The sequence below is a fragment of the Rhipicephalus microplus genome, chromosome X (assembly GCF_043290135.1).
Source record: "Rhipicephalus microplus isolate Deutch F79 chromosome X, USDA_Rmic, whole genome shotgun sequence".
In the NCBI taxonomy this organism is placed as follows: domain Eukaryota; kingdom Metazoa; phylum Arthropoda; class Arachnida; order Ixodida; family Ixodidae; genus Rhipicephalus; species Rhipicephalus microplus.
Window position 1 is genome coordinate 279,091,329 of NC_134710.1, and position 138,910 is coordinate 279,230,238.

The 138,910-nt window shown below is 45.0% G+C and overlaps 4 non-coding genes and 1 pseudogene across 4 annotated transcripts; 3 read left to right on the plus strand and 2 right to left on the minus strand.

Moving 5' to 3' along the window:
• Positions 1-9,762: 9,762 nt before the first annotated feature.
• LOC119168315 (uncharacterized) lies at positions 9,763-85,044 on the plus strand (annotated as a pseudogene).
• On the minus strand, positions 30,529-30,600 carry TRNAP-UGG (transfer RNA proline (anticodon UGG)). Its single transcript has one exon. It is a non-coding gene; the product is annotated as a tRNA-Pro (tRNA).
• On the minus strand, positions 37,307-37,378 carry TRNAP-AGG (transfer RNA proline (anticodon AGG)). Its single transcript has one exon. It is a non-coding gene; the product is annotated as a tRNA-Pro (tRNA).
• Positions 85,045-97,259: 12,215 nt separating the features above from the next.
• On the plus strand, positions 97,260-97,331 carry TRNAP-AGG (transfer RNA proline (anticodon AGG)). The gene has a single exon. It is a non-coding gene; the product is annotated as a tRNA-Pro (tRNA).
• A 27,378-nt stretch (positions 97,332-124,709) lies between these two features.
• On the plus strand, positions 124,710-124,781 carry TRNAP-AGG (transfer RNA proline (anticodon AGG)). Its single transcript has one exon. It is a non-coding gene; the product is annotated as a tRNA-Pro (tRNA).
• The last annotated feature ends 14,129 nt before the right edge of the window (positions 124,782-138,910 follow it).

Consider the following 138,910-nt stretch of genomic DNA (forward strand, 5'->3'; position numbering starts at 1 on the left):
AAAATAATCGTCGATAACTGACTCGGATAGCATGAAGCCTTTATTGGAAACTTTCAACGACAAAACACTGAGGAAGCTTAACGTAATGCCCCCGTAAAAAGTTACGCTACTCCGTTTTCTGAATAAATTGCCGGGAATTAACTCGAGCGCACCTTCTTGCAGGAGTGTAGGGGCACCACGCGCTGGAGCTGCCCATTGCGAAAGCCATGGACATATAGCCAATGAGGAGCGCTTGTTTTAAAAACATAAATCAACAACCCGAAAAGTCACCTTAACGCCTCTAATATAGCATATCAATAATGAAGACTGAGGTTCGCAAGTTCTCCCAAGCGCATGTTACATGGTGCGTTCGAGGGCGCCTTAACTGTGGTCATCAAGATTTCCGAACTTTGGTACGCAGCTCGGGGCGTAACACTCAATCGAGCGATCGTACGCCGATGGCGTTGTTCATCGTCATTTCTCACGTCCCTCCATTTTCGTATCAGGTATTGTATCCTTTATAGCTGGGGCAACGAATGGACGTCGCTGTCATCGTGATGTTCTGATGTGCAGGACGACGTGGGACAAACATGGCACTCATGTTTGTCTGCCACAACCGACCACGATCAATAGCCCACCTACCATCCTTCGAGGCACACAATCGTCAGCTTGTCGATATTATCGATTTTCATTGATAATACCTTACAATATGCTTTTCAACATGAAAATCAGAACCGCGATAATTCGGTCGTGCAGGGCAAACTGCGTGTGTTGCGATGCTGCTTTCGTGGGCTCCTTCCCTGCCGCCGCAACTCGCGTGTACCCGGTCTCGATGTGCGTTCTGATGTCGGCGGCTCTGGTAAGCTTCATCCGTCATAATTTGCTAGGTGTGACTAGTGCCCGCTGAGCGCTGCTGTCGTCGCAAAGTGGCCTCCCAAGAGCAGGCTCTGGCCATGCCTTTCACCCATCTTCACCGCTGACCGCACCTATTGCTCACGAAGTTCGACGTTTGTTCGAAATACCTCGGTTATACGAGCACGAAGCGACAGCCCTGATTCTTGGATAAGCCTCTCGAGGTGTGCGCATTTTATGCACATTAACTTGTTTTTATATATTACAAAGTCCAGGAAGGAAGGAAGGAGCACAAGGGAGAAGGCTGGGGGGTTAACAAGATAGACATCCGGTTGGCTACGCTACACTGGTGGATTAGGGAAGGGGACAATACAGATTAAAAAGAGGGAAGAAACAGAAAAGAAAAAAGAACAGGCAGAAAGTAAAGTGACTGCAGCGTTTAGAACTCCACCGCATGTCAGTGAGCTCACACGAACTCATCGGCCACAAAAAACACAAGATGTAAAGAGAGAGCACCAACTTTCTTCTTCTTCTAGAGTTGACCCTGGAGCTTCCCCATCAGGAATTATGGGCATAAGAGTCACCAGTGATCACCCATGGGCATGCAGTCGATGTCGGAATATAATACAGTGTCGAATTCAGCAAGAAATATGCCGCGAAAAAAAAAGCATTATAAAGAGTTTAGCCCATGTACTGCCTCCATCCTGACCATACAAGAAATATCCAAATAAATAAAAAAGAAATACAGAGCATTGAATTGTAACCAATTTTTCTATTCGTGTATTACGTCAAACGCCTTATACGGCAGTAGTAAAAAAAGAGCAATTCGGGAAGGCTTCGTATTATCAGAATTAGGTCACATTTCGCCCGCAAGGACGAAGAAATGTACACTACAGGAGAAAAATTGGAATTTTATAGGACGTATTTCATTCGACGTATTAAAATAGGGACATTCAGTAACTAAGTTGACAAGCATCCCGCCAGTGCTCACATGTAAACATGAATTTGAAACACAGGCGATGACCGTGGACAGTCGCTGTCAAAGCGCTAGTGAAAGGAAACGTCCGAATCGAACCGACTGAATCGAACTTAGATATGTCACTTCAATGAAAACTCATCTGTGAGAACACTGTACGTACTATGACCAGCCTCGTAATTGCTGTCAACATAGGACACGTGTGACCACATACGGCACCTCACAGTACGCAGTACCTTCCAAAACCATAGAGCCCGCCCCTCCCACTTCGACCCATCCCTGGTCATTTCACACAAAAAACGATGGCCGGCACGTTGGCTCTTCGTATAAGCCGCAATCGTCGACTGCCCTTGCCTGCTTTCATTATATGCGACGCGCACGGCAGTGTTGGCACGTCTCGACCAAAACAGAGCTGGAGAGACTGTGGTAACGATACTTTAATTGACAATTTACGGGGTCTAGACAAGCACTATGACATTTATTTCATTATTCAACAAACCATAATAAAGTGTGCGAAAGTTGTCCACGGTTCACGTTTTCGACTTTCACCGGCACGTTAAAATCGTTATCGCGTCCACCAATCAGTGCTGTGAGCGTGAACTAAACAAAGCCGAGCGGAGATCGAAAGATTCTATTTTGGGAAAGGAAGGAAGGCAGGAACACAAGGGAGAAGGCTGGGGGTTAACAAGAAAGACATCCGGTTGGCTACGCTACACTGGTGGATTAGGGAAGGGGACTATACAGATTGAAAAGAGGGAAGAAAAGGAAAAGAAAAAGAAACAAGCAGAAAGTGAAGTTACTGCAGCGTTTAGAACTCCACCGTATGTCAGAGAGCTCACACGAACTCATCGGCCTCAAAAAACACAAGATGCAAAGAGCACCAACTTTCTTCTTCTTCTAGAGTTGACCCTGGAGCTTCCCCATCAGGAATTATGGGCATAAGAGTCACCAGTGATCACCCATGGGCATGCAGTCGATGTCAGAATACCGCGTAACCACTCGCAGTCGAGGCGGTTTGATGGAGATACGAAAGCTCTGAGAATCGTGAAAGCAACCATATTCTTCTTCACAGTAATACTGAGTAATACACAGTAATACATACTGATCGTGCTTCACACCATCCAAACTACTTTCCAGAGAAACTTCTTCAAGGTTGGACACTTCAGACTATATATTGTCGTGCAAAACAAAACAAAAAATGTAATGAAGGACAGTAAACAGTCCTTTTAACTAATTCTTGAAGTGTCGCGTTAAACGCAAAATCTTCATTAAAAAGCAGCCCCGCCATGGTGGTCTAGATGCTAAGGTACTTGGCTGCTGACCCACAGGTCGCAGGATCTAATCCCGGCTGCGGCAGCTGCATTTCCAATGGAGGCGGAATTGTTGTAGGCCCGTTTGCTCAGATTTGGGTGCACGTTAAAGAACCCCAGGTGGTCAAAATTTCCGGAGCTCTCCACTACAGCGTCTCTCATAATAATATGGTGGTTTTGGGACGTTGAACCCCACATATCTTCATTATCAACTAAACCGGGTTTTGGGAACCGGGAAGCAGGGGACCTGGCTTAAAAACAAATATTAGGGCCATTGTAGTTACGTTCACAGAAATAATTCATTTGGATGTTATTCGGATGTTCATCAATAGGCTTTATAACTTATTCGATGAAACCTTTACATTTATAGCAATATTTTTAAAGTTCATTGATAAATTACCATTGAAGAACCACGTGGGCTCCTACTGCGAAATGTTGGCAATTGCAATTCTCTTGTACATTCACCTGAAACAAAAAAAGGTGAAACCCATTTTCTGTTTTCGCTTCTTCTCAGTCGATTGAATTTGTTGTTTTGCCTGACATCACGATAACTTGGTAATGACTTCACAATTTTCGTGACCTACTTACGGGTTGATGACGTCATGGCGTCGCGATATTTTGCGTTATTCCTTCGAAGCATTTAACGTGCCAAAACCACGGTATAAACACAAGAGGTGGCGTAGTAGCCGGCTCCAAAACTTTCAACCCCCTGGTCTTATTTGACGTGCACCTAAATCAAAGAACACGGGCTTCGAGCGTTTTCGCCGCCATCTAAAATGCAGCTACCACGGCAGGGATTCGATCCCGCGACCTGGAGGTCAGCAGTCGAGCACCTTAGCCACTAAACCACCCTGGTTGGTAAAATACGTGTGAGATGCTCTCGTAACTCGCACGTGGATACCTAATGATTTACACTAGTTAGCTGCAACATTCTGTTCAGCGTGAGGCAACGAGTGTATTATAAGCCTGACGCGATGTTTGTAGTGTTCGGCCGGCTCAATCTTAGGCGCTAAAGAGAAAGAGAGAGCTCTTTATTTAAAGGCAGAAAAGGCGCTAGGCTAAACTGTTACAATTAGACTTGGCGTCATGTTTAGGTACAGAACCGAGTATGTTCATTACTCTCGCCCTTATTTTTTCTTAATCGAGCGGGTGAGATGTCTTACACCCAGTTCATTTAGTGCTCCTCGGTGATCTGGAATATAATGTGGCTCCCAGGATGTTACGGCGTGTGGAACGTTGTCCTTCAGCCGATATGTTTGTCGACGAGCTGAGTGCAGAGAACGAGCCTCGTAAGTGAGGTGTAGAAACGATACAAAGAATTAAAGAACACGGTTGTTGCACGAGGCGCACATGGTCTCGCAAGAAGACGCAACAAACAGACTATACATTTATCAGCTGCTCGAAGAAGACGGTGCTGCCGCCCGCACGCATGCACTGTGCGGCGAACAGACGAAAGAATAAACTAGCCGACCCCCGATAGACACACAGTATGAGGAACAATCGACATGGTCGGCCCAGTAGTCTCTTTGTACACCAGTCTCTCAAACAGCTGTACCGCTGCATCGAAGACTCACAAAGGAACTTGTTATGTAGAGACACGGCCCAATCGAATCGCGACAGGATCCGCCGAACTGGCTACTCGTGTATACTATATACGTGCCCATGGCTGGAGCGACACAAAGCCAACTATTGCAAATGCAACACCGCAAACATCTTAATATACGTCCCAAGAAAAAAAAGAAAAGTAGCAAATAAAAGCTGTGCTTCTGCTCGCGGAGCGGCTATGCACTGTTGCGTGCTGTAGGCACCGTTAGCACCGTGGCAGCCACGCAAGCCTGTGTAATTGTTTCTCGCATGCGGGCGGCCATTCAACGGGAGTCTATCATCGCTGCTGCCACCGTCGAGCAAGACCGGTTCCTTCGGCATAGGAGGCGAGCTCCAAAGCCACCCCGACAGGACTGCAGTTCCTCCGAGGGAGAGAAAATGGGAGGCCGGTCTTCTCCGCGTCATTAGCGATTTGCTCGCCGAATGACAAGACGGCTACGAATGACGCGGGTGGTGAGCCCTACACGCGATCGCGGACCTGTAATTGCGATCAGAGTTCGGCTTTGAAGCTGAAGAGAATGAGCGTTCTATAGCGAGCAGGGCAGGTGATGGTTAGACGACACGGTGTCATCACCAAGCGAAACTAGACGCCTATATACCCGAGTCATTCTGCGTCTCAATCACTTGACACGGTGTCAGTTATCGACTTCGATCACCCACACGTGCTGTCGAAAAGTGTAATCTGTTATTGGCCCTATTTGAAGTGTACCTTCCCGTGTTTTACAAACGTGCTGATTACCTCGTATTTAGGAGCCCTTTCTTTGAATATTAAAGAAACTTGCAGTTTTCAACATTTCACTGCAACACACGGGTGATCAGAGACACCATATTGGACGACTAACAATTAGTTCACACCACCCGAGATTCCTTAACATGCACCCTTGCCCCACCGCGGTGGTCTAGTGGCTAAGGTACTCACCTGCTCACCCGCAGGTCGCGCGATCAAATCCTGGCTGCGGTGGCTGCATTTCCGATGGAGGCGGAAATGTTGTAGGCCCATGTGCTCAGATTTGGATGCACGTTAAAGAACCCCAGGTGGCCGAAATTCGCGGAGCCCTCCACTACAGCATCTCTGATAATTATATGGTGGTTTTGGAACGTTACCCCCCCCCACCCGAAATTCAATCATCCATTCATCCATCCATCCATCCATCCATCCATCCGTCAATCAATCTACACACCATTACGTAAGTAGTAAGCGCCTGCACTGGAACACCACCACGGGAAAAATGGCCCCCAATTTTGTGCATAAGACAACATAAGTACAGAGCTATCGCGCGTTATGTACAAGAAAGCAAGATACATGAATTCTAAATGGCGAAGAGCCAACACGCTTCCATTCAGTTCACGAACCACCACCCTTAACAAGCGTAATGAATTATCAACCGCGTACGCATGCGCGGCGGAAATTACAATACGTTACTCACTCACTCTTTCACTTAGTCATTTGTGCGCGTAGGGATTTTAGTCTCAATTATCTTGGAAGGAATTCAAGTGGGTTAGTCGAAGAATTTGTGACTCGTATATATTCACTACAACAATGGCAAAGCATTCGCTAAGAAGATTGAGTAGTCCACAAGAGCAGGGTGACCAGAGTACCATCTGTCTGGCATCCCTATATTATAAACGGCATGTCTGAGAGCGTGTCTTGTTGTAGGCTTTCTACTTCACAATATTCCCAACCACTATAGTCTTTTAAATGAGAAGCATTTCTTAGCGAACTTCGGCGACATTGAGCGTACGTATCTATCTATTTATCTATCTATCTAGCCATTTACGTTTGGGTGTTCTCGTGGTCCGCCCCTTAGCTTGGCGTGAACTAAAATTAGCATGGGAGGGAAAGGTGTTTTGATGAACATGACGCGCAGGTCAAGACATGAATAACGTCACAATCCCGTCGCGTACTCTGTCAAACACTTCCTGCCAGGCAGTGGCACATACCCACGGGCGGGTATGTGCGACAGACGATTGACACTTAGTATCTACCTAGGAACGACAAGAAGACGCATGGGCAATTTTAACCCGTGAGCGTTAAGAAATGCCCTACATCATTGATTGATATGTGGGGTTTAACGTCCCAAAACCAGCATATGATTATGAGAGACGCCGTAGTGGAGGGCTCCGGAAATTTCGACCACCTGGAGTTTTTTAACGTGCACCCAAACCTGAGCACACGGGCCTACAAGCTTTCCGTCTCCATCGGAAATGCAGCCGCCGCAGCCGGGAATCGAACCCGCGACCTACGGGTCAGCAGCCGAGTACCTTAGCCACTAGACCACCGCGGCGGGGCAAATGCCCTACATCAGTATAGGGTCGACCCGACGAATGCAAATAATAAATGTCAGGATGCCAGCTGGATCCGAACCCAAGCATTCTACGTGGCACTGAAGCATTACCACAGAAGTACGCCAGGTCTCGGAACTACTTTTCAAATACATCCATATTTTCGTGAAACGTCAATGGTTGCAGAGCTGCCTACCCAATTTTTTAAACATTTCTTATATACTCCTTCGATACAGTTGTCACATCGCGTAACGTCAGTTGTGGTTTGTTGCCATAAGTTGAAGTTGATTTATGTACCATTGTCTAGGGCCAGCATCCTCGTGAGCATCAGCGCTTCATATCAGTTTCTGGTGTTGCTAATACGTATGTTCCAGTTGGCATCGTTGCGCAAGTGCAAACAATTGGTTATATAAACATCTGCAACTCTACAACATATATCTGTGCGTGTAACATTTGTACATATATTTAGCGTCATTTCATGACGTGTCGCTCAATAAAAAAAATGCAGCAAGGTCACCTTCCTTCCGCATGCTTCATATAACATCGATTCCCAGGTGCGTTGGATCTGCCGAAATTTTTTTATTCAGCAGTGTTTGACGAAATGTTTAGCGCGTTTAGCGGAGCTATGTATTGCGACGCTGGTTGATCTACACTGGTGGTATATATATATATATATATATATATATATATATATATATATATATATATATATATATATATATAAGGAGTCAAGCCTTTGCAATCCGCTTTGTCAGGAGAGTAAGTCAACACGGTTGCGAGTAAAATATCATGGCTCGAGCACCTCTCCTTCAATGGGCGACGTTGCCGCGTGATGTTTACATTAGTAACCGAAATCACGCAGCCTCCCAGCAAAATGCTTACATACTGACGTGCTCTTACATGAACCGCACTGCATCTGCAGCATGATGATAGCTGCTCTATTACGAATACAAGAGAAGAAAGTGGAGCCCAAAGTCGCGCTCTTCAACCCTTCTGTGGTATATACCTTGGCTGTAGGTACAGTTAGGCCGAGAAGGCTTGGTACGTCAGCTGTCTACCATTTCACGCTGACGAACTGCTTCTCACCGCCCTTCATAATCGCCGCAGCGCTTGCACCGGATGCGCGGAATTGGTTTGATCACGCAACGCTGAATCCCGTAACACGTCGCTTGCTTGCTTGCTTGCTTGCTTGCTTGCTTGCTTGCTTGCTTGTTTGCTTGCTTGCTTGCTTGCTTGCTTGTTTGCTTGCTTGCTTGCTTGCTTGCTTGCATGCTTGCTTGCTTGCTTGCTTGCTTATGGCTACCATTCTCCACCCATCATTAGGGGTGATGTTGGCGCCGCATAGACTTGAGATATCAGGTGCACCGATGACCTCCTTGCGTTTATATGGTTATCCATAATTTGAACGCGGTTTTTAGGCCATGACTTACGTGAACTGGCGGTATTCATCCTTTTGGTTTTGAAAATTGCTTACCGCTTTTTTTTTAACCCGCTAAGAAGGAATTTCACGTGCTTGAATGAAGCCGGATCCTCTTCATAGCAATTAGCTATAACATAGGCTTTTGCTTAATACGCATTTACTGGCATGTACGGTTAAGGCTGCTTTATGTCATGCGTAAATCTGGCAGTCCCTGCTTTCGTAAGACCGTTATATTGCAAATATTAAGTGACCATCTAAAATATTACTTCCACTATAGTGTTTGTGAGCGGTTTTGAAAATGAAAGTCAGTGCACCCGAGGTGATACGCGAAGCCTTTTTGTGAGGTCCACAATTCCAAAGCCCGAAAAAATTGTATTAAAAATATTTTTATCCATACTACGTCCCACAACAATGACCAATTTAGTTTCTTGGTATGTTTCACCTCATAGCAAGTCTGCTTTTCGGCGAGGCTGTGTTGAGAATCCACTGTCACTGCGCACTGATCGTCGTTGCACAACAGCGTTTGCAACGACGATCAACGACGATCATAAGTATTTTAATAGCGTTTGCAACGGCTATTAAAATACTTATCGCGCCGGGCCGCCATCATCATTACTTTGGTGCATTGGAGAATACATTGTAGCGTTTGTTCAATGCTACAATGTATTCAATTGATATGTGGGGTTTAATGTCCCAAAACCACCATATGATTATGAGAGACGCCGTTGTGAAGGGCTCCGTAAATTTTGACCACCTTGGGTTCTTTACCATGCACCCGAATCTGAGCACACGGGCCTACAACATTTCCGCCTCCATCGGGAATGCAGCGGCCTCAGGCAGGATTCGAACTACGATGTAATCATAATCAGCGTCACACTGGTGGTATATAGAGTAGCACAAATAAATGCTATTTATAACCTGCAGTCCGAGTTTCGGGTTAGTGGATGAAGACTAAATTTAGCACTGCAAGCTCTGAGAGATTCTGCTTGTGTGACCACAAATATTTTTGCCTGTTTTCATGAAAAGATCGTAACTATCTGATTACAGTTTTCTACAATATAAGCATATGAAGACACTTTTTCGAGGCTTGTATACTTGAAAAGCAAACACAGACAGTAACAGGTCGTATGTGGCGGCAGAGCACGCTACTTATGGACAAGCTGCCCAGTTTGTTTTGCTTGGCAGTTTTGTTTGACCCTTTTTGCAAGGAAGCAGCAAAAACGCCGCATGCTGTGTTTAAGCTATGTTTTTGTACATGATCTAGTTTTGGTGTACTAAATGTTCCGTATGAATTGTCAGGTTTTCACTAAGTCCCTTAGCATACAAAGTAATTGGTAATGGACGGGCCGATCAAGCAGCCTGATCAGGCCAAGCAGAAGAACATGAACTGCTACTACCACTTTCCAGGACAGATGCTGCATGAAAGCACCACTGGCTTGCTCGCCAGCAAACCCCATCACAAGAGAATCAGCCACACCTCAAGCATGCCCGACTGTACTCGCTTGACCCTACGTTAAGTCTTGAAGTGCCATCGAGGCTTTGCCGAGCAAACCAGACCCTTTTATGTAGGCTGTGGTAGGGCGTTGCGTTTACCAACGCGTACGCTTTCTGCATTGGAATGGCTGACACCGCAGCCTGTGACCACTGTGACAACGAAGAAACCATCCGACATATTATTTGTGACTGCCTAGAGTATGGTCGACAATGACTATGCCTTCGCAAGTAACTCAGCAAATTGGATAATCAGCCTCTGTCGGAGGAAAGAATTTTACAATATCAACAAGATGCAACTTCACAGCAGAAGGCCCTGAAAGCGCTATTGCACTTTTTTGCGATCGAACGGCCTCTCTGAACGGTTGTAGCCAGAACGCCCTTCCTGTGTGCGTTTTTGTTTTCTCATGATTTTTTGTTTTCTCCATGCCATGCAAGAAGGCTAAGAGGCGCGCAGGAGTTATTCGGTAGTATACGTACAAGGGGGCGAAGCAGCGCACTGGAAAATAGGGCGCAAATTCTTATCTGGTAGTCCCCTTCTTCTCCCAAGGTAGGGTAAATAAAGCCATTCGCGAAGAAATGTAAACAGAAGCCACATATTGTCACACGTTGTTATGCAGGCCCCTTCTCTCGTGTACGGAACAAGCGTTCCGTCACTTCGCCTGACCTCAACCGTGCAACTTTGCTACGTACCACACAGGCTTTGTATGACGCGGTACAGTCTTCAGCTTATACTGACACCGCTGGTGGAAGTTGTGGGCCACGCAGAGCAACTCATAGATGCAGCCTGCGGGATATAATTGACGGCTCCAGTCACGTCCCCACCACTTTGTTTTAATACGCCAGCGCGTACGAGCGCCACCCTGAAGAAACTGCCCAACGTCCAGCTGATGGAACTGCGCGGTGATACCTCTGTCCGCAAGCGGAAGCGTGGCAATGCGGGCAGGCGTTGTGTACAACGTACTTTCCCTTGGCGTGGGCGGAAACGGGCGTTTAAAATATTGCTCTCATTATACGCTCGCAAACTGGCTATAAGAAGTTATTGCAAGAATGAAAAGCTATCTGCAAACACTGGCGCATGATTAGCAAAAAGCGGTGACCACAAAGGCTATATATACATCTCCCTTTTGCGCCCTTCCTTGTTAGCCTTGACACACCACAAATTCCCACAACTTTACTTCCTTGTTGACGTATGCTTAATTAAATTTCACGCATACGGTACAAAATTTTCTTTCGATTAGCTTCTCATGCGTAGGGAGCACTTGTATAGCAATACTCCTTACTTAACACACGGTAATTTAGATACTCCGTTTTCTGCCTATTTTATTTTATTACTTCATCTGTTCATTATATATATATATATATATATATATATATATATATATATATATATATATATATATATATATATATATATATATATATATATATATATATATACGGAATAATTGAGTGTAAGCCATTCAAAAATATTAATAAATATATTAATCTCTGTGGCTTACGCGCCAAAAACAACGGTATGATCGTGAGGTAGATCGTAGCAGAGGGATGCAAAAATTTCGACTATCAGGTTATCTTAACCGTACGCTGACGTCACAACGCGCACAGTGCTCTACTCTTGTCTCCGTCGAAACGCTACCACCACGGCTGGGATCGAACTCGTGACCTTCGAGCCAGAAGTCGAGCACCGCGGCCGACACAGAACGCTCAAAAGTGTAAGCGTGAGGTCAGGGCAGAACGTGACAGTTTGTATATCTAAGCTAACTATACGTAACGTAAGACACCTCACCAATATAATCGCCATCTACACTGTACCGTAGAGGTAATGGAGTAAGTTATCGGCAAGAAGTTTTCCTGGAATGTTAATTACCACCCAATTTCCTTGATCTAGATCACTAAGTCATGTAGTCGAACTGGAATCTCTGACAGTACGACACGAGGTTTCTGCTACTGCGAAGAGACTATCAACGACCTATTTTACTATTCTCCATTTCACACAAGAATGTACAATGCATTGTGGCGACCAGGCAATTGTCCAGCGTCAGTTAAACCTTTCTTCTGCTGTTATTGCGATAGCAAGAGATACGAACAATCAATTTTGATGTCGACTTTGGCGTTGCCGAGAGGTTCTAAGTAGGCTCCAAGGGCAATAACATTGCCATGCTCATCGTAAGTTCTTTGTGCGAGTATAAGTGTTTGACGGCATCCGATGATCGTGCCTCAAGCGGAGTCTTCTGTGAACTAGTGTGGGGCGGTGTTCAGTGTTCTTGAACACGCCCATTCAATATACGTATATGAGATCCCTCAATGTGAAACTTCAAAGCGCAACACTTCACAGATCGCATTTAGATTCACCAGGCTCTGTCGCTGTCGTACGCACTTGCTGCTTCGAAGAAGGCAAGACCACCTGTCTCAACGTTTACGAATATTCATCTCTTCAAGCCTCAGTCTCTTCCTTGTCTGGATCGTCGCATAGACGAAGTGATCGTGGGAATGCACTTATATGTAGTCGTATCAAGACCTGTTTGAAACCATCGCGAGCATTTTGTGGACCTTGTGTCTATAACGAGATGCTTGAGGTACGTTGTACCCGTTAAAGAAGTATGCGGTATACGTGCGAACATGTCAAGGCGCCCTGGAGACATTATTTTTAGGCAATAATGCAGCAGGACGTGGGGCTACCAGGATCTGACGCATGCCGATCGTCGGAAACATGTCTTGTCAACTTCTCATCTCTTAATCGGCTACCCTCAGGCCAATCTCTATATATGGGAATGCAAAAAAAAAAGCAATGACGATGCGAATCAAAGGAGGCTAACAGCCCCAAGCTTATGTACCCTAGTATGAAGCTCAGTGCAAACCTGCATAACGGGGAACCGACAGGTGTATTAGAGGAAAGTCGGAGACTGTTCTGCAGCTGCCGTATACCGACGACTACGACGAGGGCTATTAAAATACTTATCGCGCCGGGCCGCCATCATCATTACTTTGGTGCATTGGAGTAATACCCCTCGTGGCTCATGAGGAGTATGGCGGCGGAGAGGGTGATGGAGGAGGCTGCACTAGAGCCTCGGCCTCTGCTATGTCAACACACATAAACAACCTCGCGCTGAGAGCACTCTGGTCCTTTGCGCAACTACCGTTAGAAAACGCACCACTGCCGGCTAGCCAACACGACAGCAGGTCGCGGATTTTCTGACACGGTCGCCTCGGCCGCGCGACGATGCGTCCTCACCAACAGGACACAGCGTGCTTTATATAATTACGGGGTGCGTACAAGCGCCGGCCAGTCTGTTCCGACACAAATGCGGCCAATGCTGATTGACGATGTGTGTATTTCATGCTGCTCCTCCTCGTGGCAGCGCCTTTTTACGTAGCGAGGTCTTCCTTAATACGAAATGTAAGCGTCGCGGACCTTGTAGCGCCGATATATATTTATGAAACGCAATCGGTGACGCTTGCGTTACTGCGCACATATAGAGCACGAATCGATCAGCGTTTTAGACTTTGAAGCAAGCTAGTGCGGGAGAGACAGAGAACGATAATTATAAAGGCAGGGGGAACTTGACCGTGTATTGCTTGGTCGTCACCCTCATTTAGGTGTGGACTCGTCTCAGGTATACATGGATGGTTTAGTAGTGCAGAACGGACGGTATAACCACCGATGTAAAATTAAAAACAAAGGAAGGAAACTATGAGAACAGGAGCGAAGCTAGCACCGAGACAAACTCGTTCGTGTATCCGGACAGCGAATTACCAGAGCTTGCGGTATATGAACCTCCTACAGGAGTGGACCTTTTGCACGAGTGCTTTAAGTGTTGGGGGTTGTTTCTCGCGTATTAGTCTGCGGGCGGCTAAGCTCAACAGTCTACACGCTGAAGTCCCCGTTTCATATAGCTTGTCTCATTAAGAAACTTAATCCGCTCCATTAGCGGTGTGATAAATCACCGCTGCGATAAATAGCTCGGAAAGCCGCGCGTACATTCGGAACTATAGCTCGCCACCGTAGAGCGCCACCACACGTAATTCGCTAAATAAGAGAGCACGGAGCGGAAGCATAATTAAAAATAACATTTACACCGTCAATACACTGGGAAGAGAGTGGTTCCACCTCATTTCATTAACGCAAGGCTCCGTATATTTAGATGTAGTCTCTGTGGTTACATCGAGTCACCGCTTGAGTCTCCGGTATGAACTGGACCGAGTGGGCGTATCGGGTACGCTTGTTGCAAGCAGCACTGCACGCCCCCCGCTACCCGACGTCGTAATAAAACCACGACAGGCGTTTCTACGTGCAGTAGTGCTTAGCGTTGCTCGACTTGATAACGTGCCTCGTGCACGCGTGCTGTGAACTACGCCCCGCCATGCTCTTTATTTTTTCGCATAACCCCTTCTCCTTCGCCGCAAGCTCGTATCAATTCGTCGAATCTCGTTTAGCTAGCGATGATTGTGATTTGTTTCTTAATGCGCTCCTATATTGTATATATATATATATATATATATATATATATATATATATATATATATATATATATATATATATATATATATATAAGGGAAACAACAAGTGTATACTACAGGGCTCATTTTCGTGTCTTACACAATATTAATGAGATCTGACAGAAAATAATGCCAAGGAAGGTATAGGGGAAGTTCTTAGGCCAATTGTAATGTAAACGAGAAGAAAGAAAAGTGGGTGAAAAGATAACTTGCCGTGGGCAGGATCCGAACCTGCACCCTTCGAATAACGCGTTCGATGCTCTACCACTTGAGCTACCACGACAGCTATCCCCCCAGCCACTTTATTGGATATCTATGCCTATTTTAAACGTGGGAGTGTCATTCAGCGCCACTAGTAGCCATGGCGGCAAGTGTGGCACAGTCTTTATGAGCCTGTTTGGCGTCACGTAGCACGTTAACTTATTACTAACTGGCAGCTATATATATATATATATATATATATATATATATATATATATATATATATATATATATATATATATATATATATATATATATATATATATATATATATATATATATAGCTTTTGCGTCCACCATCACACATTTAAGCTTATTTGAATTCAAAAAGTCGGGCGGCACGTTGAGTATACTTATTAGAGGCCAATAAATTTAATACTGGTGGCTACATTTGGAGAGCAAGTTAACCGGAGCGAATACGTACTTTGCTGACTCGTGCGAAAAGAAAGGCGTGCAAACTAAAAGCACCAAGGAAAAAAGGTGGATCCTAATATACTATACATACGAGCACGAGCCGACGCAATCATAGCCCGTTATTCGATGTACTAATCGACAAGGAGTGGAGCAGACGCGTTAACGCCTTTGGCATGGCAGTTTTCGAGGTCGAATATCGCCTCTGCTCTGATGGTAAAAGATTGTGCACGTTATTCAGAGTGGTTTTCTCGTTCAAAAAATGCCAAATAACGTTTATTTTACATGGTACGTGAAAGAACGGTGGTACCACTAACCTCAGTTGTAGGAATCCGAGCTTGGCAACATCGGTTTGGTGAATAACCGAGAAAATGGCGGCGTTCACTGTGGATGCTCTTCCACTGTGTAACGTCGGAAAACCAGAGTTGGTCATAACCGTGGTTAACTTGGCTGCGTAATGAGCGTGTTTAATTTCAATATTTTTTTGCATTCTAGAGATTCGAAAGCAGCAAGAGCTCTACAAGTCTACCATGAGTCAGTGACCATGCAAAGACAGTCACATTCGGCATATTTTATATGTTTCCTTCAAGGCTATAGATATGGCCACACGCCCAATGATCTAAAAATATGTTTTGTGATGCCAACTAACCCTAAGATACAAGATACTGCCACAACATACCTTCATTCATAGTTCGTCGCTCTTTTGTCACGGGAAGTGGCAATCTGACTTAAAAGAGCGACCGCGTTTCCTGCGCGGCCAGCGTGCTCAGTTTATCCTCTTTAAAATTTGATGATGAATATCTGCAGTTATGCGTACGTCTTCGTCATTAAGTGTCAAGAGGCTCACTAAAAACTCTTTTTTAATGCACATTGACTCTGCTAACAATATTCTAAGTGATACGGAGAATGCGCCGGCGGCCAATGAAAAGCCTATGTAATGACGTTCTCCGGAGTCCCCCCCCCCCCCCCTCCCTCTCCCAATGCGAAGTGACTTTTGTTCAGATCATGGTTGTTTCGTCTCTTGAAACCCTATAATTTGCTTATCTTATAATCCTCTGCATATTTCGCGAATGCTTAGCAGCTTCTTCTCTGTAATTATGTTTGACATTAATTTATTTTGTGCAGTGGTGTCTTATCTCAATCACATTGGCTTTCTGTGTACCTTACTGTTTAGTACAGCATTTACTTGGTGCCTTGACTTAACCACTGAAATGGCCAGACACTTTGCTCCTAATGTTTAACGGTCTTAGGCTTTGTTCCTGCTAGATTCCTTTCACATTTACATCTGGCTTTTGTTGTTCAACACTGCTGTGCAAATGTTTTCACTACTAAAATTTTTCATTTCCACTATTTTCCCACTTATTTCAGTCACTTGTGATCGCCTCTGCAAACCACGTGGCGTCCCTGATGGCGAGCGGTTGAAAGCAGGACTGAAGGAAATTTCAGAGGGGTATTTCAAGAGGCAGTAGCAAATATCGCCGTAACGACGAGCCTCACTATCCGAGACACGGTCAACAATCGTCTTGTATAAAAGCACCGAATGAGCACCTCCTATATAACTGAATATTGCACGAGGCGGAAATGTTGTAGGCCCGTGTGCTCAGATTTGGGTGCACGTTAAAGAACCCCAGGTGGTCAAAATTTTCGGAGCCCTCCACTACGGCGTCTCTCATATTCATATCGTGGTTTTGGGACGTTAAACCCCACATATCAATCAATCAATCACTGAATATTACACAAAAAACATCTTTCTGAAGTCTACCCACCCCGTAGTGATAATTCACATTTTATTGACCCTTTATTTCCTATTGATATTTTTTATAGTGGTAATCAGTGCTGTTAGAAACCCGAGTCACCCAGGAAAAGGGAGACAAAAACAGATAGCTTTGAATTCAAGCACCAAGCACTTTCTTGAGCGCATCAATATGACGACAGTACATCTGATCTTATTGCGGAAGCTTAAAGATATTATTGGCACTCTGCTTTGGTGGTGGCCAAAAAATGCACCTATCGATTACCTGAAATACATGCATCTATGCAGGTACGCAAAGAGAAAAAAATAATTGAAAAGCCATTTCACTTTGCGAAGGTGGTTGATCAGTGAAGCTTTTTGGCACACCGACGTTACACAGGACTGATTGATTGATATGTGGGGTTTAACGTCCCAAAACCAGTTACACAGGACTGTCGACTAAGGTACAAACTAATTTATTGTAAATAACTAATGCTGCATTGGGTGCTATCGGCACGGCGTGTTTTGTCTACAACGTTCGTCAGCTTCTTGAGCGGATCACGTGACCACTGAAGCGCATGTTTGGCATCAAATTTTCGTAAAGCCCAAATTTCCTTGATCTGAACAATTCAACAAGTCAGCTGCATCTTTGTTCCGCTAAAGGCTTTTATGCCCGGACCCCGAAAGTGGACGAGCTCTACACAGAAAATACTGTCAATGCACATTTCACTGCTGGTCTAACGCGTTCATGTGGTTCAAATATATTCAACACCTGCAAACAAGGGCTTGCAACCCTTGGCCAGGTGATAAAAAAATGGGCTTGTAACCCAGTGGTCTAGACAACCACCTTCGAATTGTGTAGGTGCGGGTTCGAATCCCAGCACCCCAAATAATTTTTTTTTTCATTTTTATGAAAATATTTTTTTTGTATAGTTCCCACGTGCTAACTTCGTACAGGCCAGGACTGGGTAGCCCGATCTCAAATGTAGGCCCGGGAAGGGAGTGTGTTTTCTTTTCTTTATTTATTGTACTTTCCAGTAAGCGGGCACGGAGGAATCTTACGAACGAATCATGCCAGCCTTCGCTGTAAAAAAAAATGCCTTCCCGTCTATGTACAGGTTATTTATGCTGTGCTTGGATCGGATATGAGCTTACTCCAACCAGCTCAGCCTTGTAGCTATAATGACTCATAATGTACACGAACTTGACTGCATATGAATCGTACTGTATACGGACGTACCACTGAAAAGCAACCATAGTTCCTAGCATCGATCGACATTTCCCGTTGCATGCGTGCTGTGACACATAGCCGCACTTATGAGGAAGAACTGGGAATGTCTCCAAATGGCATCCTCGGATTCCGAACGCGTCGTGTGTCGCCGCCCATGGCTCCTGGGCCTGTCCAAGCAGCCACGAGAAATGCTCTTTTGCTGCATGGCAAGTTCGCAAGGCCTTCTCTTGCCCCTCGCTCTCTCTTTTCGATCCCCCCTAATTTTGCTACCCGCTGCCAATGATCTTCGCCTGGAGGCGACGCGGCCTCGATGCCTCTTCCTTCCGGTACGGTGGGATGGTCCGTGCCGACACATTGCGGCGTCGTCGTCCACAGGGCGGATCTGGACCGTCATGGCAGCGGCCACTGCGGTGGTGTCGCAACGTCGAGCGCTAATACACGTGGCTGCGTTGTGATTGGCGCCCATAGAGGGCTGAGGAGTCCTCCGCTCACGTGCATTCTTGTTTACGGCCTCCGGGAGGGGGAGGGCGAATACCTTGAAGGCAAGATAAGGCATCTTCACCTCCCATAGTGATGAATTTGAAGTACGTGCATCTTATCACCAGTGGTTAAGAAGGTAGACATCTCATTCCTAATTTTTTCTCAAACCTTGCTTATTTATCTGCTTGTTGCCGGTGCAGTTCTATTGTTCGCGCATAAATGATGTCAAAGCTAAATTCAAATACGCGGGCTTTATGCTCGTTAGTGTGCTCATTCTTTATCCCCCTCGGATTACGAACCCTGCCGAAAATTGAAGAAAACATATTCTGTTATTTAAGCTGGAATACCTTTCCTGGTATTGTTTCAGCAAAAAAAGGTAGAGTTGTTTCTAGCAGTCTACAACAAAAGCCTGCGTCATTAGCATTGTCAGTCCACTGATTTTGGCTAGCATCTGCTAGAAGAAGCCTCTCGTACACTCTATGCAGTTCTAGTGCCCTCTAGTTTGACTCTATATGTTGTCTTGAGTTTCAAGGAATGCACGAGCTGGATAAACGGTTATGCAGATATCCTGTAAAATCTTTCTGACCTATGAAGTCACTGAGCGTCGCCATTCACGAAACAGTAGAGTACCCGCCTCCACTGCGTTATTTCGGGGTCCGATTCTCGGGGCTGCCAAAAATGTAGTTATTCTTCCAATAGTTACAGGAGTACCTGGACTTGGCATTGAGTGGTTTAGTAGTACTTATCCTAAATGAACTTTTTCCCTCATAAAGGCCTGCAGGCGAGGATCTCTGGACACGCCGCACGGCCCACAACAACCTCAGTGAAACGATGAAGCACCATTTCCTCCTTTAGCGGTAAAGACGCAAGTGCCCTTCCATCTTGCAGCTAGGAAGAACAAAGTTTCAAGCCGTTTTGCTTGAGAGGACACCATGTGAACCTCATCGAACAGGCTTAACAAAGCAGTTCAACAAAAAAGACTTCATTTTGCCCCCAAAACGCACAAATTTCTACATGAAACGTGTTCTTGAAATGCCAACTCACAGGCAGCATGTCAAAATAAACTTTAAAGAAAAAATATTCTTGAATGTTCTTGAAATGCCAACTCACAGGCAGCATGTCAAAATTAATTTTAAAGAAAAATAAACCTTAAAGAAAAAGCACCTTATATCAGGCTGTTGTTCCTTTCGATTATACATTTATTTCAGCCACGCGGTATGTACTCCTGTGTGCGATACCCACCCTTGGCGAATCATCCTGAGTGTGTGTATGCTTGTTACTGTGAAATAAGGGGTGACTCATTTGCAAGACGACCTAAAAATAAGCAAACACCAAAGATGTGACCTTTGACGTGGATAAATACAGATATCTATATTTACATACGAATGTGGGTTGTGATTACGTGCGACGCATTTGTCTTTACTCTATCACCGATGCCTTTTATTTCAAGCTATTAACCGTAAATACTTCTAGGTCATTGAACCATATGTTTTGCATGCCACTTATGTTCTCTAGGCAATGCTCCTGACTCACGACGGATTCTCAGAGTAATAACTAAGCATAACAAAGACAAACGCAGAATACTTACAGTGTGCAGCTATCAGTTCAATTGTACAATGTTTTTAATTGGGCTTCCCTGACTTTCACATGTGCATGTACCAGAAAATATGTTTTGTTTATAAACTTATATTTTAGTGTCAATTTCTGGCTATATGGTTACCTTGTATATATATAAAAATATGTGTGTAAGTCTGTACACTTTTTCTATGTTAGTGCTCACGAAAAGGGCTGGAAAGTGTGCACAGCTACGTGTATCATTTAGCACTAGTCAAACGTAATTATGTCGGTATCTTCTAAGATGCTTTCACACGTACACGCCTAGAATACCACATCGTGTAAACCATAAGATTCGCTGCCAGTATATCACGCAGGACGAGTGCGCGGGCTATGCATTACACGCCTTTGGTTGGTACCGCCCTATTGTGGACTTGCAGCTACGGTGTCATGCTGCTGAGCTCGAAACCTTTCACTTATTTTAAGCCATGCAACGGACATTTTGATTTTGGTAATATACTAAAACATCCGTTTACTTAGACTTCGGTGATACTGAAGCAACATATCGTGTGGTCAAAGTAAATCCTGAGTTTCTCACAACAGATTTTCTCATATTGTGGTTTGAGCGCATAAAAAGTGAATTTTAGGGGCGAAACTTTTTATAACGGCACCCGTTCGTCCCCCGTAGTATGTAACAAGTATAAGATTTTGACCTCCAAGGTGGTGCCGGTGAGAGATTTCTTCTGTGCGTTGTTGAACAATAAAGAATAGTGCTCAATGTACATGTCAATGGCTGCTAATGGGGAATGAGAGACAGGAGCATTCGGCTTTTAGTTAACGCGCAGGCTGCGATCACCATTAGCAGCCATTGGCATGTACATTAAGCACTATCTGACAAGAAAGGGTTGCTACGTTATACTCGCTGGGTGTAACCTCCTTAGCTTTAGAAAGGTTTAGCGAGTGTTGAGCCGCAGTGCCATGAATACAATGAACTTGTATATACCATGAATGAACTCGAGGTGGTTAAAAATGGGAAGTAGATACGAAGCGCAAGCTGTAAGAAAGTAAAAGCCGAATTCTCCGCCTCTCATTTCCCATTAGCAGCCATTGGCATGTACATTGAGCACTATCTGACTGAAAAAGTTTGCTACGTCATACTCGCTGGGCGTAACCTCCTTGGTTTTCGAAAGGTTTAGCGAGCGTTCGGCCGCAGTGCCATGAATACAGTGAACTAGTATATACCATGAAAGGTGGTTAAAGGTGGGAAGTGGACCCGAAGCGCAAGCCGTAAGAAAGTGTGCGTGTGCCACCTCTCTTTTAGTCCTTGGAATGTCTGCTGGATGGCGGTGCTTCTATATGGGGAATATATGATGAAAAGATGCGAGATGGTGGTACTTGGAGTGTTGAATAGATGGACGAACGGACACATAGACAGATGCATGGATGGACGCATGAACGGACGCAGAGGCGGCTGCATGGACGAACGCAGGGACGGACGCACGAACAGACGCACGCACGGACGGGCTGATGGACGCATGGACGGTCACACTGACGGACGCATGGACAAACGGAAGCAAGAACGAATGAACGGATGAATTCTTCGCCCCACTCTCCATCATTCACTCCATGAATATGCTGCCATTTTTTTTTTCAGGTGCTCAAAAATTGACATTGGACGTGAACAAGGAATGCAGTATAAATGATGAACAAAACGTGTTGTCGGCAGCTTTTCTTTCACGATTGAGTGACAGAAACGTAGGAATGACAGCAACGATTAGGCAGGGTTGACGTGGTCTTTCTTTTATTTTTTTCCATGTGCCTCCATACTCAGGTCCCTGAAGAGTGGTTGCGTACGTGTGTACGGGAGTGTTAAATAGTTCACAGGCCGCTATCCCATGTAATCATGTGGTAGTGTGGCCTGGTGAGCCTTTGACCACCCGTGTACATGCAAAGCGTAACAGGTGGTAACCCGTACTGCTATCATGGTATCGCTGCTATCCGTTCATCCGTCATAGCGCGTCCTCGGTAACGCAATACTTGTGCCTGGGTAGCCGGAGAAATTGTCGAGGGAGGGGACTCTGGGGTGAACCCGTCATTTCTGTCATTTGCTTAGTTCTCGTTCAGGTTGCCGCGCACGGAAGCACGCACATCCCCGACGTGCCACGAAGGAAGGAAGTAAGAATGGAGGAAGAAGTAAAACCAGGCGGTGTGCTCGGGAAGAAGAGAGAAGAATCGACAGGGCTGGAGAACCCAGGAAATCGGCAATGGAGGAGGAGGAGAAACGGCCCCGTCATCTTGATCCGGCCACAGATTAGAGCGGATTCCGGGGTCCTCCCAGATAAGCCTCATCTCTCGATTGTAAACAACGTATACGGCGCGCTCACGTCCCACGACGGAAGGAAGAAAACTAGACCAGCGCTGAAGGGAATGGGAAGAGACAAGGGTATTCAGGTCTGGCTATAAATTTTGCTCAAGGTTGCGTGCCTTCTTTTTTTTTTGCCCTTTTACGAAGTTGCAACAAGGCGGCTTCCCAGGAAGCCGTATCGAACATTAGCTCACGGCTGCTGGTTCGTTTCTTTCTTTTCGCGTCTCCACAGCTGATCGGCATCCCTGCTTAGGTTATGCTGGCATCTGCGATAAATAATAGAAAGAGCCGCAATTCAATAGAGGCTGCGTGACACATCGGGGGTCAATAGCTCTCATTGATTTAAACAGACTCAGCATAACTGACCCAGATTTGCGAGCTTCGGGCGAAGGCCAAGGCGAAACGAGGCTGTGAGAATGACGGACACTCAATTCTGATGTCCGTATTAAGAGATTCGGAGAAGTTCCAGCCGGCCGTCGGGAAAACACAGTGATATATAGTTTTCTTTATTTTATATACTATATATCCATATATGTTTCTAAGAATTCGTTCTTGTGAATGCACTCACACAAATAGGGGAAACCTATCAACACAAAGGTGCACCACCATTTAGTTCTCCTACGCACATGCCGTAAAAAAATTAACTCGACAAAAAAAAAACTTGGACGATGCTTAAGCTTCACTTAGGAGTGGAACGAAAAAGCTAAGTTGAGTCACGTTCGCATTGCTTTCTCGTTCGTTTGCCAAGCTTCGCTTTTCTGACACATCAACCATACCACGTCTGTTCGTATGACATTAGTTGTTCTAAACTTTTTTAGGGTTACTACTGCAAGTACAGTTGTGAAGTGCCCAAGAGGTCACAATTCATCCTTCTGCGAAGTAGTGATGCATCCACGACAGGTCCGTAAAGTAACAAATGCACCAGCGCACTTTGTACATGCTGTGGCTGATGATAATGATGAATTTTGGTTTAACGCTTTGTAAGCGGTGAAACTTTAGCCTACCCACTCGTTTCTAAGTTTAAAACGGTCGCTATTTCCGGGTCACGCAAGAGGGGAAATCAATCCTATACTTATACATAATGGGGAGAGGGGCGCTTCGATAAACCTTCGCCCCCCCCCCACCTCACTTTGAAGCAGGGAAACCCTGCGCATGTCCAACAGTCACCTATATCCGTCAGTGTTCCGAGGTAACACTGTCGGGATTTGCAGTATGCATACAGCCAGTAAACTTGCCTTAATATGACAGCCTAACATTCTCTGGAGTAGCTAAACCCTTCAAATCACTTTGTTCCTTTCATTGCTCCCCGACTTCTGAACAGTGAGTCACAGAAAAAAGTGCAAGCAAACTAGCGGAAGTAGTTCAGCAACGCTCCCCTTCATCACTAGTCATAACCGCAACTAGCGACTCCCTGCTGACATATATTTCTGTTCCTTTTTCTGCATTTCTTTCTCTCGTTTACAAACCACTTCTTTTCCACTGCTGGATTTGAGCATCAAGCTAATGATCAGAGCGCGGAAACGCCCCATGGCAACGCTAGCAGTCTTACCGCCTGCTGTCACGACACACAAACAAACACACCATGGCGTCGTGTGTGACGAGCCCCGAGGGGGCAGCGGGGATTTGGAGGGGTGCAAATCAGCGATTTTTCTCGGCGAACGATGACCCTGGCCTTGTCCATAGCGGAATGCGGAGCCGGTCAGAAGCCACGCGCTAATCAGCGCTGGGCCGCATAGCAGCAGCCACGCGCGGCAGTGGGTCACTGAGATGATGTAATCCGGCAGCAGCGAGCGGCCCAAAACAGCCAGCGTGCAGCTAATGGGCCGCTCGCATTCTGGCGCCGTCGTGCCATGCAAGGTCAGAGCCGGCGGAGGCCAGGAGCATCACGCGGCCTTGACCCGCGTGGCCCAGTTTCGGACGCTGGCCGGTCGGACAAACCACGTGCGCTTTTGCCACTGTCCTCCTCGCTTCTCCAGTGGGCTTTGCGTGGGTCCGCTCTCCCTGTCTGCTTTGGCTCCCTTCCCCATCAGCCGTCTTCACTGACAGCTTCACTAAGAGAGAAGGGCTCTCGAAAAAGGCGACGAAATAAAGCGTTCTCCTGCGGCGTTCTCGGAGCCCCCTTTTCTCTTTGTTGGGCTGTCACCGATACGGTGCGGGCACGAGGACAGGCTTGGATAGCATCGCCACGAGTGAAAACCGAAGCACACATTCGTTCTTACCAGCAGTCCACAAAAGGCTGCAGCTTGTCGTTTTCTATATCGTAAGCGTCAGCCACAGCTAGGTAGCCCTGTTCAAGAAGGCTGCCACGGGTATCGCGTTTGGAAAGCAGAAGATTGCAGAGAGAGTTCATGCACTTGAGCTCCCATTTTGGAAACCCCGTTTCACAAAGAATAATTCGAAGGCCCATGATCGTTATAGGTCTCTATAGGCGTTATAGGTCTCTATTGGGTCTACACTTCTGAAGAAAAACGAATGATGGAAGAAAGCTTTGCCTCTTTTACGTAATATGTTGAGTAATCAAAGTACTACGAAGTACTTCAACTGTCTCTTGTGTGGCTTCGATTTGTCATTACGGCCACCACATATTTCACACATATATATCCTTAGTACTCTCTTCCTAATAAGAGATCACAGAAAATCTCTGGAAGCAGGAACCTATGTTTTCATGGTACCACAACGAGTGCAACAAAAATGCATTTCGCACTGTAATCAGCGACAGCGATGAAGTTCATAAAGAAAACACACTATTTTATAACTTCAGCTCTCGGCAAAGCGGAAGCAGCAAGAGTCTCCTAGACGCCATAGTTTAGAGTGTTCCTTTTGTCGAGCCAGACCTTTAAATTAAAAGTATGCAACCTATCACGCCACTTTCTTTCAGGGGGCAACAACGGGGGCTGAAAGTTTCATTTCATCTCTTCCATAAAATAAGTCCACTGTTAAAATAACGAATAACGGTTGTTGTCAACCATAAATAAGGACAACGTTTCCTCTATTCGCCAAGACCTCAACGTCCGGCGCGACATAACCAGTCAAGCCCTTCCTGCTGCCATGTCCGAAGGTATTTTGGCCCGGGGTGGCGGGCCATGTCTGACGCAATTGACTGGCATTTAAAGATGATGGTCTTTCTTGGGGAACTTTGACAGAAAAAGTTTGGTCTGTCTGTCTGTACATTTGTCTGTTTGTCCGCCCTTAACGATAACTCAAACGGCACCAAACGGCCAACCCCGTCCGCAGCGCCCGCCAATATTGATCAAGGTTTAGTGTTCATAGTGGTGTGATTGTCAAATAAAAAGCAGTTGTTGCGCATATATGAGGCGCCATAACAACACGTTGATGTTTTGTATGACTGTCTTTATACTAGAAGAGGCACACACAAGTAACTCTAAGGACTGTAGCTTTTATCGCACTGCGCTGACAGTGCAACGCGATGCTCAAAAAAGAAAGTGCTTCCAACTCATTGATACGACGACACGCAGGTGCACCTGCCCGTCGCTTTGCATTCTACACCTTATTACCTTTGAGACTGGCGCGCATCTTTCTTCACGTTTGCTCACGCCTTCGTTTTCGAAGATAACTGCCAGATGGCGCTCGTGTCTAACGTGCCTCGATGCGCTCGCTCGTTTTCGCTACACGCTCGAGGCGCTCTAACGCAGCGCCTCCAGAATACCATTCACCAATTTTCTTGCTCAGAACATCAAATAAACGTTTTGTTCATTCTCTCCAGACGCAAGACTATCGTCTTTCGACGACATTTGCAGTGTAACATGCAGATTCGGGTCATTTTTAAAAATAAAGTTTCTTTGTCTTTCTCTCTGTGGCTTTAATAAATAAGGTTTTCACCTGCATCATTCACCTGCCAGCAGTCATGTGATTGGCTGGCTTGCGTCACGTGATCCGTCCTCCCGGTCAAATGGCGTAGGTGTTCTGTGGCGCCACGTCCCCCTTCGAAGTCAGAGCGGGCAGGAGCGCTCTGGGTCAAGAGGCTGACGCTATGAAAGAATCAACCAATGGTAGTCCGAGCGCTTGAATTCTACCAACCTAAAGCACAGCCACTTTTCAGAGCGCTCCAAAGCACTAAAAAATGCCCAAGCGAATACGCCGTAGAGTGAGAAGCACACACAATCTCTGCATATTGCCAGATATAACATATGGGGCAGAAATGGTCGTGCATTGGAACGCAGAACGATAGGAATAAAATTAAGAGACCGGTGGATGGCTGAGTGGGAACGAACATGGACTAACGTGAGATTGGGCATGTCGGTATTTTATCTTGACGCCTATCGCACACAAAACGAACACGAACTCAGAAGTACTAGGTGGAGAGAGTGCCATTCATCAAACAAATGATTTATCTACGAATCAGAACAAGAAGACATATAGGAAACGGGAAGTAATGAACGCTGGCCTATAGGTACAAGATTATATTTTCAAAACATCCAAGATGCTTATGAAATACGGGTAGGCAAATATCACATGAAAGTACAAAAATAAATATTTACAGGATTTTTATCACTTTTAAAAAGTGTAATTATTTTTTCTCAGATCGATTAAAGTCGCGCTTACGCACGTTTCCCCCAAACAAGCCATCTTCGCCGCCTTGATTATTTCCCGTGTTCTCTGCGCTGAGCTTCGCCCCATAACATTGTTCTCCATAGGCGTGCATAGGGTTTCCCTTCATGGGGAGGGGTGAAGGTTCTTCGTATCACCCCCCTTCTTTACTATGTCAATATAAGGGGCTGACTTTGTGCCACCCCCCGCGAATTGCATGCCCCCCTCTTTGTTGTGTCTATGTGTGGGGCTGACTTTGCGCCCACCCTCATGTGTGACTAGAGAAACACTCACCTGCCACCCACTTATGCTGCTCTGGCGGCGTTCCAATTTTTAGACAGCACGTAACCAGTCTACGCAGACAGCTTAGAACACAGCACCAAGCCCATGCTGTCCGAGAAATGGAACACGTTTAGACGGCTGTTATGCAATGAAGCGCTACGTCGCGTCTGGAAGGGATAAAATAAACAAATGCCGTTACTGTATGTTCTGTCTTATATTGTATTTAAATCTAAAAAAGTTAAAAGTTACTCAGATTGAGCATCTGACGAAGTGTGTGTTTGTGTGCAGACGACCATTCCGGCGAGATATGATCTTACTGAGTGATTCGCTAAGCCGCCATCTTGTTTGGACAGCAAAGTAGCCTGCATCGTAGTTGTCTACGATTAGGTCTTCTCGGAGCTGTCTATTTGCCGTCTACGTGAAAGTCGGAATGGGACTTAAGGTGGCCGCCGTCCATTTAGCTGTCTATCTAGCCGTCTACGGTGAGTATTGGAACGCACCATCTGTGAGCTCACAGAGACGCACCCCCAGTTTCCGCGGTGGACCCTTAAAAATATTTATTTGTTTTACTTATACGTTATCTGTCACTGCACATCCTTTTCGTGTATTTTTGATGTTTTCAATATCTACTAGTACGTATGTGCCTGCGTGCGGTGCTTCCGATTTCCTATATATTTACTTGCGCTGCTTCATGAATAAATAATTTGTTGCAAGTTAGCGCTGCGTCGTACCCCTGCGTTCTTGTCTTTTGGTGCGCAATGTATTAAAACAGTGACGAAACTAAAATATTCGCCAGGACAAATTGAATCAGCTTGTATAGGAAAGGCTGAACTGCAGATAATTATTAAACGCCTTTGCCCTGCCGTGGACTAATACAGGCTGAGAATGATGACCATGACGCGTTAACACCACAATATGTTTCAGTAAGGGGCTTCGGAAGTTCAGACCACCTGATGTTCTCTACCCAGCACTGACATTGCACCACGCGCGACATTTCGCCTCTATCAAAATGTGACAGCCGCAGCGAGGATAGAACACATGACTTTCAGGTCAGTAGGCCAGTGTTTGTCACACTGATGTGTATCTCGCCAGATATGCCTAATGCAATCTCGACGGGACACCTACCGCTGTCAATAATGCTAAAAGCATACAATTGTTGCAATTTCTCAGTACTAAATTATACCTATGGGTCACATATACGCATATACCTAATATTCTTACCACATTTGGTATATGTGAAGCTAGCGAAACGACCGCGAGTGCACCATGAGCGTGACGTGTAGGCATGACTTACATGACATGCATGTCATGATTTCCATGTTGGGGCCTGTCACTTAAGTTCGCCGTGCAGTCATGCCATGCTATACCAGTTTTGCAACATGTCATGTGATCGAAACCACCGCAAGAGCAGCAAGACCGTGAATTTTACATCATGACATTCATGGCATACTTGTCATGATTTTCATGTTATAACTAGCCACTTATGCGCATCATTCAGTCATGTTACGCCATACCAATTTTGGTATTGATACCCTAATTGAAATGGTCAGTAGAGCTAAAAGTCATGGGCGAAAAGATAGATAGATAGATAGATAGATAGATAGATAGATAGATAGATAGATAGATAGATAGATAGATAGATAGATAGATAGATAGATAGATAGATAGATAGATAGATAGATAGATAGATAGATAGATAGATAGATACGCTCAAGGTCACCGAAGTTTGCTAAGAAATGCATCGCATTTAAAAGGCACGTAGTATCTTTCTAGCTTTAGGCGACACGGCGCAGTGCCTACGCCGAATAAGTGGCTTTGCGGCGCCAACGTGATTTTTGTGACAGCGCATAGAGTTTTATACAATAATACCGAGAGAGGAATGTGGCGCTGCGATCGTGTACCCCCATGGGAATTATGTGAATGGCGGGCTTCAGATCGGATAGTGTTAGCTGGTGAACCGCCTAAAGATCTTTATCTACAGTTTCAGTTTCGTCTTTCGCAGCACGGGTAGTGGGGTGCAGTGAAAAACACTGAAGCAGTGCCTTTGTTGTTCGAAGAGGCTAAAGACAACTAGATAATTTGATATTCTACGGCGTTGGACCTTTACGAGTCGTACTGACAGTTTAAACTAAGCGTCGTTGACTCACCGCTGCGCATAGATGTAGCGTCTCATGCCAGTACAGAATATTCCATCGAGTTTATGTTTTTTCATGTGCGCGTCTTGCCTAAACTCGTTCTAAACTACTGCAAAATGACGGTGAAACAAAGTAGACGCACGTCATGCTCCTTTTAATTGACTTCACAACAAAATCAGAGGTATGTTTGGGGCATAGTCTCGGCCAAACACTTAAACAGGCGCACCTGGCATCGCAACAGACAAAACGATAAGTGTTTGTGAGTTAATACTGTACTGTTATTTCCATAAGTAGAAAATGGGTACTTTCGAGGGCAAGACATGCATGCTTGTTTTTAAGTGTGGTAAAAACTAATTCATTATATCTTGACGTCGAATCTTGAACCCAATGGCAGAGCAATGCATACCTTGGTGGCTAAATTTGTTCAGGTTTCACTTCTGCCTTGTAGTCACGGAAACATTTAGCAACAAGATATGCATACAAAGGAGTGAAACGCTTTTCAATTAAATATAACTTCAATTACCTTTGTTTTAGATTCGAAAAACAAGCGTTGCGAATTTCAAGAACGTAATCCGTCCGAAGCAGATCCGAAGCCTGTACTTCCCATCATTCCCATGGGGGTACATGCGCCGCTGAAGGAGCCCCCGTGGACACTAGCGCCAGATTCCCCTCTAGGTACTATTGTATGAAACTCTGTGCGGGAGCACGTTCGCCAGGGCGAACGCCCGTTTTCGGAGGGAGATTCTCCAGTGGCACTTTGGCTTCGGGTGCATGCGACGTCTGTGACCGGCTGTAATCGGAGAACAGCCCCTGTGATGTACGCATTGCGAAATGCATTTAACCTCTCATTACACTTCTCAATGACCATGATCATACGGTAGTTTTGTGACATTAAACCCCACAAATCAATCACTCAATCAATCAACTTTACGCATCCAGCTTCATACTCCACCTTTTCCAACCACAAAATAAAATCGAGCACGTGACCAGCCGATGACGCTCCACCAGTGGTTATGTCTTTAAGTTCGTAATACCTCGGCCAACTGAAAAAAAAATTAAAAGAATAAGCTAAAATAGAAATGTGAGTGATGAAAAGTATTGGTGAAAAAAAATGGGCTCGTCCGGGATTTGAACCCGGGACCTCTCGCACCCAAAGCGAGAATCATACCCCTAGACCAACGAGCCGACGACGGTGCGAAGCGTTGGGCACGTGTACAGTTTCGCGATGTTTCGGATTGCTTATGGGAATTGATTGATTGACATGTGGGGTGTAACGTCCCAAAAGCACTATATGATTATGAGAGACGCCTTTGTGGAGGGCTCCGGAAATTTAGACCACCTGGGGTTCTTTAAAGTGCTTGCTCATGAGAAGTAGTGATAATAAAATGAATGCAACAACAAACATTCTGGTCACAGACAAAGCAAACAACAAGGTGGACAACTCAAATATTTGCCTGATAATGAATGACGACAACATCACTTTTTTTTCGGCCTCCACGTCAAATTTCTCAATTGTTTATTTGTTTGCTCCTTTTTATTTCAGCTTATACCACTATACTGATGATAATTTAGGTGTAAAATAGCTAAATACACTGACAAAAGTGTAGCGAAGTTGGAATACTTGAACCGGCTAGCATATTGGGGATTCTGTAAGAGGAAGTGGTCCTTCACCCTGCGTCTTCATGTTGACCTCTCTTGCACTGCGGTCTGACGCTATCGTGTTGGCAGAGTGCCGTCTGCCAACTCCTGCGCATAATCAATCAATCAATCAATCAATCAATCAATCAATCAATCAGTTTTATTGTGTACCTTACATATAATGGCTGGTTATTATTATGCAGGTAGGACCCCAGAGCCCAGTCAAGGCAGTTGCAGGGGTCCGTATTTTAACACTAGTAGGTTAAAATACATATAATTGATACATAGCAATATAAATACATATAATTGATACATAGCAATACATAGCAATAAGCGCTAGCTGTTGGGATAGCTGGTGCATCATGAACTTCAAAAAGACGGGTACCAGCTACGCAGAAAAGCGTACGCATACAGCCGTTAGCGCTAAAGATCATTCAATTATACAGACGTTCTGCAGGCACGGATATTTAGCACAATTGTTCAATAAAGGGAGAAAAGTGGGTGTTTACCCCGGCAAGCAAGGCATTGAACTAGCGTCACAGACTGCCACTAAACACTGCGTTTGCCAGCCTTAACAACAGGCCCTTGTCAGAACAGTAAGTGCACGAATACCGACATGATCTGTCTTCACAAAGAAAAGGAGACAAGGTCTTATCGAACCTTTTGTTTGGTAGTGGCCTACTCCTTATGTTGGACTTTCAGCACACTGTCTCTCTTTGTTTTTCTCGCGCTTCTACTTTTCGGTTGCTTTCCTTTCCTTCTCATATTTCTTTGTCCTTCCCCCTTCCTTGAGGGCAGAAAAGCAAACCGGATGCTACGATTCAGGTTACCTTTCTGCCTTTCTCTAAGTTTATTCCCTCTATCTCTTCTGATAGTCGCTCGTGAGAATATGATCACCTCCTAGGTTCTTTTACCCGCTTATTTATTTGAATGTTCTCAGGTTATGTAGGGTTCAAGCCCCCCGACAAATAAGTCGCGGTGTTCGGGACGTTATTACCTATATACCACTATGGAAGAACCACGTCTTTTCTATGGAGCTTTACGTATTCCTATGGGAAACGCGTCGCAGACATTATTTCCCCGGGGCACTCTACAAAATATGGAATCATTAAGAATTATCTGAAATCATTAAATCCCAAAAGCCTTGTGGAACGTTTCGATGCAATCTTCAGTTTCCGAGGCTTGCCTTCAACCACTGTTCACCTGGTCGAAAAAAAGAGTACTCATAAAGACCTTTCAGGGAAATAGTGTTGTGAGTGTATTTGCAATGAACAAAGTTTTTGTTTGTTTGTTTGTTTGTTTGTTTGTTTGATTGATTGATTGATTGATTGATTACCTGAGGACCTCTTTGAGACACTCACGCATATACTTCCGCTGCAACTTTTACATGCCGCCAAATGTCAAACGTTCAATATTTGCGCTCCTCGTTCACCTTCAACCTTTCTTCACACGTGCTTTGTGACTATATAGACGACCGCACGTGTCAGAGAGCGCTCGAGAGCCGAGTATATAATATTGTATACACGCACAAAACGTGTGTATACGATAAAATCAAACACGCCTAATAATAAAAATGAATGATCAATGAAGGCTTCCAACCGAGGGCCGCCGACGTTATGTGCCGATAGAAGTCGGGGTTAAGGCCACGGACATTCCAGTACAGACGCACCAAAACTGGGTCGATGTGCCGCACTGAGGCAGTGTGCCAGGCGGCCTAACTGTGCATACTTCCCGTTCCTGGTGAGATTGGCGGTCGAGCCATGCGGTGTTGAGGCTGGACACGTACGCCACGTACTGCTCCGAGACATCCTTCTTTTCGTGCACTTATTCTCCTTCCGCCCACCGCGAGAAGATGCCCGTGGCGGAAGAAGCACCCAGCGGCTTTCCGGTTCGAAGGGCAGCCCTTATCTTAGCCGAGGATCGAGCGCGCGCACTCGGCGTTTTGCTCGTCGGACGTGGCCGTCCTGGTCTGGCGGGTACGTGCAGCCATTGACGTGCTACACTAGACGTTCCGCGTGGCGGTTTCGCAACGACTCGCCACCGCGGAGCCACGCTTGAGTCGGCGTGCAAACCGGCTCGAGCCATTCGATTCGATATGCCGACGTGAACGAGTTCGGGTTCGTCTCCTCTTATTTACAGTACACTCGTCGCTATGTGTCCCACCGTGGGCTCCTCGGGTGGCCCGGACACGAACTCACCTTGCTTTGCTCTGCGGCGGGAAATCTTTAATTGAAGCTCGCATATACCTCATGTAGGTCTTCGCCTTGGTAAAATATTTTATCTTGTATATTTCTTGTCAAGTGTTATCAGGCCATTTTCAAAAAAGGGCGAATGGTGCAGGTGGGCTTAACAAACAAGTGTGGTCTAGTTAAACGGCAATCCAGCTTTGTGAAGGCAGCGCCAGGCGACGAAACGAGTCAGCCTCGTTCAATGCGAAATAAAAGCATATAACTATGGGAAATTACTCTTTCTTCGACGTTTTTTTTTCTGTTAATATGAAATGGAGGGGTGGAGGCCGGGTGGGTCAGCATGAGGGGCTTTCGGTCCAAGAGTGTACATGAAATCTCTCAGCTGCAGGTATCCCGAGAAGGTCGTCCTATCCTATTTGTATTACTGTAATGAGGCAAGACTTCACCGTAAGTGCCCTTAAGCGCTTCATTCGTGAGAGCGACAATGAATTCCATTGTCACCCTCACTAATGAAGCACTGGAATTACTCGTCTTTCGAAAGGTTAAGTGTATCCAGCTTTTTCATTCTCCTGTGCTGCCCTCTGCTGTTTTGGTAGTTTGTGGTGGAGGAGAGAAGCTTTACATGATCTAGGAAATTAATAGAACGTAGGCCTTCAATATTGGAGATGTAAGGAGACCATGGTGGAACGTTTCGCACCTTTACCACTAGGGAAAGCGCGCATGTGCGGTGGCACCAAGAAAAAAGGTGGATTCATTGAGGGGCTCATACGGACATGCTAGCCCACATCAGTCGTTCAATGGTAGTAATAGTATGAAAACTTCAGAAACGGCTAATGCTTCTTTGATTGATAACGACTATGATAAATGCATTGGGTTCCTGCTGTGTCATTACTGCACTACCATGTTAATATTTTGGAGGCGAACTTCCAGGACAACACTTTCAAGGTATTATAACTTCCTAAAGTGTACGATAAAACACATGGGTGTTCTAGTTAGTTTTTTACGCCATTACATAAATTTAGATTGAGAAAAATGTGGTACCTAAAAAGCAATGCTTTTTATATTTACCGACAGTTTGAGCATGTGTAGACAAAAATTCGCGCCAATTCCTAGTTCTATATGAAACTCAGCAAACCCAACGGCCATGTATCATCGATTTCAATATATGTCACAACGTAAATATTCAAATCTATGTCTTAAAAATCCTATCTATATAGTGAATTTTTTTATTTAGGAAATTTTCCCTTTCCTTCCTTCTTTTTTTTTCGCAATGCCAGCCACTTGTAGTCACCAAGTGTAAAGGGGTCCTGCAACACTTGCACCCCTGAAGACACCCGTGGCAATCCGCGTTTCACAAGTTTCGCAATGCACCGAATGGGATGGGAGAAGACTTGTCACAACGGCGCCTAAAGCTGGACTAAAATTTCTAATTTTTATTTTTAAGTAGCAATTTATCATTGATATTTCATCGTAACTAACGCCTAATCTCAAGCGAACATTACAAAAATGTGACCTCACGTTTATTGTGTTACGAACAACCACGTAAATGACGCATATGCAAACACATGGCTACTTTTAAGTATACAAAAGACTGCAACGCCCTGCCAGCATCAGTTGTGCAGCGAACCTAAGCGGCAGAAACCTTCAAATGTAGCATAGTAGCGTCATTACAAACTCAGTGTTATTGAAGCATATTCTGCATAATACACTCATTTTCTTTTTCTTTTATTTATTTATTTATTTATTTGTTGCCTAGTAGCATGAATGAGCTATATCATGAACAACTGATATTGCTATTCGGGTACTGATTTGTTTTTTTTCTTTGGTTTGACGGGCTTTGTAACATTCACTTCAAATTTCGATAACTACTGTTTAAATTATTGTTATTGCACCTTTAGTTTTATGTTTGGCGTTCTATGGATGTAGGTTTGTTGTAACTCCCACTTTGTTGTTGTGTTGCCTTACAACCCTATCTGTAACGACTCTATGGTCAACAGTACTGTGTATAAAAAAATTGCGATGCTTGCATCAAGGTGCCGTTACGCCCCGTCTGATGTTGTCTGATAACATTACACAGTGTAGCCACACGTGCTTAGGAATTACGATCTGGCATAGCTTGTCTCCCCTAGGTCATCTCTCGTTGTCTAGCTTCTAGCATGCTCGTTTATGACGACAGAACAGAGAACTCACTTAAAACGGGCAACAAACTCCTGTTACTGCGCTGGTTTTTCACGGATTCGAGAGGCTTCTGCAGCAGCAAATTTGTGAGGCAGTAAACGCTGGTAAAGTGTTCAATTGATGAATATTTGAAAAGGTGTTTCGGAACCATTTGAAGAGAGACTGTCTCTGCTTGGCCAGAACCGACCGAATAACAACATATACACCACACACAACAAGCCGTTCACGCATCCAGCAGAGCTAGCGATAAATGTATATAGGTACAAGTGTATCCTGCATAATAGGGTGTGGGTCCGGGAAAACGGTAAAACTAGAAATATATTTCGTACTCCCAACCGGCCCCAGCATAGTTCGAGATATTGAACGAAATGTAAAACGCGACTAAATGCATGTTGCTGACCGTTGCTTGGAGTTAGTCAGATTATTTTTTGAGTTCTAAAATCTTGTTCAAATACAACTCTGTAATTAATTAAATTTAGTAAGAACGAAGATGAATAAAATATTTCAACGAGAAAGTTGTAGATCGGTTTCCAAAATTTTCATTTAGGCAGTTTTGAAGTTTATATCTGTTATTTATTAGTGTTTTTCTGCTAACTACAAATGCCCGCAAAATACAAAAAAATACCACGTGACAAACCCGCTCGTGCGCCAGCAGCCCGATGATTGTAGTGCTCCCCAACGTTTCGCGTAAGAACGACCACATCATTTGCTTGATTCTGTTTTCTCGACAGGGCCGCAACAATGATAGTCGCCATATACGAAACAAAATGAGCCTCACTGGTGAAACTGTACTGTGCAAGGAAAAAGAAAACGAAGAGAAAAAAAGCTCTACCAGTCGTTGAACACCAGGTCATGTCACCCAAGAAACAATGTGCGTACAAGTGCAGCGCATATCTTTTGGCGAGAGACCATGAAATTGTAATATGCCCTATAAAGCTGGCCTTTAGAAAGCAAAAAAAAAAGATGCTTAACAACCTCCCCGGTTACTTCTTGAAGTGATACCACACTATGAGAAAGCCTTAAGCAATCGTATGCGACTTCCATTTAAAAAAAAAAGAACAATGTAAAGAAAACAATACCATGAGAGAATCGCCCCGAATTCGCATTATAATGTTTTAGCCGATGACACTTGAGCCTACCGACAGATTCCCCCTTCGTGTAGTGAGTTCGCTGACTATTACCAGCAGGGAAAAAATTAAGTATTAGCACTAATATATAGTCAAAGATAGTCTTCGAGCGAAAAAGAGGGCTCGTCCAGAATTCAAACCTGAGATCTTTCGCACGCCAAGCGAAAATCATATGTAGGTAATATGAACAGATTTTACGTGCCCAAAGCCGTCATATGAATACATGAGGGTCATGAGGGCAGATATTAATAATAAATCACACATATTAGCTCCATAATTCATAGCTGGTTTTTTACTTAGGAAAAAGAGGGCCCGCCCGGGATTTGAACCTGGCAACACACACACCCGAAGTGAGAATCATACCACTAGACCAACTAGCCTACAGTAAGGCATATTTGCTCGGGACACTTTCTTCGTAACGTGTTTGCTGGCGACTAATAGATAATATAAACATGTTTTACATGCCAAAACCATGATAGTAATATACGAGGCACATTAGGTAAAAATAATACTAGTAAATTGCTCGTATTAGCGCTAATAATCATAGCCGGTTGTTATGTCTGCTGGCGCTCCATTGATAAAAGCACTCTGCGAAGTGCGCATGCACCAATAGGTGCCAAAAGCAGAGTACCGTGCACTTTGCACCGGTGCGCTTCTTGCCCGAGCCACAAACCCGCAAGCATGGGACAATCTGGTCCTTTTCGGCGCGTCTGTTGCAAAACGTAACACCGGTTGTTGACTCCAAAAAAAAAAAAAGAAGGGCTCGTCCGGAATTTGAACCCGGGACCTCTCGCACCCTAAGCGAGAATCATACCCCTAGACCAACGAGCCGACACGGTCTATTCCGTCACGACTTTATCTGCTCCCTAATATACAAAAAGCCCCAGTGTTCATTTAGATGTTGGTGGAAATTGTAAATGAGGAAGGCAGTTTACATAGTTCATAATTACAATTATGATAATCGTGATGGTAGTTATGTTTGTGCCAAGCCCATGATTTGCATGTTTTGCGGCACCAAGGCAGAGTTGCATGCACACGCACGATAGAAGTTGCCTTATGCTCTGTAGCCCATGAACATGTCCATTTCAGGGCTTACTGTTCACAGAGATATTCCTTTACGTTCTTCCTTCCAAACACGCCACTTTGTAATTATACACTAAAATTCTTCGTGTCATCTTCTTCATTTTCACGCCATTAATACGACTGACGGTTTCTATCGTTCACAGCCCTGAGTGTCTCAGCTTATGAGGCAAGGAAGATGAAGGGGGCCCCAAGCACAAAACACTGACTAGTCGGTGGTCAATTACAAGTCCTTAACTGTTTCGTTTGTGCAGTTTCGCGCTGTAGATTTCAGTAATGATTGTCAACGTGCCCAAGAAGTCTCCAGTTTGAATTATAATGGTCGCGCCTATCAGCTTACCACTGACTGTTACCTTTATTATTAGCCGATTCATGGTATAACGACAAGGCTGCGCCATGTGTATGCCGCTAAAGCAGCTGACTTGGATTTTAGCTAACCATTGTACCGTGCTGGACACACTTTACAACGTTCGGCTCATGAACCTAACTTCCCAAATACATTGAAAAAGATATTCTGCAACTTATAAAAATGAAACAGTCTACCGGAGCAATAATAAGCTTTGGCAGTATTCGAAAATTAAAAAAATATCTGTCACTGACTGAAGGCGACCCCTCCCCCCCCCCCCCAAAAAAAAGAACGTTTATTGCAGCGTGAAAGCTGTCCCCAGTACCATCCTTCCTCCCCCAAAAAAATGATACTGCACAAAACATTTTTTACTATTGCTGACAGCGGACTCTTCATGTTGAAGCAGCTTGTAGATAGACACAATGTTCACTATAGCACATTATTTTCCTCCCCTTTTTAATTTTCTTGTATTTGTTTTCGCGCAACTTCCTACGTTGCTATCTTCAGTTCTGGAGGTCGTTCTTTTTTCAGCCTTTTTTTTTTTAAGATTCAGAAAATTTCGTACCCTCATTCATTTTTCAGTGCGTGAACAATATATGATATCCGTTATCTGCTAGATTTGTGTAATGCTCTGCCTGGTTCTGTTTGACCTTCCTCTCTTGATGACTTTTTTGTTGATTATTACAAATATTTGATGTTCAGCGCATTATGCTACGATCTTTTATGTACTGTATTTGCCCACTCCTATGACAGCATTTTATGTATTGTACTAGCCCACTCCTGTGATAGCCCTTCGGGTCTGCAGTATGTTCAAATATAATGAATAAATAAATAAATAAGTGAGTAAATCAGCCCTCATTACATGCTATTTCGGCCACTTCTGGGATCTTACCACTATCTATGCCGAATGCCATTTTTCTTAGGTGGGCAAATGATTGATAGGGGAGAGGAAGAAGAAAACGTTTGTTAGAAGATCAGTGAGTAGTAAGGTTGGGGTGGATGAACCAAGCTTATTTTGGCAAATGGGTTCCTACTATGGAAGAAACGTGCAGCGCCACCTATGTTCGAATACATGAACCTTCTCCCATTTGAAAACACGCGTTTCGAAAGCGGCGTGTTCGGATGCGGGGACCTCGCACTCAGCAGCCGTGCACCTCACCTATTACGTGAATTTTCCTCGTCATTTCCGTCCCTGTAGTATGTAGAAAGAGAAAAGGCATAAAATTTTGAAAGCATCAATAATGTTTTCGTTTCGGCGATGACTAAAAGCGCTTTAACGATGGTAGTTCATTAAAGACAAGATATATCCGATTGTCTGTTCATGCAGAGATTGATACACACCTCAAATGTAGGCGATGCTTTGAAAATGTTCTCTGTTAGCGATGTTGTATCAGGCACACAGCATAGCATGACTGCCATTCTCAATTTCCAAGTACTGCGCAGGCTAAACAGCATGAATATATTAGCAGAAGAGACTGCAGCCTGCATTATTGATGAGGCAAGAAAATGAATATCATACTGTGTGCAGTGTAAGCACTTTTTCGGTGTTTCCTGAAGCAGGGTGTTTTGCCGAGAATCAATAAAGAAACTAGGGGCTTTTCAAAGCCTTTAACAAGTGCCCCCCCCCCCACTCTCTCTCTCACACACACGCGCGCACACACACACACACACACACACACACACACACACACACACACACACACACACACACACACACACACGAAAAAAATTCTGGCTATGGGCCTGCAGTGTGTTCAGGATAAGCTCTAGTGTGGCTGTCTCGCCAGATGCCGGAAACCGGTCATTGGGGAGCCCTGCAGGTAGATCTCGTGCCTTAATGGTGGACTAGGATACGATCTAAACGAGACTCTGGAGCAGGCCATAATGAAGTTGTGTTCAATTCAATTGAATTCATAATGAGGATCGTACGTTCAGAATTTTGAAGGCACTTACATTGTTGACGTGTGGCTACGTGGGCAGATGTTAAAATATTGAATCAGAAAATTTATATTCACCTAAGTGAGAAGGTTTAACAAAAAAAAGAAACATCTTTCATGTAACATATATGTATATTTAACATTTAATGCTATAGGACAACGTAGGAGTTTTGAAACCAATACGGTAAATTAATAATCATTAATGTAAATCCAGCAGTTTCCTTCGGGTGAGGCAGAGGAAAGAGGGTTCAACCCATGTCCCGTCCCACTGGTTCTATCCTCCGTCAGTGGTGATGGCCAGGGGCTCCGGAACCGGGGAGGGGGGCAGTGGGGGACGTCGCCCTCACAGGTTACAAACCAAGGGGGCATGCTCCCCCACTAACAGCTGCAATGGCCCCCTCCGGCCTCCTCCTCCTTTTCTCGCCTTAGCAAAAACAGCGATATGCATTACCGCCCCTTCAAGTTTCTCGTATACGCAGTCCTGCAGTATCTTCTTTATTATTTTCAATTTTGCTTCGAGATATTCTCCTCATTCGCTTTTGTTTTGCTTCTTCCGAAGAGCGCGGTGGTAATAGCGGCAGCCGGTGTAGTTTGAGCCCGGTGATAGTGGCGTTAGTTTATACAAGAGAGCTTCGAGCGATTCTGCGTCCAATTTCTTTTCACGCGCGTTCACCACCGTCCCACCTCCATTCTCTCCCGATGCATACCACATGGGCGGATTGAGTTGCCCTGCATAGCCCTGTTCTTGCTGTCCGGTGGGCCTCTCCTTACAGCACGTCGCCTCTGCTTTTGTCCTTGCGAAGGAAATATCTAGTAATATAAAGAAACTTAGAATGAACGACACGTGTACATAAACAGTATCTACCGCAGCTACCGGGCCTCATTATTGCGTTCTCCGCGGCATACCGCCTGCGACGTTCAAGGAAGAAGAAGCGGCGAATGCCACCGGACTGGAAGGGTTGAAACCCGACCTGGACATCGGGTCTTCGGGCACCGGAAAATAGGGCGATGGAGCGGCCAGGGGCTTTTCTGCACAGGGTACGAAACACTGGGCGTGTTGTCTGAGCCCTGGAATTCATTGCGCTCATAATTCGTGCGTCATCGGACAGCCTGCCCGTTGCCTCTCTGTATTTAGAGTTTCTGCATTGTCGGTAGCTCTACTTCGCGGGAGAGAAGGTTTTCCACTGGTGTGCGCTGCGAGGGTGGTCGTCGGGTGGACGCACGCTGACTGACAAAAACAAATGTATCGCTGATTGGTTAATATGATGAGTATATATAGTATCTGTACATAGTGACCACCTGCTATGGTCTCAGTAGAAACTGGCAGTAATGTAAATAAAATAAATAAATCTCCAAATATTCTCACATAAATATTGCTCTGATCTTTGTCAGTGGGCGTTGACAAACGTCACCCCCACACTTCAGATATACTTCCTGGGCCCCTGGTGATGGCTGTGCCTCAGGTGACGGCTCGAACTCTTTAAACTTGGGCGGCATCTTCGGCTTGCTGGACGGCCCAAAGCTGGTCGGCCAGCTCATCGCTGACAACTTTTTTTCTTTTTTGCATTGGGTCATTCGGCAGAAAACATACAAGAAAATACGCTAAGTATTCATTCCACTGTAAATAATTCACTGTCTTACATTGCTATGCAGCTTTAGAAGTATACACTCGAATGCGCATAAAAAGAGAAGAAAGAAAGAAAGAAAGAAAGAAAGAAAGAAAGAAAGAAAGAAAGAAAGAAAGAAAGAAAGAAAGAAAGAAAGAAAGAAAGAAAGAAAGAAAGAAAGAAAGAAAGAAAGAAAGAATTGCGACGCGTGCCAAGCAGGTTGAGGGATAATGAAACACAGCAGTGTGTTGCAGCAGCCATTCGACACGTTGCAACAAGACGCTGGTAATACCAGCGCCTGAATAAAACAAGCAGAAAGACATACGGTGCATTGCGCGCTCATACATCAAGGCCCAATCCGAAGGGATCAGCCGGTGCACCCAGCGAAAACCCGAAAGCGGATTAGACAAATGATCCACGGCTTTACCACCGCGGTGCCACACCCAGCAAAAGCCGAGATCAACAAGATCTCGGAACAGGTTGCTCGGAGAGCCCGGTTCCCTGATCAGGCCTATACATATTGCAAAAAATCGGAGGATCTTCGCGGTGACTCTGGTGGTTTCGTCGCCCAGATTAAGACGATAACCTCTTATGCTTCCTTTCCCTGGGAGCAGTTTTGAGAGGGCACGTTCTGAGGTCCCACATTGCGGACACCAGAAGATGATGTAACCTATAAACTCCTCTGAGGGGACTATAGCTCCAAACTCCTTTGTTGGCTATTTGCATGTATACTTGTTTATTTTGACGATCGCCTTGCCGCACAGAACGACCCGCAAGACTGACGCAATAGAGACTGTAGACTGTTGGTGTAAATTCAGCAGCCTTACAGTACCAGTAAAGGTGACAGTGATAGCTTGTGCAACTCAAAAGACACCGTCTTCTTGATTTTAACATCGCGGCGTACCAAATCTCAGGTCACAATAACGGCTCCCATTATCACTTTCAGCGTCGTGACGTCGTGACACATCAGTCATGTCTGAGTAAAAAAACAATATAAAAATAATAAACGAGCCACAAGGGTATCGATTTTAGGTTTATCCTTTTTGTCTTCTTAGACGAGAAGCTATGTACAGTTTCTGGACCTTCATATAGCGCAGAAAAAAAACTAGAAAAAAAGAGAGAAAAAGAAGCCTAAAAAATGTTCAACGTTCCTTTGCAGGAATTTATCCCCGTTTGATTATTCGCGCAGCCCCTCCGGGAATAGCCAGCACTTCCCTAGCTCCCACAGCGGGAGCAGCGCGGCGTGTGCTGTCTCAGTGACCTCTCACGCGAATAGGCATATATACGGCTTTCATCAATGCATACATTGACTACTTTTCTCGGGCGTCGTAAATCATAGGCGTTCAATAAGGGGCACGTGAAGCGTCCAGCCACCGAATAGATGTGCGCTAATGACTCGGAGAAGATTAATTGTTAAGGACGCGAAAGGCGAGACACCAAGGAATGCACCGGTCACCGAGAGCGATTAATTATTGTTCTGCTAGGCACACCCCACGCTCTTCTTGCAGCAGTGACTGACTCCAAGGATTAAGGAAACCAGATTCGACCCAAACCTGTAACCTTTCGAAGGCAACAGGAGATATTCGAGACCAATTTGCTGCGGCAATTAACTGTCGCAACCTGCTGTCGCACTTTGAGTGATAATCTTTCATAAAGCTATAAAATTCACACTTCACAACATTCATTTCGTACGTCGAATAAATTTGCGATTGACAGTATTTTTTTAATATTTGAACAATAATTTAAAAGCCGAAAATTTTTATTGTGCACACGTTCACGAATTCGTCTGATGCCGAATTCTTTGAAATTCTGAAATTTCGAGACATCTGAGGTGAGAAATAGGTACCTGAAAGATGTCGCCTTTACGAATATATTATGTCTATTTGAAAGGTAAAGTTTGCTAACTCACAGATTAACGTAGTAAAACCGCATTATTTTATCTCTCGAACTTAAGCGTGTATCGCTGCTACAACTCTCGCGCGTAAGAAAGTTCAAACAAAATGTTTCGAAACGCTGTCATTTGTGACAACGTATTTTTGATTTACTGTATATGGGTCATTTCTCAACGGTATTTGACATCAGGTTTCGACTAATTGTATATCTGTATTGATTTATATAACGACTAAAATCTGGATGCCAAGTCTAAAATACATAAAAGTTTTGTTCCACGGTGATGTTCTAACTCATAGTGACCGCATAACCCGTGCCTTACGAAAAATAGAATACTTGAGACCAGTTCTGTGTCTATACCTTACCCTAAGAAAGCACAATTTATTGCATAGGCGGGAAATTAATCAGCGTACTGTTTAGCAAATTCACAACTTTGTTCCGTGTGCAGCCGCGCGCCACTAAGGAAATGTCCATGGGCACACCCCTGACCTATAGGGTGCCAATATATTTACCAGGCTGCAATGCTGAGTTCCACATACCGTGGTTGCATTTAACGTAAAAATGAGAGGAAGGTGTTTGATAATCTGGAAGAGGTAACGGCGCGAGAAAACGAAGCGATATAGTTTTCGTTTGCTTTTTCCTACTCTCTGTTCTCTCTCGCTATTTATCCTTTTCTTGCTTTTTTTTTCGTTGCTTTCCTGTCAAATCAGCTTTCCGACCCTTCTTTAAAGTTTCCCTCGAATAATCTGATTGTATAAAACCACGAAATAAAACGCCCCTACCATTTCATTCTTCTTGCTTTATCATTACAGTGTCTAACGAGAACGTCAAAAGAAAAAGCTGCCATCCCTCCTCCCCTCACACTCACATAAAGAGCAGCAGTGCATGTGTGCACAGATGCAAAATTGAAAATTTTTAAAGGGGAGTCATGCACCCCCCTCTCGCTTTTTGGCTACGCACTCTTGCGTCAGTTTGCCAAATGTGTGAGCCGTGCTCTTGAAACGCTCGCTCCGCGGTCTTACATGCTCGTTCCCCTCTGATTCTCGCCCATTTCGATTTAGCTTGAGAAAATGCGTGCTGGAAGGAGAGCACGAAGCAGGCAGTCAGCGCACCACCATGCGTCAGCGGTGCGACCGCAAGGAAAGACCGCGGTCCGCCGCAGTAGTTTACAAGCGGTGCCACCCGCACTCACTATAGCAGACCGCTGGCCGGCGCGGTGTTCTGCTGCCGCTCGCGGCCCATGTGGGTCAGCTGGCCCTTCCGAATCGGCGGCAGCGAGCAGCTTCTGCCGCTCTCGCGAGCAGCTTGCTAGCTGACCCGGCGCGAAATCGGCCCCGGCTCTCATAAACTATTCACTAGCGCGCGCGTCTTTTTCCCGCTGAGAGGGAGGAAGGTATTGAATAAGGCGCCGTGCGCGGCGCCCGTTGTAGGTCAGTGTGATACCGTGGCTGTGCTGTCTCTTCTTTCGGTGAGAAACAAAACAAAAGTGCCGATGGGCCGCTCTCGCTGTGGCCGCTGCTGCGTGAGGAGGCCGTAATAGCAGCGTCTTCGCCGATGCAGTTACGGCATCGGCCAGCGCCGCTCGCTCTCTTACAGTTGCTTTTGTTGCTTCACCGCGGCCAGTTTTCTTCTGTACAGGATCGTCTTCAAATGCCCGTGCTTTCGCGTCTGTGAGTTGGGGCCTCGAGTCCTCCTTCGCCTTTCGCATGGCGTACCGCCGAATCCGCCGCCACTTTCCATGCAGGGTGAACGAAAGCTGACGACTGGCCGACCGCGGCGCCAGAGAATCTGGCTCCCGCCATTGCTCTATGTGTTGCTTGTAACTACAACGACTTTCGGCTCTGAGCGACCTCCTTAGATCACCCGCTGCTCTGAGACGTTCCACGCGAACATTATGAATGCTGCTGTGCATATTTACTTTTCTATTAAAAGTTATAAAGGATGGTTTCTTACTGAGTCCAATCATTGCAAGGGAGTTCCCAGTTTGCTTTCTTTTTCTTAAACAACAAATCATACAGCACTGCTAGGGGACATTGCAGTAGGGGCTTATGGCCTTTCATGGTAGCAAATAAAGGATGTATTAATTTGTTTATTTAGGCTGAGTTCTTCGAAATGTTTGCAGAATTCATTGCTGCAAGTGACCCTGGCCGTGCCACGTCCGCGCCGAAAGACTCTAAGCGCTATCTCTCGAAGTGAAATACTTAATATGGTAAGCTCATAACTTTCTATTATCTCCTTTTCCCGAAGAACTGCTGTCGTGCTCCTCTTGATGTCGGTTGCTTGCTCCCTTCCCATTACATCTTTGTTTGGCTGTGCTAGTATATACACAACAACAACAACAACAACAACAACAACAACAACAACAACAACAACAACAACAGCAGCAACAACAACAACAACAACAACAATAATAATAATAATAATAACTTTTGTCAGAAATATGGCCCCGTCAGTATATCACGAAAAGCGAGTGAGTTTTGGGCAATGCGTAGAGAAAGGGCGTGGACCTATACAAAAGTGAACACTGTAATTACAAGCCATTCAGCGAGGTCTGTTACCAATTTGAAGATACTGCTTGAACACATACGAGCGAGAGACACTACCTTATTTTCCTTAGCTAGAACCCTAATTAACTTGCTTTAGTGTACACGTTTACGCGTAAAAGGTAAAAACGTGTCAAAAGGCGTGAGATGTAAGTCATGGCAGAATATACATTACCAATGTGCTGGCGCTCAGAACTGCAAGCCAACAAGATATTTTTTGAGGTAATATTACCGTGAATGAAACCAAGGTGCATAGCCACCAAAAATTTAAACACTAAGCTGTTCCTAAATGAAGGACACTCGCTATAAGTTGGACGCATTTCACATCGGGACCATTTCGGCCGCCGGCTAAAAAAGTTGCGAACGAAACCCATTGTGAATACTGCCTCAAGGCGTGCAGCCGCTCCTCGCGACGCACACGCGACATGCCCTATACTATACACGTTGGGTGACGCTTGAACTTCGCCTTTAAGAGAAGGACACACTAGCGCAGTTGGGTACTGTACGCACCGCCTGTAAGAGTGCGTGAAGGAAAGTAATGTCTGAGCATCTAAGATTGGTCAATTCAAACTATCTAAGAAAGCATAATGGGTTCAAAAGCAGGCTAGTTCGCATAAATTGATACTGAAATATTGGCAGTGCAAACTAACGGGACGCAAAGGAGGACACAAACGAGCACATGGGTTGCGCTCGTTTGTTTTCTCCTTTGCGTCCCGTTAGTTTGCACTGCCAATATTTCAGTATCAATCTTAGAATACCTACTTATGTACACTTTTCTAGTGGCCACTGCGCCATGGATTGTCCTTTGCAAATTGGTGAAGTACCCACTTCCATCCGTAAGCTACCGCATGCACCGGCGTAGCTGCAGGCCTTGTAATAGTGGGCAGCCCTCACCACCCAAAGGTTTCCGAATCAATATGTCGCCTGTGAAGCGTCGAGCGCGATGCTACGGCAATATAAACTGGCGACCTGGCCTGTCTTGGTGCACGTTCTTCTGGAAATTCTGCATGTACTTCGCCCGAAAAAGAGTGTGACTACGTTGGTGGCTGTTATTAGGTGTTTATGTTAAAAAGACCATCAAACTGATCAAATGTAAAAGATAAAAATGAAACGTGTCTTTTGCAATGCCTCCGATCCCCAAATATTGAGTATAAACTTGCGATTCCTTCACCTTGTGTGTTCTTTCACGCGGCCAGAGCTGCGGCACATTTGCGGCTATGCCGAGTATACTGCAGTGCATTTGAAGGCGATTTCTGTTTTGGTGTTACAAGTGCAACAAGCACGTTCCTTCTCCTTTCCCCCCCCCCCCCCTTTATTTAGACAATCTATCTATACGAACATGCTCCGTGGCATCTTATATTACCCAAAAAAAATAAAGCAGCGAAAATCTTATCTGTAACTATAATTAAAAGTGATCTGTGGTATTGATGAAAGTATGGGTGGAGCGCTTCAATCACTAGCGGAATTTTTTTTTTTCAAGGCAAAAAGCCTTATCTTTAAATTTTCGCTAATTTGCTTGTGGCCAAAGTACGTTTGCAAACGGGCACCATAAACTAATGTTTTATTTTTGGGAGGGGCTTCATTATTTTTTATTGTGAAGAAGGGCCACAAGCTCTTTTATAGAAGAGAGTGAGTTCATTTCAGAAAACAGTGGAAGGCTCAGCAAGAACGGCACAATGAGAACTTCTCGATCTGTAAAGACAACTCATTTCCCAAATTTAGTTTTATACAGGGCTGGTATTGTCGCTTCTAAACATTTCGCCAGATGCAGTAACTGTCAGGAAACTTTCACGTTACTCTGGCAGGAAAAAGAGCTGTCGGCATCCACAGGAAGGGGTAGTCTTGCTGTCATTGCCCATCGAGAGTGAGCGCCTCACGTTGGGAATTTTAAGCCGGGTGGACACGCTCCATATACGGACCGTATATTCAAGAACGCTGTTTTACAGCGTCAGCTGTTACAAACTCGCAGAAACCAATTTTGGTAGCACTATAATTGGCCACTGCCAAGTGTCAGCTGCAGCTATTGCGCACAGTTTGGAACCAAGCCATGGTTCCATGTGGACTGGAACATGGGCACTCTGCGTGGAAAGCCACGTTGTACCACAGAGCCACCCCAGGGCTTGGAACTTTCACAGAAGAGATGATAGAATCGACGTTTGCTTGGTGCTACAGGCGAAGTTTTTGTATTTCTGATTGTATCCCATAACTTGAACGCTCTCACCATAAGGTGTAGACCATATATGTTCGTTTTGCAAAAAAAAAAAAAAAGCAGGGAACTGTACTTTTGGATTTGCAGTCCTTAACTAGCCGTCATTGGCGCTCCGCAGTCAAGCAGCGCTTCACTATATATAGCTTGCTGAGACCCAGAGTACAAATTTAATGTTTATTACATTGTAATAAACCCGAATAGCCAGCAGTGCAACCACCGCTGACGTTTCCGTGGTCTTTTTCCAAAGGAGCCTCAAGCTCTGGCAATGTTCTGTGGTGGAATACTTGACTATCGCGCAGAATTATCGAGTTCCATTCTTGCTAATGTTGTGATTTCCTCACACCCACCAGGATATTTCGCCCACTGGTAAGCCACCGATGCCCGCATCTAATTTTCGTCGACACAGGCTTCGCAACACTGTCTCGTTTAGATTTACAGTGCCTATTTTTGCCGGTTCTGTGTTTACACGAACAGTGAAGCACCCGGGGCGCATACGCACATTCCACAGGTCTTGGTTATCGGGTGTGTTCCCCACGTGCCTGCGGGAGAAGGTTTCATGGCGCATATGACAGGCGTGTACACTTATTGACGTCGTAACCCGTCAGTTAGCGTCGTTACATGCGTATAACTTTTTATGCCGATTCTGGTATACAGAATCGGCATAAGAATTCGTGTCTAAATTCGTGTGTAAATCACACGCCCTTTACACGGCCTTACTGACACTTAGCGATGCACTGCAAGGAGTGCACCTGCCAACCGAAATTTTCCGAAGCACGAATAATTGACAGGCACAACAAGCGGACGACGAGAGAAATAATGGAAGCGTATAGAATAAGGAAAGGAGGGGACAGTTGCGTCAGTCAAGCGTCGGTTCTACTAACAGATGCGCAATGTGCTTTTTTCGTAGTCACATAACCCAGTGTTTTTTTTTTGCTTTTTTGTGCTTTTTTGTTTTTTCCGTTTTACGTGTTTTCTCAATTTTTTCTGTTTTACTTTCTCCTTTTCTTAGTTCTTCACACGTGTTTGTTTCTGGTTGTGTGCCATGGATTATGGGAGTGCATATTTTGTTATATCACGTTGTTGATGATGACAGGGGAAGTCGGGAATGACGTATATGCGTGTGATGTATTTATTAGTGTTCGCTTCGAAATAAAATTTTCAGTTGCTAGTAAGCGCTTGTCCGTGTCCTCTCTGAGTGTGTGTATTTTTTGCGCTTGCTTTATCATGAGGGTAAGATGGTTTGACTAATATGAGGTGGATATGTACCCCTGGTATGTGGGTATGTGCCACGGGCGACTGACAACATCTACTCAGTAACGGCGAAGAGACACAAAAGTAGTTTTAACATGTTAGCATTCTTCTGAAGCAATGCAACAATGTGATGAGAGAATGAATATTCCAGCAAAAATTAGACAGAACATCTTAGTATCCCGCATCCCACGAAATAGCCCCAACAAGATTATGGTCGCAATCCGCACACAAGATACACTGATGCAGCAGAATATTCAAGAATTGCAGCACATGCTGCCAGCGTAGTCGAGAACAAAGGCAAAGAGAGAACGACAGCTGGCATCTTGACTACAGAAATCGACACGGCAGAAGAAACAGCGATAGCGCTAGCAGTCTCAACCTGTACTGACACGGCTGTAATACTAACTGATTCGCAAGCACCTTGCCAAAATTTTCAGAAAGGAAACATTTCCAAGCAAACCTTGAAAATTCTCTCCACTCTAGTTAAGCTAATCTACCTTGAACGTACATTGTTTGGACTCCAGGTCACGAGTCCCTGATGGGAAATGAGGCAGCCAATGCTTTCGCCCGAGCTCATGTTCACCAGGCTATCCCACAGGACGCGCTATCAAGGAAAGAAGATGTTCCTAAAAAGCACAGCTTTATACTGCAGCACTACTGGCTAAACAGAACAATTTATCCACCAGCTCACCCCAGCCTGACTTGGGAAAAGGCAGTAATCCTCAGGAAGCTTCAAACTAGCACCTACGTTTACGGTACGCTGATTTACCGCATCTTACCAACCCAGTACTCTTACAACTGCAAGCACTTTGATGTCCCAGAAACCACATTTCATATGATATGGGGATGCAGACAAAGCCCTGGAGCCACTACACTAACCGAAGCGCAGTGGGAGGTCAAATTATCCGATTTGAGCCTAAAGAATCAGTGCCGCATAATTCAACGGGCGCGGGAGATGGCGGAGGCCCACGGCTACCTGAAATAAAGAGGCCGCCAACCTCTGGCGCACAATGCGTTTGCTCAAATAAAAGTTTATTCTCTCCCTCTCTAGCGTCAGAAAAAGCTGACATCGGCAGCGTTGACCCCATGAATTCAAAATCTAATTGGCAGGGTCAGCAGGAATCGTGCACCAGCATGCTGCGCGGCAAACAAGTATTCTACCACAGAGCCATGCCAGGTCTCAAAACTGCTTTTCAAAGAGACCCTTAATGTTCATTAAACATCAATTGTGGTTGCAGTGCTGGCTATCCAACTTAATAAATCATACGTATGTACTCATATGATACAGCCGTTACGTCGGGTGAACGTCATTGTAGTTAGGTGCCATCCACTGAAGTTGATATATGTAGCAGTGTCCAGGGCTATACCATCGTTGCGAGCACCAACGCTTCATATCAGTTTATCGCTTTTGTTGTTGCTAGTACTCATGTTCCTGTTAGCATTGTTGCGCAGCTGCAAACGACTGCTTATATAAACATTAGCAACTAATCAACATAAGTATGTGCGTGCCAAATTTGTACATATATTTACCATCATTTCATGAAGCGTCGCTCAATAAAAAAATTTCAGCACAACCACCTTTCGTCCGCAAGTTTCGCATAACGTCGATTCCCAAGGTACATGGGATCTGCCAAATGTTTCTTACTCGCTCTTTCTTTGTATCGCGAATAGAAATAGATTGCTGTTGCCAGCTTTAAGGCCCCTAAAAACCCACTGAAAAAAAATTAGTTCCAAATCTACATGTTACACCGCAAATGTAGTCGAAAGACGATAGTCTTGCATCTGGAGAAAGTCAACAAAACGTTCATTTGATGTTCTGTGCAAGAAAATTGGCTGGAGGTGCAGCGTTAGAGTGCATCGAGCGTGAAGCGGAGGCAAACGAGCGCATCGAGGTACGTTAGACATAACAGCCATCTGGCAGTTATCTTCAAAAACGAAGGCATGCAGCCCGCGGAGAAAGATGCGCGCCAGTCTCGGAGGTGATAAGGTGTAAAATGCAAAGCGACAGGCAGGTGCCACTACCGTGACGTCGTAGCAAAGCGTTGGAAACACCTTTTTGAGCATCGCGTTTCACTGTCAGTGCAGCGCGATAAACGCTACATTCCTTAGAGTTACTTGTGTGTGCCTCTTCTAGTATAAAGGCGGACATACAAAACTTCGAAGTGTTGTTATGGCACCTCAGATATGCGCAAGAATCGCTTTTTTTAATTGACAATCGCACAACTATGAACGCTAAACCTTAAGCAATATTGGTCGGCGCTGCGAATGGGGTTGGCCGTTTGGTGCCATTTGAGGTATCGTTAGGGCGGACAAACAGACAAATGTGCAGACAGAAAGACAGACAGACCAAAATTTTTCCGTCGAAGGTCCCCAAGAAAGACTATCGTCTTTAAAAACAGCGTGTTATCTCTCCCGGCGTTTCCCGTTTTCGCGTCACAGTTCGTGCCGTATGCAGTTTGTTCTCATGAAGTCAGGATGAAATAAGCTCTAGATTAGTTATTTCGCGAAAAATGTATTTGGTGAATTGTTTCGTACTCTGCTTTACAATGCAGTCGCACGCACTTTTTTATCCAGTACGCTTTTTTGATCCTCACCCCCTCCCTCTCTACTCTGTGCCAGCATGTACAGTTAAGCCTTCAAAGATACTGAACGGTCCAGCTATAGTCTATAGGGAGCATTCGAATAGGAACCCGGAAAGGGTAGGGCCCTTGAGCATCTTGCACGTGCTGCTTTGGCTCAAACAGGACCTAATAGTTTTCTAATTATGTCTTACGCTAGTTCTTTGCGTATTGCGATTCCAGCGCCAATTACGGTCAATAATAATTAAAGTATGGCATGAGAAATAGCCTTCAGTACAAGTGTTTCTTCCGCAGGTCACGGGATCGAATCCCGGCTGCGGCGGCTGCATTTTTGATGGAGGCGAAAATGCTGTCCGCCCGTGTACTCAGATTTGGGTGCGCATTTAAGAACCCTATAGGTGGTCGAAATTTTCGGAGCCCTCCACTACGGCGTCTCTCATTATCAAAGGGTGGCTTTGGGACATTAAACCTCACATATCATACAATCAAATCAAGTGTTTGTTAGTTTTTTTATCCAGAGGTTGTCGTAGTAACAAATTTGCTGATGATCACCATCGATTATGTGAACTCACCTCACCAGCAAAGACACTTAATCTTCTAGCTCCCTTCTCCATGGAGAGATCAGGCTTTAGGCTGCAGCACCATTATCGCGTTTGTGTGTGGATAGGCAGTTGGCTGCGCGTACACCTAAAGACCCATTCAATTCATCCTGCACTTCCAGAACAGGTTCACGGTGGTGCCGTCTTGGTGTTGCCTTCGTGCAGGGGACGTTTCAGCAAGTGCAGTAGCAACGAGACGCGGAAACGAATACGGGAGTGCAGATTTCGTTCAAGGCCTTGCTACTCGTCGGCTGTCTCGCGGGTTCTGGGGGCTGTGATTCGTAAAAAATGACGCCGCTTTCGTTCCTTGGCATGAGTCTACTGGAAAATGTTCACTGCCGTACTTGTTGTATGCCATTAAAACAGAAATGAATGCAATCGGCTGTGTCATCTGCTGCAGCTGCAGCCATTTTGTGCTGCATGGATATAGTGGCTAGAAAGGTTCTAGCCACTATAGCATGGACTCGGCACGGCCTCACGAGCAGGTGCAGGGAATTCATGAACCAGCCTTGCACGACAGCTGCACTTTTTCGAAACGAATGCTGCGGTGTCGTTGTCACCATGTTGAACTCGTGAAACGAACGCTGAAGTGCAGAAAGCGCCTCCATGAAAGCGGTTTACATGCAGGTAAACGAATGGACCTAAAAGTATGCAGCGGCACTACGCTGTAGGCGGTTAGAGTTGATTGTCTGCGAATAAAGTGCGTTGACTGCAGCCTAATACACGACTTCCACAGCCAAATTAATGCACGAAGCCGTGCTAACGTCCGTTTCGTGTGCGAGAGAAGCACAATCAGCAAATCAATGATACCCTGGCCTTCGGTTACAGTCGTGTTTTGCACGGTACTCGATGTTTTTGAAGGAGCCGAGCAACACATTTTGAAGTAGGCATGGAGTGAATCCACTAAGGTAGCTTATTGCCTCACAAGCTCACCAATGCAAAAAAATTTCGAATCCGTCCAGTACGGGCGGAGTTACGAAGATTTGTCGCAGTCTGCATGCATTCTTAATTTTATCGTCCCGACCAAAATGCTGGAAGCTAAGCAGGGAGAAATGGCACGGGAAACCTTGAGCACTTGAGCACTTTTAATTCTTTATTTTTTTTTAATATAAGCAGCTTCTCAGTGCAATAGCTCACGCACGCGTGGAGAAGTCGCGGCCTCCCGTGGTGGTTCCTGTAACGACCGAGCGCGCCATGCTCAAATCCGCCAATGACTGATACGACGGCAGTGACGAGTAATTTTCCAGCTTGTACGTCATTTGATGACAGAAAAGAAAGCAACTCTTTAGCTGACCATGAGAATTTATTGTGAATTGCAGGCCATGTGCTGCGCCATATATTATTTAGCTCGCGTGTTCGCGGGAGCCTCGACTACCGATCAGCGGCATTTTATGACCATGCTCAAAAAATGTTGCAGCGCCCCTTTAAATCCGAAGCATTTCTTCGGGTAATGCTGGAACTTTGAATCTATCTATCTATCTATCTATCTATCTATCTATCTATCTATCTATCTATCTATCTATCTATCTATCTATCTATCTATCTATCTATCTATCTATCTATCTATCTATCTATCTATCTATCTATCTAAAGAGCCGCCTACGTCTGGGTGCTCTCGCGATCACCTTAACTTGAGTTAGGACAAAATTTGTGTTGCAGGGTAATCGAGTTTGAGGAATGAGCTTGGCTGGTCATGACATAAATAACTTGAAAATCTCATACCATATGTCGTCAAATCCTTACCTTCAGACACGCACATACCGCATCGCACATACCCGTATACTTCGGCCGCGGAATGCGGGTATGGGCCACAGGTGATAGAAAATTGATATCTACCCGGGAACGGAGAAAACGCACTGGCAATTCAGATGCAAGAGCGTCAATAAAAACTGACAGTGGCAGTCTTTATCCGACGAATGCAAAGGCTAAATATCGGGGTAAATACCGGGGTCTCACAAGGAATCAAATCCAAGCAGCCTGCGTGGCAATCAAGCATCCTGCCACAGAGCCACCCCAGGTCTAGAAAAAACTATGAAAAAAAGCCTATGTAGGTGCAATGTGGTTGAAATGTCAATTCTGGTTGCAGTGGTGGTTATCTTATTTTCTAAACATTACATAAGCACTAGCAAGCACAAAAGCCACATCCTCACATCCTCGCAAGCACTAGCGAGAGATATCAGCATAACGCTTCTGGCGTTGCTAATACTAATGTTGCTGTCGACATTATGCAACTTTAAACCACCCGATATATAATATATATGCGACTGTTCAGAATATGTGTGCGCGCGCAACGTTTGTACATTTATTTAGCGTCACTTCATAACTCCTCGATCAATAAAAAAAATTACACCACAGTCCCATTACCCGCATGCTTCGCATAACAACAATTCTCGGAGTACGTGGGATCTGCCGAATCTTCCAAAATATGTTTTTCTTGTTTTTGATAGCTCTCATAACTGAACCCTTTCGCTAGAGTGCACCGTCGCGACAATGGCTGTTCCGAAATAGTGAAATTTGAATTTGCCGCTTATAATGAGTCACGTGTGGCAGGCGCGTACAGTGGCGCCCTCGGGTGGAGACTGGCGCTGAGCACGCTAGCGGTGAGGGCCAGTGGCAAATTACGTTCTACAATGCAAGGCAGAGTCCTCCCTGAGCGTCCTTTTACAGGAGACTGCCCAGATGGAAGAGCGCAGGGGCACATCAGCTCTAATTCAAAAGGGAGAGAGAGGGGAAGGGGCAAAAAAAAAAACATTGGCCTTGCGCTGTTTGACCTCCTCTCACACACACGCACGTGCATGCACGCACGCACACACATAGATAGATAGATAGATAGATAGATAGATAGATAGATAGATAGATAGATAGATAGATAGATAGATAGATAGATAGATAGATAGATAGATAGATAGATAGATAGATAGACGTGACGGAAAGCTTTGTCGTGCGTCTACTGTTGTTTTGCGACATCTGCTCAACGGTAGCCTTTTCCTCAATACAAAGGCGCAATGAGAGAAAACACCATGTAGGTGGCTGGCACCAACGGGAACCTACCACGCACCTTGGAGGGGCACGAAAGATTATTTTCATTCAAATGCAGGGCATGGAAAGTAAAATTCATTAGTCACAGGAATGTCATACTAAAAAACTTCGTGGCAGTAGAACTATTTTGAAGGAAAACTAAGAGTATGTCAAGGCGACCACGGTAACACGAATCAGTGTTAACACTGCAATCAGCAGAACACAGAGCGCGAAAGTGAAGTTAAGTGCGTGTATTAAGAAAATGGTGCAAAGCTTTAAATTAGCAAAATAATATCGGTTACTGTGTCAAAACTCATTTAGCACGTGTAGCCCATTTGAATTGTGTAAACTTTCTGCCTTTTGTGACTCAGTCAGGTTTATTTGTTTTTTTTTTATTTGTGCAGGCCCCCAATCGCTAACTACTCAACTTAGCTTGAGAGAACGACAATACCCACCCTTACAGGACACGCACACAAGAGGAATGAGTAGCACTAATACTCTCGCTGGGACTGGCAACAGAATCTAGTGAAACGACAGTGTTGAAAAGAAACCAAGGCGCACATGCTCCGTGCATAAACAAGAGCAGACTCAAGTGCAGTCACCTAGAGATTTTAATAACCACATATTGGTTTTTTTAAGTAAGCCACCTCTATTCTTAATGGTGACAAGGAGGATGCGCTCACATGACGATCAAGACTGTGTTTTCGCATTTGATATGTTTCGATCAGTTCCCTCTCACCCGTAGTTCCCCTAGCAATCATTTGGTTATGATTAAAAACACGTGAACAACAGCCCACCCTGAATTTAGCCTTAAAGTTCGCCATTTATTCTCACATTACAGATGTTTCATGCCCATTTAAGCGAATATTACTCCAGTGCCCCATCTATCACATATTCACTCCACCACAAAACAGCAGAATATGATAAACAATATATTTGCGGTGCTTACTTACTGTGACTGAAATTTTGTGAAACAAGCAACGTCTACAATAAAGCCAACAACGCCAACAATTGATCATGCATAATAAGGTCAGAGAGAGAATAAGCACCCAAAAACATGGTCACTACATATTGTATATTCAAAATGCTATAAAAATGTGGGAAAAAGAAGAGACGAGAAAAGAATAGGGGTACGAAATCATAAAGTGATGCAGCCATTATGTGCACGATAACAAGGGGATTCTCGAAAATGTCCGAAATACTAAATTTACACCAGCCAGTGTCACAAGAAAATTACGTTAATAAAGCAACATGCAAGCAAGTTCACATGAGACTATTCGCTAACTTTGTGTCGATTGAGTGATACACAACCGCATCAAGCATTGTAGCTTTGATCTTAATGAAGTTAGTGAAGGGAACCTAGCACTCCTTCCTGCGCATTTTGTTTCTTCCTACAGTTGTTGCACTGTTACTACAATACAACCCCGACAAACCAACTCGCCCGGGGACAATAAGGCTCTATATAGGAGCAAGACAGCTGAAGAAAAAAGAACAAGAAAAGAATGTACATGATTATGGTATACGAGAAAACCAGAAGATAATGTATATGCTACCAATATGCTCTCACTTGCTCCTACAAATGGTAGGAGTGCAAGCCCCTTTACAGATTATGGATTTAATTAATGTCCTCGAGAAACATATGAACAGGACTTTTTGAAATTCGATGTTACTGAGAAAAAGCAGGCATAGGCCCAAATATTTTGCCGAGATGCACATGTACTTGAGGTGACGAACATACTCCTCTTCGCAAGACAAGTTCTTTTTGATATCCCCTGCAATACTATAAAATACACAAATGAAAAGTTGGATCTAGCTGCACATAAAGCTTTATATTTAAAGAAAATTCGATGGACATGCTTCACTAAACCGGATGCGTCAGCACTGACAAAGAAGTACGCCCACGCACAAAAAAATTGTTTATGGAATCTTTTGCCTAAACATCTCTTTCTGTGCCCTATAGACCCTGACTTAAAATCAAGACTTGCGTATCACCTTGAGACAATATGCCACAGAATTCACCCCAACGCTGCTATAGCATCGACCACTAGCTACATGTTTGCTTTGGTTTAAATACTCGCACATATTCTGTACAACTGTGGTGCATTAGAAACATTTATATTCAGCATTTATCATGCGCAGTAATGGTTTCCAGTGGTATCGATGTCGTACACGGACAGACTTTACGGCGGGGTTTTCGACAAAGGCGGTTGTTTGCAAGGTGGTTAGTTGCAATGCTGTGAATAACCTTAATATATTCAGAGGCAATTTCGCGTTTTACAGGTCAAATGTCCTTTATTTGATAGAATTTCACATTTGTCATCAACATTACCAAGATTTAGCTGAATCAGCTTTCTAGAGCAATACCAAGCATTTATTACGCAACGATGTACATTAAAGCAACGTTTTGGCAGTGTTCAGACACACGCAGAAAAAAAAGGCAGATCCCTCGTACTGTGGGAATCGATGATACGCGAAGCACGAAAGAGGAAGGTTGATATGTCAATTTAAAATCAGGACAACGTTACGAGGTGGACGTAAATTATTGCATATATGATTTCCGTGTCATGAATATCCTGTTTGGACCTGTCATTTACCTTTGTCGTCTCTTCACATCACGTGATACCGAATTTGGTATATATTTTGGGATGTTAAACCTTACATATCAAACTTGGTAGATGTCGAGCTAGCGAAACGGCCGCGAGCATGTTATGAGCATGTAGTGATGTTTTACATGACACGCATGTCATGATTATCGCGTTTGAACATGTCCCTTACTTTCCTTGTCTATTCACGTCACGTGATACCAAATTTGATTGATTGATTGATTGATTGATTGATTGATATGTGGGGTTTAACGTCCCACAACCAACATGTGATCATGAGAGACACTATAGTGGAGGGTTCCGGAAATCTTGACCACCTGTGGTTCTTTAACGTGCACCCAAATCTGAGCACACGGGCCTACAGCCTTGTCGCCTGTATCGAAAATGCAGCCACCGTAGCCGGGATTCGATCCCGCAACCTGCGGGTACCTTAGCCACGAGACCACCACGTCGGGGCCGTGATACCAAATTTGGTATATGTGTAGCTTGCCAAACGGCCATGAGCGCGCTATGAGCGTTGCATGTAGTTATATTTTACATCACACGCATATCATGGTTACCATGTTTCGACGTGCCATTTACCTTCTTCGTCAATTCACCTCACGTATTATCAAGTTTGGTATATGTGAAGCCAGAGAACAGCCACGAGCACGCCATAAGCGTAGCATGTAGTCATGTTCTGCACGACACGTATATCATTATTGTCATGGTTGGACGTGTCAGTTACCTTCTTCGTGTATTCATGTCACGTGGTACGAAATTTGGTATATGTGGAGCTAGCGAAACGGCCGCGAGCGTGCTGTGAGGATAGCATACAATCATGACTTACATGACATATATGTCAAGATTTCCACGTTATGGTCTGTCACTTATGCTCACCATGCAGTCATCTCATACCATACCAGTTTCGCAATATGTCACGAGAATGAAACCACCGCGAAAGCTGCAAGACAATGAAATGTAAGTCATGATATTCATTACACTCATATAATTTTCCTGTTATCACTGGACAGTTGTGCTCGACATACAGTCATGTTATGTCATACCAATTTTTGTATCGATATTATTATCCAAACGGCCAGGAGAGCTAAAAGTAAAAGGTGGCTAGATAGATAGATAGATAGATAGATAGATAGATAGATAGATAGATAGATAGATAGATAGATAGATAGATAGATAGATAGATAGATAGATAGATAGATAGATAGATAGATAGATAGATAGATAGATAGATAGATAGATAGATAGATAGATACGCTTAAGGACCCAGAAGTTCACTAAGAAATGCTTGGAATTTAAAAAGCAACTGCTAATTATTATGCGGATATCGCAAACCCGAAGTGCATTCTGGAGCCTGCATAACAAAATTCGTTCACGAGCAGTGTCTTTGGTGATCATTCTCTGACGTATTACCAAGGGTGGCCACATCATCCAGATGTCATTGTCAAGCGATCTATGAGTTGTGCGCAACACAGTGGTTTTTCTCTTTTTAACTCTTGTTCCCTTGCTAGTGTCGACAGTGCCATACAAATACGCTCCTTTGCTGCAGCTCATGCCAATGGCGGCAAAAGCACGTCACTGATGTCACCGTCCCGTGTCGTTCGGTTATCACTCTTATTCTACCGCGCCGCGTGCATCGAATGATTTCATCGACATATTGTCTTTCATACAGAGCGTTAGATCCGCCTCCCTCTTTTTTTTGATGACAGCTTAAAAACTGCAGTCAGATAAAAGCATGCCCATTTCGAAGTGCTGTCTCTAGGCTTACGAAGCGAACGTCACATAATAACAGTACACACTGCAGCATGTCCATTTTCGATGGAGGCGGAAATGTTGTAGGCCCGTGTACTCAGATTTGGGTGCACGTTAAAGAACCCCAGGTGGTCAAAATTTCCGGAGTCCTCCACTACGGCGTCTCTCATAAGCAAATGGTGGTTTTGGGACGTTAAACCCCACAAAATCACTGCAGCATGTCATGGGGATTGTGAGTTAATATAACGCACAATAAAAATGCTAGCGTTTATCTGATTGCGCTAAAAAAGCTTCCGTCCAACCAAAGCTTCATCAAGCGGGAATAAATTGATGAAAAAAATATAAATTGCCATCAAAAAGCAAGAAGAACGACAACGGTAATAAAATGCATGTGCGCGCACGTGTGTGTGTGTGTGTGTGTGTGTGCGCGTGTGTGTGTGTGTGTGTGTGTGTGTGTGTGCGTGTGCGTGTGCGTGTGTGTGTGTGTGTGTGTGTGTGTGTGTGTGTGTGTGTGTGTAGAACACACACACACACTTCAAACTGTTAGAAGTGTTTCCGAAATTTAGGTTTTTAGAAGCGAGTTTCAATAATTTGAAAGCAACATTGTGATATAACTCGACATAGTAAGTTCCGCCCGGAGTTTTGAAGATGATATAGCAATTATATCTGTCACCGAAAGTGTCTGGTGGTTTATTCAAACGCATGACTAAAAACTCATCAACTGAGGGAATCATATAATGGAGACAATATGAGCGAATTGTCATATGAGTGCGCACATGACCGCGATTCTGATTGAAAACAATCTGCAGTGACTATTGTTGCGGCTGCAACGACTGAGTGGAAACGCAGCCTCAGGCCCGTGCGAATAGTGCACTCCAAGTACTTTTTTCACTGATAGTCGCACATGTGTTACTACCGCGTTCGGTCTGCGCTGAAAACGAATCGCCCACGATGACATTCACCCTCGAAGCTGATGGCCTAATCGCTCGGAGACCATTGTTCGGCGCTCGTTATCATCGACAGTGCGTTACTGAGGAGCGCCTGCAACATGGCCAAGCGCGTTCGATAAGTCGCTAACGCCCACTTTGATTAGCAAAGCTGAATCATTTGTCTCCCGATGCACAATTAGAAAAAAGAAATAGGGACACTAGAGTGTGAAAAAGCAAGAGCGGATCCCACGTACCTTGGAAAGCGATGTTATACGAAGCATTCGGATTGTAGGAGACTTCTAATTTTTGTTGTACAAAACGTTATGAAATGGTGCTAAAGATTTTTAATAATATGTTGGTTTTAACGCCCTAAAACACCCATATGATTATAGAGACGCCGCAAGGAGTGACTTCAGAAATTTCGACCACTTGCGTTTAAATATGAGCACACGGGCATACAGCATTTTTGCCTCCATCGAAAATGCAGCCGTCGCAGCCGGGAATCAATCCCACGAGCTGCGGGTCATCAGCCGAGTGCATTAGCCGCTATAGACCACCACAGCAAGGCCGCTAACGGTATTTAAAAATGCATGCACACACCGACGCTAAACAGCCATTTATGTTTTATATAACCATGCAGTTGTTCACAGTTCCGTAACGACGCCAACAGCAACATGGATATTAGCAACGCCATAAGCGGTAGTGCTCGCGAACATGGTAGCCCTGGACACTTCTACATCAATCAACTTCAGTAAATTGTGCCTACTACAATTGACGTTAACGTGACGTGATGGCTGTATCATACTAGTCTATATGTAATGTTTATAAAATGGGATAGGCAACACTGCACCCACAATTGATGTTACACGAACATTAGGACAAATAAAGTTTAGTTCCGAGACCTGGCAAGGCTCTGTGGTAGAATACTTGATTGCCACGCAGAATGCTAGGGTTCAATTCCTGATGAGACCCTGACATTTATTCGTTGCATTCGTCGGGTCAATGCTGCTGGTGTCCGCTTTTTCTTAACACTCGAACGTTAAAATTGCCCATGTCTGTTCACGCCGCTCTTGGGTATATATAAACTGCAATCCCCACGGGCGCCTACCAGCATATCGTGGCCCGTGGTATATACGAGTATGGGACACGCGTGTCTTGCGGAAAGGGTTTGATTAGATACGCTACGGAATTGTGACACTATTCATGTTATAACCAGCGAGTCATATTTGTCATGCCGTCTCACCCTGCCATACTTCTTTTGGTTTACCCCAAGATTGCGAGAGCACCCACACACGAAAGTATGGATAGATAGACAGATAGAAAGATAGAGTGAGTGATATGCGCTTAAAGTACCTACAGTAGGCAAAAACATTTTACATAGTGCTGCTAGTTACAATATATATATATATATATATATATATATATATATATATATATATATATATATATATATATATATATATATATATATATATATATATATATATATATATATATATATATATATATCCTTGTTGACAACGCTCCCGTTGTGCCATTGCCCATACCTATATATATATTTATTTATATATATATATATATATATATATATATATAGGTATTGCCCATACCTATATATATATATATATATATATATATATATATATATATATATATATATATATATATATATTTATATATATATATTTATATATATATATATATATATATATATATAGTGAAAAGAAGCGTATACTCAGGTGTTCGTTTTTTCTGTGTTTGATACAATATTAATGAGATCTAACAGACAATAATGCCAAGTAATGTATAAGGGAAGTTGTTAGACCCAATTGTAATGTAAATGTGAAGAAAGAAAAGTGGGTGAAAAGATAACTTGTCGTGAGTAGGAACCAAACCTGCGACCTTGGAATAACTCGTTCAATGCTCTACCACTGAGCTACCACGGTGGCCATCGCCTCAGCCACCTAATTGGGTTTATATGTGAACTAAACGTGGGAGTATCAATCAGCGCCACCAATGGCCAAGGCGGCGAGGGTAGCACACTCTTTGTGAGCCTGTTTGGCGTCACGTAGCACGTGACTTTATTTCGAGCTGGAAGCTGACCAACATTCCCTCGTATACAACCTAAAGGCACCAAGTCTGCCAATACGAGACCTTCATAATGAAGGAAGGAAGGGAGTGTAAACTTGAGGGCTCGTTGTTGTTGTGTTTTTTTTAGTTTTCTGTGTTTTGCGTGTTTCCCGTGATGACTTGCCCATGGCAAGTTATCTTTTCACCCACTTATCTTTCTTCACAATTACATAACAAGTCGGTCTAACAACCTCCCCTGTACGTTCCTTTGCATTATTCTCTGTTCGATCACATTAATATTGTGTCAAACACGAAAAAACGACCCCTTCAGTATACACTTCCTTTCTTTATATAAGTTTGCTATCACCGTCTATTGTCACCTTTTGTTCGGGCATCCTCAATATCAATACGTATACTAGAACGAAGATGTTCTTTTTTTGCTCTTGTTTTTTGTTTTCTTTTGTATAATCTGTATATGTGCAAAAATGCTACGAACGTTGATCATATCAGAAGTGCCAGTGCTTCTGTGATTCGCTTTTAGTTGCTTCTAGACTTTCACGCTGTTCTGTCGAGGAAAAGGCTTCATTGCGTTCTAGAAATGTGTCGACGCTACGCGCATTCGTCTATTCGTTGTTGCTGCATCGATGTGTTGCATTTCTTCGCGCATTTGCAGATTTATGGACAAATACGATGACGTGGAAAGTTCGCTGGTCCAGACTGCCGGCTAACTTCAACTTCATAATGATATATGGGTTTCTACGTGACTTGAATGAAACGTTTTTGTGTTTTAGAGATATTTTTTTGTGGTTTACATTCCAAAAAACCTACGAACTACACAATTCTAAATTTTCTTCATCTCCTGTTTTTTTCTGTATTTTTACTTTGATTACTTTTGAGCTTTTTATTACATATCAATGACGAGTACAGTTTATTGGTTGCATAATGTATTTATGAGCTATGTGACCAGCCTATTACTTCTGTTTTAGTAGTCACTGCTGTTTGCATTTGTTGTTTTATTTCTGCTAGAAAAAATGGGGTCATGGACCTCATGAAGCCTTATAGGATTTTTTGTGCATGGTCCTCAATATTGGGAGAATGTTGAACTAAAATTAATTTGATTTGAACTACGATATGATCACGAGATACGCCGTATGGAATTGTTCCGGACGTTTAGACCATCTGGCGCTCTTAAATGTGTACTGACATCGTTCAGTACGCGGGCCTCTACCATTTTGCCTTTATCGAAACACGACCACTGCGGCCGGGATGAAACCCGCTACCTTCAGGTCAGCAGCCGAGCAGCGTAGCCACTGTTACACCGAGGCGTAACCTAAACCTCGCTTTTACAAAGCATGTAAATAAGCTTCACCGTAAAAATGCGTATCATAATGTGTTTAAGGGATTCCACCTCTTCCTTGACTCTTCTCCAAGGAAAAAGTTTTGTACCCAGCGAATAAATAAAGCACGCGACGTTGTGCCTATCAGAAATTTGCCTTCCAGAGAAGGGCTTCTTTAATATTATCCAGCATTTTTGTTGCAACACCTCCAGACACTTCAGTGGTCTCTCTCTTTACCACAAAAGCACTGCAACTTTTGAGCCACTTCGTGAGAAGAAGAAACAGAAAAGTCAGCTTGAGCTCTCATAGACAATAGAACAATGATATACTCCCGAAACACAATCGATTTCAATACAGCTCAGTGGTCTCTCTCCATACCATGAAAGCACTCTATCTTTTGAACCACTTCATGAGAAGGAGGAGAAAAGTCAGCTTGAGCTCTCATTGTCAATGGAACAAAGATACACTCCAGAAACACAATTGAATTTTGTTGTAGCCCCCGCCTGGTGTACATCCTGTGTGTAGGTTCTATGCTCTTGATAAAACTTGGTGTGAGGGCTGTTTCTTCATTCTAACTCTTCTGCTCGATCATATCGATAAGGTGACTAGACAGTCTGTTGCGAGCTTTCCTATCAGCGTCGCAGCATTGCCGTGCAGCTGCTTTTGATCAGTTTCGTGTTCTTCAGTCTATCAGTCAGTCGTTCATTCTTGAGCCCCAGCGTTTGGACGCGTTCCTTATACCACTTTTGCTGTCAGCTCAGTTAAATTTCCTGCTGTTACTACAGACAATAATCAATGTTACCTTGAGCTTCCTCAAGCACTATAGAAAGTTATCCCATTCTGTTAACACACACCATTCGTCGATGTTCCAGGCCGGTAATACGGCTGATGTACGTTGGAGTGGATTCTTTCAAAGGCGAAATTGATAAACGTGGGGTCCCGTTTGCCTTGTAGATGAGTGGAGGACGATAAGAGAACACGCACGACGGTCTGAGGCCTGATGCAGCTGAAACCAGAAGAAAAACTAAAAAATCACACAACAGAAAACGAGTCATACGGTCAACTAAAAGTGGTTGCTCCCAAACAGTACCGCCCCCTTGTACTGTTACCATTGCATACATCCGGTACGCTTCAAATTCATAGTGAATCTGTCAGGTGAACAAGGATCAAGAAAATTCTGCGAGTTTTGCCCCACCGAAGACTATATGGGTATACACGCGTGTGTGGGAGCACTATACAATCAGTTACATAAATGCAGATGTAGAAAATAGTCACGCCAGTGACGCGACTAGCTTATTGCGTGGAAATTCATTCACATGCTCGGAAACTTGTGCTACTGTGCGTGTGTGTTGTCCGTTCTATGTTTGCGACCTCTCTTTTTTCATCATCATCATTATTGTTGTTAATAGGGCGGTTTAGCACGCAATCGTCAGCAAACAATTCTATTCCGGAAGAAATGTTATTTGGACGATCGTTAATGTAAATAAGAAAGAGTAGGGGTCCGAGGACTGTGCCCTGAGGAACCCCTGATGTAACAAGTGCGAGAGAGGAAGAGCGTTCGTTGACGTATACGAATTGTTGGCGGTTGCAGAGAAAATCACGTATCCATTGAAAAACAAGATGATGAAGTTTTAGGCGGGAGAGTTTTAAAAATAGACGGTTGTGGAGTGCTTTATCGAAAACTTTTTCGAAGTCCAAAAATAGTGCGTCAACGGGGGTGTTCGTATCAAGGTTGGAACTGATGTCGTTAATTATAAGAGCGAGTTGAGTGTCACAGGAAAGGCACTTCTGGAAGCCATGCTGACTAGCATGAAAGAAGTTGACAGAGCTAAGAAATTTCGCGATATGTGAAGGAAGAATGTGCTCCATTATTTTCGAACATGCACTCGTTAGTGAGATAGGATGATAGTTTTTCGGTAATGCAGGGTTACTCTTTTTGGGCACTGGGATAACCTTCCTAACCTTCCAACGATGTGAAAGAGTAATAATGGAAATTGCTTGCTTGAATATGCAAAACAGAATGACACTGATTATTTGCTTTGTACTTTTTTAGTGTTTTGGCGTTGATGCTGTCTATGCCAACTGACGATGTCAGCTTTAGGCAGTCGATCAAGGCAGCAATACCAGCAGCCTCAAAGTTGTTATCCTGCATCACGGGGTATTCAATCGGAGACAAGTAAGGCAATTCACTATCAGGTTCATTGGTGAAAACTGAGCTGAAAATGACGTTCAATACACGTGCAGTGCCATGTGCCGGGATGGGTTGTTTATGTTCATCACACAGTGATATGGTTTAAGTTGTGCTTGGCTTAATAAATTTTCAAAACCGCTCTTGGTTTGTGTTTTCAAAACTGCTCGTGGTTTGTAAAGTGGACGCTTGGATGTCGACTATTGTAATGTTTTTTTTTTGTTGTGCTGTTGTGTGTGATAATCGGTCATGGGCGACCTGTAGAGCTGTATGTGCTAGAACAATGACGTTGGTGGCCTATGTAGATAACAAGGGTCTGGTCGAAGGAAAGAGGTTCTCAAATGAATGCCGACTAAATAGCAAATAGAATGGTGAATAAACCACTGTATCATGTCGTGAAGAAGTACAGGCAAAGATCAGAAACGGCAGTGCACTGTCCCAATCATGGTGATTGGACGAAACGTACATTGACAGCACCTGAGTAAGCGTTCGATTCAGACGCTTGATCACCCCATTCGTCTGGGGATTATACGCTGTGGTAAGCTTGTGCTCAGTGCAGTAGGTACCGAGAATGTCATCGATGAATCGTGGAAGGAAGTACTTTTCTTGATCGGTAAGCAGCTTTCGAGGGGTGCCATGATGTAGAACGATGTCGTACAAGAGAAAGTCAGCGACGTCGGTGGCGCAACTTGTAGGCAAAGCGTGTGTTATAATCTGTGACGACAGCAACTCATTTTTACCCGAGATGGACGTATAAAAAAGGCCTAGCCGGTCAAGTCCGAAAGAGAAGATTGGCTCCATGGGTTACGTAAATGGCGGGTTAGCACACGAAGTAGTTTGGGGCCATCAGCGTTGAAGCTGCGACGGTACAGAATGTGTTCATGCAGCTCGAACATATAACAGACGGGTCGGGTGATGAGGACGTTAGACGGTCGATAATAGCCACTAATGACGGGTCCTATCGCTTCTCATTGGGGATGTCAAGCAAAGCGTGGATGGACAGCACGCAGGAGCTCGAGTCAAGGTCTTGTAGATTGGACTCTTTAACTGAATGACGTGACAAATAGCCTACGTCTGTGTGAAGTCACCCTGACTTGTAATTACCTCAAAAAATATTCCTGAAGACGTAGTGTCCAGCGACCGAGACGTCAAGACGGGTCCTTTAGGGATGACAGCCAGCAGAGAGCGTGATAGTCCGTGGCTACAGAAAACGTTCGGTCATATAAAAAGGGCCTGAATTTGGTCACGGCCAACACTAGTGCTAGACATTCACGCTTAGTAATGGAGAATTTTAGCTCGGCGGGCGAAAGGAGACGACTGGCGTAAGCAATCACTCGATCCTTTCCGTGCTGTCGTTAACCGAGAGCAGCCCCAATTCCGTGGCCACTGGCATCGATCCAAAGCTCTGTTTGTGAAGCAGGGTCGAAATGAGCCAGTATTGATGGCGTAGTCAGCAGATGTAAAAGGGTAGAAAAACGCTCAGCTTGCTCGGCACCGCACGTGAAAAGGAGCGTTCTTTTTTAACAGATCACTAAGAGGTCGGGCAATGTGAGTGAAGTTGTTTACGAAGCAACGAAAATAGAAAACTAATCTTACGAAACTGCGAACGTCCTTGTTTGAGCACGATACAGATAATTCTCACACTGCCTGCAACTTATCTATGTCCTGTTGAACGCCGGCAGCACTTACAAGAGGATCGAGTACAGTGATTTCGCGCTGTTCAAAACAGAACTTTGCCCAATTCAGATGAATAGAGGCTCTGCAAAAAACATTCAGAATGACATAAAGACGTGTGAGATGGCTGTCAAAGGTAGAGAAATAGACAATGACATCGTCTAGGTAACATAAACAGATGGACCACTTCTATCAGCAGAGCAGGAAGTCCATCGTGTGTTCGAAAGCTGCCGGGGCATTACAAAGTCCAAACGACATAACCTGGAATTGGTAGAGACCATCGGGCGTAACAAAGGCGATTTTTCGCGGTCCATGGGGTCGACTAAAACTTGCAAATAAACCAAACGAAGGTCGATCAATGAAAAGTATTGTGCACCATGGAGGCAATCGAGAGCGTCATTGATCCGAGGTAAAGGGTAGACGTCTTTATGAGTTACCTTGTTTGAGTGGCAATAATCAACACAAAAGCGCCAGCTTTCATCCTTTTTTTAACGAGCATGATGATGGCTCGATAATGTTCTTAGTGATCATTTGTCAACTTCGCGCTGAATAACTTCAAGTTTTTGAAAAGATCCGCAATATGAACACCGGCGTATAGGAGTGGTCCCGCCATGGTGCCTTAGTGGCTAAGGTACTAGGCTGCTGACCCGCAGGTCGCGGGATCGAATCCCGGTTGCGGCAGCTGCATTTCCGATGAAGGCGGAAATGCTGTAGGCCAGTGTGCTCAGATTTGAGTGCACGTTAAAGAACCCCAGCCTTCCACTACAGCGTCTGTTACAATCATGTGGTGGCTTTGAGACGTTAAAGCCAACATATCTGTCTATCTATCGTTTAGGAAAAGCGCCACTTGTGCTAATTCAGTGAGTAACGACAGATGTTTGACCTAAAGAACGGTCGTCAAAGTAAAAAATGCCGCGATAGGACGCAAGTATATGATGGAGACCTGCATTTTGCGCCGGGGTTAGATCGGGAGCGATCATTTTCTCAATGGCGTCAAGAGGCAGAGTAGAACAGACATCATCACATGATGACGGAACATCCGCGTTCAAAGCGGCAATAATGCAATTGTCTAGCGCGGAGATCATGGCAAAAGACATGTCTTGAGGAATCGCTTGATTCAAGAAAATGGCTATGAGAAGTGAAATGACCAGTGTATTATCGACCATAGAAAAAATTGTGAGAGCACGGGTGACATCTCGCGCCATCAGTAAGTGGACAATAGGAGAAACAAGGCAGATATCGTCGGCCATATCACGGGAACAAGACAAAACGACGTATGTAGCCGCTTGCGGTGGTAAGCGGGCGTGACGGTGAGAGCGCAAGCGTGCCATGGAGGCAGGTCGGCCAGAAAATGAGCAAGCTGCGTGAACTCAAGCTGAAGAGAACCTGTCACACAATCAATAAATGCGGAGTTACTGGGGAGAAAATCCAAGCCAAGGTCGTGGGGACACTGGTCAATGAAGGCAAGTTGAACAGAGGTAACCTGTCACACAATCAATAAGTGCGGAGTTACTGGGGAGAAAATCCAAGCCAAGGTCGTGGGGACACTGGTCAATGAAGGCAAATTGAACAGAGGTAGAATGACCGGCTTACAAATACGGGCAGTGCACATTCCGTGAACGAGAGCAAATCCTCCATCGGCGACTTGGATTGTGCAGCAAGCAGCAGGTGTGGGGACCTTATGCAGGTGGTGGCGAGGGTTTGCGCTAATTACCTAAATGTGTGCTCTTGTGTCAATAAGCACCGAAACAGGTATACCATCAACGTCAAGGTCTAGCAAACTTTGTCTCGTCAAAAGAGAATTTCGGGAAGAAAAAGACAATCCAGCCTCACCTCCGGGCCCTGCACTGTGTAGTTTGCCGGATAGGCCGGAGAAGGGTTCAATGGGGAGGACGGCCGGTGAGTCAGCAGCGAGCGAGACGACAGACGACAACGTGGAGGCGAAGGTGACTGATGACCACTAGGTGACGGGGAACAGCGTTGGGCGAAGAAAACTGGATTGGCGGCGCGAAGCGGGTGCCACCTTGTCGACGCTATGGGATAGACGACGTCTGAGGTGGTGAGGATCAGTGGGCATCGTAGTAACGGACTACATGGCCGATACGATGGCAGTGGAAACAAATCAGACGGTCGTTGGCAGTACTCCAAGCTCCATGGTCACGAGCGCGGGCGGCAGGAAAGCACTGCCCCGGATAGGACGAGGCTGGACGCCATGATGTTGGCTGAGGACTGGTCCCAGCGCACACCGAGCGGATGCTGATGCTGGCGAGTTCTTGAAGAACGATGGCCTGAACCATAGGAGCAGTAACCGGTGTCGAATCAGCTGTACCTGTGTAAACTGGTGCAGGAGCCATGGCTTCAATTTCACTCCATGCGATTCGAGTCACCTGGTCTGGCGAGATGGGAGCCGGTGATTGCGTTCTCGCGCGATCGTCGCACGACTACTTTGCAGCCGTGTTGGGAAGCCGGGAGAACGCGCCGTCGATGCGCTGTCTCTTAGCTTGCTCAAAGCGCCTGCACTCTTTTTAATGGCGTCCACTTTGAGTGATTCTTACATATTAGGAGATTCAAGGTGTAGTCGACGATCCCTCTATAAATATGCCCAACTTTATCCTCCTCTGGCACCTCGGCATTGGCTTTCCGAGACAAAAAAACTTACATTTTCTATGTGCGACATGTACAATTCTGTGGACGTTTGCGCCCGACGCGAGCATTATGTTTGCAGTCATCTTTCTTCCAACGGCCTTCCCGAACAAGTCCTAACATTTTTTTTTTTACTTTCTGTGGCCAAACTCTAAGGTTCCGCTTCATAGTTTTGATACCACACTTTGGCGGTTCCTTTAAATAAGAACAACAGGTTGGCCAGCATAAGAGTCGGGCCCCTCCGGTATCGAGTACTCACATGTTCGTACTCGGCCAGCCAATCCTCAACGACCACTTATTTTGGATCACCGGAACCGCTAAACGTGCCCGGATCTCGTGGGAGTTCGAGCACGGAGGTTGTAGTCGCAGGAGGAGATGTAGTCGCCGCATCATCTCCAGCTGCAGAAACACCGGGGGCAGATGCAGACACCGTAATTTCCGTCATCGTTTCAGAGTTATCCCTGAAACGACGGCCACTGCGAAGTTCCGTTGTGAGGCGGTTACCCAGCACCACCACCAAGTGTGACGGAGGCGACATCTAGGTTTATTCAAACAGCTCATAGTCAGCCGAACAATATGGCCGATGCGCGCAAGCTCTCTGTTTTCTCGTCGTCTTCATCTTCGGCGACCACCACCTTGGTTCTTGTTTAAGTAGCATCGTAACAATATAATGTTATAGCCTGCAATCACTTGGCTTAAGGGCCCACTTTGCGAGCGCAGTATATTTTTAAATTTATTACGCATAAAAAAGAAGCCATCTCTAAGCGTAAAATTATTTCTAACCAACGCCTGTTGCTTCAGTTTTTTTTGAGTGTATGAAATACGCCATTGCTATATTCAAGCTGTTGTCACTTCGAACAATTTAACTTAAGGAGAAAGCTCTTATTTTATGACAGTCGCTGTCAACCTTTACATTCATGACAAGTGTGGGAATACCGCACATCTAGACATTTTGTACGTCGTGATCAAATACACAGCATGTTCTGCGAAAGAAAAGTTAAAGAATGCCAACTGCTTAAATGGCACTGAATTTTGAAGTCATCAAAAAAGGAAGAAGACAACAAAGAACACATGGGTTACAAATATAGATTAATTGGCGAATATGTGGGCTTTAACGTCGCAATCCACTATATGATTATGAGAGACGCCGTAGCAGAGAGAGGCCTCCGGGAATTTAGACCACCTGGTGGTTCTTTAACGTGCGCCCAAATCTGAGCACACGGTCGGACAGCATTTCTGTCTCCATCAAAAATGTAGCTGCCGAAGCCCGGAATCAATCCCACGGTCTGCGGGTCAGCAGCCGAGTACTTTAGCCACTAGATCACTGCGGTGGGGCGTGCGTTGTAAATAAATATTGCAGAAGTTTTAGGACTTACAAGGAAGAAAATTACCTACAAAGATATTAATTCTTTTTTTAATATTATGGCTCAGTTGGCAAGTGATGAACGTTACCCATTGAGCACTTTTTTACTAACTTTTCGGTAGTTGACCAATATACCCAGCAACCTTAGCTGTTAAGGTACGCTTACTTCCAGTGTCGGCTCGTTGGTCTATGGGTATGATTCTCGCTTAGGGTGCGAGAGGTCCCGGGTTCAAATCCCGAACAAGCCCAGTTATTTTTTTTCATCATAAACTAAATAGTGACCATTGCTTCGTATTTATCGAACTTTTATTTTGTGAAGTTTCCTCCCTGGCCCTCCAGTTTATTAGATAACTTCCATGTGTTTTACAGTGTGGCCGGCTCGTTGGTCTGACCACCAAGAACAACGAGCCATCGACACTAAAAAAAACATGCACGAAATTGCCGGGTTCAAAACACGATGAGCTACTTCATTCGTATACGAGGATGACATGTTTTCACTGGATGTGCAGGTGAAATATGGAAGAGATTTTTTTCGCTCTATCATTTGTTTTGTCAACTACCTCATAGGGCAATAAATAGAGTGGGAAACTACCAGCGCTATGACATGTTGCCATTTTGGTGTTATTTCATCCAACACATTGCGTTAGCTTGATCAAAATGCACAGCTCAATGGCGTGTTGTGGCGTAAATAAACACATCATGCTATCATTTGCACATTCCCTCGAAAACAATCCTCAGTAATATATTATTCTCCTGATGCTATGCATGTGCCATGTGATCAACTATGTCGTTTTCTATGATTTCACAGTGCCTGGAACCCACTGGAACCCTATAGTGTGGTTTAAATCTCTTGCTATAGCGTAAGTCCTCAGTATTTTATATGCGAGTACACTAGCTTTGTTGCCAAAGCAAGTTTCTTTGAAATATACTAATGAGGACTGTGAGTCACTGATAAATACCCATCGAAGTGAATATAGATGTAACCATATGAAGCGTAAAGCCCAGGGTATTGCATAAAGCTCTAACGCTGTGGATGTTGGGAAATGGCTGGGTCTAAAAGATTTTTTTGCTTGGTATGCAGGTTCAAATAATGACGACATAGAGCTTTGATTCAAACTTGATCAGTTGGTGTACACGTCAATAGTCTTCATATTTGTCATAAAGATTTGTTAAAGTGATTGTTTTATTGCAATTATAGGCAAATCATTCTCACGAGTTAGTGCTAGAACTGAAGTTGTAATATCTGGAGTAGAGAGTCGCCATGGTGGATGGGATGCACATGGAGGCCAGTATTCGCGCGTAGGCAGTAAACTCTTGCACTCTACAATATATTTTATGTATTCGTGCAGCTGATCTATCCTAAATAGCTTGGCATTGTGGATGATTAGCGTGTTGAGTTGCCAGCCGAAGATAATGCCGTCAAGTTTCCGTAAATATCAGACCATGGAAAGTCGGTTGATTGGGCTCCGCAATTACCAATGCACTGGCAGACGCTCGCGGTACACCAAGACATATACGAATGCTTCTGCCCAACAGTCTTTGGATTATCTCCTCTAAGATACGGGATATCCCATGTAAAACCGCGGCAGAGTAAGCTATATTTGTCTAATGATTTTGAATGTACACGCAATAAAGATGATTATAAACTGCCTCATCTCACTCCGGTCAGTCAATGTAATTTATTGATTAAGGAGTTGACTTTTTCTTCCAATCACTTCATCTGTGGAGCCCCAGACAGACGTCTGTCTAAAATAGCCCCTGAAAATTTGTGCTGTTGCACAAATCGCAAGCGCTGACAGCCTAAATCAAACTTAAATTTCTTAAAGCTGTTCCTTGTGAATGGAAGTACAGCTGTTTCTTCATGAGAAAAAATCATGCCTCTGCTCTTAAAAAAGTCATATATATTGTCAGACAAACTTGAAGCTTTTTTTGAACTGCTTGGATACTCGTGTCAAATGCCCAAGTGCACAGATCGTCAGAATATAGTGAATACTTCAAAGTAGTAGGTAAAATTCGAAATAATTGAGCCAAAACGCAAATAAATAAAAATGGGCTAAGTACGCTACCCTGTGGAACTCCTTGACTCACTTCATGCTCTTTACGTTTGCCGTCAGTGTCAATGATTTTCCTGTCTGTTAAGAATTCTGCAATCCATATCTTAGTGTTCTGCCAGCTATTCCCAATTGAAATAAACCGGGTAGTACATGAGCGTGGCTAGATGTGTTAAATGCTCTCTTTGTATCAGGAAATACTGCAACAACACTTTTACCGCAGCTCCTCTCATGATCTACACAAGTGAGAAGGTGAAGAATGGAATTCATGGCGCACTAGCGCCACGGGAGCCTGCCATATTTTCTGGAAGCGCATTCGTACATACCATCCACCACTGAAGCCTAGCGTCGATCATCATATAACTTTACAGAGACAGCTAGTCAGGCGGACAGGACGGAAAGAATCGATGGATGAAGGTGTTTTCCCGGGTTTCACAGTTGAGACCACTCTTGCAACTTTCCAGGAAGATGGAAGACACTCTGTTGTCCATGCAGCAATAAATAACTTTAACAAAGTATTTGTGCTCACAGGACTCCGGTTTTTTTAGTGCCGCATACGTTATCTCATGAAGACCAGCTGCTGTCCTATGGCGGCACACTGCGAGTGCGTTATTTATTTTTTTCATAAAAAAAACGATCAATCTGGGGCATCATTATTTTTATTGAAAGAAAAATTAATCAAGGCTTTTATATCCTCAAACAACCTAATGTATTCAAGCGTGCGCCCGGCTGCACTTGGCCGTGTAATATGCTAACAAAATTCACTCGCAATGGTCACTGCTATTCTATAATACTTGCTGCGAACATTTGGTATTCATAATAAATGGATAAATAAATAAATAACAAAGTCACTACTTTCTCGCAAAGGCGAAGCAATGAATGCGATAGCAAAAACTTGGAAGGTCATGCACAGCATGGAAAGCAGATCAAAACGTGCCCCACGTTTCTCAGGCACAAATGACGCACTAAACGTACTCACAGGTACAGATGCACGTGAATGAGCATCTCAGTTGTTACTTCGCTGTGTCTGAAAATCGTGCGCTTTTCGCAAACGGAGACTCCAAGAATTTCAGTGACCCTTGTGTGCCCGGTAACTACAACAGAATCGTTCCAGGTAAAGCCAGAGGCCAGCCAAGACATACTATCCTTCCCACGGTGACGTAAGGGCGCATGAGGGAGCATTGCCCTAAAGCCCCTTTACCTTCGGGAAACCACAGCGTCCTTTTGATCTGTGCCGTTTCCCCCTCTGACCGGCTAGAAAGCAAACTGCAAGCTAATGGCGCGTTACAGGGGCGTCACTGTCACAACCAAAAAAAAAAAAGCAACGCGCCGGCGAGGAGGCGGCGATAGGGAGACCAGACGGAAATTGATCGATCGATATATGGGGTTTATTGGCCCAAAACCACCATATGATTATGGGAGACGCCATAAAGGAGGGCTCCGGAAATTTCGCCCACCTTGGGTTCTTTGACGTGCACACAAATCTGAGCACACGGGCCTACAACATTTCCGCCTCCATCGGAAATGCAGCCGCCGAAGCCGGGATTCGAACCCGCGACCTGCGGGTCAGCAGCCGAGTACCTTAGCCACTAGACCACTGTGGCGGGGCAGAGCAGATGGCAGTACCCTTACGAAATATAGAAGCTTTACGTTGCCCCCTCCACTAAACGGGGCAAAGTACGCGTGGGAGATTAGAACACGTGCCTCCGCGCGATGTGGCGAAGCGTGCTTATTGCGCCATCTTGCTTGTAATGCTGAAAACGCGATAATTCCCCCCGGGATGACCATCAGCAGCGGTAAATGGCAGATATAAATAGCTCGCCATGTCAGCGTTGAATGACGTGCTCTTCGGGGGCTCAAAATGTTTGGACAAACAAAAAGATTGTCGCATTGTGAGGAAAAATCGGTGAATATATCGGTCTATTGACTCGTCATTCCCGTAACAATATCTTCTGCAAAAGAAAGGAGATGAATGTCAGCTACCAAATGATATTGGATTATATTTCGCTGAAGAGAGGGAAGAATACAATGAGGAAGTTGCAATGGAGCCCGAAGTTCGCTTGCGCGTCATGCAACGCTCACGCGCCACTCCTCCACCGCTTATCGCTAGCCTTCTTACATACTCGGTTGCGTTGCTGAGAAACCACTTTTGTTTTTTTGCTACTCGTCTGGCCTACATAGGGTCGGAAGTGGGCACGGCAGTTAGCCTCTGCCATGCAAAACAGCGTTAACGAAGGCAATACGGAACGAGCGTCCCTCATTGTCAAATCCGAGACAACAACCAGATCATCCAGAACTGCAAACACAACAATAATTTCGATGCTCCTGCCACCACCCCCAAAGGCTTCTCGACAAGACTGGAGACGTTTATCATAACTGGAACATCTGTAAAAGCGAGTTCGAACTTTTCGCAATAGCAACGAAGCTAAACCTACATTCGCAGGATGTTCAGGCAAATACATTTTTAATAATAATGGACGAAGATTGATTAATATGTGGGGTTTAACGTCCCAAAACCACCATATGATTATGAGAGACGCCGTAGTGGAGAACTCCGGAAATTTTGACCACCTGGGGTTCTTTAACGTGCACCCAAATCTGAGCACACGGGCCTGATAATGGACGAGGAGACAACGCGTGTTTTGCAAACCTTCAAGTCTGAGAACGAGGACCAGAAGAATGACCTGAAAGCTTTAACTCCGAAGTTCGAAGACCGCTAAAAACCAGCAACAAATCTCACCTTCAACGAGTTTCGATTTGGTTACAGGAATCGTCGAGGTGAGCCGTTCAACAATTGGCTCACAAAGATCAGGATTGTAGCAGCTCAGCGTGAATTTGGAAAGCTTGAAGATAGGCGTCTACGCAGTAGAATATTTCTTGAGATACCAGACAAACTATACTAGCAGTGGGACGAAATTTGTAATTAGATTGATGGTCAGGTTCGAAATGGCAAAACGTGGAACTTACTCAAACACCTCCTCAATGAAACCAACACCCGCACAAATCAGCGTCATTCGATCGTGAAGATACTTCATCAGGCTAAACGGACAGTGTCACCGGAAGATGTTGTCAAGAACCTCGTGGAAAAATATCTCCCGCTTCCCATGGGCCCTGTGACCCCTCACTCTGATTACTCTGGCAGCGACAACACTAACTTAGACGCCAACTTCTCTATTGAAGATGTGCGCCGAGCTCTCCATGAGCTCAATGGCCGCTCAGCCCCTGGCCCCGATGGCATCACCAACAAGCTCCTACGCAACCTGGACGATTCCTCCGTCACTTACCTCACTGACACTATCAACGAGATATGGAAAAAGGGTGAGGTACCCGATGCTTGGAAACCAGCTCACACGGTTCTCATACCCAACCCGGGAAAGGCGCCGAGCCTAGATAACCTACGCCCCATATTTCTCACATCGTGCGTTGGCAAAGTGGCTGAGCACGTCGTCCTCAACAGGGTTGGTCGATACCTCGAAGATAACGACTGCATCCCGCACCACATGATTGGCTTCCAACCAGGGTTATCCACTCAAGACGCCATGTTACTCCTAAAGCATCAAATTCTAGATGGCGGAAACACTCGGGACACTCGTGCAATACTCGGTCTCGATTTAGAAAAGGCCTTCGATACAACAACGCACTCGTCAATCTTGAAAGCGATTGCAGCCCTCGGCCTAGGTCATTGATTTTACTACCTTATCCACTCTTTTCTCACTCGACGCAGAGCCGTCCTCCACGTAGGAGACCTAGTGTCGGAAGAAGTGGAGCTCGGACAGCGGGGCACTCCTCAGGGATCTGTCCTGTCACCCACGCTCTTCAACCTCGTGATGATCGGGCTTTCCGAACGACTTTCAAAAATAGACGGGCTAAATCACACTATCTATGTGGATGATGTAACCATATGGTGCTCCGCAGGGTCGAATGGCTTCATTGAGTCCGCCCTGCAAGAGGATATCGACACCACCGAGTTTTACCTTGACTACACCGGTCTCAGGTGCTCACCTGCGAAGTCGGCGCTGTTGATATATTTGCCCAAACGCCGGGGTGCCAAGCCCAAAGGGTGGAAACCTCCGGCGGAACGCAATATCACCCTCCACACCAGAGATGGTCGTACTGTACCCAGGGTAGACACCATAAAGGTCCTCGGCATGATCATCGAGTCCCGCGGAACCAACACCCAAACAGTACAAAAGCTCAGGACTAAGACTGAGAATGCCATACGACTCGTACGTAGAGTAGCCAACAGGCACCATGGCCTCAAAGAAGACAACCTGCTGCGTCTCGTACACGCGTTTGTTTTGTGCCATTTTACCTACGTTGCCGCTATACACAAGTGGCTACATGCTGAGCGCGATCAACTCAATGCGCTTATTCGCAAGGTGGTCAAACGAGCCCTTGGCCTCCCTATCACCACTCCAACGTACAAACTCCTCGAGCTTGGCGTACATAACACGCTAGAAGAGATCGCCGAAGCTCAGGAACGCGTGCAATTAACCCGGCTCACTACCACCAAGGTGGGCCGCCATATTCTGCGCGAGCTCGGCTTCTTCTCCTCGAGAGCCAGGAACCCCCCAGAGTTGACTCTAATTCCCCGTGAAATCCACGACCTTATCACGATCGCTCCCATACCACGAAATGTACACCCCGAATACAACAGAGGCAGGCGCCTTGCGCGGGCGACCGCCATTCTCAAGCGCATAGACATGGAAGCGGACAACGTCTCGTTCGTGGACGCCGCTGCCTATTGCAACAACCAAGCCTTCGCCGCGGTCACGGTATCATCTGCGCAGCAGACTCTTAACTCAGCCACAATCCTCACCCGAAACCCCGAAGTAGCGGAGCAAGTAGCTATAGCTATAGCTATGCTCGACAGCAAACGGGAATTCATCTACAGGGACTCCAGGCCGGCCATCAAAGCCTTCGAACGCGGAGTCATCTCCGACCAGGCGTTACGTACCCTGCGCAATGCGGACCCGAGTGCCCTGAAGCACCACACTGTTATCTGGTTCCCCGCCCATCTCGGCCAGGTGCCAGGTGCCCTATCCAACCTCAACGAGATCGCCCATGATGCAGCGCGCGCACTTACTGATCGCACTGCCACAGGGCAACCTCATCTTGCTGGTTAGATACCAATCGGGATGCACATATTACGTACAATGAAATTACAAAGCACCTTTACCTGGAACGCCGCATTTTTCCACCCCCACATCCGAAACTTAACCGACCGCAGGCATTAACCCTACGCCTACTACAGACACACACGTACCCTAGCCTTGCCACGCTTCACGTTAATTATCCCGATGCATACCCCAGCGACACATGCCCATCATGTGGACACACAGCGACACTCGCACACATGCTCTGGGAGTGTAGAACAACTCCTCCCGACTCTACCTCAAGGAAGTGGGAGAAGTCGCTCAGGAGCTCACTTCTCGCCGACCAGCAATGGGCCATCCAGCAGGCCCATGAAGCGGCCGCCAGGTACTTCCTGTCGGTACCTACGTGGGAGACGCCCGCTACGCGCTAAGCGCGTCCTGCAGGACTGAAATAAAGTTTTTTCATTCCATTCCATACCAGACAAAGAACTTCAGTAAAGGCTTATCAATGAAAATTCCTCCTAGGTGAAAACAGTTGACATTTGTCGCGCTAAAGAACAGAGCAAGCAACAAGTCGCTGAAATTAGAAGCAGCCCTTCCTTGAACTTGGAGGAAGCATTTACGTAGTATATAGAAGAAAAAAATGCCTCTGCCCATAATGCGGATTGATTGATTGATTTATATGTACGGATTAATGTCCAAAAACCACTATATGATTATGAGAGACGGCGTAGTGGAGGGCTCAGGAAATTTTGAAAGCCTTGGGTTCTTAGCATTCCAAAATGTGGGTTAAATCATCACAGAGCTGCGAAATCTCCGGCGAGGGGGGAATATTGCAAGACATGTAATGTCCTGAGCCGATTTTCAACTGTGTGACGCACGCGGAGCCTGAAAATGCGGCCACAAGGACGGCGCATGCAAGTGGAAGTGGCCGATGCAGAAGGATACTTTCTGCAGACGTTGGAAGTTCACACGGTTATAAGAAGCGAGCACTAGGCGGCGACGTTAAAAATGGCTGGCGTCATGATCAGGTGTGAAATCGACAGAGAAGCGAACCGTTACATCATGCCAGAAACTGTCTTTCGAGAGTTATCGATGGCTCCTGCGCAAAATAGTTCCGCTAAATTTCAGCCATACGCAAAACGTTATTGGGAAGATAAACCTGGTTGTCGCAAATGAAACAAAAAGCACTAAGTTCACGTTTTTTGTTGTCATTCAAGAGGTGCCAGTTACATAAAGCGATCAAGTGGCGGAAAGGCTATGTTTATTACAACCCATAGATGCAGTCGATGCCGAAGTGTCTGACATCTTGGTATCGCACACCTTGGTTCCTTGCTACTCGTCTGGTCTACAGAAGCCGTTGATCAAGGAGAAAGATTGTCGTATTTTGAGAGAGAACTGGTGATCAAAATATAGGCAAAGCTAATCATTCCTTTTTTCAGTTGTAAGTGCGGATTTGATTAATGTTACCTATTTAAAGTTTGGATTACAGTCTTCTGGCAGGCGACCAAGATACCAGGAGAGGGAAACTGTACAGTTGACACTGTGTCAGTGTGGCTCATTGGTCTAGGGGTATGATTTTTTTCTTTGGCAATAAGCTACGACATTACTTGTTCACCTTAAATGCCAGCTTTACTTTTAACATCAAATCTGTTAAGCCGATAATTATTCCGTGCCTAGCCAAGAGAAAACTGTCATAATCTTGACTAGCATGCATGCGCTCTGTTTATCTTCTTCTTCCTTTTCATCCTCCTTCTCTTCTGCTTCGTCCTCAAACCAGGTGCACCAATTTTTACGGCGATCGATTCAATAACAAGAGAACAAGTAAGGAAAGCCACAAACTTGTTTTTATAGTTAATGTGTAAGAACTTGTTCCCGTCACATTTTTCGAAAAGCAGGGATATGCGATAGGTGCGCCGCACGAGGGGCTATCGGTATTGTACTTGTTATGGTGTTTTTGTAAGGCACGTCTGGAAACCGTGCTTTTGTAACCATTACATGCAATTGTATTGAAGCATCATCTATTCATCTCTCCAATAAATTTATTTTGAAACTGGCACTGGTGTTAATGTGGTTCTGTTTATAGCACCATATTGCCAAGTTCTAGCGTCTATTTATAGCACTATATTGCCAAATGCTCTCCCGCTGGCAAACCAGAGCTTTGAAAATGTTTAGCTTCCTGCTCATTCACATTTCTATTCATGTTTATTTCGTTCTGCACTCGGTGAGTTATGAGAAAAGTGTCATCGTGGTGTTGTCGTCATACTCCATCTAGCTCCTTGGTTTAGAGGTATATTTCTGGCTTTGGGTGCGAGAAGTTCAGGGTTCTTAACCCAGACGAGCCAGTGAATTTTTTTGTCTTCTTTTGACCAAATATGCTATTGTGTTTTGAATCTTAACTATTCATTGGCAGTCCACTATACGGGAATATTTGCGCCACATACTCTTGCTAATGAATTCCAAGAATTTATATAATTTATATGCCAATAGCACAATATGACTGTGAAACACGCCCTTGTGGAGGACTCCAAAATTTAGGCATCATGCAGTTTATTACCATACACGTGATTTTGGTAAACGGTGCTCCTTCATTTCACCTCCATTTAAAAGGAAGCGCCGCGGCCGGGATCAAACCCGCAACTTTCGGGTCATCAGACGAGCACCGCAAGTACTATGCGTCGACCGCGATCTGTGTGACCTCCTCTGTAGCGTTAATATTTTACAAATTTGTGTCTTGCAAAGAAAACGAGCTTCTAAATTTACACAATGCTTCAGATATGTACATAAAATAAAATCTGCGTAGGCGCAACGCTACAAGGACCGATGGAGCACAGCAATGAAAAGTTATTAAAGCACCTGCTTAATTTTCTGTTGTCACCATTTATTCATTTCTCGGAACGTGGTGCCCACGGTGCCTATGAATATTCATGTCTGAGGTTCTCCCTTCATCAAAATCAAATTGTACTAAAAGAATATGCTGACTCGCTCGCTTCGGCGTTTCTAAATTTCCTGGTGGTACTAGCTGTTCCACAGTTTTCTTTTATTACTGCAGAACACTTCAAAAGCCTGGTAGTCTTAAAAAACAAGGAAACATCACTCCTACAATCTGAAGAATTTCAGCACTTGCAGCTAACATGGAACACCGCAAAATGCCTTTGCCGTCAAATTGAGATGACACTCACAAGCTTTCACTGCAGAGTTCCTCGGTTAGAATATTATTTTCTCAAACCTGGATTTTCATTATGTAACCTATGCACAGTTCGATAAGCCAGAAACAATAGATAACTTCCTTCATACATGCCGCTGTTTCGCCTCCTCCGCCCAAAAATTCTTTATAGGCCAATTGATATGCTGGGATTGGCATTTACCACATCTACCATTTGATCTATTGGAGACATTCAGTTAGGTGCGGGCCACAGTGCTATTCTCTCAGCACTACATAAATTCACTCAGGCAACCGAAAGGATTCGCTGCTAGAAGTATCGCCAGATAAATTCTGGATTCCCCATCTTGGTCCCCCATCTTCTTTTATGCTTTTTATATAATCTGGTTATTTGACTTTGCCATTTGCACTTCTTTAAGTTACGTTATCAATCATCGTGTTTATATATGATTGCTCTCTCTTTTAACAAGCATTGTAGAAAATTACGTTGTAAGGTACATTGTTGCCTATCTCTCTTGCGGGTATGAGGCAAGATCTTCTAAGCGACAAACCAAAACATAAAAATCAGTTGTCTACTGGAGCCTGTTTCCATCTTCCTTTCTGTTTTGTTCTCTGGCACTCTTTACGATACAAATAATTTCATAATAACAAGAAGTCCTACAACACAATGTCCAAGTCATGAACATTGATAAAAGGTTTTTGATTAATAATTTGATTATATTTTCTTTGTGGCCAAGACGCTTCCAATAACTTTGTTTCACTTATTCCAGGGGAGGCAATTTTGCGTTTGCTTATGGCTCAAAAGATGGTTAGACTACTACACACTGTTAAATACTGTTGCGCATCAGTACGAAGTAAACGGGGGCCGGTGCACGCGTGCTTGCTGATTTCCTCAATTCTGGGCCAATCCCCCTGAGTGGACAAGAGTCATAGTAGAGGCATCCTCATCATCATCATCCGAGGCAGCTAGAAAGAAGACGACGACGCTGAAAGACCCAACCTGTTTTCGTCTTGGTCTTCGTTAAAGCATTGAATCAGCAATATACGGCTTGGGCCATGGCCGTGGCGTGGATAAGACAATGATGGGTGGAAAAGCATAGGCTGCGAGGCAACCAGATGTTCAACCACCAGGACAAGTTCGTCGCGCTGGGGTGCTAAAGGTTAGTCCAATAATGCACCGGCAGAGTCCAGCTAAGGCTACGCCAATGGTACTGCTAGCTATGACTGGAACTACAATGGTGTGGGTTACAGCAACAGTGTTGCAGGCACGACAGTCTCGAATGATCCCTGGTTGGAGCAAGATTCGAGCAGCGGCTTGAAGGCGGAGCCCAGTTCGAGCTTTGGGCGAGGCTCCAGCAGGTTGGCGGTAAAGGTAGTTCCGGTGGTGACCGTTCTGGAGAAGGAGGATGAAGCAGAGCGTGTTTCAAGTCCAACTAAGAAGGACACCTCCTTAAGGACTGCCCGAACGCAGGTTGTCTTAAGTGTGGAAAGGAAGGTCACATAAAGCGTGAGTGTCCCAACGCAGACTCCGCTTCTGTGGGTGGTGGCTGCTTTGGTTGTAGAGGCTGCTTTAAGTTTGGTCTGGAGGGCCACATGAGCCGAGACACAAACACCGTTTCCTCGGGTGGTCGTAGAGGCGGTGAAAGAGGCTGCTTCAAATGTGGCGAGGAGAGCCACATCACTCGGGATAGCCCAACAGCTTCTTGTAATAACAGACCCAAAAGGGGCTCAGTCAACTGTGAATGGGACACTCAAATGAGCCGGGACTACCTGAACCCTGAGCAGGAGTGGTGTTTCAAGGGTTGTTTCAACTGTGGCGAGGAGGGGCATAAAAGTGGCGAGTGCCCCAACCCAGACGATGGCGGCAGACAAGGGAGAGACTGCTCCGAAGACAAGGGTTACCAGTCCCGGTGATTCTTCAATTACCAGCAGAAGGGCCAGACGGCCAATACTGCATGAAAGAGGTTGTGCCTCGCAAGTGCTCCCACAGGAAGCCAATGGAGGCACCCTATGTTTCGCCATCTCTTCTTACGGATGGGGACACGCTCTTCTCGACCATCTCCACCGGCATAAAGTTCGACAAGTACGATGTCATTCCCGTGGATGTTAGTGACCCTCAGTTCCGGATGTCAACCAACTTCAATGAAATGAGCCTGTAGGAACTCCTGCTGCAGAACTTGCGGCGCGAAGTATGTCAAGCCGATGCCCGCACAGAACAAGTACGCCATCAATAATTCTTTGGCCGGCCGGCACTTGATGGCCTGCGCACACATACTAGATCTGGAAAGATGGCGGCATTCGTGCTTCTTATTTTGGACGCGCTGCTGAGTGACACTGTAAATGAGAACGCGTCCTACCAGCCCGTGCAGAGTGCGATGGTGGTGGTCCTGTGGCCAAACGACGAGTTGGCCATCCAGGTTGCCCAGCGTGCAGACATGTATGCCTAAGAGTCTATCCTCAAGACTGCGCTTGTGTACGGAGGAACGCCGGTGCAGCACCAGCGGGCCATCCAGCGCCAAGGCTGCCCCTTTCTGATGACCACCACCGCTCGTAATTCAACACCGTAATAATGGGCAAGAACACTCTAAATCCTTGATGAATAATTACATATTTCGCTGATATCGTTATCAATTATATTGTTCATAATATTGGTAATATCGTCAATATCGTAATTCGTATTGTTATTGTAAGTATAGGTGTGTTTAACATCGTTATATGTAATTAAGCAATTAAATATTTATTATCCCTATTTGTTGGTAATTTATTTTTACCTCATCGCCAAGTAGCATTACAAATGGGGGTGAGTTGTTAATGAAAAAAATGTTAATGAACAAAAAGCAGTGAATACTGCTAGACCGTAAAAATATATGTCCTATAGATACAATGTCTGCCAATACACCTTATGATAGACTTTAGATAATACACCACAGAACCTAATTATACAATATTGGTTATTGTAACAAAAAGGCCTAATAAAAGGTCGCTAATAGCAACAATGTCATTGTAAAGCCTGTTTAATTCTTTTATGGATGAGGTGAAACTGAATTGAAGAAAATTTTTGCGTTGCATAAAGGGAAGCCCAATTGTGATGGTTTTCTGAAGTCCTCCACTACGGCGTTTCTCATAGTCATATGATGTTTTGGACGTTAAACCTTACATATCAATCAATCAATCAATCAATTACTTTGTGATGCTGGTGAATGTGACAGGATATGTGCTGTGGGCGAAGAAGTTATTGGTCATGCAAGCAGGGATGATTGTATACTTCGTAAAGTAGTGTTACGTAAACAGGGGAATTTTCTATGAGATGTAAGCTAGGGAGTGCAACGAAAGTTTTCGTGGTTGAAATGCTCGTGATTCTGTTATATTTAGACAATATAAAACGGAGTTATTCTCAACAAGATCAAGGGAAGTTACCAGAATATATATATGTTGTCGTTAACATAATTTTGGACTTACTATTCTCGCCCGAAGGGCAAGAATTAAGGCCACAGGCTCAAATGCCAGACGAGGCCTTTTTTTTTCATGTGGCTTTCCGCATGCGTTCGGCTATGTGATGTTTTTTTATAGTTATGCTGGCATAATCAGATTACAGGTATTACTTCCTTATATTAATTTGGTCCTGTTCGTGCAAGACAGTTCGAATATTATCTCCCACTTTCAAATTGTATAGGTTTCTTTGACACGTTTACATTCATGACTCTTTGGCTTAGCTATTGTTATGAATGTGCTATTTGTATAACTCTTATACTGAAGTGTGTAATATTTTTTGCAGACAACATCAGAGGTGTATTGGGTAACATACATATGTTAATAGGACAACACAGCTTGTGGCGGGTGCCACAAGCTATCTCTAAGCGTAAAATTATTTCGAACCCGCCTGCCGCGTCCTTTTTTTTGAACTGCATGAAATACGGCACTGCTCCAATTATACTGTGTTCACTTCGAACAGTTTACTTTAGGAGAAAGCTGCTTTTATATCACAGCCGCTGTCAACCTTCACATTCATTACAAGTGTGGGAATACCGTACGTCTACACATTTCGTACGTCGTGACCAGATACATATTATGTTCTGCGAAAGATAAGTGAAGAATGCCAACTTCTTAAATGGCACTGAGTTTTGATGTCACCAAATAAAGGAAGACAAGAAGGAACTCCTCGGTGTAAAATGATAATTGATATGTTGGCTTTAACGTCCCGAATCTACTATATATATATATATATATATATATATATATATATATATATATATATATATATATATATATATATATATATATATATATATATATATATATATATATATATATATGTATATATATATATATATTTATATATTGTGAAGAAGAAGATGTGCCTGCAGCAAGCAGCATCGCCAACGCCCGGCTCTCTCGGCTCGTGCTTCGGTTCGTTGCTGTGCCGATCGCTGGACGTTTCTTCACGCTGTCTCGTCGCTGTCTTTAACGGCTAATAAACCTCCTCACATTTGGTGGAGGTGCTGTTAATCCCCGTTGCGACACCCTGGAGCTGCGAAGCCACACGCTACCGCCTGTCATGACTGACAACGCCACTACATCGGTGCCTTCGCCCCAGTTCAAATGCCCTGGCCATCCTAGGCTACGGGACACAAAGGTCTTCAGCGGTGCGGATGGGACCGATGTCGAAGACTGGCTCGAGCTCTACGAACTGGTCGCCAACAATAATTGGAATGAAGCGGACAAGCTGGGCCACGTGATATTTCTTCTCACTGGCGTCGCCGAATTGTGGTTTAATAACCACAAATACAACATCCCCACATTGAGCGTCTTCAAGACGTCATGTGCTGAAGTGTTCGGTCGGCCGGCTGTCCGCAAGCAGCGGACAGAACAGCGCTTGCGCATCCACTCTCAGCAGACTGGCGAGACCTTCACCAGCTATATTGAGGACGTCGTCGGCCTTTGTCGACGTGCGAATGACACCATGCCCGAATCTGACAAGGTCAAAAACATCCTGAAGGGCTACGACGAGTTGAAGAAGCAAGGCACTCTGACTCGGCCGCCTCAGCATGGTGGTGAGTCACTGTCCAGTTTCGGCACCCTGTCTGACAATTCACTGTTGCTTCAGCAAGTTCGAGCCTTCGTCCGTGAGGAAGTCACCCGCCAACTTTCCCTAGTGCCCTTCACTCACGAGACCCTCACTCGTCTACCTGCCCCACTTCGCACTGCTATTTCGGAAGAGGTTGCCCAAGCTGTTCCTGTTGCGCACCACGAGCCGCCTCTATCCACCCGTGTTCACTACCAGCGTGTCGCGCAGCCGGTAGGCCCTCCTGCCGCCTATCTGCCAGCCATGAAGCCTGTGGCCGTGCCCCTAACGTATGCAGCGCAGCCTGTGGCTCCTCCTGTCGCCTGTTTGCAAGTGATGCAGCCTGTAGCAGAGCCGTTCACATATGCAGACGCTGTGTGTAGGCTTCCGCAACCACCCTACACCTCGCGCTCACAGCCCGCATACCCGGCTGCTTATACTGCACCTTGGGCGGCACCACCAGTCGCCAATTCTTGGAGGACGCCCGATAACCGACCGATATGCTACGTCTGCTTTACTCCCGGACACGTTGCCCGCTACTGCCGCCGTCGACCTCAGACGTTCGGCGACTATGTCCGATCATCGCCACCCGGCAGCCAACCCTTCGCGCAATACGGGCCGGTCTCGTCACCTTGATATGCCCCTTCCAACGACCCCGACTTCGTGACGCCACGCGCACCCTCTCCTCGTCGGCGATCGCCCTCCCCAATGCGTCGCCGGCCCAGACCTTCTGACCAGGAAAACTAAGCACCGCAGTTCAAGAGGAAAGAACTGCGCCATTTTCGAAATGTCTAAGCACTCGCCCCTCTCCTGCTAACTTGGTCGCAGTAACTGTTGAAGGTTATTATACTTTTGCCCTTGTAGACACTGGCGCCGCTGTTTCTCTTATTGCCGCTAATGTCTGCCGTGTATTACGTAAAGTCACGACGCCGCTTTCGGGACTGTCAATCCACACCGCAAGTGCACAGCAAGTAACGCCTCTCGCGGCCTGCACTGCAAGAGTGTCCATCGAAGGCATTGTTTACATTGTGGAGTTTATTGTCCTCGCTGTCTTTTCGCATGATGTCATCCTCGGATGGGACTTCCTATCCCTCTATAATGCCGCCATCGACTGCGCATGTGCTGAAGTTGAGTTTTCACGCTTTTGTGATGTCCCATTACTTGACGCTCTTCATCAGCCGCCGAAGTTGTTCGTGCATGAAGACACCGATATTCCACCTGAAAATTTCGCCCTTGTTCTAGTTTCATGCAACGCCTACACTGGCGCCACAGTCTTTTTTATGCCTTCCGATATCTTCACGAGTAGTCGAGCTCTGCCGCTGCCTTTCGCAACGACTGACCTTGCCGCCAGAAGAAGCAATGTGTTCATACTCAACCCGCTTTCCACACCTGTCACTTTGCTTGCGGGGGAATTTCTCGGCCGCGTGCAGGATCTCGACCTTTCGTCTTTGGTTGATGTCCCGGATGACTACTGCGACCACCCAAAATTCACTGTCGGCCCTCGAGGAGTCGTCCAAGGATACGTTTTCCAGCGCCATCGCCGACACCCTCACTCCCACCGAACATGCCGACCTGCTTGATCTTCTGCATGAGTTCCGGAATTCCTTCGATGTGTCCCAACCTCAACTAGGCCGTACGTCGCAAGTCAAGCATCATGTTGACCCCGGCCTACACCAGCCACTGCGTCAAAGAACATACCGTGTCTCCACTTAAGAGCGCCGCGTCATCAACGATCAAGTCGAAGATATGCTTCGTAGAGACGTCATTCGACCATCTCACAGTCCCTGGGCGTCTCCAGTCGTCCTGGTGCGTAAGAAAGACGGATCTATCCGATTTTGCGTAGACTATTGTCGTTTGAATAAGATAACTCGCAAGGACGTCTATCCTTTGCCACGCATTGATGACACCATTGACACCCTTCACGGAGCGGAATTCTTTTCGTCGCTAGATTTGCGGTCTGGCAACTGGCAAGTTCCAATGGCTGAAGCCGATTGCCAAAAAAACTGCATTTGTTACACCTGACGGACTATACGAGCTTAACGTCATGCCCTTTGGGCTTTGTAACGCGCCCGCCACATTTGAACGACTTATGGATAATACGCTACGTGGCCTCAAGTGGAATATGTGCCTCCGCTACCTCGATGATGTCGTGGTTTTCTCGCACGACTTTTCTACGCACCTCCTTCGCCTCAGGCACGTTTTGACTTGTCTGACCAACGCTGGCCTGCAGCTTAACCTGAAAAAATGCCACTTCGCTGCACGCGAGCTCGTCATCCTAGGCCACATCGTGTCGAAGCACGGCGTATTACCTGACCCAGCAAAACTTCGAGCAGTCGCAGAATTTCCCAAGTCGACGACCATGAAGGAACTTCGCAGTTTTGTAGGCCTATGCTCATATTTCCGGCGCTTTGTTCGCAATTTTGCATCCATCATGTCACCATTGATCCAGCTTCATCGCGGTGATGTAAACCTCTCCTCCTGGTCCCCTGCATGTGACGTTGCCTTCACTACTCTGCGCCGTCTGCTCACCTCCCCACCTATCCTTCGCCACTTCGACCCGACGGCTCCTACCGAAGTGCACACCGACGCCAGCGGCGTCGGGCTAGGTGCTGTCCTCGCTCAACGAAAACCCGGCTATTCAGAATACGTTGTAGCCTACGCTAGCCGCACTCTGACGAAAGCCGAAACTAATTACAGCGTGACAGAAAAAGAGTGTTTGGCTCTGGTGTGGGCGCTTAGAAAGTTCCGGCCATACTTGTACGGCCGCCCGTTCGATCTAGTAACTGATCACCACGCGCTTTGCTGGCTCTCCACGCTGAAAGACCCTTCTGGCCGCCTTGCGCGATGGATACTCCGCATCCAGGAGTACGACATTCGTGTCGTATACCGCTGTGGACGCAAACACTCTGACGCTGACGCCCTGTCCCGCTCACCTTTGCCACCGGATCCGACGTGCGGAAACACGTGCCTCCAGTCCTTGTCATCGTTAAATCTTGACTCAATTGCCACCAAACAACGTCGTGACCCGTGGATCGCATCTCTTCTCGAATATCTATTCGGTACGGCCAACCTTCCAGTATCTCGATCCCTCCGACGTCAAGCTTTCCATTTTGCCATCCACGATCAACTTCTGCATCGACGCAACTACTCTCCTGATGGCAACCGGTGGCTACTGGTCATTCCACGCACTTTACGACCGCTGGTATGCGCCTCTCTTCACGACAATCCACAATGTGGCCACGCCGGGGTGTTCAAAACATAACAAAGCCTTCGCCATCGCTCTTACTGGCGCGGCATGTACAATTTTGTACGCAAATTTGTGCAGTGCTGTCCTGACTGCCAGCGACGCAAATCAACACCGCTACGTGCGACTGGCGAATTGCAGCCACTTCCGTGCCCTGCCAAGCCATTTGATCGCGTTGGCGTTGACCTCTACGGCCCCCTTCCATTGACACCAGATGGCAATCGGTGGATTATAGTGGCGGTCGACCATCTAACACGCTACGCCGAAACAGCCGCTTTACCGAGCGCCACCGCTCAGGATGTCGCCTCTTTCATTTTACGTCAATTTATCCTTCGACATGGCGCACCTCGAGAGCTCCTTAGTGACAGAGGCCGCGCTTTCCTCTCCAAGGTCGTCGAAGCCCTGCTTTCGGAATGCCACGTCATTCATCGGAAAACGACAGCATACCACCAGCAGACTAATGGGCTAACGGAACGGTTTAACCGCATGCTGGGTGATATGCTCTCAATATACGTGGCATCTAATCATAGCAACTGGGACCGTGTTCTCCCATACGTGACATTCGCATACAATACTGCAATACAAACAACCACGGGATTTTCACCTTTCTTTCTTCTTTATGGACGTGACCCTTCCCATACATTTGATACTCTACTTCCCTACCGTCCTGATGTTTCCGAATGTCCACCTATCTCCGATGCTGCTCGACTAGCCGAAGAGCGCCGCCAGCTCGCCCGTGCGTTCACCTCGGACGAGTAGCAACGCCAGAAAGAAAACCGTTGCACCTCTCTTCCGGATCCCAACTATGCTCCAGGGTCTCTCGTGTGGCTTGCCATCTCATACCAAACTCCGGGACTTTCATCAAAACTTGTCCCTCCGGTACGAGGGGCCTTACACCGTTTTAGAGAAAAACTCTGCGGTTAAATAATTACCTAGTTGAGCCAGTTTCCCGATCGGATGACATGCGCCGGCATGCACGTGACATCGTCCATGTTTCCTGCCTAAAACCGTATCATCAGCCTCTCCCTGAAACTTCTTTGGTCGCCAGGATGGCTCCTTTTTCAGCGGGGGTGATTGTGAAGAAGAAGATGTGCCTGCAGCAAGCAGCATCGCCAACGCCCGGCTCTCTCGGCTCGTGCTTCGGTTCGTTGCTGTGCCGATCGCTGGACGTTTCTTCCCGCTGTCTCGTCGCTGTCTTAATAAACCTCCTCACAATATATATATATATATATATATATATATATATATATATATATATATATATATATATATATATATATATATATTTATATATATATATATATACATATATATATATAATTACTGCGATCCTTCAGTTGAAAGATCATGGCAGGGTGGGAAAAATGTTCGAGAATCTGTACATACAAAGAAATAATGAAAACACAATAAATCTTACGATGTGAGTATACAAGGAGAAAGTTCAAAACGCCTATTTCAATAAATTTTTGAGTAACATAACAGATATTAACGTAACACATAGAATACGGGTTATAGACTAACACAATAGTTACAATAAACAAATGATACGTTGCAATGTATAGTGATGGTTTAGGTGATGCTCTTTTCAAACAATGACAGTTTCTTGTGTAAAACGACATCATTTGTCAGGTTATTCCATTAATTATTATTTCTAAGGAAGAACGAATACTTGTAGCAGTTAATCCGTGAAGATAAAGGAGTTATCGATTTACTATGTCGCTTGCGAGTTGGGTAACCGGAAGAATACTGAAGGATGCCTGCGGTGTCAACATTTAGGTGAAGATTTATTAATTGGTAGAAAAACTTGCCAGCAAGTGCGGTTTCTGTCCACAACGGGTTGCAGACCGCTTTTTAGCAATAATTCAGATACGGATGCTCTATCGTAGCAGTTATAAATAAAACGTAAGCTGTTGTTCTGCACTTTTTCTATTTGATTAATATTGCATTTAGTAAATAAATCCCATAATATTACAGCATATTCTAACGTTGAGCGAATGGGTGTTTTATATGCCAACATGCGTACAAACGGGGTAGAATATTTTAAGGGCCGCTTTAGAAGAAAAGAAAGTTTACGTAGACATTTACCTGTAGTTATGTTGGTGTGTTTGTTCCAGTTTAGATCATTAGTTATCCATAATCCAAGGTACTTGTATTCTGTAACTTCTGTAAGATTGACGCTATTTGTGCTGCACTGATAACATAAAAGACTTTCTTTTAGTTTTATTTCATATAAACAGTTTTGTTGTAATTAATTGACATTTGCCATTCCTGGCACAAAGAGACGACATTGTTAAGTTGATTATTGAGCCTTATCTGATCTCCAGCAGTTGTTACTTTCGTGTATAACACACAATCATCAGCATAAAGCTTTACACCTACAGAAAGGCCATCCATTATATCATTTATATATAATAGAAATAAAAGAGGTCCAAGGACCCAACCCTGAGGTACGCTGGAATCCACAGGAAGTTTGCTGGAACAGCTGCCATTAAGTGAAACAACTTGTTGCCTGTTTTCAAGATACGCTCGTATTCAAACAATAAGTTTCGGATTTTTCAATATATATTGCAATTTATGAAGTCATTTTTTTATGCGAAACTTTATCAAAGGCCTTTTGGAAGTCCATAAAAATGGCATCTAGCTGTTCACCTTCATTTAGTGCGGTAACAAAATCGTGGATGGTTTCAAGCAGCTGTCTAGTGGTGGAATATCCACGTCTAAATCCATGCTGCACTTTTGTTAGTATTTTGCGTTCATCAAGAAATGTAACAATGTGTTTGTGAATTGTGTGCTCGAGAATTCAGCTAGACGTGGTGGTTAACGAAACTGGTCGATAATTCTTTATTTGAGTTTCATCACCTGCTTTGTGTAGAGGCTTATTCCGGGCAATCTTCCAGTCCTCAGAGAGTACCCCTTCGTTCAAAGACCTAGTATACAACACACACAAATATTTCGCGCACCACTCTGCGTACCGTGTTAAGAAGGCATTCGGTATGTCATCAGGTCCAACAGATTTATTAACATGCAGATTTAGCAATAAATTAAAAATAACCTCTTCAGAAATAGTGACATCTGATATTGGTGGTAGGTTTGCATTGAAAGGTGGGAGATGATTATTATGTTTTGTATAGACGCTGTTGAAATAGTTATTAAAGGCCGTACAGACAGCTTTTTCATCACTCTCTAATTTTCCATCTTGAAGAAATACATCAGTAGAGCACGTGCCCGGAGTGACCTCTTTCCAAAATTTTCTTAGACATCTTTTAATAGATGACAGCAATTTTTCGTTAAAATACTTTTCTTTGTCACGAAAAGATTTTTCTTTGATTTTTTCACGTATATTGCAAATAATTGGTTTTAAATTAGGACTGTTAGCCTTGTTCGACCTTTTTTAACCGTTTCAACTTTCACTTCAGCTGTAACGTCTCTTGTTATCCAGGGATTGTGATTTTCTACTTTCAGTGTAATTATTATTATTATTATTATGTGGGGTTTAACGTCCCAAAACCACCATATGATTATGAGAGACGCCGTAGTGGAGGGCTCCGGAAATTTAGACCACCTGGGGTTCTTTAACGTGCACCCAAATCTGAGTACACGGGCCCACAACATTTCCGCCTCCATCAGAAATGCAGCCGCCGCAGCCGGGATTTGATCCCGCGACCTGCGGGTCAGCAGCCGAGTACCTTAGCCACTAGACCACCGCGGCGGGGCAGTGTAATTAAAGGGATGAACCGGTGCACACGATCTTCAATCATTCTCTTGAAGCAAAGCCACAGTTCTTCAACGCTACGATTACCTGTATTGAAGTGATCATATTCAAAGGCCAGAACATCAATTAAAGACCATCTGCTTTTGAAAAATAGGAAAATTTTTTCACCATGCTCTGCTGACTAAGTGCAACTCCCTTTAGCTCCAGTACCACAGCCTTGTGATCCGATATGCCATTTGTGACGCTACACAACACGCTTTCTTTCATATTGCCCCTTACAAGATATATATCTGGAATAGATTTCGTCCCCTGATCTATTCTGGTAGGGTCGGTGACTATTTGCATCAAATCATAGTGAAACATGATATCGGATATTTGAGTATCCGCAGCTTGACATCGGTCTGATATAAACGTTTCCCAATTCATATTTGGCATATTAAAATCTCCTGCTATGAATAATTTATCATCGGTTTTTACATGACAATGAAGGTAATCCTTAAGCTTTGCGATAACATCAAAGGAAGCATTTGGTTGCCTGTAAACGACACCAATGAGATATTTATTATTGCCAAGGTACACTTTACAGAAGATTCTTTCTATGTCTTGAACGTCTTTACAACACGTGTATTATTCCTAAAACGTATAGCAACGCTCCTTCCCCTACCATCTCAATCCCTACAGAACACTCTGTAATTTTTCGGCACTAACTATCAAAAACATCATCTCGTAGCCATGTCTCAGTTAGTAATGCCATATCTGGTTCATGTGCTAAAAGCCCGCCTTCCAACTTTTCAGCCTAATTACCAATACTACGACAATTTACATCTAACACCACTAAACATCGTTCATCTAGTTTCCCCGAAATTTAATTTGGTTAGATAACTTATATCTTTTATTCTTATTATCATCCCAACAAAAAAACTTTCCATCAATGCTTATTTTATCAAAAACTAACTTCACTTTAGATCCACTTGCACGCTCGCGTGATGAACTTTGCCACAACTTTTTTTTTTGATATCACGAACGCGAGCGGAAAAGTCTTCACTTATCGACAGCTCGGTGCACTTCAGCTTGGAACACCTCTGTAGAATAGCTACCTTGTCTCGGTAATCAAGTATTTTTATTATTACTGGGCCTTCTTTGCCAGTATTGTTTCCCAATCTGCAACATCTTTCTATGCCACTGACATTCACTCCCAGCTTTCCTTAAAATAGGTCCTTTTTTATTATTTTAGTAAGGTCAGCACTCATTTCATTAGCTTCTTCCCCTAGGCCAAAAATAATCACGTTATTTCGTCGACTTATGTTCTCTAACTCGTCAAACTTTTTGACCGCGAATCCAAAGTATTTCTCAAGCTGTGTTGATCTTTGCTTTAAGTCTTTTACATTTGTTTTCAGTTCAATCAAAGTTTTTGTGTGTATTTCGATTGAACTCATACTTTCAGTCAAGTTAGCAACTTCTTTTTTGATTTTTTCTTGTTTTGATAAGACACTGTTCATCATAAAGTCATGTGTTTTTGTCCTGAAAGAAGCTGCTGCAATATTTCTTTATCAGAAGGGCCTGGGTTTGCTTCAATATACCCGCAAACTAACAAATCCACACCAAAAGCACAAATGCATGAAAAAAAGCTAACAAGTCGGCGTGGCGGCAACACTAAAAAGCGGTTATCACTGCGGTAACATTGCGCAGGGAAGTAGGAAGTAACCTGCACCACAAAGAAGAATGGTTTGGTGAGCATTTCGCCCAGAGTGCCACTGTCTGGCCCACTGAAGTTCGACGGAAGTACGTGGCTTCTTATAGCCGTTGAATGGCCCGAGGTTGCTGACGTCACCTATGTTTGCGCATGCGTCGGAGTCGGGACTAAGGAAAGGACGGCTTCCTCGATAAGACAACGGTGACCACGCAGCGGAATCTCGATGTCGTGAAGGTCCTTCCAGTCATGTGATGGTTCTGTCACAACGGATTCATATTCAGCAGCTTCCGTTCTAAAGATGGTCGCCACAACCTGCACCACAAAGAAGAATGGTTTGGTGAGCATTTCGCACAGAGTGCCGCTGCCTGACCCACTGAAGTTCGACGGAGGTACGTGGCTTCGTATAGCTGCTGGAAGGCCCAAGGTTGCTGACGTCACCGGTGTCAGCGCATGCGTCGAAGTCGGGGCTAAGGAAAGGACGGCTTCCTCGATAAGACAACGGTGACCATGCAGCGGAATCTCGATGCCGTGAAGATCTTTCCAGTCATGTGATGGGTCTGTCACAACGGATTCATATTCAGCAACTTCCATTCCGAAGATGGTCGCCACAACCTGCACCACAAAGACGAATGGTTTGGAGAGCATTTTGCCCAGAGTGCCGCTGCCTGGCCCACTATGACAGACACCTTAGTGGAGGGCTCTCGAAATTTTGACAACTTGGGGTTTTCTAATGTGCACCCAAATCTGAGCACAAAAGCCTACAAAATTTTCGCCTCCGTTGTAAATGTCACCGCAACAGCCGGGATTTCATCTCGCGACCTGCGAGTCAGCAGCCGAGTGCCTTAGCCACTAGATCACTGTGGTGGGGCGTGCGTTGTAAATAAATATTGTAAAAATTCTAAGAATAACAAGGAAGAAAATTACCTACAAAGATATTCATTCTTTCTTTAATTTTATGGCTCAGCTGGGAAGTGATGACGTTACCTATTTCGCACTTTTTTTTACTGACTTTTCGGTAGTTGACCAACATACCAAGCAACCTTAGCTGCAAAGGTACGCTGACCACTTGTGTCGGCTCGTTGGTCTAGGGGTATGATTCTCGCTTAGGGTGCGAGAGGTCCCGGGTTCAAATCCCGGACGAGCCCAATTTTTTTTTTATCGGAAGATGAATTGTGACCATTGCTTTGTATTGATCGAACTGTTATTTTGTGAAGTTTCCTCCCTGGCCCTCCAGTTTATTAGTTAACTTCCATGTGTTCACCGGTGTGGCTGGCTCGTAGGTCTGACCATCCATATCAACGAGCTATCGATACTAAAAAAACATGGATGGAATTGTCTGGTTCAAAACACGATGAGCCATTTTATTCATATACGAGGATATATGTTTACATTGGATGTGCGGGCGAAATATTAAAAGGTTTTTTTTTGCTCTATCGTTTGTTTTGGCATCTGCTTCACAAGACAATAAAGAGAGAACGGAATCTACCAGAGCTCACAAATGTTGCCATACAGCTGTTATTTCCTCAAACACTTTGTGTTAGCTTGGTCAACAGGCACAGCTCCATTGCGGGTTGTGGTATAATTATACACAGCATGCTATTATTTGCACATGCCCACGAGAACAATACTCAGGCGTTGCATATAGCAGCACCAGATGCACTTTAGAAGCTGTATCCTATATGATTCATTGTCTACTTTACTACTGCTTCGCACCTGGCCATCTACACAAGTTGGGACGTCTTTAGGTATAGAAAATGAAAATAGCAAAGCCTTCTCCTCGCCTTTTGAAATGAGCCGCGTGTCTCAAAGTTGCAACGTTGTATCGCTAAGAGAAAAATGGCAGGTTACATCACCTCGTCAACATTCTTGTTAAAGGAGGAGCGTTCGGGTGAATCGAAAATACTTAAACTTACTACAGCCTACGGCTCAAAGGAACTCTTAGGTCCTGCATTGTTGCTACTTGTCGAGTGGACCTCGCCTTCGGGATTATTTGGCTTCTTTTAGGCAAGCTGAGGCTGTCAACTCTCATCCGCCATTTTTTCTTGTCCGTGCCATGCCCCTCAGGACGTCACGTCGACGCAGCGCCTATGAGCTATCACACTTACGCTCAACGTCAGCTTGCATTTGTAACGTGGCGCGACCCTAAATTTCACCTGAATTAATGCAACGAAAGTAGTGAACCGAATGGTTCTGACCGAGTAAAACAGAAGATTCTAGGCAAAACACGCTACTGAGATAATGTGTTAGCGCAATCATTAATTAGATATGAAAACGTTTGCCACCATCAGTCAAAAGAACCGAGGTTAGTCTGTAGTATAATTATTTGTTGCGGCAACTGTAGCGACCTAGAGACAGCTTTGAACATTTACTTGTTGCAGCAGCTGTGTGCTCCTGGTATCCTCATACCACACCCCATACAATCTGGTTATTTGCTGCGGCATAGGTATTGTCCGGCTTTCTCTCCAGCAAGACGGTGGTGATTTTTACCTACGCAAGAATGCATATATTACTGTGGCCTGCAACGAGTCATCTTACGGGTGGACACATGGATGGTTTTCCGCGTGAAGTAGTTTCAATATTCGTATGCTTAAAAAGACGGCCGCTCGAAGCGTAAAATCATTTCGAGCCAACGCTTCCTGCATGCTTCGTCTAATGAGTGCATGAAATACGTCCCTGCTGAAATCATTGTGCGCTCACTTCAAACAGTTTGATTTCGAGGAAACGCGCTTATTCTATAGCACTTGCTGCAAACGATTAAGATTCATATTAGGTAAATAAATAAATAAATTAATTAATTAATTAATAACTAAATAAATAAAAATATTAAACAAACTGTGAAGAAAAAGATGCGCCTGCAGCGAGCAGCATCGCCAACGCCCGGCCCTCAGCAGCAGTATCCCTGGGTGGGCCCACCATCCCAGTTTTGCCAGATACGGCTTACGTAACCGCGCTAAGGTTCCGAAATGCTTGCCTGCAATGGGGAAAAGGTAATTTGGATAAATTTAAAGATTTTGAGCATTTGAGCTATTGCTGGAATAAACAGTGGTGTGTATCTCGCCAGTTAGAGGTCACTTATACCAGATTGCACTGTGCAGTTCCACAACTAAATTATTACCTTAATAAAGCTTAGCTCAAGGCGTCACCGCTATGCATTTGGTGCAACGAAATTGAAACAATTGAACATTTCTTTTTATTCTGTCATCGTTATTCTTATCAGAGAAAAAGATATTTAGTAGCCCCATTACAAAAGCTAGGAATACAAGTAAATTTACCAGTAATTTTATCACTTGGCGGAACTTCATTTGGTTACTTCCACAGGGATGTATGCTCCGCTGTGTTTGATTACATCAACGCAACTAAAAGATTACCATGCTAGTGAACCACTACCTTTTCAGATCTTTAGTTTAGAATTCGTAGTTATGTCTTTCAAAAACAAAAGATGGTTTGACCGCTTGCTCAGCACACATTTTTTTTTTGGTAGTATTATTTTAAGCTACTTTTTCAGATTGGCTTCATTTTCAGTTTAGTTTCAATTAAGTATCCTGCCGCCCGGTTCTTGGCCCATCCCCCTTTGTGGGTAAGCGCCATCCATCAAAGGTCATCAGCATCAGCATCAGCATCGGCTCTCTCAGCTCGTGCTTCGGTTCACTGCTGCGCCGGTCTCTGTACGGTTCTACACGCTGTCTCGCCACTGTCCTTAACGACTAATAAACCTCTTCACATTTGGTAGAGAGTGCTGTTTATCCCCGTCGCTACACCCTGCAGCTCCGAAGCCGCACGCTTTCGCCCGTCAAGACTGACAACGCCAACCCATTGGCGCCTTCGCCCTAATTCGTCAACTGCCCTGGCAATCCTAGGCTACGGGACCCGAAGGTCTTCAGCGGTGCGGATGAGACCGACGTGGAAGACTGGTTTGAGCACTATGAACTGGTGAGCGCCAATAATAAGTGTGATGAACCCGACAAGCTAGGCCACGGTATATTTTATCTCACTCAAGTCGCCGAATTGAGGTTTAACACCCACAAACACAACATCTCCACATAGACCGTCTTCAGGACATCATGTGCTGAAACGTTCGGTCGGCCGGCTGTCCTCAAGCAGCGGGCAGAACAGCGCTTGCGCGTCCGCTCTCAGCAGACTGGCGAAAACTTTACCAGCTACACTGAGGACGTCGTCGACCTTTGTCAACGTGTGAATGACACCATGCCCGAATCTTACAAGGTCCAACACATTCTGAAGGGCATCGACGATGGCGCATTTCAAAGGCTCTTGGCTAGGAATCCGAGCACAGTTTCCGAAGTCGTCAGCTTGTGTCAGAGCTACTACGAGTTGAAGAAGCAACACACTCTGACTCGGAAGCCTCAGCATGGTGGTGAGTCACTGTCCAGTTTCGACACCATGCCTGAAAATTCACCGGTGCTTCAGCAAGTCCAAGCCTTCGTCCGTGAGGAAGTCACCCGCGAACTTTCCCTAGAGCTATTTACTCGCGAGACCACCACCCATCTACCTGCCCCGCTTCTCACTGCTATTTCGGAAGAGGTCGCCCCAGCTGTTCCCCTTGCGCACCACGAGCCGCCTCTATCTAGCCGTGTTCACTGGTCGCGTGTCACGCAGCCTGTAGGTGCTCCTGTCGCCTATCCGCCAGCCTTGCAGCCTGCGGCTTTGCCCATAACCTATGCAGCGCAGCCTGTGGCTCCTCCTGTCACCTGTTCGCAAGAGATGCAGCCTGTAGCCGCGCCACTCACATATGCAGACGCTCTGTGTATAAGGCTTCCGCAACCGCCCTACACCACGCGCTCACAGCCTGCACACCCGGCTGGTTATACTGCACCTTGGGCGGCACCACCAGTCGCTAATCTTTGGAGGACGCCCGATAACCGACCGATTTACCACCTGCTTTACTCCTGAACACGTTGCCTGCTACTGCCGCCGTCGACCTCAGACGTTCGGCGACTATACCCGATCATCGCCACCCGGCAGCCAACCCTTCGCCCAATACGGGCCAGTCTAGTCACTTCGCTATGCCCCTACTGACCACCTTGACCTCCAGCCGCAGCACGCACCCTCTCCTCGTCGGCGATCGCCCTCCCCATGCGTCGCCGGCCCGGAGGCTCCGAACAAGAAAACTAAGCACCGCAGTTCAAGAGGCAAAAACTGCGCCATTTTTTAACTGTCTAAGCCCTCGCTCTTCTCCTGCTAACGCGGTCGCAGTAACTGTAGAAGGTTATTGTACTTTCGCCCTTGTGGACACCGCTGCTGATGTTTCTGTTATTGCCGCTAATCTCAGCCGTTTATTACGCAAAGCCACGATACCCTTTTCGGGACAGTCTCTCCACACCGCAAGCGCACAGCAAGTATCGTCTCTCGTAGCCTGCACTGCAAGCGTGTCCATCGAAGGCATTCTTTACATCGTAAAGTTTATTGTCCCCGCTGTCTGTTCGCATGACGTCATCCTCGGGTGGGACCTCCTATCCCAAAATAATGCTGTCATCGACTGCGCATGCGCTGAAGTTGAGTTTTCACCTTTGTGTGATGTCCCATTACTTGACGCTCTTCATCAGCTGTCGAAGTTGCTCGTTCATGAAGATACCGATATTCCACCTGGAAATTTCGGATTTGTTCCCGTTTCATGCAACGCCTACACTGACGCTACAATCCTTTTTATGCCTTCCGATATTTTCTCAAGTCGTCGAGCTCTGCCGCTGCCTTTCGCGACGATTGACGTTGCCACCTGAAGAAGCAATACGTTCCTACTCAATCCACTTTCCACACCTGTCACTTTGCTTGCAGGGAAATGTCTCGGCCGCGTGCAGGATCTTGACTATTCATCTCTGGTTAATGTCCCGGATGACTACTGTGACCACCCAAAAGCACTGTCGGCAGTCGAGGAGTCGTCCGAGGATACGTTTTTCAGCGCCATCTCCGACACCCTCACTCCCACCGAACATGCCGACCTGTATGGTCTTCTGCGTGAGTTTCGGAATGCTTTCTATGTGTCGCAATCTCAACAGGACCACACGTTCAAACATCATGTTGACACTAGCCTTCATCAGCCACTGCGTCAAAGACCATACCGTGTCTCCACTGAAGAGCGCCGCGTCATCAACGATCAAGTCGAAGATATCCTTCGTAGAGACGCATTCGGCCATCTCACAGTCCGTGGACATCTCCTGTCGTCCTGGTGTGCAAGAAAGACGGATATATAAGATTTTGCGTTGACTATCGTTGTTTAGATCAGATAACCCTCTAGCCTTTGCCGCGCATTGATGACGTCATCGACACTCTTCACGAAGCGGAATTCTGGTCGTCGCTAGATTTGCGGTCTGGCTACTGGCAAGTTCCGCTGGCTGAAGCCGATTGCCAAAAAATGCATTTATTACACCTGACGCACTATACGAGTTTAACGTCATGCCCTTTGGGCTTTCTAACTTGCCGGCTACGTTTGAACGACAAATAATAACATGCTACATGGCCTCAAGTGGAATATGTGCCTCTGTTAATTTGACGACGTCGTGGTTTTCTCCCATGACTTTTCTACGCACCTCCTTCGCCTCTGACAGGTTTTAACTTGTCTGACCAACGCTGGCCTGCAGCTTAACCTGAAAAAATGTTGCTTCGCTGCACGCGAGCTCGTCATCACGCCACATCGTGTCCACGCACGGCGTATTACCTGACCCAGTAAAACTTCGAGCAGTCGCAGAATTTTCCAAGCCGACAGCCATGAAGGAACTTCGCAGTTTTGTAGGCCTATGCTCCTATTTCCGGCACTTTTTCACAATTTTGCATCCATCATGTGACCATTAACCCAGCTTCTTCGCGGTGACGTGAACCTCTTATCCTGGTCCCCTGCAAGTGGCGTTGCCTTCACAACTCTGCGCCGTCTGCTCACCTCCCCACCTATTCTACGCCACTTCGACCCGACGGCTCCTCCCGAAGTAAACACTGACGCCAGCGGCGTCGGGCTAGGCGCTGTCCTCGCTCAACGAAAGCCCGACTATTCCGAATACGTTGTAACTTAGGCTAGCCGCACACTGACGAAAGCTGAAACTAATTACTGCGTGACAGAAAGAGTGTTTGGCTCTGGTATGGGTGCTTGGAAAGTTCCGGCTGTACTTATACGGCTGCCCGTTCGATCTAGTAACTGATCACCACGCGCTTTGCTGGCTCTCCATATTCAAAGACCCTTGTTTCCGCCTTGCGCGATGGGCACTCCGCATCCAGGAGTACGTCATTCGCGCCGTATACCGCTGCGGAAGCAAACTCTCTGACGCTGACGCCCTGTCCCGCTCACATTTACCACCAGATGCGACGTGCGGAAACACTTGCCTCCCGACCTTGCCATCACTAAATTTCGACTCGATTCCCACCGAAAAACGGCTTGATCCGTGGATAGCATATCTTCTCGGATATCTATCCGGCACGCAACCTTTCAGTATCTCCATCCCTCCGACGTCAAGCTTTCAATTTCGCCATCCGCGATCAACTTCTTCATCGACGCAACTACGCTCCCGATAGCCGCCGGTGGCTACTGGTCATTCTACGCACTTTACGATCGTAAGTATGCACATCTCTTCATTGTGGCCACCCCGGCGTGGCCACAATGTGGCCACGCCGGGGTGTTCAAAACATATGAACGCCTTCGCAATTGCTATTACTGGCGCGGCATGTACAATTGTGTGCGCAAATTCATGCAGTGCTGTCCTGACTGCCAGCGACGCAAATCAACACCGCGACGTGTGACTGGCGCATTTCAGCCCCTTCCATGCCCTGCCAAGCCATTTGATCACGTCAGCGTTGACCTGTACGGCCCCCTTCCATTGACACCAGATGGAAATCCGTGAATTATAGTGGCGATCGTCCACCTGACACGCTACGCCAAAACAGCCGCTTTGCCGAGCTCTACGGCTCAGGATGTCGCGTCTTTCATTTTACGTCGCTTCATCCTTTGACATGGCGCACCTCGAGAGCACCTTAGTGACAGAGGCCCCGCTTTCCTCGCTGAAGTCGTCGAAACTCTGCTTTCGGAATGTCACGTCATTTATCGGAAAACGACAGCATACCACCCAAAGACTAACGGGCTAACGGTATGGTTTAACCACACGCTGGGTTATATGCTTTCAATGTGTGTGGAATCTGGGACCGTTTCTCCCATACGTCACATTTGCATATAACACTGCAATACAAAGAACCACGGGATTTTCACCTTTCTTTCTTCTTTACGGACGCGAGCCTTCCCATACCATCGATACCCTACTTCTCTACCGTCCTGATGCTTCCGAATGTCCACCTATCTCAGATGCTGCTCGACAAGCCGAAGAGTGCCGCCAGCTCGCCCATACGTTCACGTCGGATAAGCAGCATTGCCAGAAAGAAAACCGTAGCACCACCATTCCAGATCCCAGCTATGCCCCAGGGTTTCTCTTGGGGCTCGCCATCCCATACCGAACTCCGGCACTCTCCTCAAAACTTGTCGCCCGGTACGAGGGGCTTTACACCGTTTCAGAGAAAACTTCTCCGGTTAATTTTCTAATTGAGCCAGTTTCCCGATTGGATGACATGCGCTGGCGTGCACGTGGCATCGTCCATGTTTCCCACCCTGAAGCCGTACCATGAGCCTCTGGCTGAAACTTCTTAGGTCGCCAGGGTGGCTCCTTTTTCAGCGGGGGCGATTGTGAAGAAGAAAGAAATTTATGTAGCGCGAGGCGAAAAAACGGACACAGGAAAGAATAGACTGTGAGGACAGAGCGATACTAGCAACAACATGTTTATTTTCGACCTGTGTTCGTTTTTTCGCTTCGCGCTACATAAATTTCTTTCAAATGTTTCACCAACAAGCCCACATTGCCACTCTTGTGAAGAAAAAGAAGCGCCTGCAGCGAGCAGCATCGCCAGTGCCCGGCTCTCTCGGCCGTGCTTCAGTTCGCTGCTGTGCCGGTCTCTGGACGTTTCTTCACGCTGTCTCGCCGCTGTCCTTAACGACGAATAAACCTCTTAACAAAACATATAAATAAATAATTGCGATGTGTCTGCAAATTTATAGGTCATGGTGGATACGTGGTGTATTGCTACATGCATATTGAAAGCCTCTTGAACAAAGCGGGTGTGTTCCAGACGGAGAGGAGCTGGATCTCTCTCTGCTCGGGCTCTAAGTTGAGCCAGTGAATTGATATATGCTGCAACCGCTGCTGTAGGTATATCGTCATTCACGTAACAATACGTTCTGCAAAATAAAAGAACACCAGCTACTTAAATGACACTGAATTCTACGTCACTGAAAAAAAATCGAAGAAGGCAATGAGAGAGTCGTTGGACAAAAAGAAAGATTGTCGTATTGTGAGGAAGGACCGGTGCCTAAATAAGCCTATTCACTCGTCTTAATTGATGTAACAATATGTTCTGCAATAGAAAAGAGTTGAACGCTAGCTACCTTATGACTTTGAATTCTCTATCACTGAAGAAAAGGAAGAAGAAATGGAGAAAAATTTAACAAAGCCTGTATTTGGGCTAGCGCGTCATCTCACGCAAATGCGCCGCACCTCCACTGCCTATTGCTAGCCTCTTTATATTCTCGGCATCCCGATTTAGGTCTACCTTGGTCGACGAGCCAGCCTAAAGCCAGCCCCGGCCCCGTTCCTTGTGCCCGTTCTTGTTAGGCTGTCTTCGGCATCTCAGTGCATCCTTCCGGGGTGTGCAGCCATGACTTGAGCTCAGCTGACTGATGTCTGTCGCAACTCAACTCAAACTCTGGCAAACTCTGCCCGGTCGGCATCTCTCACTGGTGATAACTTACCCATTGATATTCTCTTGCGCAGTGGTCTCAGCAGCGTTCTGGTCGCTCTGGTCTCAACAAATGACGCTTCTACTCTCATGAAAAATTCAAAAATCTTCTAGGGGGAGCTACTGAAGGTGACCAAACACACCCAACTTATCACTCAAGTGCGACAGTTTGGTCGGGGAGGTATTCTGTGCTGTTCCCCGAACAGGCCTGCGTATCAGATCTGCTAAGTTGCACATCGTTTGCCTCTCTCCCAGGGAGCTCTTTTGTTCCTCTTACTTGGCCTGTGTGAAAGGTTTAGTTCGTAGGGTAGACCAGAGCCTATCTCCACCCGAAATTTTAGAGATGTTTTCTGTAGCAGGCGCGGTAGCAGTTTCTCGGTGTTCACGTAGTGTTGAGTGCAAAAAAAAATCCCGAGATAGTCGGTGATAGTTATTTTTGCTGGTACTATTACACCAACAGAGATCAAAGCATGGCCGCTGATATATCGGGTCGAAGCGTTATCTCCTCGTCGACTGCAGTGCCGTAAAAGCTGGCGTTTTCTGCATAGCATAAAGGATTGCCAATCAGTAGAGCGGTGTCAAATGTGTGGAAGACAACACAACTCTAAAGAATGCACAGCTCAGGAATGGTCTTGCTGTCTCTGCAGCGGCCCTCACCCATCTAATGATGGCACATACCCTGCGAGAGCCAGAAAATCCAGATAATTGAAATAATTGACCAATGCTGTTGTTCAAGACGTGAAGCTATCTCGTGGGTACGCTGTTGCTGCGATCTGTAATAGCCATGTCACGAATAGCCTCGACCGTTGAAAAGTGATAGCCTTGACCGTTGAAAAAACAATGACAAATCTATTGGAGAATCTTTTTGTCACACTGACGGAGTCATTTGCTCAAATAGTAAATGCACAAATCACCCAAGTCCTCATGAATGTTAATAATCCAGATGCAGCCTCTATGCTTTTTTCAGCTAAAGAGGTGAATACAGGATCTCAAGAAACAGGGTCTTCTTAACCCAGCCACATGATAACAACAACTGTTGAAGAGAGATATTCCGCAAGAGCTCGTCCGTCGGACAGCGGCCGTAAAATATTCCCCGTCGAACATTTGTATTGGAGCTCTGATTCGGGTTTGGAGAAATCACAAATAAAATTCGTCTAAAAAAATAAAACGGTGGGCGTCACCTCGAAAACATGGATCTCCAGTCAGTCCTAATGGGAAAAGTAAAAGAAAATATCAGAAAAAATAGCATCAAAAGAGGATTTTTGAAAAATAGCTTATTGCAGAAGGCAGTCAATGCTACCGGTATATTCTCAAAATAGGTGGATGGAGAATCTTGCAGTGGAATCGCCGGTCAATTTTTTCCGCAACTACTGATTTACTTTGCATTTTAATCAATCTTCTCCAGATGTTATAGTGTTACAAGAAACTTGGCTCTTTATAGAGAAAAGCTTTCATCTTGAAAACTACCGAACCACTCCTCTCGAGGTGGTGGTTCAGCAGTGTTTATCTTTTCGAAAGTTGTGCATCGGGTAAAAGGTGCAGGTGAAATAATAAATTTAGTAAGTGAAGTTTTAACGTTAGATATTTCTCGTCCAGGATGCCTTCCCTTTTTGTTAGCAAACGCTTATTTTCCGTCAGGTGTTTGAAATTCTAGTGTTTTAGATACCATAAATTTGTCTTTCACAAAAGACATATTACTGGTAGGAGACTTCAATTCTTATCACACTTCGTGGGGATTTAGAACATATTTGAGCGGAAAGCGTTTGTGAGGTTTTGTTGCTAAAAATAATTTCACATGCAATAACCAACGAACCCCCACGTTTGTGTACATTCAGTCTCATTCTGCAATTGATCTTACTTTCTGTATTCCTACCCTCTGTATTTCTACATGGTCTACTTTGAACTCGGGTACAAATAGCGACCATTTTTCTATATCGTTTGAGTTTGTATGTCCCGTAACTTCAGTAATCAGGCAGTCCACTTCTCACATCAATTTCAATACATTTGAGCAGACACTACGAATGGCTTTGTCAAAATGAACCGAGGAAAATGAATAGCGGAATGTTATCAACTTCAACGATGTTATGAAATAAACTTTAAGTAAAGCTAAATCCAGAGGCCAGGTCTCCAAACAACGTCCTTTTAATCAGTGGTGGAACTCTGATCGTTCACATTATTACAGGCTAAGAAAAGCGGCGTAGCAAAAACTACTCTATAATCAGTGCCCTAGAAACTAGAGCGATTTTAAATACGCGGCTGCAGTTTTTAAGCGAACAGTTACCGCTGTGAAGGATAACTATGATAGCCCACGTTCTGAGTTCATTTCAAAGCCTGGACGCAGGAAATCACTTTTCAACTTTCTTAAAGCCAAAAAACTAATCCCACCACCAACAAACCTCAAATCGATAGTCTCAACGTCAAGTGAGTTGGCTACTTCTCAGGAAAACATTGCTCAAGGGCTGTAAAAGCGCTTCACGGACGCTTCCTTTTACCACTTGCCGTGTCCTGTTAAAGGCGATGACTTTGAAGAGGTTACAGCATCGGAAATAGCAGAAGTAGTGAAAGTATTGCCCGATTCTTGATGTATCCAGGTCTTGATGGAATAACTGCATCGGTAATAAAAATAATCCATGAAGTATTACCTCAGGATTTACTTGCAATAGTTAACCTCTCCATTAGGCATTTGTGGATTCAGCCTTAGTGGAAAATCACGGAAATAATACCTTTATTAAAGAAACATGGAGCTGGGTGTACTTTGGATAACATTTTGCCATTTTCACTCACATATAATCTGGTAAAACTAATCGAAAAAATTCTACACATTATTATAGACAACTAGTTGGAAGAAAACACGATTTCAAGCCCATTCCAGATTAGATTCACGCGTGGCTGCTCTATTTGGTGTGCCCAGGTTGAATAGGAAAGCAGGATACAACTAGCTCGTTCAAAGAAACAGGTTGCTGCCTTAATAACTTTGATATTGCAAAAGCCCATGACAATGTGGAACTAATAAATTCGCTAACGCACGTCGTTTTACCAAAGTACTTCGTGGCATGGGCTTACTTTTTTCTAAAAGATAGAAAATTTTATTGCTCTCAATTTGGCGGCTCGTCTTCGAAATATAAACAAACTAGAGTTCTCTCCCAAGGTTCAGTACTGTCACCAATATAATTTAATATTTAATTGTGCACAATTCTGGTACAACATGATGTACAGGTGTATTTATACGCTTACGACATCGCAGTTTTGCTACAGCTGCAGATATACATACATTATATCAGATGCTACAGTATTATATAAACGCTCTAGACACATGGTTAGATGGCATTAATCTATCCCTAAACATCAGGAAAAGTGCAATCGTAGTTTTTCTGATTCGTGTTTCAGTGCGGATTTTCGTACTTTGCATACATGACTTTATCTCGCAGGTGAAATCGATTAAACGCTTAGGAGTGACTTATACTGAAAACCTAAATTGGAATATGCACACAGAAAATATGGCAAGGATCACGGGCGTTTGGAATGCTTGTAGACTCGGAAATAAACGTCCTGGTTTACGTCGTGATGTGCTGGTCGTGGAAATACATGGAATGTATATTCACCCGATATTGGAGTTTGGCTGTGTCTTGTTTTCTGGAGCACCTGCCTACAAAATAAACCACTGGTACTTCTATAACGCAAAGCGTTACGATTATGTCCTGGGCTGCCTAAATTTGTCGCAAATAATACTTTATACCAGGAAGCACGCCTGCCTTCTCTTCGTGCTAGGTTCCAAATACTAGCAGTTCGTACCTTGCTGAAAATATTTGCATCTCTATAGAGCAGGTCACAGTACGTTTTTATTAAAGAACTTACGTCCTTTTTTAACCAACAGTGCTCTGAATGAGCACAAGTCATCGTCGTACAGAAGCTTTTGGAAACATTACAAGTTAACCTTCGTGAAGTACTGGTACTAAGAAGATCTAATCAAATAATGAAAATAGAGTTTGACAATATATTTCACAATAAATAAAAAATCTTCCCAGTAGATACCTAAATGTTACTTTAAAAGACAACCTGGCAAGATTAGAGATCAATACTGTAATAGCAACTGTTGCTTCTATTTGCGAAGAGAAGGCAGGACTTCGAATTGCATATTCAGTGTTAGATTGGTCTTTTTCAATTTGTTTACACCATTTTACACCTATTTATAAAGCATAATTACTTGCAATGTTCTTAGGGTTACAGAAATTGCCGCAATCAATAACACATGCTATCATTCTTTCAGACTGCCTGTCTGTAAGTAGTTCATTAACTGCGCGTAATATTTCAAATGCTTTAAAGTATTTTACGCCCTTGCCCCAAGACATCTACGACTCATTCGATTAGTGTGGATACCAGGGCATAAAGGTTTAACTCCCAATGAATATGCAGACGCTCGTAGTGGCCTCACATAAGTATCCCGTAATTTATATATGGCTGACGCTAGCATTTATCGCCCTGGCACGCTTTCAAAAGTTTGTCATATCAGATCATTTTAAAAAATATCGTTTCGCTTCATCTGATTTTTCTCATCTTAATCTGGTCTAGAAAACTCTCCCCTATGCCTCCACTGCAACGAGAGTGGATCCCTGCATCATTTCCTCTTAACTAGCAGGTTATATACAAATCAAAAGAAGAGACTGTTAGCAGAACCTCTCCGTAGGTCGGCTCTAAATTTATTCCTTCCGGTGGCCCCTTCCTTTGGAGCAAGTGAAAAGGGATTTTGCCACAGGAACGTTTGCGAGGCCGCATGAGATTTTCTAAAGGCAACAAAACGAATAGAATGTTAAGCTGAGGCATAAATTCACTTTATTGCAAACTTTGCAGCTTGCTCGTCTTTTATTACCTCTGTTCATTTTATTTCTAATCCGTCGTTTGCCAGTCTGTTCTTCTTTTTTTTACATCCCTATCTAAATTTTCCGGCTGGTAAAACAATTCTATCTCACAAATGAGGTACCGTTCATTTCATGGCAGATCCCCCATGGTGAGTTGTGCAAGGACTCTGAGGAACAACCAACCAAGCAACCAACCTTGCAGAACAGCGTTAACGAAGGCAATACAGGTAGCGTCCCTCATGGTCAAGTCCAAGACAACAACCGGATCATTCAGAACTGTAAACAAACAATGATTTTGACACTCCTACCACCCCCTAAGCCTCTCGACAACATTGAAGACATTTACCATTACTGGAGCCTCTGAAATAGTGAGCTCGAACGTTTCGCAATAGCAACTAAGCTAAAGCTACAGCCGCAGAATGTTCATGCCGCTACATTTTTAATATTAATTGATGAACAGGCAAGGCATGTTTTTGGATTTTGACGCTTGAGGACGAGCACCAGAAGAATGACCTGAAAGCCTTAACTCAGAAGTCCTAGAACCACTACAAACCAGTAACAAATTTCCTCTTCAACGAGTTTTGGTTTGGTATAGGAATCAATGAGAAGGCGAGCCATTTAACGATTCGCTCACAGAGATCACAATCCTAGCAGCTCAGTGCGAATTTGGAGAGCTTGAAGATAGGCGTCTACGTAGTAGAATAAATCTTGGGATACGAGACAAAGAACTTCAGTAGAGGCTTGAAAATTCCTCCTAAGCAAATGCTGTTGACATTTGTCGCGCTAAAGAACAGAGCAAATACAGGTCGATGAAATTCGAGGCAGCACGTCTTTAAACCTGAAGGAAGCAATGACGTATTAGAAGAAAAAAGCGCCCCCGACCAAAAATGTGGATTACATCATCACAAAGCTGCCAAATGTTTGGCGAGAGGGAAATAATGCAAGAAGTGTAAAGGCCTGAACCTTTTTAACTGTGTGCCGCACGTGCAGCCTGAAAACGCGGCCACAAGGACGGCGCATATGAGTCGAAATGGCCGATGAAGAGAAATACTTTCTGCAGACGTTGGAAGCTCACGTAGTCAAGAGCGATGAGCACTAACAGAAGACGTTAATTGTAGCTGGTTTCATGATCGGGTGCGAAATCGACAGGGGAGCGAACCGTTGCGTCATGCCAGAAACTGTCTTTAGAAAGCTATCGATGGCTCCTGCCAAAAGAGTTCCGCTACTTTGCGCACTTTTTTCGGCCACTAGAAGAACGCAATCGGGAATATAAGCCTGGTTGTCTCTAACAGAACAAAGAGTACTGAGGTAACGTTTTTTGTTGTCATTCAAGAGGTGTCGTTACACAAAGCGGCCACGTGACTGAAAGACTGGGTCTAGTACAACGCAAAGATGCAGTCGATGCCAAAGTGTTTAATACCGCGGTATCTGGCTCTGATGATGTTCTTCAGGGCCTAGGACCACTTGCAGGGATCACCTATCATCTGCAGCTGAATCCTGATGAACGACCAACCATCAAACCCGCAAGAAGAATTGCTGGTGCCCTTCAAGAACCAGTGAAAGTAAAGCTAGACGAGATGGAATGCGGCGGCGTTTTCACAAAGGTGAAAGAAGCGTGGTCCAGCCACATGGTGTTTGTACTAAAGAATGGTAAGGTACGCATATATATGGACCCTTCAGATTTTAACAACCCGACTTTGCGACAGCATTACCTTATGCCAACATTGGAAGACTTATTGCCGTGGCTACAAGAAGCCTAATATTTTTCCACCCTCGATGCTGCGTCGGGGTTTTGGGGAATAACCCTTGACGAACAAAGTTCACATGATTGCACTATGAGCACACCATTTGGGAGGTACAGGTTTTTGCGCATGCTGTTCGGCTTCACATCGGCACCAGAAGTTTTTCAACGCGCCAGGCATAAAGTGGTTAGAAGTTTGGCTGGCATGGCAGCCGTGTTGGACGACATATTATTCTGGGGAAAGACAGGGCAGGAGCATGACAGAAACCTCACGGCCTTGCTTGAACGTTGTAGCAAATGCAATTTAAATATCACTAAAAAAGTGAATATTTCAGCAGACCAGCATGCAGTACATGGGCCATCTCCTCACTGCAGACGTTCTGTTACTGGACCCAGACAGAGTGCAAGACATCATGCAAGTACCTGGATCAAAGTACCAAAATGAGTTTCAGGTACTCCTTGGATTGATCAACTTTGTTTCTCCTTTCATCTCAACTCTATCTGTTGCATCCGCACCTCTTCGGGAGCTGCTTAATAAGGACATCGCTTGGACGTGGACAAAAAAACAGGAAAACAGTTTTCAAAGGTTGTAAGATAATCTTGTGACAGCGCCAGTCCTAGCTTAGTTTGACCAGTGCAAAGCAATTAAAGTGTCCGTTCACGTGAGACAGTATGGCGTCGGCGCAGTTCCCTTACAAGATAACCACCCCATAGCCTATTCTTCTCGCTCCTTAACCACTGCGCAGCAGAAATATGCGCACAAAAATCTTGGCCATAGTTCACTGCTGCATGAAATTCAAGGACTAAATACTCGGGCACTCAGTAGTCACCGTATCGAATCGGAGCATCGGCCACTGGAATCCATTTTGAAAAAACCGCTTTGTGATTGCCCTGTTCGTCCTCAGCGCATGCGCCTTGTTCTTCAAAGATTCCCTGTCGCTGTAATATACAAGCCGGGCATTGAACTGTGTTTGGCAGACGCATTTTCGTATTCTTTTTGCAAAACAGAGCTGCTGGTTAAAACGAAACAGTTTCAGCTCAATGCTGTTTCTTCATTACTTATTTCGAATCAGCTGATGATCAGCGTGAAAGCAGAAACCGAAAGAGACCCCCTTCATTCCCGAGCTCTGCCGTTACGAAAGTACAGAATGGCCCCAAAGCAAGCAGCCGCTGCTGGATGCCTTAAGAGCATTTTGGAGCTTCCGCGACGAATTCCGCGTCGAGCATGGGCTGCTTCTCAGAAACATCAAGCTTGTTATTCCACCAGCGAAACGCAGAGAAGTTCTCAGCCTGCTCCACGTTGCACATTGTGGCGCAGTTAAGACGAACAAAATAGCATGACAAGTAATGACTTAGCATGAACGCTAATATTTAAGATGTAGTGAAGTCATGTGCTGTTTGCGACAAGTACAAAATGTAATGCAAGGCTACCCAATCTCAGCGACGAGCTACAAATTCTGCCATGGCAAGTTGTCGGGGTGGATTGTTTTCACTACAAAGGCAATGAATACCTGATAGTGATTGATTCTTACTCGTTTTTCTGTGATGTTCGCAAGCTTAATGGTGCCACCTGGGCTGCGGTAATCGATTTAAGTGCAGAAATCTTTCTGACACATGGCATTACAGCCAAGTTGAGCAGTGACAACGGCCCACCTTTCGACAGTGCAGCCTTCCACGCTTTTATATGTAAACCCAACATCAACCACATCACTTCTAGACCGTACTCCCCGCGCGGCAACGACTTAGCAGAACGCGCATTCAAGGAAGCTAAACATCTGCTTAAAATTATCGTTTTGCTACTCTTAAATATCACAGTGCCTTGCTCGAATTGCGAAACACTCCGAGGAACGAATGGCTACAATCAGCAGCTCAAAGGCTCGTGGACATCACACCAGACGCCAACTCCCGGTATTCAACTGTTACTTGGAGCCGAAGACGGTTCCCCCAATACCTGTTTATTAGTTACTGCAAGAAATACGACATGGACAACGTTTCTACTACAATAGAAGGACAGAGAGTCCGCAAGAATTCCATAGTGGAAAGAGAGTCTCCACATATGACACACACAGCAAAACGTGTACATCAGCCATAGTGGTTCGTCCTTCCGGGCCAACGCGGTCGTATATCTGGGTGATAAAGATAATGGGCAGCAGTTACGCCGCCAAGAGAACACCTTAGAGCCCCAGAAGCCGCGGCGCCTGCCCCCGCGCCCCCTGCAGAAACCCAAGAAGCACCAACAGACCCAATTAGCGGCTTCTTCCGAAGAAGTGAGCGTACACGCCGAAAGCCGCAACGTTATCCACTGCCAGAATTTAACAAATAGCAAAGCCATTCATGTTTTCAAACAAAAAAGTCCTGTAACACTTGTCTTTTTTGCCCAAAAGAAGGGAAGATGTAGTAGAACGCGAAGCTACGCTTGCCCGTCATTCATCGCGCATGCGCCACGACCCCGCCGCTTATCGCTAGCCTCCTTATTATATACTCGGCTGCGTTGCTGAATGAACCACATTTGTTCCTTGCTACTCGCATGGCCTACAGAAACCATTGATCAAGGGGTAAGTTTATCGTATCTTCAAGAATAACCAGTGAAGAAATCAGTGTATTGCCTTATCATTGACGTAACAATATGTTCTGCTATAAACAAGGGTTGTAAGCCAGCTATCTAAATGACACTGAACTCTATGCCACTTAAAGCGGCCCTGCAACACTTGTTGAGCATGGTCAGAAAACGCTGCCGATCGGTAGCAGAGGCTCCTGACAACGCGCGAACCAAATAATATAGCACAAAAGGTAGCCTGGAATTCACAATAAATTATCAAAGTGAGCTGAAATTGCGTTCTCTTCTCTGGACAAATCAAGTTATATGCCTGAATATCACACGTCAATGACCCATCTATCAGCTATTGGCTGATTTGAACATGGCGCGCTCGCTTGTGACAGAGGTCGCCGCGCGATGCCACTACTTGTCAGTGCGTGCGTGTGCGATTACTCTTAAAAAGCTGTGCACTCGACGTCAAAAAAAGAAAAGAAGTGCTCAAGGTCGCGAAGTGCGCGTGACGTTTTTCTGTGGTCCTGCCATCTCTTTCAGCTTCCAGCGCTTTCGCCGGGACTGGAGAACAGAGAATGCAATCGCAGCATGCAACAAGCCTTTGTAACTCCTCTCGCACTGAACGGATACTTAAAATGTTTGCGGTATTGAATTTGTAAGGCAATAAGCTCTTCCAATGAATTTATTCTATGGTTACATGAAAAAGTGCTTCGGGGCCCCTTTAAGAAAAGTTAGAATACAATGAGAAGTTGTTGGACAAAGAGAATGATTGTTCTATTGTGAGGAAAACCCAGTAAATAAATCAGTCTATTGACCCATCAATTACGTAACAATATGTTCTGCAAAAGAAAAGCGATAAATGCCAGCTACCTAATCAGATTTAATTCTATGTCACTGAAGAAAACAAGAACACTATGACAAAGTCATTGGTCAAGGAGAAAGATCGTCGTATTGTGAAGAATAACTAGTAAAAATGAAATTATGAATAAAGCTAATCATTTCTTTTCAGCGGTTAGTTCGCATGTGACGAAAGTTACCTATCTGGTGTTTGGATTACAGTCTTCTGGCAGGTGACCAAGATACCAAGAAAGTGAAAATGTACAGTTCGAACTGCATCAGTGTGGCTTATTGGTCTAGCTGTGTGATTCCCGCTTTAGATGCAAGAGGTCCTGGGTTCAAATCCCGGATGAGCACAATCTTTAGGGGCGAAGCTCATAAAGGCGTGGGTCTGTACATCCTCTGATGTTGTACGTAGCCGCTGGTGGCTCATACCCGCTCTAGAGTGGGTATGGGCCACAGGGGATGCAAGATAGGAGATGGTGGTACTGGGACGCGTGGACGGACTCATGGATGGACGGACAGACAGACAAGCAGACGGACGGGCGAATGGACGGAAGCGCGTAGCGGGTACGTGCCACAAAGGATGCCAGATGCAAGATGGCGGTACTTGGAGTGTTCTCTAGATGGACGAACGAACGGATGTCAGAGAGACTAGAAGACGAACGTAAAAATGCACGGACGCGTGGACGTACGGTAGGATGAACGCACGAACGGATGGACAGACGAATGAATGGACTCACAGACGCACGGACAGACAGACGGATGCTGGATGGACGCATGGATGGTTGCGTGGACGGAAAAAAGAAAGAACGAATGGACGGACGGAAGCACAGACAGGCTGATGGACGCTTCACCCCACTCATCATCATTCACTCCGTGGATATGCTGTGAGTATTTTAGTTTTTTTCTTTGGCAATAAGCTACGACGTGACCAACAATGCTTGTTCGTCTTAAATTCCAGTTTTATTGTAAAGCAAGAAAGAAGTTAGGAGCGGACACACCCATCAATATCGGCGGCCGAACCGACACTAGCGCACCTCGTGGTTGGTGAAAGTAAATGAACGGCACTTCAGTGCATGGGTCTCTCCAATAGCACGGTGGTCATGCTATTTAGTCAGCGTTGCATAAATTCACTCAGGCAATCAAAAAGATGGGCTGCTAGTGGTATCGCCAGATAAATCCAATTCTTTGTCCCCCTTCTTCTTTTTTGGTATTAAAAAATTTGGTGAATCGATTCCTTTCGCCCTTTCCACTTTTTAAGTTACGTTATCATTCATCGTGTTTTTATATGATTATTCTTTGCTTTCAACAAGCATTGTATAAAAATTGCGTTACATTGTAGCCAATCTCCCTTGTGGGTATGAGCCAAGATGTTCTAGATGACAAAACAAAACATTAAAATCTGTTGTCTACTGGCGCCTGTGTTCATCTACTTTTCTGTTTCGTTTTCTGCTACTGTTTACAATGAAAAGAATTTCATAATAACAAGAAGTCCTACAACATAATGTTCAAGTGATGAACATCTATAGAGAGTTTCTGCTGTATAAATTGATTTTTTCTTTCTTTGTTGCTAAGACGCTTCCAATAACCCTTATTCACTTATTCCAGGTGCCGTAATTTTGCGTTTTCCAAGGACTCAAACAATAGTAAGACTACTATTGGAGGCACCCTTTGTTCCGCCATCTCTTTATACAGATGAGGACATGCTCTTGTCGGCCACACTGTTGAATATTGTTGGGCATAAGGACGAAGTGAACGAAGACTGGTGCACGTGCTTGCTGCTCCGAGGCAGCTAGAAGGAAGACGACGACGCTGAAAGACCCAACCTGTTTTCGTCCTGGTCTTCGTTAAAGCATTCAATTGGCGATATACGGCTTGAGCCAAGACCGTGGCATGGATAAGACAATGAGGGGTGGAAGAGCACCGGCTGCAAGGCGACCAGGTGTTGAACCACCAGGACAAGTTCATCGCACTGCAGCGCTGGAGGTTAGTACAATGGTGCACCGGCACAGTCCAGCTGCGGCAACGGCAATTGTACTGCCAGCTATCACAGGATTTGCAATAATATGGGTGACAGCAACAATTTTGCAGGCACGACAGCCTCGAACGACCCCTGGCAAGAGCAAGATTCGAGCAGCGGGTTGAAGGTGAAGCGCAGTTCCAGCTTTGGCCGAGGCTCCAGCTGGTTTGCGCTGGGGGCAGTTTCGGTGGTGAACGTTCTGGAAAAGGAGGAGGAAGCAGTGCGTGTTTCAAATCCAACCAAGAAGGACATCGCACTAAACACTGCCCCAAGGCATGTTGTCTTAAGTGTGAAGAGGAAGGTCACATGAAGCGTGAATGTCCCAACGCAGACTCCACTTATGTGGGTGGTGGCTCCTCTGGTTGTAGAGGCTGCTTTAAGTTTGGTCAGGAGGGCCATGAGCCATGACAGCCCAAACACCAATTCCTCGGGTGGTCGTAGAGGCGGTGAAAGAAGCTGCTTCAAATGTGGCGAGGAGCGCCACATCACTCGGGATTACCCAACAGCTTCTTGCGATAACAGACTCAAGAGGGGCTGGCTGCTTTAACTCTGAATGGGACACTCAGATAAGGCGGGACTACCTGAACCCTTAGCAGGAGCAGTGCTCCAAAGAATCTTTCAACTGTGGTGTGGAGGAGCATATGAGTATCTAGTGCCCCAACCCGGACGCGTGCGGCGGACAAGGGAAAGATTGCTCCGAAGGCAGGGGTTACCATCCCCGCTGCTTCTTCAATTGCCAGCAGAAGGGCCACACGGCCAATACTGCATGAACGAGGTTGTGACTCGCATGGGCCCCCGACGGCAAGCCAATGGAGGCACCATTTGTTCCGCCATCTCTTTATACGGATGAGGACATGCTCTTGCCGGCCATCTCCACGGGCATGAACTTCGACAAGTACGGTGTCATTCCCGTGGAAGTTAGTGATGCTCATTTTCGGATGTCATTAACCAAGTTCGAGGAAATGAACATGTAGGACTTGCTGCTGCTGCTGAACTTGCGGCGCGAAGTGTTTGAAGCCGATGCCCACACAGAAGTACGCCGTCAATAATACTTTGACCGGCCGGGACTTGGTGGCCTGCGTACATACTAGATCTGGAAAGATGACGGCATTCGTGCTTCCCATTCTGCACACGCTGCTGTGTGACACTGGCTTCGAGAACACGTCCTACTAGCCCGTGCAGAGACGATAGTGATGGCCCTGCCGCCAACCCACGAGTTGGCCATCCAGGTGACCCAGCGTGCAAACTTGTAAGCCTATGAGTCCATACTCAAGATTGTGCTTGAGTACAGACTGTGCTTGAGTATGAGTCTATACTCAAGATTGTGCTTGAGTATATATAGGAGGGACGTCGGTGCAGTACCATCGGACCGTCATGTCCGAAGACTGTCCCTTTCTGGTGGCCACCACCACTCGAAATTCAACGTCGCAATTATGGGCAAGGACACTATATTTTCATGATGAAAAATCACTTATTTCGCTGATATCGTTATCAATAATATTGTTTAACGTAATTATCGTCAATATCGTAATTTGTATCATTATTGTAAATAACGGTGTGTTTAAAGTTGTTATAATTAGTTACGTATTTTAATAATATTTATTATCCCAATTTGTTGAGTGATTTATTTATTTTACAATCAGGGCCAAATGACATCGCAGAGGGTGGTGGGTTGTTTACAAAAAATGTAAATGAACAAAAGGCCGTTAATACAGTTAGAACGTACAAATTAACCTTCAATAAATACAATGTCTGCTAATACACTATATAATACATGTTAGCTAATACAATACAGAACGTAATCACACAATTTTGACTATTGCAAGAAGAAGACCTAATAAAAGGTCGCTAATAGCAACAATGTCACTGTAAAGTGTGTTTCACTTCTCCGATGAATGAGGCAAAAACGAAGAAAGTTTTTGCGTTGCATAAAGAGATGCCTACTTTGTGATGGATTTTCGAAGTTCTCCAATATACTTGTCTCTCATATTCATATGGTGGTTTTCGAACGTTAAACCCCACATATATTTCTATCTATCAATTATTTTGAGATGGTTGTCAATGCGGCGGGATATGCGATATGGGCGAAGAAGTAATTGGTCGTGCAAAAAAGGATGCGTATACATTTCGTAAAATTGTGTTAAACGGCTGACTTTTCTACGAGATGTAAAGAAGGGAGTGCAAGGGAAGTTTTCATAGTTGAAATGCTCGCGGTTCTGTTATAGTTAGACAATCTGAAGCGCAGTTATTCTGAACAAGTTCAAGGGCAGTTACCAGAATAGTATAGGTTATCGTTAATATAATCCGTGACTTACATTCTCGATTATGGGGCAAGGAAGCTGCCGGCATAAATCCCAGATGACCCCATTTTTATTTTCATGCACCTGTCAGCATGCTTTCGGCTTTTGGATGTTTTCGTTTTTATGTGACTTTGTTAAGATAATCTGATTACTGGTATTTCTTCCTTATTTTCTTTATTCCTGTTCATGCAAGACAGTTCGAATATTACCTCTCACTTTCGTAATGTATAGTTTTTTTTTTGACATGTTTATTCTCATTACTTTTTGGTTTAGCTATTGTTAGGAATGTGGCATTTGTAATATTTGATTATAAAATGTGTACTTTTTTGTACAAAAATATCAGAGGAGTATGGGGTAACATATGTATGTTAATAGGATATCAAAGCCTGTGGCGGTTACCCACGGAGGTTTGGCATGCGGACGTAAATATTCGAAATGTATATAGACAATAAATTCGAAGCTTGTACGTGCTACATAAATAGAGTACATACACTGATCAAAAGGAAAACCAGAATCGATGTGCCTAGAGGGGTGGACATAACTATTATTTTTAGTAAGGGGTAATTTCGCATTTCTTGTGTGAAATGACATGGTGTGGTATTGTATGGAAAAACTTCATTTAGGTCTGTCCAGGCGTGATAGGCCAGAGGTCTTTGCCATGGCGTAGGGCCTGTTGGACTGCCCATAGCTGCGGCTTTAAATATGTACTGCGCGCCGCAGCATCCCACTTGGTCCCATCCGACCTGCTGGAGTCTGAGCGTCAATGCCTGAGGCCTGTTCAGTTTACTCTGTGGTGGCAGATACTTTCGCCTCCTCAGATTAAAGTTTTTATTAAATTCATTGTACGTCTTTGGGGGATCTTTGTTGTCCAGAACCTCGTCGCCACATCGTTCAGTAGCTAATAAAAATATTTAAAACGCATGCATTCGTCTGGAAGTGTATTCTTGCTTACGGTGCTGTATAGGTCCCAAATGATGCCTTGTTTCATTTACATAAAGAAATATGGACGTATGCTTGTTTGCTTTTTTGTTTTAATTGATTTTTTTCAAGGCATTTATTATTTGCTTCACTGGGCGTTCATCAATCTATTATATTCATACACTATACTAACTAAAAGTTTTTACGCACAGATGCATTTTCGTTAGCATTTCATTCATGCTTTCATTTTCTTGTTTGGTTTTTTTTGTTATCATTGTGCTATTCTCTAAGAAAACTGCAGGGTTTTTCGCCTAATTCTCATAAAGATTTTATACCTCTCCATAGACGGATCCTTAGCAGGAGCGGCATCATGGATATCTATATGTACCCGCAGCACTGGGGCCAATCACGCTGGACTAGTTCTTCTATGAACAGAATGTACACCCTCCCCTGCTTTCCCAGGTTCTCTCCCTCCTTTTCTTTTGAAAATAGAATCGTGCTAGAGTATGGCAATAAAAAAAGGCAGATCTCACGTACCTTGGGAACGAAGTTCATGCTAATCATGCGGCTGAAAGGTGACTGTGTTGGATTTTTTTTATTGCGAAGCATTTATTAGCGAACCTCTGCGACTTTTATCGTATCTATCTATCTATCTATCTATCTATCTATCTATCTATCTATCTATCTATCTATCCATTGGCTGGTAATAACGTGAAAATCATAAAACGTATGTCAGGAATGTCAAAATTTTTATTTCATGGTCTTGCTGCATTTGCCGACTTGCCACTCTCAAGGTCCCAATACACTATGACGTGAACCGGCACCCGTCACGCCCGCGTTCACTTTGTCGCGTCACACCGGCGGTGCCACGCCTTGCAGGCGGCGATTTGCATGCCATATACGTTGCATATACACGATTTTCTTTTCGACTAATGGGCGCCGCCACTTGGACTGATAAGCGTTTGTTTTATAGATGTTCTATGTCAGAAAATAGGATGATCGTGGTTATGAGACGTTTATTGCGCCGGCAAAGCCATTTCATGCGTCTGAGTTCATCAGAGCACTGTTTGTTTGTTTGATACGTGTACTAAAGTGCAACGTTATCAGTCCAAGGTGGCGGCGCTTGAGGGCGTCATGGAAAATGCACACGCCATGCTTCGTTCCTTTGGCGCTTACGCATTTGAGCGTACCCGTCATCCCACCGTCACGATGAAAGGCAGATGCAGTGCTGTGTTGGTAACGTCGTCCGTCGGCGCGAAACGCAGCATGTCTCATTTTGCAGCGGTTGCCGCCGCGCCGCATCGACGAACGCTTGTCGCGCAGTTCGTGCCTAGCGTTAGACTCTGACGTCAGTGCTCGTGTTTTGCTAGCGAAGCGTCGCTGCACCCAGCGTGCGCGCGCGTCAACGTTACGTCGGAGTATGTTTGGTCTATCTTGATGCGCTCGCCACCGTTTCGCTAGCTCCACATATACCATATTTGCTATTACCGGACGTGAATGAACGGCGAAGCGATGTGACTGGTTAAAATATAATAATCATGATATGCGTGTCATATAGCAACACGACTACACGCCATGCTCATAGCATGCTCGCGGCCGTTTCACTAGCTCCACACACATTGAATGTTGGTGACGTGAATAGATTACGAAGAGGAATTACACGTCCGAACATGTTAATTAAGACATGGAATACATGTATGAAAAATTTACCTAGACCTGGCTACGTAGTGCTGATATTAAAGTGACATAGCAAGCTGCCTCATTCGTGCTTCGCATATCATTGGTTCCCTCTGTGCGTGGGATCTGCCCAATTTTTACTGAGCAAGCAGAGGCTGGCTGCTCTCGACGAAAATTCTGATATGTAAACTCCATGTCCTCCAGGACGTCACTTTAACGTGAAGAATATAGAGAATGACACTGATGGTCAACGGCACCTTCCGAAATTGTTTTCGTAACGTCGCGCAAACCTGATATTGCACCTTCAGACCAGATACAATGAACCCAATGAGTCTAACGTTCAAGATCAGGTGAACCAGTTTTGTTCATCTGTACAGATAAGATTCTAGGCAAAACGCGTTCCTGGGAAATTGTCTTAGCGCGATCACTGCATAAATGTCAACCCATTAGTCACCATAGTAAGACTGAAACAAGTTTAATCATGCATGTATAATTTTAGCGGAAAACTTGCTTTAGCGCCAACTGCATTGCGAATTTAGTTGATGCAGCAACGGTACGCTCCGGCTGCCCTATGCCCCATCCATATGCTGTTGTTATTTGCGGCGGCTTTGGCATGGTCTTACTTCTTCTCTCCAGCAGAACGGCAGTGCGACCGATGCTGACATAAGGTTCATATATTGCTACTTTCGGTGATAGTTGGCTAAAGGGCGCAGCCAAGTACCATTTTCTGAGGGAAGTGTTGTTTTGACATTTTTAAGCATTAGAAAAAGCTAGCTCAACGCGTAAAATCTTTTAAAATCAACGCCGGTCGCGTTCTTTATCTGTTGAATGCATGAAATACGCCCCTGCTCCTATCATGCTGTGTTCACTTCGAACAATTCAACTTTAGGGGAAACCTCCTAATCTATTACAGTTGCTGTTCCTCTTTACATTAAACATATTCCGTAAATACCGTTTGTCGACACATTTCGTACGTCGTGACCCTGCAGATACAAATTATGTTCCGCCGAACAAAAGTGACGAATTCCAACTACTTAAATGGCACTGAAATTTGAAGTCACCGAAAAAATTGACGAAGACAACAAGGAACTCGCGGGCTAAGAATATTGATTGACTGATTGATTGATTGTTGTGTGGGCTTTAACGTCCCAAAACCACCATAGGAGTACGAGAGACTCCGTAGTGGAGGGCTCCGGAAATTTCGACCACCTGGGGTTCTTTAACGTGCACCCAAATCCGAGCACACGGGCCTACAACGTTTCCGCCTCCATCGGCATTGAAGCTGCCGCAGCCGGGATTTGAACCTGCGACCGGTGGGTCACCAGCAGAGTACCTTAGCCACTAGACCAACGTGGCGGGGGCTACTTAAAAATAAATCTTGCGGCAGTTTAAGGAAGGGACCAGGAGCAAACTAAGGACTTACGTATTCATTCTTTTTTTTACTTTTTAGTGCTCAGTTGGGAAGGAATGAACGTTACCTATTTGGGGATTTGTTTTACTGACTTAGCTTTCGGCAGTCGACCCATATACCAACAACCGAATCTGTAAAGGTACCGCGATGTCTTGTGTGGCTCATTGGTCTAGGGGTATGATTCTCGCTTAGGGTGCGAGAGGTCCCGGGTTCAAATCCCCGACGAGCCCTCTTTTTCCTTTTTGGTCGGAGTATTAAATGCGGCCATTTGTATTATTCGCATTTCTATTAAGCAAAGTTCCTTTCTCAAGCACGCCTGTTTATTAGACAACTTTTAAATGTTGCCTAGTGTGGCCGGATCCTTGGTGTGACCACCAAGCCCTGTTGGCTGATGTCACTCCACACCCCATGATAACTATCATGCAACTGCGTGTCGGCTCGTTGGTCTAGGGGTATGATTCTCGCTTAGGGTGCGAGAGGTCCCGGGTTCAAATCCCGGACGAGCCCAATAATTTTATTTTTTTTATTTTTATAGCTACGACGTGACCAAAAATACAGTTTTTTTCTTAAATGCCAGTTTTACTTATACTGGCAAATCTGTTAAGCAGGTCATTAGTCCATGCAAAGCCAAAAGAAATCTGTTAACTGTCACCGGCATGCGCTCTGTTTATTCTCTTCTTCCTTTTCATCCTCTTCCTCTTCTGCGCCGCCTACAATCAGCCACGCCAATTTTTACGGCGATTGATTTAATAACAAGAGAACCTGTGAGGTAATTCACCAACATTTCTCTGTAGTTAGAAGTGCAAGAACTTGTTCCCGTCACATCCATTGTAAAGCAGGGATATGCGACGGGTGCGTATTTAATCGGCATGAGAAGCTATATCTATTGTATTATTTATATTGTTTCTGCAAGTCCCATCTGGAAACTTTTCTTCTGTACCCGTACATGCGATTGTATAAAAGCATCATCCGCGTAACCTTCCAACCAATAAATTTCGTTTGAAATCGGTGCTTGTGTTCATGAGGTTCTTCTCACTTTTTTACTCTGCTCAATTTTTTTTACAGCCCCCTTTTCTCAAATGATATTCAGCTGGCGATCCGGAGATTTCCAAATGTTTAGCTTCCCAGTCATTCACCTTTCTACTTATGTTTATTTCCTTCTCCAATCAGTGAGTTACTACAAAGGTGTCACCCAGATGTTGTCGTCCCTGTCTCGTTAGTTGGTTTGCTGAAAATTCTGGGTTTCGGAGGGAGCAGTTCCGGGTTCAAAACCTACACGAGGCAACACATTTTTTCTGCCTTTTTTTTCTTAAAAACACTCTTTTCTGAAAGTTGACTATTGGCACTCCACTGTACGGGAACATTTATGCTGCTTGAAATCTTGTTAAGGAATTCTGAGAATGTATGTGCCAAAAGCACAATATCAATATGAGACACGCCCTTGCGGAGAGCTCCATACCTTCGGATTTGTAGTTTCTTAGGATACGCCTAACTTTGGGTTAACGATCCACCTATGTTTCACCTTCACTGAAAAGCGACCGCTGCGGCCGGGATCAAACCCGCGTCTTTCGGGTCAGCAGGCGAGCACCGCAAGTACTGTGCGTCCACCGCAGCCTGCGTGAATTCCTGCGTAGCGTGAACATTTGTAGCGCGAGCCTCTAAATTTACACAATTCTTCAAGTGCGTACATACAGTCAAAGCTGCGAAGGCTAAACGCTACGAGGTTCAATGGAGCATAGCATTGAAAAGGTATTAAAGCAGCTGCTTAACTTACTGTCGTCACCGTTTAATTATTACTTCGAACGTTGTGCCTACGATGCATGTGGATATTTATGCCTTAGGACGTGCCTACATTAAAATACAATCGTACTAAATGAACCTGCTGACTGACTCACTTTGTGGGGTCTTTATAATTCCTGGCGGTACTAGTAGCTTCACAGTTTATTTTATTACTGCAGAACGAATCAAACGCCTATTAGTCTTAAAAATCAACTAAGCATTGCTTCTACAATCCGAAGAGTTTCAACACTTGCAGCTCAACTCGAACACCATGAAATGCCCTTTCCATCGAAGTTTCCTCATATGGTTTTGCTGTAAGGTTCCTTGAGTAAATCATTATCTTCACAAATGGGGATTTTTATTATGTAACTTATGCGCAGTTTGCAATGAACCGAAAACAATACATCACTGCCTTCTCACATGCCGCCGTTTCGCCTCACTCCACCTAATAATTTTTGAGGGGCCGATTGGTATGCTGGGACTGGCATTTATTACATTCAACTTTTTATCGTTTGAAGCCAGTCAGTTGGGTGTGGGCCGCAGTGTTATTCTATCAGGGCTACATAAACTCATTCAGGAAAGTGAAAGGATCCGCAGCGAGTGGTATCGGCAGAAAAATTTAATTCACTGTCCCCCTTCTTCTTTTTTGATATTTAAAAAAATTGGTGAATTGATTGCTTTCGTCCTTTTTACGTTCTTGTCAATATTCATCGTTTTCTTATCTGATTTCTCTCAGTTTTAACAAGCATTGTGTGAAAATTATGTTAAAAGGTACAGCGTAGCTATATTTCTTCCGGGTATGAGCAAAGATCTTCTAGGCGAGAAAACAAACATTGAAAATCAGTTGTCTACTGGCGCCTGAGTTCGTCTTCCTTCCTGTCGTTTCGTTCTCTGGCACAATTTACGATAAATAGAATTTCAAAATAACAACAAGTCCTAAAGGTTACTGTCTTTAAGCGATGAAGATTGATAGAGGGTTTCTTATGTATAAGTTGATATTATTTTTCTTATTTGCACCGACATCTCCAATATTCAGGTAACGTTATTTGGACTTTTTCTACGGCTGACTTGATAGTAAGACTTCCGCACCCTTAATTATTTTTGCGCATAAGGAAGAAGTGAACAAAAACCGGTGCACGTGTATGCGGCTTCGAGGAAGCTGGGAGGAAGACGACGACGCTGATGTTTCCAACCTATTATCGCCGGGTCTTCGTAACATCTTTTAATCAGCAATAGCCGGCTTTGGCCGAGACTGCGGCGTGGATAAGCCACCTTTGGGTCGAAGAGCACCGGCTGCAAAGAGGCAAGATGTTGAACCACCTAGACAGATTCTTCAGGCTTGGGCATGGGAGGCCAGTGCAATGGTGCACCGGCCGATTACAGCTGAGACAACCCTAGTCCTTCTGCCAGGTGTGGTTGGAACTACAATGGTGGGGTGAAAACAACAATGTTGTAGGCTCGGCAGCCTCGGACGACCCTTAGCAAGATGAAGATTCGAGCAGCAGCTGAAAGGTTGAGCCCAATTCGATCTTTGGACAATACTCCGGGAGGTTTGGTGGTGGGGGCAGGTTCGGGGGCTACCCTTCTGTGAAGGAGGAGAAAGCAGAGCGTGTTTCAAGTGCAACCAAGAACGATACCACAGTAGAGACTGCCCGAACGCAGCCTCCCGGGGCGGCCATGAAAGAGGTTGTTTCACGTGTGGAGAGGAAGCTCACATGAATCGTGAATCTCTCGGAAGACTCCGCTTCCGTGGGTGGCGGACTCTCGTGGTAGAGGCTGTTTTAAGTTTTGTCAGGACGACCACATGAGCCAAAACTGCCAAACACCAATACCTCACATAGTGGTAGAGGCGGTAGAAGAGGCTGCTTCAAAGGTGGCGAAGAGATCCCCGTCAGTCGAGAATACCTAACAGCTTCCAGTGCTAACAGACGCAAGAGCGGCTGCTTCAACTGTTAATAAGACACTGATATGAGCCGGGACTGCGTGAACACACATCAGGAGTGGTGTTCCAAGGGATGTTGAAAGTGTGGCGAGAAAGGGGAGTCGCGAGTGCCCCCAGCGGACCCTGGTAGCGCACAAGGAGGAGACTGCTCCAAAGACGAGGGTTACCGGCCCCGTGGTTGATTCGAGTGCCACTAGAAGGACCACACTGCCAATACTGCACGAACGAGGTTGTGCCTCACACGAGAGCCCGACAGCAATCAAATGGAGGCACCCCATATTAGACCATCTCTTCCAACGGATCAGGACATGCTCTTCTCGACCATTCCCACTGGCATCATCTTCGACAAATACGATATCATTCACGTAGAAGTCAGTGAGCCTCAATTCCGGATGTCATTCACCAGCTTCGAGCAATTGAGCCTCTAGGACCTCCTGCTGCAAAACTTGCGGCGCGAAGTATGTCAAGCCAACGCCTGTACAGAAGTACGCCGTCCAAATATATTTGACCGGCCAGGACTTGATGAGCTGCGTATAGGCGGGATTTATAAATACGGCACCATTCGATTTGCCTATTCTGAACACGTTCCTGGGTGACACTGGCCCAGAGAACCCGGTCTATAAGCCCTTGTAGACTCTGAAGGGGTGTTACTGTTGCCAACCCACGACTTCTTCATCCACATATCCCAGGGTGCACACATGTACGCCTAGGAGTCGATCCTCAAGACTGTGCTTGTGTACGGAGGGACGTCGGTGGGCACCAGCAGGCCGTCATGTCTCAAGGCTGTCCCTTCCTGGTGGCCACCACAAGTCTTACTTAACGTCACAATAATATTACAATAATATTACCTGATAGTGATCGATTCTTACTCGTTTTTCTGTGATGTTCGCAAGCTTAATGGTGCCACCTAGGCTGCGGTAATCAATTTAAGTGCAGAAATCTTTCTGACACATGGCATTACAGCCAAGTTGAGCAGTGACAACGGCCCACCTTTCGACAGTGCAGCCTTCCACGCTTTTACATGTACCACATCACTTCTAGACCGTACTCCCCGCGCGGCAACGACTTAGCAGAACGCGCAGTCAAGGAATCTAAACATCTGCTTAAAATGACCGTTTTGCTACTCTTAAATATTACAGTGCCTTGCTCGAATTGCGAAACACTCCGAGGAACGAATGGCTACAATGGGCAGCTCAAAAGCTCATGGACGTCACACCAGACGCCAACTCCCGGTATTCAATTGTTACTTGGAGCCGAAGACGGTTCCTCCAATACCTGTTTCTTAGTTACTGCAAGAAATACGACATGGACAACGTTTCTACTACAATAGAACGACAGAGAGTCCGCAAGAATTCCATAGTGGAACGAGAGTGTCCGCATATGACACACACAGCAAAACGTGTACATCAGCCATAGTGGTTCGTCCTTCCGGGCCAACGTGGTCGTATATCTGGGTGATAGAGATAATGGGCAGCAGTTACGCCGCCAAGAGAACACCTTAGAGCCCCAGAAGCCGCGGCGCCTGCCCCCGCGCCCCCTGCAGAAACCCAAGAAGCACCAACAGACCCAATTAGCGGCTTCTTCCGAAGAAGTGAGCGTACACGCCGAAAGCCGCAACGTTATCCACTGCCAGAATTTAACAAATAGCAAAGCCATTCATGTTTTCAAACAAAAAAGTCCTGTAACACTTGTCTTTTTTTGCCCAAAAGAAGGGAAGATGTAGTAGAACGCGAAGCTACGCTTGCCCGTCATCCATCGCGCATGCGCCACGACCCCACCGCTTATCGCTAGCCTCCTTATTATATACTCGGCTGCGTTGCTGAATAAACCACATTTGTTCCTTGCTACTCGCATGGCTTACAGAAACCATTGATCAAGGGGAAAGTTTATCGTATTTTGAAGAATAACCGGTGACGAAATCAGTGTATTGCCTTATCATTGACGTAACAATATGTTCTGCTATAGACAAGGGTCGTAAGCCAGCTATCTAAATGACACTGAACTCTATGCCACTTAAAGGGGCCCTGCAACACTTGTTGAGCTTGGTCAGAAAACGCTGCCGATCGGTAGCAGAGGCTCCTGACAACGCGCGAACCAAATAATATAGCACAAAAGGTAGCCTGGAATTCACAATAAATTGTCAAAGTGAGCTAAAATTGCGTTCTCTTCTCTGGACAAATCAAGTTATATGCCTGAATATCACACGTCAATGACCCATCTATCAGCTATTGGCTGATTTGAACATAGCGCGCTCGCTTTTGACAGAGGTCGCCGCGCGATGCGGCTACTTGTCGGTGCGTGCGTGTGCGATTACGCTTAAAAAGCTGTGCACTCGACGTCAAAAAAAGAAAAGAAGTGCTCAAGGTCGCGAAGTGCGCGTGACGTTTTTCTGTGGTCCTGCCATCTCTCTCAGCTTCCAGCGCTTTCGCCGGGACTGAAGAACAGAGAATGCAATCGCAGCATGCAACAAGCCTTTGTAACTCCACTCGCACTGAACGGATACTTAAAATGTTTGCGGTATTGAATTTGTAAGGCAATAAGCTCTTCCAATGAATTTTTTCCATGGTTACATGAAAAAGTGCTTCAGGGCCCCTTTAAGAAAAGTTAGAATACAATGAGAAGTCGTTGGACAAAGAGAACGATTGTTCTATTGTGAGGAATACCCAGTAAATAAATCAGTCTCTTGACCCATCATTCACGTAACAATATGTTTTGCAAAAGAAAAGAGATAAATGCCAGCTACCTAATCAGATTGAATTCTATGTCACCGAAGAAAAACAAGAACACTATGACAAAGTCATTGGTCAAGGAGAAAGATCGTCGTATTGTGAAGAATAACTAGTAAAAATGAAATTATGAATAGAGCTAATCATTTTTTTCAGCGGTTAGTTCGCATGTGACGAAAGTTACCTATCTGGTGTTTGGATTACAGTCTTCTGGCAGGTGACCAAGATACCAAGAAAGTAAAAATGTACAGTTCGAACTGCATCAGTGTGGCTTATTGGTTTAGCTGTGTGATTCCCGCTTTAGATGCAAGAGGTCCCGGGTTCAAATCCCGGATGAGCACAATTTTTAGGGGCGAAGCTCCTAAAGGCGTGGGTCTGTACATCCTCTGATGTTGTACGTAGCCACTGGTGGCTCATACCCGCTCTAGAGTGGGTATGGGCCACAGGGGATGCGAAATAGGAGATGGTGGTACTGGGACACGTGGACGGACTCATGGATGGACGGACAGACAGACAAGCAGACGGACGGGCGAATGGACGGAAGCGCGTAGCGGGTACATGCCACAAAGGATGCAAAATGCAAGATGGTGGTACTTGGAGTGTTCCCTAGATGGACGCACGAACGGATGTCAGAGAGACTAGAAGACGAACATAAAAATGCACGGACGCGTGGACGTACGGTAGGATGAACGCAGGAACGGATGGACAGACGAATGAATGGACTCATAGACGCATGGACAGACAGACGGATGCTGGATGGACGCATGGATGGTTGCGTGGACGGAAAAAAGAAAGAACGAATGGACGGACGGAAGCACAGACAGGCTGATGGACGCTTCACCCCACTCATCATCATTCACTCCGTGGATATGCTGTGATTATTTTAGTTTTTTGGCAATAAGCTACAACGTGACCAACAATGCTTGTTCGTCTTAAATTCCAGTTTTATTGTAGAGCAAGAAAGAAGTTAGGAGCGGACACACCCATCAATATCGGCGGCCGAACCGACACTAGCGCACCTCGTGGTTGGTGAAAGTCAATGAACGGCGCTTCAGTGCATGGCTCTCTCCAATAGCACGGGGGTCATGCTATTCAGTCAGCGTTACATAAATTCACTCAGGCAATCAAAAAGATGGGCTGCTAGTGGTATCGCCAGATAACTCCAATTCTTTGTCCCCCTTCTTCTTTTTTGGTATTAAAAAATTTGGTGAATAGATTCCTTTCGCCCTTTCCACTTTTTAAGTTACGTTATCATTCATCGTGTTTTTATATGATTATTCTTCGCTTTCAACAAGCATTGTATAAAAATTGCGTTACATTGTAGCCAATCTCCCTTGTGGATATGAGCCAAGATGTTCGCAGATGACAAAACAAAACATTAAAATCTGTTGTCTACTGGCGCCTGTGTTCATCTTCTTTTCTGTTTTGTTTTCTGCTACTGTTTACAATGAAAAGAATTTCATAATAACAAGAAGTCCTACAACATAATGTTCAAGTGATGAACATCGATAGAGAGTTTCTGCTGTATAAATTGATTTTGTCTTTCTTTGTTGCTAAGACGCTTCCAATAACCCTTATTCACTTATTCCAGGTGCCGTAATTTTGCGTTTGCCAAGGGCTCAAACAATAGTAAGACTACTATTGGAGGCACCCTTTGTTCCGCCATCTCTTTATACAGATGAGGACATGCTCTTGTCGGCCACACTGTTGAATAATGTTGGGCATAAGGACGAAGTGAACGAAGACTGGTGCACGTGCTTGCTGCTCCGAGGCAGCTAGAAGGAAGACGACGACGCTGAAAGACCCAACCTGTTTTCGTCCTGGTCTTTCTTAAAGCATTCAATTGGCGATATACGGCTTGAGGCAAGACCGTGGCATGAATAAGTCAATGAGAGGTGGAAGAGCACCGGCTGCAAGGCGACCAGGTGTTGAACCACCAGGACAAGTTCATCGCAGTGCAGCGCTGGAAGTTAGTACAATGGTGCACTGGCACAGTCCAGCTTCGGCAACGGCAATGGTACTGCCAGCTATCACTAGATTTACAATAATATGGGTGATAGCAACAATGTTGCAGGCACAACAGCCTCGAACGACCCCTGGCAAGAGTAAAGATTCGAGCAGTGGGTTGAAGGTGAAGCGCAGTTCCAGCTTTGGCCGAGGCTCCAGCTGGTTTGCGCTGGGGGCAGTTTCGGTGGTGAACGTTCTGGAAAAGGAGGAGGAAGCAGGGCGTGTTTCAAATCCAATCAAGAAGGACATCGCACTAAACACTACCCCAAGGCAGGTTGTCTTAAGAGTGAAGAGGAAGGTCACATGAAGCGTGAATGTCTCAACGCAGACTCCACTTATGTGGGTGGTGGCTGCTCTGGTTGTAGAGGCTGCTTTAAGTTTGGTCAAGAGGGCCATGAGCCATGACAGCCCAAACACTGATTCCTCGGGTGGTCGTAGAGGCGATGAAAGAAGCTGCTTCAAATGTGGCGAGGAGCGCCACATCACTCGGGATTACCCAAATGCATCTTGGGATAACAGACTCAAGAGGGGCTGGCTGCTTTTACTCTGAATGGGACACTCAGATAAGGCAGGACTACCTGAAACCTTAGCAGGAGCAGTGCTCCATGGAATCTTTCAACTGTGGTGTGGAGGGGCATACGAGTATCGTGTGCTCCAACCAGGACGCGTGCGGCGGACAAGGGAAAGATTGCTCCGAAGGCAGGGGTTACCAGCCCCGCTGCTTCTTCAATTGCCAGCACAAGGGCCACACGGCCAATACTGCACGAACGAGGTTGTGACTCGCATGAGCCCCCGACGGCAAGCCAATGGAGGCGCCCTTTGTTCCGCCATCTCTTTATACGGATGAGGACATGCTCTTGTCGGCCATCTCCACGGGCATGAACTTCGACAAGAACGGTGTCATTCCCGTGGAAGTTAGTGATGCTCATTTTCGGATGTCATTAACCAAGTTCGAGGAAATGAACATGTAGGACTTGCTGCTGCTGCTGAACTTGCGGCGCGAAGTATTTGAAGCCGATGCCAACACAGAAGTACGCCATCAATAATATTTTGGCCGGCCGGGACTTGGTGGCCTGCGTAAATACTAGATCTGGAAAGATGACGGCATTCGTGCTTCCCATTCTGCACACGCTGCTGTGTGACACTGGCTTCGAGAACACGTCCTACCAGCCCGTGCAGAGACGATGGTGATGGCCCTGCCGCCAACCCACGAGTCGGCCATCCATGTGGCCCAGCGTGCAAACTTGTAAGCCTATGAGTCTATACTCAAGATTGTGCTTGAGTATAGACTGTGCATGAGTATGAGTCTATACTCAAGATTGTGCTTGAGTATATATAGGAGGGACGTCGGTGCAGTACCATCGGACCGTCATGTCCGAAGACTGTCCCTTTCTGGTGGCCACCACCACTCGAAATTCAACGTCGCAGTTATGGGCAAGGACACTATATTTTCTTGATGAAAAATCACTTATTTCGCTGATATTGTTATCAATAATATTGTTTAACGTAATTATTGTCAATATCGTAATTTGTATCATTATTGTAAATAACGGTGTGTTTAAAGTTGTTATAGTTAGTTACGTATTTTAATAATATTTATTATTCCAATTTGTTTAGTGATTTATTTATTTTACCCTCAGGGCCAAATGACATCGCAGAGGGTGGTGGGTTGTTTACGAAAAATGTAAATGAACAAAAAGCCGTTAATACAGTTAGACCGTACAAATTAGCCTCCAATAAATACAATGTCTGCTAATACACTATATAATACATGTTAGCTAATACAATACAGAACGTAATCACACAATTTTGGCTATTGCAAGAAGAAGACCTAATAAAAGGTCGCTAATAGCAACAATGTCATTGTAAAGTGTGTTTCACTTCTCCGATGAATGAGGCAAAAACGAAGAAAGTTTTTGCGTTGCATAAAGAGATGCCTACTTTGTGATGGATTTTCGAAGTTCTCCGATATACAGCGTCTCTCATATTCATATGGTGGTTTTGGAACGTTAAACCCCACATATAATTCTATCAATCAATTATTTTGAGATGGTTGTCAATGCGGCGGGATATGCGATATGGGCAAAGAAGTAGTTGGTCGTGCAAAAAAGGATGCGTGTACATTTCGTAAAATTGTGTTAAACGGCTGACTATTCTACGAGATGTAAAGAAGAAAGTGCAAGGGAAGTTTTCATAGTTGAAATGCTCGCGGTTCTGTTATAGTTAGACAATCTGAAGCGCAGTTATTCTGAACAAGTTCAAGGGCAGTTACCAGAATAGTATAGGTTATCGTTAATATAATCCGTGACTTACATTCTCGATTATGGGGCAAGGAAGCTGCCGGCATAAATCCCAGACGACCCCATTTTTATTTTCATGCACCCGTCAGCATGCTTTCGGCTTTTGGATGTTTTCGTTTTTATGTGGCTTTGTTAAGATAATCTGATTACTGGTATTTCTTCCTTATTTTCTTTATTCCTGTTCGTGCAAGACAGTTCGAATATTACCTCTCACTTTCGTAATGTATAGGTTTTTTTTTACATGTTTATTCTCATTACTTTTTGCTTTAGCTATTGTTAAGAATGTGGCATTTGTAATATTTGATTATAAAATGTGTACTATTTTGTACAGAAAATATCAGAGGAGTATGGGGTAACATATGTATGTTAATAGGATATCACAGCCTGTGGCGGTTACCCACAGAGGTTTGGCATGCGGACGTAAATATTCGAAATGTATATAGACAATAAATTCGAAGCTTGTACGTGCTACATAAATAGAGTACATACACTGATCAAAAGGAAAACCAGAATCGATGTGCCTAGAGGGGTGGACATAACTATTATTTTTAGTAAGGGCTAATTTCGCATTTCTTGTGTGAAATGACATGGTGTGGTATTGTATGGAAAAACTTCATTTAGGTCTGTCCAGGCGTGATAGGCCAGAGGTCTTTGCCATGGCGTAGGGCCTGTTGGACTGCCCATAGCTGCGGCTTTAAATATGTACTGCGCGCCGCAGCATCCCACTTGGCCCCATCCGACCTGCTGGAGTCTGAGCGTCAATGCCTGAGGCCTGTTCAGTTTACTCTGTGGTGGCAGATACTTTCGCCTCCTCAGATTAAAGTTTTTATTAAATTCATTGTACGTCTTTGGGGGATCTTTGTTGTCCAGAACCTCGTCACCACATCGTTCAGTAGCTAATAAAAATATTTAAAACGCATGCATTCGTATGGAAGTGTATTCTTGCTTACGGTGCTGTATAGGTCCCAAATGATGCCTTGTTTCATTTACATAAAGAAATATGAACGTATGCTTGCTTGCTTTTTTGTATTAATTGATTTTTTTCAAGGCATTTAATATTTGCTTCACTGGGCGTTCATCAATCCATTATATTCATACACTATACTAACTAAAAGTTTTTACGCACAGATGCATTTCCGTTAGCATTTCATTCATGCTTTCATTTTCTTGTTTGGTTTTTTTTGTTATCATTGTGCTATTCTCTAAGAAAACTGCAGGGTTTTTCGCCTAATTCTCATAAAGATTTTATACCTCTGCATAGACGGATCCTTAGCAGGAGCGGCATCATGGATATCTATATGTACCCGCAGCACTGGGGCCAATCACGCTGGACTAGTTCTTCTATGAACAGAATGTACACCCTCCCCTGCTTTCCCAGGTTCTCTCCCTCCTTTTCTTTTGAAAATAGAATTGTGCTAGAGTGTGGCAATAAAAAAAGGCAGATCTCACGTACCTTGGGAACGAAGGTCATGCTAATCATGCGGCTGAAAGGTGACTGTGTTGGATTTTTTTTATTGCGAAGCATTTATTAGCGAACCTCTGCGACTTTTATCGTATCTATCTATCTATCTATCTATCTATCTATCTATCTATCTATCTATCTATCTATCTATCTATCTATCTATCTATCTATCTATCTATCTATCTATCTATCTATTGGCTGGTAATAACATGAAAATCATAAAACGTATGTCAGGAATGTCAAAATTTTTATTTCATGGTCTTGCTGCATTTGTCACTTGCCACACTCAAGGTCCCAATACACTATGACGTGAACTGGCACCCGTCACGCCCGCGTTCACTTTATCGCGTCACACCGGCGGTGCCACGCCTTGCAGGTGGAGATTTGCATGCCATATACGTTGCATATACACGATTTTCTTTTCGACTAATGGGTGCCGCCACTTGGACTGATAAGCGTTTGTTTTATAGATGTTCTATGTCAGAAAATAGGATGATCGTGGTTATGAGACGTTTAATGTGCCGGCAAAGCCATTTCATGCGTCTGAGTTCATCAGAGCACTGTTTGTTTGTTTGATACTTGTACTAAAGTGCAACGTTATCAGTCCAAGGTGGCGGCGCTTAAGGGCGTCATGGAAAATGCACACGCCATGCTTCGTTCCTTTGGCGCTTACGCATTTGAGCGTGCCCGTCATCCCACCGTCACGATGAAAGGCAGATGCAGTGCTGTGTTGGTAACGTCGTCCGTCGGCGCGAAACGCAGCATGTCTCATTTTGCAGCGGTTGCCGCTGCGCCGCATCGATGAACGCTTGTCGCGCAGTTCGTGCCTAGCGTTAGACTCTGACGTCAGTGCTCGTGTTTTGCTAGCGAAGCGTCGCTGCACCCAGCGTGCGCGCGCGTCAACGTTACGTCGGAGTATGTTTGGTCTATCATGATGCGCTCGCCGCCGTTTCGCTAGCTCCACATATACCACATTTGCTATTACCGGACGTGAATGAACGGCGAAGCGATGTGACTGGTTAAAATATAATAATCATGATATGCGTGTCATATAGCAACACGACTACACGCTACGCTCATAGCATGCTCGCGGCCGTTTCACTAGCTCCACACACATTGAATGTTGGTGACGTGAATTGATTACGAAGAGGAATGACACGTCCGAACATGTTAATTAATACAAGGAATACATGTATGAAAAATTTACCTATACCTGGCTACGTAGTGCTGATATTAAAGGGACATAGCAAGCTGCCTCATTCGTGCTTCGCATATCATTGGTTCCCTCTGTGCGTGGGATCTGCCCAATTTTTACTGAGCAAGCAGAGGCTGGCTGCTCTCGACGAAAATTCTGATATGTAAACTCCATGTCTTCCAGGACGTCACTTTAACGTGAAGAATATAGAGAATGACACTGATGGTCAACGGCACCTTCCGAAATTGTTTTCGTAACGTCGCGCAAACCTGATATTGCACCTTCAGACCAGATACAATGAACCCAATGAGCCTAACGTTCAAGATCAGGTGAACCAGTTTTGTTCATCTGTACAGATAAGATTCTAGGCAAAACGCGTTCCTGGGAAATTGTCTTAGCGCTATCACTGCATAAATGTGAACCCATTAGTCACCATAGTAAGACTGAAACAAGTTTAATCATGCATGTATAATTTTAGCGGAAAACTTGCTTTAGCGCCAACTGCATTGCGAATTTAGTTGATGCAGCAACGGTACGCTCCGGCTGCCCTATGCCCCATCCATATGCTGTTTCTATTTGCGGCGGCTTTGGCATGGTCCTACTTCTTCTCTCCAGCAGAACGGCAGTGCGACCGATGCTGACATAAGGTTCATATATTGCCACTTTCGGTGATAGTTGGCTAAAGGGCGCAGCCAAGTACCATTTTCTGAGGGAAGTGTTGTTTTGACATTTTTAAGCATTAAAAAAAGCTAGCTCAACGCGTAAAATCTTTTAAAATCAACGCCGGTCGCGTTCTTTATCTGTTGAATGCATGAAATACGCCCCTGCTCCTATCATGCTGTGTTCACTTCGAACAATTCAACTTTAGGGGAAACCTCCTAATCTATTACAGTTGCTGTTCCTCTTTACATTAAACATATTCTGTAAATACCGTTTGTCGACACATTTAGCACGTCGTGACCCTGCAGATACAAATTATGTTCTGCCGAACAAAAGTGACGAATTCCAACTACTTAAATGGCACTGAAATTTGAATTCACCGAAAAAATTGACGAAGACAACAAGGAACTCGCGGGCTAAGAATATTGATTGACTGATTGATTGATTGTTATGTGTGCTTTAACGTCCCTAAACCACCATAGGAGTACGAGAGACTCCGTAGTGGAGGGCTCCGGAAATTTCGACCACCTGGGGTTCTTTAACGTGCACCCAAATCCGAGCACAC